This window comes from Zeugodacus cucurbitae, chromosome 6 (genome assembly GCF_028554725.1).
Source record: "Zeugodacus cucurbitae isolate PBARC_wt_2022May chromosome 6, idZeuCucr1.2, whole genome shotgun sequence".
Taxonomy (NCBI): Eukaryota; Metazoa; Arthropoda; class Insecta; order Diptera; family Tephritidae; genus Zeugodacus; species Zeugodacus cucurbitae.
In genome coordinates this window covers 35,430,800-35,574,978 of record NC_071671.1, presented here as the reverse complement: position 1 = coordinate 35,574,978, position 144,179 = coordinate 35,430,800, and the positions used below count along the sequence as shown (strand labels likewise).

Below are 144,179 nucleotides of genomic sequence, written 5' to 3'. Positions count from 1 at the left end.
ATAACTATTGCGAATCTCTGCATGAATTTGTGGTGATCTGCTCAGAAAAAAAATATTTTGCGAATTTATGTAATGAAAAATTGATTGTAAATGTTCAAAAACAATTTGAATAAATTATTTTTTCACCTATCATTTATACGCTTGGCTGGCTCCAATTTATTACATCTTCTAACAATTCTAAATATCGAAAAACTGAGCTTCACAGATTTCCTAATAGTGAAGATTTTTTTGTATACTAGTTTTGAAAACTTCAATCTTGGTGATATTTTAATTTAAAAAACTTAATTTTAAAGCTAAATCTGCACATCTGGCAACTCTACCCAGAAACTATAATAATAACAGCTGAAGTTGAAGTTGTGTGAAGTATAACTGCATCTAAGTTTCCCAAGCGAAATTTTTCGAAGCTGAGTCAAGTCAAGCATCGGTAACTGGAGCTTTACTCCATCAACAGCGGCCGAACCAAATGTGGCTAAAGCCTTTCCTTCGAAATCACTCATCGCGCTTTAAGCATGGCCCTCCGCCAGTCAGTCTCTGGCTCATTTTCAATCGCCTTGCCCACGTACGCAGTTGGCTTTTACAAACGCCTAACCTCTACAAATAAACAAGCAAATACACTAAAAAAATACTAAAAGAATATAAAACACTTACTTCCTTCCATTTGGCAGCTGGTCGTATTGGCCCTCTATACGAATTTAATATATCTATCCGCCAGTTCCTGCCACAATTCACGCATTTTTTGAGGCGTCTTTGGCGAATTTTTGCCTGTGCCCATTTCCGGATGCGCCTGGCAAAATGCTACATACTCCTCTAGTTGTTCATGCGTAGCCCTTTCGTGCTTTGATTTGCTGTCAAATTAGAGTAAGTTAATTACATTATTTTCCATTTAGAATCCATTTTTCACGAATTAATAATTTGAACAGAAATATCAATTCATCACACGTGTGGGGAAAAGCATACGTACTGAAGCTTTTTATTTTATCAAAATTGTCACAGAATACAAAAATTACTTACTTGATAAAAATCTTTTTGTTAGTTTGTCAAGTGCACAGAATAGGGCTGTAAGACTCATTTCCACCAAACCAAAAAAGACTCATAGTATTTCTAGACTTATATATATGCGGTCAATTTATGACTCAAAAGAGTGTATAGTAACATTTTGATTTTACTTACTTGTTCATTGGTCATTGACCGGCACGAGTGGAATTGTGACTTCCCTACAAGACGGAGCTAACTCATACACCACTACACATGCAAATTATTTCAGCTTTTACCAATACATACACATTGCTAACATTTTGTAGTTAAGTGGCAATCTTGGTAGTTAGAGTAGCAAAATTAATTAACCCTAATTTTTGTATGTGTAAGAGAGAGATACAATGAACCGTTCAAAAATCGCCGCCATGGCCGCTGTTCATTTCAAAATAAAATTTTAAGTGAATGGCTGTAAGTGCGTTTTAAATATTTCTTTTATTTCGTTAAGTGTTTTTGAATATTTATCCATCTTATAAATGCATTTATTTGTGTTGTTTTTGTTATTAGTTTTTATAATTAAAATAATTTCATTCTACGTGTGTGCACAGCAAAGGAAGAGCAAGGAGGTGACGGTGGAATTGGTGGAGGTATGTTTCATATATTTTTAATACATAATAAAAATTAGTAATTTTAAATAATTTCAGGTTTTTGGATTTAGCATTGGTGCAATATAGTATAACAACAACGCAGAAAACAATGGAAAATAACATGGTACATATAAATGCGTATATGTGCATGTTAAGTTAGTGCGTATTAAGATGTACATGCATATATACATATGTATGTATGTACAAGAATGCATCTGTTGCATTGTGTCCAAAATATTTATTTAGAATAAATTTTATTTTGATGCTAAAAAGTTGTTTATTTTTTGTTTAGTTATTACAAGCATTAAGCTCTATATATATATATATATATATATATATATCTACATTGTATACATTCTATATTGTTTTTTAGTATTACTTATATTTTCATTATCCATTTCAGATATTGACAGACAGGTCCTTCTCCACCTGGTCCTTCCATCGGAGTGGAGGTCTCCCTCTTCCTCGGTTTCCACCAGCGGGTACTGCATTGAAAACTTTCAGAGCTGGGGCACTTTCATCCATTCGAACAACATGACCCAGCCAGCGTAGCCGCTCTTTTTTTATGCGCTGAACTATGTCAATGTCGTCGTATAAGTCGTACAGCTCATCGTTCCATCGTCTGCGGAATGCGCCGTTGCCAATATTTAAGGGCCCTTCTCATTGGATGTTGACACCGTCCACGCTTCTGCACCATAAAGTAGGACGGGAATGATAAGGGACTTGTAGAGTTTAGTTTTTGCTCATCGAGAGAGGACTTTACTTTTCAATTGCCTACTCAGACCATAAACACAAATACTTTGCACAAATGGAGGATTACAATAGCTACAACTTTTTTTAGGTTTGTACTACGAATACAAATATATTCATATTTTCTAATCGTTAATAACAATTTATATTTCTAATATTTTTCAGGCATGATAAACAAGACAACAACAAATCCCATCGGACATTTAGTTTAGCAGTTGCACAACCTCTTTCCGACGAGCTGAACCTTTTTATGATGTACATAAAATTGACATCAAACAATATTGGTTCATTAGTTTCGTTGGATCCTTACAGGATAGTTATAAGGAAATCGTTCGCGTTTAGTATTAATTTATTAATTTGCTAATTCATAATTTAGATGTAAAATATTATTAAATTATACAAATGAATGTTTGAATACTAATAACATTCGTAATAGTAATGGAATTTTATTTGAATTGTGTAACAACAACTACAAAAAAGAAAAGTGTAATAATTAATACTAAATTTATATATGAAATATGTAAAAGTAAAAATTTAATAATTAATACTAACTTTATTTTTAAAATATATAAATTTTGTCAATGTATAAATATAAATGTATAATAAATCAATGTATAAATAGCTGCAAAAACGTTTGTAAAAAGTTCACTTTGTACTGAAATGCTAATATTTAAAAATTAATCTATAATGATTATTAAAAATTTAAAATATTATACAATACTTATTTATTAATGTAAATACATGATACAATTATAATAAATAAATAAAAATAAAAATAAAATTTTCATTTTTAAACGGAAAAGTAGGTGACCTATAGAATGAAGACCAATGGAGACCAATGGACCAAATTTAAGTAACGAAACATTGACCCAACAATTGACCAATACCTGTGATTAAAGGGTTACCCTGAAAATGATAAATCGAACAGTCTCCACTGATAGATGGCTGATAAAAACAAAAACTACTACAGGGGGCTCTGCTAACCACAGAGTGGCATATGCCTTTCCAAAACAAAGAAAAATTAGAGCAGAAAGGCATATGCAGCATTGGCACCAAAATCAATGAGAGTGAGCGAGCAAGATAATCACACCGACATGCCGTAAAAGAGGAGAAATGGTAACTTTTTTCTTGCTGCTAGAACAAAAGAGACCAAAATAATAATACAAGCTTTCTTTACCGGTGACCAATATTCCATAAGATAAGTAACTCTACCCGTCTTGCAGGGTTCGTAACTGAGCATGAAAGTAAAGATACCCAGTGAGAACTATGCCACATTACATTTTTCATTATTTCATTGAACATGCTTTTTCGTGCGTCTTTATTCATTTTCAATATATTACTATTAAAAGAAATATATTAGAACCTAAAAGTATTAACTTAACTGTCATTAAACTTAAAACATTAAATGTAATACACGACATCAAAGAACAAAACAAATCGTTAGTCATTTCTCGCAGGGTACATTTGCCTAGAGGCGGCATAGCCTTTGTCAGTTTTACTTTGATCATATTCGCATCACTTTATTTATTTATCTATACTCTTTATGTTTTTTGGTGGTATGGCTCATTTAGGTTTAACTTGACTGAATTATTGGCTCATGAGATAATTGAACACTTCAACGATACGTATCAAGAGATACTTACTCTTTATTCATACTCTCGCTTAGTGTGCTTTGCGTAAATGTGTTTTAGTGAATATTAGTGTTTGATGATTTTTGACTGTTTTGTTGTGTTGGTGTTACTCAACCAATGACTCAAAAAAGGGAATAATTGCAGTTCTTTGGTACATATTAAACTGCTGCACAAGTGCACTTAAAATCACCAAAGCAGTGTGCGACCTATTGCATGAGATTTGTTTGATGACATTTGAAACAATATAAGCAGTGAACCTAAATAGCAACGAACACCAAAAGACATAAGCAAGCAACACTTGTTCGTATTCAGGACAATGCAATGCTTATCGGCATCGGCCAGTATCGGCCACAAAATTCAGCATCGGCATCGGCCATATTTGGCCGATTCTTTATACTTCTTTCGGATTACACTAAAATAAATTTGTCTTACTTTTTTGATTTCTTTAAAGCATAAAATTTGAATTCTTCTGTTTACCATATAAAACACAGTGATTCACATTTGACTAAACTAATAAATCACCACAATAATAATTTAAGTCTAGTATAAAGAAATTCAATAATTTTGCATTAAATTGAAGGTTTTATTTAGCACTGCTAGAAAGATTCGATTTATGTCAAATATTCACAGTTTTGTTTAACATCTTGTTGAGATTTTGAAGATAATGTCATAAAGCCACTATTATAGAAGCATTCGTAACTAGGAGAGTCTTAAAATTTCGCTATAGACAGGATCACGTAATAATCAATTGGTGCTGGACTATAATGTGTATGCAAAAGAACCTGCCAAACAAGATTCCAAAGTTTCTATCGAATCATTATCACTATGTGACGCCTTTCACAATGCGAGATATAAATGACAAAAGTCATCTCTTTTAAAATTACGGATTATTTTTACGAGACCCTCTATTTTCTTTCTATGTAAACAATTATTTTTTTCAATTCAAACTTTTTTCTGTCTTATAGATACATATTTAAAGAATAATTACTGAAATTTTCAAAAAAAAAATTAAAACTCCTCCATTGAGACGTCATTTCCGGTGACCCCTCGGAGGAAAGGTGCATCCGCGTCATCAGCATAACTCTTGAAAAAAAAAAGAAAACAAAAATAAGTGTTCTAGGTAAGACCATAAACTCGTGCTTGAACAAAGGAAAGACTAAAAAACTAAAAATTGAGATTTTGGCAGATATTTTTCCAAAAAAGTAACAATTTCGGTATATTGCTGATTCGCTTTGAAACAATAATAATTTATTTAGTTTTGAATATTAATTAAATGAATAAACAACTTCATATTTACATTTGTCTTTGTTTTTCTTTTGTTGCTATACTAATTTACTAAATAACGTTATTGATGAAGGAATCGGCATCGGCCGACTTGTATATACGTATATATGTATGTAATTTATAGATATTTGGTTTATATTTGATATTAAAGGACATATATATTTATACTTTCGCAACAAAGTTGCTAGAGAGTATTATAGTTTTGTTCACATAACGGTTGTTTGTAACACCCAAAACTAAACAAGTTAAGCTCCAGTTACCGATGCTTGACTTGACCTAGAGAGACTTGAGAACTGTCACATAAAACATCCGTTTAATGGGCCTTGCATGTATTTGATTACCGAACGCATGACTTGACTTGAAAGTCTGTTGAATTTAGAACTCTAAGTTACGTTGACATTTGAACTGCTCTCCCTCTCTCACTGCTTCTATTTTCATTCTCATTATGACGCTATTCCAGTGTTGCCTGAATATTTTCGGTTAAAATTAAATATGTTAAAATTCTAATCTTTAATATTTATAAATCTTCAAATAAAGAAAAAATAAGATAATTCAGAGGAAAATACCTTTTTCACAACAATTATTTTTTAATGTGTTTAATAAAAAAATCTTTTATTTTATTTATAACGCAAATACTTTAAGTGCAATAAACAAATCAAATCAAATAGGTACGATATGAGGGTAAATTTTGCAACAGAAACATAACTATTGCGAATCTCTGCATGAATTTGTGGTGATCTGCTCAGAAAAAAAATATTTTGCGAATTTATGTAATGAAAAATTGATTGTAAATGTTCAAAAACAATTTGAATAAATTATTTTTTCACCTATCATTTATACGCTTGGCTGGCTCCAATTTATTACATCTTCTAACAATTCTAAATATCGAAAAACTGAGCTTCACAGATTTCCTAATAGTGAAGATTTTTTTGTATACTAGTTTTGAAAACTTCAATCTTGGTGATATTTTAATTTAAAAAACTTAATTTTAAAGCTAAATCTGCACATCTGGCAACTCTACCCATAAACTATAGTAATAACAGCTGAAGTTGAAGTTGTGTGAAGTATAACTGCATCTAAGTTTCCCAAGCGAAATTTTTCGAAGCTGAGTCAAGTCAAGCATCGGTAACTGGAGCTTTAGATATAGGGTTATATATACCAAATTGATCAGGGTGAAGAGTGGAATTCAAATCCGAATGTCTGTCTGTCCGTCCGTCCGTCCGTCCGCCTGTGCAAGCTGTAACTTGAGTAAAAATTAAGATATCTTGATGAAACTTGGCACCATAGGAAGGACTTTGCTTTCGAAAATGAGCAAAATTGGACCACTGCCACGCCCACAAAATAGCGAAAACCGAAAACACATAAAGTGCCATAACTAAAGCTATGGAAATAAAATTTGGTATGAAGGATCGCACTATGAAGGGGCATATTTAAATGTAATTTTTTTGGGGAAGTGGGTGTGGCCAGGCCCCCAAATCGGTTATTTGTACATATCTCGGAAACCAATGGAGCTATATAAACCAAACTTTCTGCAGTCGTTTTTTTTGCCACTTCTTAATACAGTCAAAAAATGAAAGAAATCGGATAATAACCACGCCCACCTCCCATACAAAGCTTAGGTTGAAAAATACTAAAAGTGGGTTAACTCACTAACGAAAAACGTCAGAAACACTAAATTTCACATAAGAAATGGCAGATGGAAGCTGCACTCAGATTTTTTTTTACAAAATGGACAATGGGCGTGGCGTCGCCCACTTATGGGTCAAAAACCATATCTCAGGAACTACTCGACCGATTTCAATGAAACTTGGTTTGTAATAGTTTCCTTACATCCCAATGATATGTTGTGAAAATAATCGGATCATAACCACGCCTACTTCCCATATACCAGAACTCTGAAGTCGATCTGAATCGTGTACCTACTCCGCAGTGCATTTTGGACCCGTCGGTATAGATTGAGATTGTATTCTCCTCTATTACTAGACCTCTTCTCCATTCAGATATAGTCTGATTTGTATAAATTGTTAATAAAATTGTTCAGGATACCGCTGTATACATAACTTTTCTAGTTCCAACCACCTAGTTTCTTTATTCTTATAGCAGAAAGTGCTGCTACTGCTATAATCCATTTAACTTCTTGATGTTATACTGCTTATTTATTGCTGGCCACCAGACTAGAGCTCTGTAAGTTAGTATTAGTTTGATCACGGCCGTGTAAATCCGCATGGCTTTATTTGTTTTAAGGCCCCAGTTTCTTCTTATTATTCTCTTGCAGGTATAGTGAACCTATTAGTCTTCGATATTTATTTTCCAATTTAATTTGCTATCCATCTGCACCCCTAGGTACTCAGCTGTCGAGGACAGAGAAATTGTTGTACCGTTGAGTGAGGGAAGAATAAATTGGGGTATCTTGGTTTTATTCGTGAATAGTATCTGGTATGGTTGCCATAACTTGGTCTTATAGCTTTCATTGAAAGCTTTCCTTAATAAAGTTCTTAGTTTCTTTAGGTCTCTGTTCCACCAAGGTGGTGATTTCCTCTTTTTCAGAACTGTTAGTGGTGTGGATTGATTGAACGAATTCATTAATATTTTTTCAATCTTCTCCACCTCAGTATCAAGATCCTTAATTTAAATTTATCCCATGCTATACTTTTAAGGTTTCGATATTGGAGGGGAGTACTGGATTTTGAAGAGAATCCAAGAGTGATCCGAGATGGATGGCTCCTCGGACACGCTCCAGTCATAGACGACAAGGTTATCTATCTCTGTTGATAGTGTCAGATCCAAGACTTCCTCCCAGCTCGCAACCCTTTCTGAATTTGGGAATGTGAATGTTGGCCTATCGCCTTTATTGCATATACTTAAATTACTGCTAAGAATATATTGTAAAAGCGACTCACCTCTGGTGTTTGTGTTGGAGCTACCCCAAAAGGTGTGCCTTGCGTTAGCATCACACCCTATTAGTATGTCTCCTCCTCTGTTGCTGTCCGCTAATCTTACTGGATTCGGGCGGTATGTCCCTATCGTGGGCCATGTACGCTGAAACCAAAAAGAAATTGCTTCTCTTTTGTTCCACCTTTACCACTGTGGTATCTGCTGTGCTGTAATTAGTGCACAATAATGCATATATGTACATATATCTTTATTGATGAGAATGCAAGCCCTTGGTTTACCTTCATTTCGCTTGTAGAAAATTTTAAAATAGCTGCTATTTAGCCCTTTAATTAGATCAGCTTTAACCTAGGGCTCCTGTATGAGTCCGATATCTTTTATGCCGACACCCCTTAGCAACTGGCTGGCGTCGTCGACTTCTTCCGTGTTGCCTTCGTCAGCCGCTTTGTCACCCTGGTACACTTTCAACCTGGCCCTGCGGATACCGAAGCTGATTTTGTTGTCAGCTTTCGATAGAGCCATCGCAAATGATCACTAGAATTGGTCTGCTTGATTTGTTGGGGTTTTCCCCACTGACGACAATCCGAATATTATTATTCGAATAATGCCCCATTCGGTTAATTCGGTTAGTCGATTAGTCGAATACCAAGAGCTCTAATATGTATGTATATGCATATAGACCAATGCGTGCACATACCTACATACATGTCGTAGCATGTTTTGGCGCGCAGTTTCATGAGAAATTTGAATGTTGCATTTTTCCTAGAACTCTTTCGTTAGAACACTGATCGAAATTTTTGGAATTTGGTCAAGTTTTCGAGACATTAAGCACTGTACATGTCCACTTATTTATAATTTAGGGCCTTTTTCTGGCTTTGGTTCTTGTATTTCCATATTTTCCGATCAATTTCAGCCATTATACACTATTTAGAGGGTTAAAGTGAACATTGCTGTTAGATCTCAAACGTTTTTACCCCATTGGGTATAATGGGGCAATAGTTGGACATCTTCAAACTAAACCCTTTGCATGGAATATTAAAAAGACAATGTTGGATACTTTAGATATGAAAAAACAAAAATTAATCACCAACTAATTGACAAATTCATTGTAAATGCCTTTGCGAAGAATAGGTAACGGTGAAGTACGGTTAACTGTATAACACGAGCTTAACAAGTAAAATAATCGAAGTGTGTAAAGTTTTTCTTGACACTAACAAAATTGAATGATTTTTGTTTGTAGTTGTTCTTGGTTGGTTTTTGCATTGCTTTCGCAGCTTTTTTTGCATCACATCTCTTTAAATACTGTAAGTAACCATCCCTGATTCAAAAAATATGTTGAACTGAAGTAAAAAGTAAAAAAATTTGCTGCGGAAAGTGAAAAAGGGTATTTATTTTCAATGTGTAAACTGTTTCTTGACATACTGTACGTACATTCGTAAATACTTATGTATATAGATATATATATATAAAGGGTGATTTTTTAAGAGCTTGATAACTTTTTTTAAAAAAAAAACGCATAAAATTTGCAAAATCTCATCGGTTCTTTATTTGAAACGTTAGATTGGTTCATGACATTTACTTTTTGAAGATAATTTCATTTAAATGTTGACCGCGGCTGCGTCTTAGGTGGTCCATTCGGAAAGTCCAATTTTGGGCAACTTTTTCGAGCATTTCGGCCGGAATAGCCCGAATTTCTTCGGAAATGTTGTCTTCCAAAGCTGGAATAGTTGCTGGCTTATTTCTGTAGACTTTAGACTTGACGTAGCCCCACAAAAAATAGTCTAAAGGCGTTAAATCGCATGATCTTGGTGGCCAACTTACGGGTCCATTTCTTGAGATGAATTGTTCTCCGAAGTTTTCCCTCAAAATGGCCATAGAATCGCGAGCTGTGTGGCATGTAGCGCCATCTTGTTGAAACCACATGTCAACCAAGTTCAGTTCTTCCATTTTTGGCAACAAAAAGTTTGTTAGCATCGAACGATAGCGATCGCCATTCACCGTAACGTTGCGTCCAACAGCATCTTTGAAAAAATACGGTCCAATGATTCCACCAGCGTACAAACCACACCAAACAGTGCATTTTTCGGGATGCATGGGCAGTTCTTGAACGGCTTCTGGTTGCTCTTCACCCCAAATGCGGCAATTTTGCTTATTTACGTAGCCATTCAACCAGAAATGAGCCTCATCGCTGAACAAAATTTGTCGATAAAAAAGCGGATTTTCTGCCAACTTTTCTAGGGCCCATTCACTGAAAATTCGACGTTGTGGCAGATCGTTCGGCTTCAGTTCTTGCACGAGCTGTATTTTATACGGTTTTACACCAAGATCTTTGCGTAAAATCTTCCATGTGGTCGAATAACACAAACCCAATTGCTGCGAACGGCGACGAATCGACATTTCACGGTCTTCAGCCACACTCTCAGAAACAGACGCAATATTCTCTTCTGTACGCACTGTACGCATTCGTGTGGTTGGTTTAATGTCCAATAAAGTAAACTGAGTGCGAAACTTGGTCACAATCGCATTAATTGTTTGCTCACTTGGTCGATTATGTAGACCATAAATCGGACGTAAAGCGCGAAACACATTTCGAACCGAACACTGATTTTGGTAATAAAATTCAATGATTTGCAAGCGTTGCTCGTTAGTAAGTCTATTCATGATGAAATGTCAAAGCATACTGAGCATCTTTCTCTTTGACACCATGTCTGAAATCCCACGTGATCTGTCAAATACTAATGCATGAAAATCCTAACCTCAAAAAAATCACCCGTTATATAAGTTAGCACGATCCAAGCATTAAGTGCAACTATATCAACATCCCCGAAATTACAGCGCAAGCGACAACTTGTAAATTCTGCCGATGCAACCTCAGCACATCCGGCACATGCCAACCGAACATGCAATCAAATTGCATATACTAATTGCTAACACTAATTCTAGGAAATATATCACGCCACTTAATAATTCCGTGGCTTAGAATAAGTATAAATTAACCAAATTGTTAAATTTAAGTTTGAGTCGTTTCTGATCAATAAAGCGGACACGCTGTCCGATCAAAAAATAATTTTTTTGATATTCCCAACGCGGGAATACATAATTGGCGCCCGAGCAAAATTCAGTCGGTCCGGTAGAAAAACTGGCGCCCGGTTGAAAAAGTATTTTCGATAGCGGTCCCTGAGTAACGAAAGTAAAAAGGAGGCATCGACGTGCCAGCCTTATCGAAAGACATAGCAGGAAGTGAAGTGAAAAAGTTTAGGCCAGCGAAATAATTGTTGTGAAAAACATAAAAGCTTCAGCTATGATAAAATACAACAAGCAACAATAACAAAGCAACTTAAATAGCGTTTATTGGCTACTACCAAATTAAAACAAACACAAACCTCATTATAAATTCCTTGTGTTAAAAATTAATTACGTGCACGATCACACATGATAGTTAAAATCAAGCGAGTGAATGGCTAAACATGTTTATCCGAGCAGCACAAGCAACAACAACTATTGCTCACATAATCAACGACGGCTACTAAAATTTAAAGTTTACCGAGAAATTGAAAACAGAAGCAAAGCAACAAAAACACAAACGTATAACGAGTGTAGTGTTTGACAGTGGGGCTGTACGATTTGCCAACGTTAACAACGAAGTAAACCAGCAGCAGCAGCATCCAGAAACATCAGGATTAGAGTAAGAAAAAAATTGTTTTAAATTATAAGAATTATTTAAATTAATTTAAATTATATTGCAATTATATTAAATTGTAAAATGGCTAATCCCAACAACTTGGTCAGACCTCCCATTCTTCCTTCTAACCAATCCACTCCTCAAGCGACAAATAGCACTCAATTAAGTATAGACGACTTGACATCATTAATAGCGAATATAGCGACAAATATACTACAGCAGCAAGGACCAAAGGTAGTACAGGCCACCCTAAATCCGGATGCCAACTTGGCAACCACAACTGATCAAACTATAGAGGACAGACATAGAGGAAATTTAGACGGTTTAGATAGGATCCCTGATGTAGTGAAGTGTCTAAAAGAATCTTCTGGCCGCCCAGGAGAATTCATATCGTGGAAAAAAAGTGTAGACCGTATATTAAATATATACGAACCCCGAAATACTACGGAATCCTTAGTGTAGTTAGAAATAAGATTGTAGGCAATGCAGATATGGCATTGGAATCTTATAACACGCCACTTGATTGGTCAGCAATAACAAAATGTCTAGCAATGCATTATGCCGACAAGCGTGACCTATCCACCTTAGAGTATCAAATGACAACTCTAGTACAAGGTAATAAAACGGTTGCTGAATTCTATCAGCAAGTATACAAACACCTCTCATTAATTTTAAATAAACTAGGATGTACCGAAATGAGCAACGAATCTCTACGAATGATAACGCAATCATACAGGGATAAAGCTTTGGACACCTTCATAAGAGGATTAAATGGCGACCTCCCACGATTACTGGGAATAAGAGAACCGGTCGACTTACCTCAGGCCCTTCATTTATGCCTGAAACTAGACAATCAGAATTTTCGCATGAATCATGCTCACAATGTGAAAACGGCATACCAAACTCCTCAACTCTATCCTAAGCGACGTTCTTCACAGGAACAACTACAATCCTTTTACCCTAAATTAGCGTACTTGCCACAACCAAATCAAGTAAATTGGCAATCTAGACAACAATTTCCTAACCAAATTCAGCATACAAGTACTCCACCAAGGCCACCAAAACCTCAACCCCGGCCAGAACCCATGGAAGTTGACGAGAGTATGCAATCACGTCGAATTAACTATATGAACAGAACTCCTCAAAATCAATTTCAAGGAAAAAGACCACCATCAGTTAATAATCAGCAACAAAGAAAAACCCAAAGAACTTTCCACATTGCCACAATGTCGAAAGATGTGGAGAATGATTATTCGGAAGACGAACCATCTGAAGTTAATTTTTTAGCTTGATGAGCTCTTCGCTTCCATATTTTGAAGCAAGAGCTGATAACGGGAAAATTCTTACATTCAACCACACTGGGTTAAAAACGTATTAAAAATAAAAACCCATTTTTTGCAAAAACAGTAACAGGTGATGTTAAAATTAATGAACACACAATGCTAAAACTATTTGGTCTAGATAACGAAATCAAGTTTTTCTTAATGCCATCCTTAAAGACATTCGATGGAATTTTGGGAAACGACACATTAAGAGAGCTTCAAGCAATTGTCTACACAAATGAAAATTATTTAAAAATAAAAAATCGAATAAAAATTAAACTAAAGCAGCTTCCATCAAAGGCAGTGAATGCAATACATATAAAGGACGAGCACTTCACAGCAACTTCGTCACAGCAAAAGACTAGCATTAGGCAAGCAGTAGACGCATTCCCAAATCTGTTCGCGGAGCCGAACGAAAAATTAGCATACACAACAAAAGTTGTTGGAGAAATAAGAACCGTAACGGACTCTCCTGTTTACTCGAAATTTTACCCATACCCAGCATCTCTCAAATCAGAGGTAGAAAAGCAGGTAAAGAAACTTTTAGATGATAAGATTATAAGACCCTCTAGGTCTCCCTCCAATTCACCCTTGTGGATCGTCCCGAAAAAGGCCGACTCAGCGGGGAATAAACAGTACCGAATGGTCATCGATTACCTAAAATTAAATTCAGTCACAACAGCAGACAGATATCCAATTCCTGAAATAACAGAAGTAATTTCGCAGCTCGGCGAAAGCAAATTTTTCTCAGTGTTAGATCTGAAAAGCGGATTTCATCAAATTCCTCTAAAAGAATCTGACATCGAAAAAACGGCATTTTCCATCAACAATGGTAAATACGAGTTTACACGTTTACCATTTGGTTTGAAAAACGCTCCTTCTATTTTTCAGCGCGCTCTTGATGATATCCTGCGCGATCACATAGGAAAATACTGTTATGTTTACATCGATGATATAATTATATTTAGCAAAACGGAAAAAGAGCACCTTTTTCACATTAATACAATTTTCAATACCTTGGACGAAGCCAACATGAAAGTTCAGTTGGATAAGTGTCACTTCTTCCAAAAGGAAGTAGAATTTTTAGGGTATGTCATATCTCCAAATGGCATAAAAACGAATCCTGCAAAAGTTGAAGCAATTGCCAACTTTCCAGAACCTACAACTTTAAAATAGCTTCGCAGTTTTCTTGGTTTGTCAGGATACTACAGAAGATTCATAAAAGACTATGCGAAATTAGCAAAACCACTGACTTCTCTTCTGAGAGGGGAAGAAGGTAGAATATCGAAAAACAAATCCACAAAAGTAAACATACTTTTGAACGAAGAAGCAATAGAAGCTTTCAATAATATAAAACGTTCACTCACTTCCAGAGATGTGATACTTGCATATCCTTATTATAAGAAAAATTTCGAACTGGTAACAGACGCCTCCAACTTTGCAATCGGAGCCGTACTATCGCAAGACTCAAAGCCTTTGGCATTTATCTCAAGAACATTGAACAAGGCGGAGGAACATTACGCCGCCAAAGAAAAAGAGATGCTAGCCATAATTTGGGCTCTGAATTCATTTAGGAATTACTTATATGGCTCAGCTAAAGTACAAATATTTACTGATCACCAGCCGCTCACTTACGCTTTGAGCAATAAGAATAACAATAGCAAGATGAAAAGGTGGAAAGCAGCCTTAGAAGAATATTCATACGACTTACATTATAAACCTGGGAAACAAAACGTCGTAGCAGATGCACTATCCAGGATACCCCCGAAGGAATCACAGGTTAACAGTCTATCAATAGCAACCAATTCGAATGATAGCTCGTCCCATAAATCCCCTATAAATGCTTTCAAAAACCAAATAATTTTAAAAGCAGATAGCACATCTACGTATCAATTTAAAATCGTGTTTCCTACATATCATAGACACATAATTACGGAACCTGATCATTCCGAACAAACCCTTAAATCAATTCTAAAAAGATATTTGAACCCATCAGTTATAAACTGTATAAAAGCAGAAGAATATGTTATGGGCAAAATACAAGAGGTCTACCCATTACATTTTAGCAAATACCGAGTTAGGTTCACACAGATACAAGTGGAAGATATACCTTAATGAAAAAGAACAGGAAGAGATCATTATAAAAACGCACAATAGAGCGCACAGAAATACTAGGGAAAATAAAATGCAAATTCTGGAAAAGTCCTATTTTCCTGCAATGGCAAGTAAAATAAAGAAAATTATAAGAAACTGTGCAACATGCAAGGAGAGCAAATATGACCGACGTCCAATAAAACCTCAAATTCAAGCCACACCCATTCCACAGTTCGCAGGCCAAATAGTGCACATTGATATATTTATAGTTGGTAAGGAATTAGTTCTAACTGCGATGGACAAATTCTCCAAATTTGCAATAGCAAAACCCATTCGATCGAGAGCATCGGAACACATCAGACAGCCTTTACGCGATATCATTTTCTCCTTTGTTCCAGAAACAATAGTGATGGATAACGAGAAATCTTTTAATTCTGAAACAATAAACTTCATGATAGAAAATGAATTCGGAACTAATATTTTTAGAACCGCTCCGTATATAAGTTGTTCAAACGGGCAGGTAGAACGTTTCCATTCTACATTACAAGAAATAATGCGATGTCTTCAAAAGGAGAGCACGTACCGTTCATTCCACGAATTGTTGGATAAATCAGTTTTCGAATATAACTCCACTATTCATACGACAACAGGAAGAAAACCTGTAGAAATATTCTTTGGCAGACGTGTTTATAGCGAATTGCATGAGTAAATATGAATTTAAGCACATACAATTTCTTCTGTAATAGGAAAAATGAATACGGGGGAAATCATGACAATCATGCTGGGACTAGCATTGACGGTAGACGCACAACAAATCGACATCCAGGATTTAACGAATAATAACGGATATTTACCCATCAAAACTAACGAACTGAAAATAATTAATCATTATGACAAAACACTTCATTTTATCAACTTAACAGCCTACGAGGAAACAGTAGCCTTAATATCAAATAACATTAACATGCTAAAAACCACAACTTTTGAAGATAAACAAATTTTGGACACAGTTAATAGGAACTTCGCATTACTCCAATCAAAAATAAGCGGCTTACACCCTCATTTAAAATCAAAACGAGGACTTGTAAATATTCTAGGGAAAGGATTAAAATATAAATGAATTATCCACAACAGCTAGTATGACGAATATAGTACGCGTTAATAACTTCATATCCGAGGAAATAAACAATATAACAAAACATATTAACCAACAGCAAATCTCAATAAGTCATTACATTAATACATTTAAGGACACCATACAAAATAAAATAAAGTCATTAGAGGACAAAGTTCAATTTTTAGAGCACACATACCAAATAGAAAACGATATATCCTTTTTACGAAACCACATAGACGATATAGGACAAATTATATTTTCCAGCAAAATAGGTATAATTCCTACGGACATCCTCACCAAATTAGAACTCGAATTAATTACAGATTTCGACAGTTACCGAAATGTCAAGACAGCAGTAATATTTCAAAACAACAACATAATCATAATCCTCCTAATACCCCAATATTCACCAAATACCCTTTCACAAATCAGATTTGAACCACTTCCTAACATAGCTAACAAATCAATAGCCTTAGATACTTACGAAGTATTAATAGATTCAGAAAACAATATGTATGAAACAAATGAAATGTAAAAAACAATTTGGAGAAAAATTTAATAAAAATTCACAATAAATGTTTAGAAAATATATTGAAATTCGAAGAAGCAAATTGTAATTTAGAAACTATAGATAAAATAAATGTCACTGAAATAGTTCCTGGTATTCTAGTATTTAAGCATTTTGATGTAGAAATAGAACACAATTGCAATAAGCTAAAAATAAAACAGAAAGGCAACTTTCTTATCAAATTTGAAAATTGTTATATTAGTACGCCTAATAGGACCTATTCGAACATTAACATTAAAATATATGAAACATTTATTTTGCCAAATCGAATCACAAAAATTAAAGAGAAAAAGAATGTAACCGAACTTGTTCTTAAATTAGAAGATCTTTATGTAAAACAAATAAATCACGAAAATAGTATCGAATTACTAATGAATAAAAATAAAAAGAGGAATTTAATCAGCATAGGCACTGATGTTATAATTATAACTATAATTTTAATAACAATTGTATACATCATTATAAAAAAAAAGCAGCAAAAGCAAAATATTTCAATTGAGCCACCGGAAGCAACTTCAGCAAAAAGGGGACCATTTCTACAAATTTCAACACCACAAATGCATTAATCCCGATTGAGGACAATCGACTTAAGAGGGGAAGAGTTAGCACGATCCAAGCATAAAGTGCAACTATATCAACAACCCCGAAATTACAGCGCAAGCGACAACTTGTAAATTCTGCCGATGCAACCTCAGCACATCCGGCACATGCCAACCGAACATGCAATCAAATTGCATATACTAATTGCTAACACTAATTCTAGGAAATATATCACGCCACTTAATAATTCCGTGGCTTAGAATAAGTATAAATTAATCAAATTGTTAAATTTAAGTTTGAGTCGTTTCTGATCAATAAAGCGGACACGCTGTCCGATCAAAAAATAATTTTTTTGATATTCCCAACGCGGGAATACATAATTTATATACATACATATGTATATGCAAGTTTAGAGTTATGAAATATGTAGTTTATTTTAGTATTGTACGAAATGTATTTAGTATAAAAATATAAACATATTTATATGAAAGTATGTACATATGTATTTTATTATAAAACATTACATACATATGCAGGTCCGTTTGAAAATTTTTTATACAAATATGCCTCTGAAATGGCATAATTTTATTGAAATCTTATCAATCATACAAAAATATCAGCAAAACGAATTTATTTTATAAATGTATCAACATATAAACAAAAAGCCTATATAATAGAAATGTAAACTTCTGAGCATATTTTTCAATTAATACTCAGCTCTGTTAAGAGGCACTGTTAATTTTTCTCCTACCGAGCCGGCCGTGATGAAACACGCTTATAGCATTTTGTTTTTTTGACAATTCACACGCTCGTCCGCAATTGGACCTTCTCTATATTATAAGTTCTCTACCCATATCGAAAGCAAGAAACAAAAAAATGAAAAACGGCGTCAGTTCCAGCTATTTGATTTTTGCTGCGACTTCGGTTTCGAAGCCGAAGTCATAGCTCATTTTAAAAAGTCGACGACAGTCGAAGCAGCAAAAAGCACAAATATTAGGACTTCTGCTACTTCGAATGCAGTTTCTTAAACATTGATAAAATCCACAGTGGTCGGTCTTATGTATATGGAATCAGCGGCCAAAAATACTTCCACTGCCTATACATATAAAAGTGAAAATTTTTTCTTAACTTTTTAAAATCATAATAAGTAATAAACAATAATATTAAAATAAATAAACCGCTCCAAACCCATCTCCCGCTTCCCACTCCGCCTCCCGCTGATGGTAACGAATTTTAATTAATTATATCTTTAAATAGTAACAGTTGATAAACAAAAAAAAAAAAAACAAGATATAAATTTACAATACATAAATGAAATAACAAAAAGTAAGGAAGGGTTAAGATCGGGTGTAACCGAACATTTTATACTTTCACAATTAATTTATTTATTTTTATTAAGATAACACACAATATCCGGTATATCGGGCAAATAGTCCTATAGTATAACGAATATCATTTTATATTTCTTAATTTCTGAATTGATTTTAACTAACCACTACATTATATCTACAATTGTACGCTCACTTTATTTTGTCAAGATACATATATCGCATATTAACAGATATATACGCTAGAAAGAAAAAGATTCCCTCTGAATTTATTAAAAATATCTAAGAGTTTTACCAATATTCTCGGTCTTCACTGAGGTCTTCATGTGTAAAATTTTGTTCCAATATCTGCATTGGTTCTTGATTAATATATTGCAAAGTGAACGAATCAAATTGAATTCAATTGTGATTGTTAACCGATGTCGCCTATTTTCCATCCGTAATATCAGGGTGTCAATAAAATATTATCTACCAAATTTCATTGATATTGGGCAAGTAGATTTGAGATACTATATTTAGTTTTTGACCAAAAAGTAGACGTTATAACACTTTATAACTTTCCGGTTATTCATTTTGTGGGCGTTGCAGTTGTCCAATTTTGCCTATTTTACATATCAACCCTCCCATAGTCAAGTTTATCAAGATATCTTAATTTTTACTCAAGTTTTCCGTTGCACAGGCAACATGTTGCGATCGTATGCTTTGTAGAATCACACGAATAACATAAAGTGGGGCAAAGGGTGTTAGCTGAAATTAAAAACATAGACATAGGAAACATTAAATAATATAAACAAAAAGGATTCATTTGAGGGCGAGACAGGGATCATAACTTTTTGAACAACTTTAGTCGATGTATCAAGAAAATTTTACCAATCAACAGGTGACTTGTAAAACAACAATTTTAAAACAATAAAACAATATATTACTACATAAATAACTTTGTTATATAATGTATACTTATATTCTCGATAATCATTTTGATTTACGGCGATTAAACACGATTTCATATTGCAATTTAATTATTTGTGAGAGTTAATTTTTAAGCAATTTTCACTGCGCAGTCCGCTTGATTTATTGTCTCCCTTATCTCGCTATTCGAAGCGCGTCCGAATGGGATAGAAAAAAATGACCGTTAGTGTAATTGGTTTCTTAAGATACATGCAGTGGCAAATTTCAGACTTTTAATTTTTTTGTTTTTGGCCTATGAAATTGACCATTGTGAAATCCTTCGATTTGATTCGTTTACAAAATATCTGGTATGGTAACACTTATCTTGTGTCAGCATTTTTATTGTACAAATAAACAGAATTGTGCAAAAATGTTTATTTGCAGCATATTTTAATATAATTTATAGAAAATAAATATGCATGTAGAATCAAATTAGTGAAGTCTAAATATATGTATGTGAAAATTTCAATATACGTGTTAAAAATTGTTAATTTTTAAACTTTAAATGCGAATATCTGGAAAACAATAAGTCTGCGATGGCTATAATTATATATATTCGTTATCTGGAGAATATTTCGATGGATATACATATATGGAGAAATCGTGGGACGGTAAACTAAAGCCGACCCAACACTTGTAATAACAGCAATGTTTTATGAATAATTGTTACAAATAAATGATGTATGTATACTATAAATATATATACGAAAAATATATAATTTGTTTTATTTTAATAATGCTTTTGTTTTATGTAAATATGATTATGGTTATAATTACTATATAAATATTTTCTCACTTTCACACAATGTTCCCAGTTATATGTATACTCTCGCAACTGTTGCAGAGTAGTAAATAGTTTCGTTCACATAACTGTTGTTTGTAAAACCTAAAACTAAAATAGTTAGATATAGAGTTATATATACCACAGTGATCAGTGTGACGAGAATAGTTCAAACCCGGATGTCTGTCCGGCCTTCCGTGCAAGCGATAACTTGAATAAAAATTAAGATATCTTGATAAAACTTGGTACACATACACGCATACTAAATGGCAATACCCGAAAATCTTTATAATGCTACATAAGTACATATAGTTATAACTAAGCTATAAATGAAGCTATAGAAATGAAATTTGGTACGGAGGATCACAACTGTTCGACCATTTTCAACGAAATTCAGTCTGTGACATTTCCTTTGGCATCCCAACGCTATAGTTTGAAAGTGGTCGAAATTGATTCACAACCATGTCTACTTTCCTTATACCACACGTCCATCTGATTCGTTCACTTTACCATATATAAATTAAGCACCATTGAAGATATCGATGCAAAGCTTTGCACAAATACTATATTTATAGTGTGGCATATCCCGTCTAAGAATGATCAAAGTTAGATATTGAAAAAAATAAAAAATATATATTGAAAAAAACTGTACCTCGTATAGAATATGTCACATAAGTTTGCCCGATATAATTTATGTACATATATACCATTTAACTAAGAGAGAAATGTTGATTATATTAATTTCTTGGTTTTTTTAGTAACTATATCCCGTATTTAGTAATAATGATTTTCAATAAGCCTATTGAGGCTCACTTCGAAAATCGAAGAATACTCTTTTTATACTCTCGCAATAAAAGTTGCTAAGAGAGTATTATAGTTTTGTCCACATAACGGTTGTTTGTAAGTCCTAAAACTAAACGAGTTAGATATAGGGTTATATATACCAAAGTGATCAGGGTGACGAGTAAAGTTCAAATCCGGATGTCTGTCTGTCCGTCCGTCCGTCTGTCCGTCTGTCCGTCCGTGCAAGCTGTAACTTGAGTAAAAATTAAGATATCTTAATGAAACTTGGAACACGTGCTCCTTGGCACCATAAGAAGGTTAAGTTCGAAGATGGGCGGAATCGGACCACTGCCACGCCCACAAACACATAAAGAGCTATAACTAAGCCATAAATAAAGTTATGAAAATAAAATTTGGAACGTAGGATCACATTTGGGAGGAGCACATTTGAATGCCTTTTTTTTTTGGAAAAGTGGGCGTGACCTCGCCCCCAAATAGGTTCTTTGTATATATCTTGCAAATCAATATATCTTTCTGCAGTCGTTTCTTTTAGCCCTTTCCTTATACAGTCCAAAAATGAAAGAAATCGGATAATAACCAAGCCCACCTCCCATACAAAGGTTAGGTTGAAAATGACTAAAAGTGCGTTAACTCACTAACGAGAAACGTCAAAAACACCAAATTTTACATAAGAAATGGCAGAAGGAAACTGCACTGAGATTTTTTTACAAAATGGAAAATGGGCGTGGCGTCGCCCACTTATGGGTCAAAAACTATATCTCAGTAACTACTCGGCAGATTTCAATGAAATTCGGTATATAATATTTTCTTGACACCCTGATGACACTGGTGGAATATGGTCGAAATCGGATCACAACTACGTCTACTTCCCATATAACTCAATTTTGAATTTCATCTTATTCCTTCACTTTATAATATATACATAAGGCACCAATGAAGATAGCGGAATAAAACTTTACACAAATACTGTATATGATATGTGGCATCACTTGTGAAAAAGTTGTCGAAATCAGACTATAACTTTTCAATGCCCCGGATATCGTATATAAAGAACTCAGTGCCCCATGGTAATTTTTCACCGAAAATTTCGGTAAATCTCTCAGGTATCTTAATTTAATTCAGAGGAAATATTTGTCTTCTAATAGTGTGTCTCTGTACCAGAAAAGGTTAAAATAGGGTCATAACTTCCCTTATATATGAATATATGAGAATACCTAATTATTTTCAAAAATACGATGAGCTTAATAGCTTATAAATCGGTTAATATGTGAAATATGTTTATGCCGAATATAAGGGTCAAAGTGTTTTCATAATAAAAATATAGCAACAAATTGCGAGAGTATAAAATGTTCGGTTGCACCCGAAATTAGCCTTTCCTTACTTGTTTACTCACGACTCAATCTACCGGAAAAAATAGTTTTGACCAATACCCGGGTGAGTGTTCTACAGTGTAATTGCTTTCTAAATTAATTTATAAATTATTCGATACCAACGAAACATTCATATGATATTATCGGCACTATCGACGGTTTCAACGCCAACTATCGAAGAAATCAAATGGCACGGCAATCGTGGGTTTTGCTGCTCTACTGCATGGGTTGGTGCTTTGTGTGGTGTATCATATGATGTGTTCTAGTTGTGGTTGGTATAGTTGTTGTATTGTCTTTTATGTGCCATGTGTGGTAAGTGTTGTAATTAGGCATAGGGTGTGTATGTTAAGAGGATTGATTGTGTAGAATATCGCGATAGATCTCTATTCGCAGGTCATGATAGCATTTTCTAATTAAAGTCTTTTTATACTCTCGCAGCAAACTTGCTAAAGGGAGTATAATAGTTTTGTTCACATAACGGTTGTTTGTATCGAGTGGACTCGAAATCCGAATGTCTGTCTGTCCGTCTGTCCGTGCAAGCGATAACTTGAGTAAAAATTTAGATATCTTAATGAAACTTGGTACACATATTCCTTGGAACTCCGATGAATGGTGTTGAATTGAAAATGGGCGAATGGGCCACAAAGTGGCGAAAACCTATAAAGTGTCATAACTAAGCCATAATTAAAGTTATGAAAGTAAAATTTGGTGCAGAGGATCACATTAGAGGGGGGCATATTTGGATTTTTGGGAAGTGGGCATGGCCCCGCCCACAAATAGGTTTTTTTTATATATCTCGCAAACCAATAACGCTATACAAACAAAACATTCTGCATTCGCCTCCCTTACGTACCCCACCTTACACCATGAAAATCGGATAATAACCACGCCCAACTCCGATACAAAGGTTAGGTTGAAAATTACTAAATGTGGGTTAACTCACTAACGGAAAACATCAAAAACACTAAATTTTACAGAAGAAATGGCAGAAAGTAGTTGCACTCAGATTTTTTTACAAAATGGAAAATAGGCGTGGCGTCGCCCAATTATGGGTCAAAAACCATATCTCAGGATCTACTCGACCAATTTCAATGAAATTCGGTGTATAATATTTTCTTGACACCCTGATAACTCAAATCAAAAATGGGCAAAATCGGCTCACAACCACGACTACTTATAATATATACATAAGGAACACATATTGAACATGAAGCACTCAGTGGCTAAGGAAATTTTTCACCGAAAATATCGGTAAATCCCTCAGATATTTTAATGTAATTGAGGACTTTTTTCTTCTAAAAGTATGTCGATGTTCCAAAAATTATTAAAATAGGGTTATAACTTCCCCTAGCTCCCATATACCTAATTATAGGTTTTCCAAAAATACGGTGGGCTTTACTCCGCATATATCGGTTAATATGTGAAATATCCTTGTATGATGATTTTCGGTATGCTATTGGACTTTATGCCGAATATATGGGACAAATTGTGTGATATCTTAATAAAAACTATATCAATAAATTGCGAGAGTATAAAATGTTCGGTTGCAGCCGAAGTTAACCTTTCCTTACTTGATCTTCTATAAATAGGAAAGTTTGTTGGTCCTTTGAAATTCTTACTTTATTAGCTATCTCGCACACATTAATTCGACGGTCTTTTCCAAAGAAAATGCTGATTTTTTTATCTTTGGCCTCCATGCTAACAGTTTTGGGGAGGTATCTGGACGTGGTTCTTCATAAACCGACTTGCGACCACATTAAACTTGTCATCGAAGGAGAAACATTAATGGAATCACTGGCCGACATTGCGCCTTATCATTTAGAAAATATATAAAAATTGCAAAAGTTGCTCATAGGGATATTCTTTTTATAAAATAGTACTACGGACTAAATTACCGCGAAATTGAGCGTAAGTGAGAAATAATTTTTAAAATATTACACATCTTTCGAACCCTGACTTTCCACTATTATATTCTTTTTTTCCTGCAGACGTTTCCTCAGCAACTGCTGAACTTTCCAATATTTTCCTGAGTCCCTTTAATTCCGTATCTGACACTAGAAAAATAAAAAATAAGTAAATAAATTGTATGCTATTTGTGTAATTAAATTATATTTAGTAACTCCAGAAATAAGAATTTCCAGCAAAATTATCGAAAGTTTGGAGTAAGCGAACATATTAAAAGGCCTCAACCGAAACTAATTAAAAATGCCCAGTTCTGCAAACCAGTTCCAATTCTCAGATGACAAAAATCAACTGGCGAGAGAATCATAGTTATATCGCAAAAGGGTCGAAGGTCTTTTTGAGCGTAATACCAAATGTTTTCTTCGATCTTCGAGATATCCCAAGTAGCCCTAAAAAATTGCTGTTTTCATTATTATTCTTATATAAAAAAATAAATATTTCGTTCTAAGTTTTTATTGTTGAAAGATACATATTTAATGAGGAATTACTGAAAATTAAATTTAATTTAACAAATACCAAAAACTTTGCCATTTTGACGTCATTTTCTGCAAACTCTCTGAAAAGGGTGTATCCTCGTTAACAGCATAACTCCTAACAGAATCGTCTTAAGTAAAAATAATAAAATGCATGTTCAGTTAAGACTTTAAATAGAACTTAAACGAAGGAACAAAAAAAAATTAGAATTGAATTATTGATCGGATTCTTTTAATATTATTATTAAAATTTTACGCCTTTTTTAATTAGTTGTAGTTGATAAAAAGCGTTAGACTATTCCTTATAGTTTGCCTTTAACTTTAATAAAATCGATCAAAGCTAAAGCTAAATAAATTTAAATTAAATATTTGATTACTGAAATTTCTACTTTTTTTCAAATGCTACCCATATCGCTCATTTACTTGAATAGTGTCACAACTCAAAAAAGTCGGTTTTTCAGGAGAGCGATTTAAAGTTTTTAATTGTCTCTTATTTAGCAAATATAGAAAACTGCCATCAGTTTATTGACAAATCTAGTGGCCTGTAATATATTAAATACAATGTTGAAATGGACCAAATAGAGTGTACTAATGCTTTTTCTTAGTCATAAATGTGACCTATTTTGAATTTTGTCGTTATTTGTGAAAAAAATAAATCAATTTCGCCGTCGTGATGTCGTCAAATGTGTCGTTTTTGCTGAAAAAAAGCAATATGAAAAATTTAATTAACATTCATCAATATCGTTCTTTCTGAAAAGAAAACCAACTTCACGCTATGACAATATGAGTTGTAACACAAAATATGTATGTCGTTGTTTCGTAAAAAAAGTATAACTAATTCTGGCACAACTGAGAAGTGTCGTTATTGTGGTTAAAAATATTGCAACATAACAAGTTTAATAACGGCACATTCTTATTTCACCGCTTATTTTTCTGCGCATCGGAATGAAATTTTTATACAATATGGACGATGAAATTGCGCACATTTCTGCATACTCAACTCAAAAATCGTGTTTTTTGAGTTGTGACACTATTCAAGTAAATGAGCGGATTGTAGAACACCGACTACCTAAAGAAGATCAAAATGGTCATAAAGCTCTTCCATATCGAATTATTGGGCTTATTCGACGCCGAAATTGTTGTTTTACCAATATTACAGATTTTGCCACCTCTGACTTTTTTCTTTACAAACTTGCAATTGTCCCTCCCCAGGCAGAAATTTGAGTCGAATGTAAATTCCAAATTCGTCGTAACTTTGCAGACCTTTAGAAAACGTTTCTTTCAGGTCAGAAAAAGTTGAAGGGTCACTGGATGAAGTTTATTGCGATAAGACCGGGCTGACAAATCGACATCACATACATATATAAAAATAGGTATTATTAAGTTGATATACTTACGAAATAATTTGTAAATTTTTAAATCATGATTTTCCGTTCTGTCCTTTTGTTTTGGATATTTATCTAGTATTGCAACTGTACTTGCAACACATGTCCTCATGGAATCCAATCCATTCTGTCCAATTCGCTCGTATAAATTCAACTTGTGATCCCAATAAAAAGGTAATTCACACTTTTCAAGACTACTTTTTAGATCTATAAAAAGCTTAAAAAAGAAAAATGAATAGTTGATTTTTTTTTATTTTTAAAATTTCATAAACTAAAACTCTTAGATAATAAAAGTGATTACAAAATGGTGGATCCTGATGACTTCTGGTAAAAGCGACTGAATAGTTAAAATTAAAAAAATATTATTTTTATAAAACATAACATTTATCTGGTTACATTGACATACAATAGACAAGGTTATATTATAATATATTTTTTTGTTAAATCTAGTTAATATCTGGATAAAGAGAAATTCGATGGCAACTTAATACTTGCAACTACTGCTCTTTTATTGGATATATATCTAATAAACTGGGATCTTTCGTTATTATTTATTTTATTTATAAACATCGTTAGCAGCCAAACATTAAATATATTCTCTATTAATAGTATTATCATATGAGGAACAAAACTCTAATATATTTTGAACCAAACCATCATTTAATAAGTGGAAATGTTCACTACAGATAAAAAGACGACCAGCGGCAGAATAAATTATTACTGTCTCTATTACGGTTTACAACCAAACAGCATATAAATACATATGTTGCCGTTGAAATTCAGTATTAAAATCACCTCTGAATCCAATCTATCTGTTTGTCGACGGTCTTTTCAGGGATTCAAAGTATTGTAAAATCTGGTCTGTGGTTAATATTGCTATTGAATTTATATAATCTTTTAAATAAAAAGTAAGGAAAGGCTAAGTTCGGGTGCAACCGAACATTTTATACTCTCGCAATTTATTGAAGAAATTTAACCAATATAATCTATACTTCTATACTAATACATATTATAAAGAGGAAAGGTTTGTTTTTTTGTTTGTTTGTCTCGAATAGGCTCCGAAACTACTGAACCGATTTGAAAAATTCTTTCACCGTTGGAAAGCTATACTATCCCTGAGTGACATAGGCTATATTTAGTTTAAAAAAACAAATAAGGTTCCTTACCAAAACTCCGATAATGTAAAAAAAATACCAAAAAACTTTCTTTAATCGCGAATGAAAACGATTGAAGATATAACAAAGTGATGTACTACAATTTTGTAGAACTTATCATTATCTACCAAAATCGCGACATCATATCTCTAACTATTATAGTTTTATATATATAAGCGATTTTAAATAAAAAAAATTAATTAAAATACCACTACTTGAAAAGGCTCTTTATGATAATAAATGATTTATTATTTAAGATCGCTTCAAAACCTTTATATAACTTTTTGAATTATTAGATTCTGACATTCCATTCAAAAGATATCACGAGTTAAAACCGCTTGGCGGCTAGCTATGCGTTGTATGTAGAGTTGTAGGCGTCACTCGGGCACGGTGTACGGGAGGGGGTTAAGATCACTCGCGCGGTCGATTCCCTACTGAATGGTCCTGTGCGGAATTAAAAAAATTGTCGCTTGATAATAATATAATATAAAAATGAATTGCTGTTCGTTTGTGCCGCAAAAAAACGAGAATGGCCAAACCGATCAGGCTAATTTTAGTCTTGAAATATTCGTGGAAGGCCAGAAAAAGATTAGAAAGTGAGTAAATATGGAAAAAATTGCGAGGAAGATAATAATAAGAGAATTGTATTCGAGTTGAGAAGAAAAATTTAAAAAGAGAAAACAAAAAAATTATATTTTGAAGGTTGTCATTGTTGCTTTGTTAAAATATTTTTGTTATTGTTCAATTGTATATGATTGTGTCGATAGCCCAAAACAATTTGTAACAAATAAGGAAAGGCTAAGTTAGCGTCAAACCGAACATTTTATGCTATCGCAATTTATTGATGTAATTTTATTAAGATAAGTCCAATAGAAAATCACTATATATAGTATATGAGGGCTGATGTATTTCCAGAACTAATTGCACTCATTTTCACCACCAAGGTTAACGGGAATAGGGACAACTTGGCATCTGTCAGGCACATTCGGCCTTGAAATTACTCCTAAATTGCAAATGAACGAAACACCAGTCAGCAAAATCATTTTCCAAATATTCAAGAAGTCGCTGGAAGTACTGCACAGGACTTTAAAAGATCTTGATTGTCGATGAACGTTTTTGATGGAGCCAGGATTCTGTTAGCAGGTGATTTACGCCAGACTGTTTCAATTATTCCTGGATTAACTGTTACTGACGGGCTAATCGCATGTCTAAAATCATTTAATTTGTGGTGACACATAAAGAATCGCCAATTAACAACTAACATATGAGTGTTTTTGCAACAATATCAAATTGCGATTGTAGCAGTTGACACCTCGTAGGATTAATAGCATTTCCAACAGATTTCTGTCACTTCATTGACTCGAAAGAGAAGTTTTCCTGACATGAAACCTCAATATGATAACCATAAATAACTGATTGAATTACCTACATATATTGGTAAAAAAAAAGATATCGATGATCTTAATGCGACAATTTAGAATTTCGGTCCAAGAGAGTTGACACAGCTACGAACCAGGATGACGTAGTCAATTATTCCAAACTATTTAAAATTGCCTGTAGCTATCACCACTCACTTTGCAATTAAAAGTAGTGTGAGTTGTCATCATGCTGCGTAACATAAACCAACCTCGAGTAATCAATATCGCCGCCGAAGCCAAGATTGAACCAAATTTTTTTAATGTATACCTTAGCCACAAAAACGTGTGGCCGGGTCTGCTAGTATTGTATAAATCAAATAATTGAATTGTCAGTAAAACAATTAATGCAAAAGGCCATTAGAAATTGTAATGATAGATTTCATTCGACAATTAAATGTACACCCAATCAAGTACAATACAATGAAATAAGTGAAGAAATAGTAAACAATAATTTAAATGAAACTAAAAATTAAGTTACAAATAAATTGAATAAAAACAAGGAAAATTGTGAAGAAAAGAGGAGGGAGGGATTTATAAAAAATTATAAAGCAGTTAGACATAAAGAACAACCCAAGTATAGGAAAGAAAAGTTGGAGAATATACATACTTCTAATACTAAAAAACATTTAAGTTTTCAAATATTTCAAATGAAAATAATGATATTGAAATGAATATCAACAGTCAATTTTAATCAGGACACATGAAATATTCAAGGAAGTGAATAATGAAGTGACATTAAAGACAAACTAGACAATAAACGAACAAGTACATGTAAACCAACATTTTAGTTTAGTTTAATAAAAAATGTGACTTAATAATTGTTTAATAAAAATGTACGATTGTAAGTATTCTAACTAACCAACATTGTAATTTACAGTTAAATAAAATTTAATTGTAATAATCAAAGGAAATATTTTAAACAAGTATGAAGAATGAATATAGATATAAAAAATTAAATTAAATACAAAATTCAGGAGAATTTTATTCTAAAAGGAGCAGTAGTTACATATAATAATATATCTGAAACTAGCTGGCCCAGCCGAGAAGTTTCTTCCGCCTTAGAGGCTATAAAAGAGTAGATTTTTGATTTTATTGAGTTCATTTTCATGCATTGATTATGATAATAAAAAAAATTAAGTATTTTAATGATTCTTTATTAGCTATGTATTTTGGTGCATGAGTTGCACTCTTCATTGAAGCGCCTTGTAATTTACAATCAGACTTTATCATTTTATAATAAGGCAAGAACAAATAACGCAGATGGTCGTCTGTCCCGTGAACATGCCACATACACAAAATTGACCATTTGAAAAACATGAATTTTCTAAATTCAGGCCACATACTTTCAAGGAGTAGTGGCTCCTCATATGTTAACGGTCATAGAGAATGTAAGACAGATCGCGAATTGAAGTCGTTTAAACTCCAACGGCAAATCGGTTGCTATCACCGGAATCCTCGGAATGAGAACTTCTTCACCTTCGAACTATCCTTTGAGTATCATGGCATAGATCACATTGTTCATAAATTTTCTTTACCACTAAACGCGTTCAGTTAGCCAGTTTTTTTTATTTAAGTTTCGAAGCATGACTACTACGGAGCCAATAGTCGTAAATTGTGCGATGTCAAGCCAGACACGTCCAAGAATTTAAAAAATCAATTGGATCACAGTTAGTGACTTTTATTACACAATTAATAGATTTGAATGAATCAAGTGTACCAATTATCTCATTCTGAATTATGTATTTTAGGTTAATTTTTATTCTTAGCCTTGCTTCATTATTTTTGTGTAGTATAAAATATATTACTACTCTCCAACCAAAATTAATAAGTAGCAAGAAAGCCTAATCGATCATCTTCTAATAATGGTTTGAATTGTAATTTTTTAATACATGAGTCACGTCCAGTACTATGAGTTCATATCTATTTATAATAATAATTATAGAGAATGGAATACTTAACCTTTTTCTCCATGAATCAAACATATAATTTTATTGTCGGAAATCAGAATGAAACTTTTATAATAAATTATCAGACAATTACAAACTAATTGGTCTTTCAGAAGTTGGTCTAAAAATTATGCTTTCGCTACAACTAAAGGACAAGGAATGTTCGGTCAATAGATACAAAATGTTGACTGATTACATTTAGGATGACTTGGACCGATTATCTACTACAACAGTTTTATTTGGTGCCTTTAATTGCAATTTCTTTTGAACTGTAGTTTAGTTTTCTTCAATCGTAGATGTTTGAAATCCATTACGGTGAAGTAAAGAGATCAGCATCTCAATATATGCAACTGAATAAGATAATTAAAAAGCGGTTCCAAGGTTTTTACACAAACATTTAATTTCAGCGAACTATTTTCTATTCACGTATTTTTAATTAAAAATTATAAAAATATCTTGGTAAATCTGCTACTATATAAAACTTTTTGAACGGTTTTCTGAATATACCATTTCGAGAAAAACATTAGCACCCAAAAAGAGTGAGAAATCTGTTTACTTATCACACCTTGTATAATTGAATCATGATATACAATCACAGACAACATTAAGTTTGTTGTCATTTGCGCTTATTTTCATTTTCATCATGATATAATTTTTTTTTGATTTTTTTCTTTATTTATCAAATTGATGTTGTGATTGAAAATTTTTTTTGTTTTTCATTTTTGTTTTCATTTTTATGAAAAGAAAGCCTACTCAGATGTTTTGAACAATACATTTGTGTTTTATATGGAATGTCAATTGCGTTTTTATTCCACAGTTTATTCACGTTCTCGTCACGAAAAATGTATAAAATGTATTATATGTCCTACCCCCGGTGCTAAGCTACCTCCAAACCAAATTTAAGCCAAATCGGTTCAGCCGTTCTTTAGTTATAAAGACTTGAACTAACACGACTTTCTTTTATATAAAATATATAGATATAATAATTCGGAAATAAAATTTAAAATTCGTTCGGTACACGGAGTTAAATATAAAAGTTAAAAGCTGTAGTGATGAGTGATTTTATCGCTGTGACTGAAAACTCACTTATAGCGACAGTGACTGCTAGGTTGTAATATTCGGTACACGGAGTTAAATATAAAAGCTGCGCGTTTGAATGCGATGTAGTGATGAGCGATATTTCACTACCGGTGATTTTATCGCCGTGACTGAAAACTCACTTATAGCGACAGTGACTGCTAGGTTGAAATATCAGTGATTTTCTACAAGTCACTATACGAGGGCTGCTATATATATTTCTGGCCTAATAATGAAAATAGGAATATTTATCAACGAAAATGGTTTTTTTGTTTTTCAAAGCGACATTTGTGATCAGCCGTCGCTACGTCGTGTCGCGGTCTTTGTGTTCAGAGCAATTGCAGTAATAATGATTGCAAGTACGTGTGTTTCACGTACATTCAGTGCGCGCTCAGAGAGCGCTCGGCGGCCAATAGGCTGCCAATCACTGTTTTAAAACAATGAACGAAAAATGCACGATATAACATTAAAAACAATTCATTTTATTTCAGATTAAGTATTTTTATGCCAAATAAACAAGCAAAGCTATTTGACTTTATAGCAGGCAGGTTTGTTATACATATGTTAAAACTGTTTTACATATTCATATTACTAAGGCAAGTAGTGATACTTCGCCCATCACTGACAGGAAAATTTTCAATTTCTATGCGTATTTGAATCCTGTTCGAATTTCGAAGCGCTGGTTGAGTAAACATGCGTAAATTATGTAGCTCATCGCATAAGAACTTGTGTCTTAAACTCTTCTGTGAAACGTACTCATACGCATAGGCGATTTTGTAGCTTCAGTTTAGTTCTTGCTCCATAGGATAAGCACTTTATGCACTTTTACAATATTCGTTATATTACAGTTATGGAGGCTATACTAAGGTCTGAAACAGTTTTATTCATATTTAACGCTATACCGTATTGTAATTAATTCCCTTCACGTCACAAAGCCAACTAGAATAACGAAAATCATACCAGTTTATACTTTTGTTCACTTATATTTTTTTTGTGTTTTAAGTTACTGTCGCACCAGTCGGATGGAGAGGATTATTTGGCCCAATCAATTGATTATAGCGCCAGGACCGATTATGTGTATTTTTTAACACTTTTATAAAATAATAATCTTGATGAATTAATTGTAAATTATATGTTGTTTAATTCGATGAATAATCGTGCGATTGTCTTCTGGTCTGTGTTTGTGGATGTTGATTGTGTATTTGACAGTTTTACTGTTGATTGTGGGTTTTATGGATATTATGACTTCTTTCATTTATGTATACATATATGGTTGAACATTGGATGATGAAAATTGAATTTTTAAATTTGCGCTTTTATTTGTTTAAGCAAATTTATTATCGTATTATAAAAAGTTTTCTGATTATTTTTATAAAATTCTTGTATTGATGTGGCTTCTTGGATTTGTGGAAATAGGTTTCTTGTCGTATTAAATTTAGTACATTTGAAAATGATATATTCTGCTGTTTCTTCGACCTGACATGTTTCGCAATTGCTTGATTGTGTGATTTTAAATTTGGGGAAGGCGTGCCCAGTTAAAGTTCTATTCATTTGCTTGATTAGATTTGCATCGATTTTATTATTTAAAAATTTGAACCAGGGATGTTTGAAGATATGAGGAAACATTTGATAATATTTTTTTTTCCTTTTTCGTTGCAGATTATACTGTAGTGTCTTTGCCATTTCGGCGTGAGGTTTCTTTCTATTTCTTTACAGGCGTCATCTATAGTCCATCCTAAATGTATAAATCCACCATTGCATTTTTTGCTGCGTTGTCCACTAAATAATTTTTGGTGAATTCCTCTGTGACTTGGAATGAAATGAAACTCTACTATTTCAAGATTGCTGTTCTGAATTTTATTGCGGATTTCAATTGTTAGGTAGTTCTTTGAATCTTCGTTGGTTAATGCCATTGCGCCTGACTTGCTGTTTGTTAGGATGGCTAGTCGATGTATTTGTTGCGTTATGGCAAAGTCTATTGCTTTAACAAAGGCTATTAATTCAGCAGTCATTGAAGCCATTCGTTTGTTAGTGTGGAGTGAGCGAATGGTATTAGATTTATTATGATAAAACGCAGCTTTTGTCGTTACCTCTTTTACTGCCTTCCCTAAATAAAAGCGTCAGCGGCAAATGACTGTCAAAAAATTCTCATGCCCATACAATTTGTATGGCGCATACCGAAATAACGCGACGGCGACGCTGAGCGGTTGAAATTTTCTATTTTGACAGAGCGTTCCGAAGTAAAGTTGGCTGCGAAAAACGAAGTTTCTCTGTACAATTAAATTTCACAACAACAATTCAAGTAAACATTTTGATATTTGACGTAAAGTTGCCGCTTTTATTTAGGGATGGCGCATCGACGTTAACGCTGAGCGTTAAAAAACGTTCCGCCAACGCTTTTATTTAGGGAAGGCAGTTACTGAACCGTCTATAAAAATTGTTCTATCCTTTAAATCGTTTAACTTTTTTTTGAATGGTTGGTGTATTTCTTCCTCATTAGCTTCTTTTTTGGATTTTGTTATGTTTTTGAAAAAAAGCAAAGTGTATTCAACAAAGTGAACTAAGTATATGACATTTCATTTTTTTTTACCCGAATTTGACATGTTTGTTGCCATTGATTTACAGCCCTATTCTCATGCCCTCACAAAAATCACCACACTCACTATTGTGAGGTTTTTGGATTTTGTGATGATTACCTTATGCTGGAGAAAATTCAAAAGCTCAAATGCTCACAATTTTATCAAATATCTGTGACGTGTGAAAGCAGCCATCACAATACAAAAATATTTGTGTTTGTTTTGGTTTTTAGAAATATTTGTAAACAAATGTGTAAATATTTGCGTGCTATAACGACCATAGAGGAATTGTTCTTTAAAAAAAAATGGCCTCTATAAAAGTTCAGTTATCGAATAATTGTGTTTAACCGAATCTGGAGCAATATGTACGTACCTTGCATTTTCATTTGTTGAGCGATTTGCTGCCAACCACATCTACGATCCGATAAGGACGCATTATTTTTGTAAAGCAAAGGACACTGACGCACAGCCTCTATAGACGATGATTTACACCCAGGTTATTTTTATACTCTCGCAACAAAGTTGCAACGAGAGTATTATAGTTTTGTCTACATAACGGTTGGTTGCAAGTCCAAAACAAAACGAGTTATATACTGGGTTATATATATGAAAATGATCAGGGTGACGAAAAAAGTTCAAATCCGGACGTCTGTCCGTCCGTCCGTGCAAGCTGTAACTTGAGTAAAAATTGAGATATCTTGATGAAACTTGGAAGAAGTATTTCTTGGCACCATAAGAAGGTTAAGTACGAAAATGTGCGTAATCGGACCACTGCCACGCCCACAAAATGGCGATAACCGAAAATTTGGTACAAAGGATTGTTCTAGGAAGGGGCATATTTGGATGTAATTTTTTTGGGGAATTGGGCGTGGCCCCGCCCCCTACTATGTTTTTCTGCTGCTCTCAAAATGGTATACAAAATTTTAAATGAGCGTGGTTCCGCCCACTTATGGATCAAAAACCATATCTTCCTTACTTGTTTTATAATTCTTTTGTTTTTTAACTTTCGACTGTAAATACTCAATTTCATTTGTTTCATTTGTTTACAAATTTTACATCAATTTGTATTTATTTTGAATTTATTTCTTTTGAAACAACTGTTTGACAGCAAAATGCTTTTCACCTCAATTGGTGACTTTTTAAAGCTTTTTTCTTATGAGGTTCGAGCCAGAATAGACTCACAAAATATACGTCACAAAAAACCTCACAAATTTTTCCTCACAACTCAGTTATGAGGTTTTTTCGGAATAGGGCTGTTAACCCTTACATTTATTCAAAAATTCAAATTTTGAAATTCAAAAGTAAACAAATTTCAAACCAAAAAAAAAATATTTTTTAAATGAATAAAATAAATACTTTACTTTCTGCTTATGCAAAACAACTCATGGAAACAATTTACTAATGTTTTGTGCGGGGTATGTCTTTTATATATTTTAAAACGGGTATGTCAAATACTTAGTTCACTTTGTTGAATACACTTTGGAAAAAAGCAATGTCTAATTTAATTTTTGAGTTTGTTGTGCTCGTCGGTAGTTTTTCAAGTTCTCTGAATATGTGTTCAAATTCTGTAAATATCATCGTATAGCTGGTAGAGTATGTTATGTTTGCCGTTGCCAATTGGAATCTGTATTCTCCAGGTAGTTCTGCTGCCATGTGGTGTATAATATAGGTAGTGTTTGTATCGTTAATACTGTGTAGTTCTGTAGTATAGATATTGAAAAGAAGAGGGCTTAGTCCGTTGCCTTGTAATAAACCTCTGTTGGTTGTAGTTGAGGTATTTCCTAAATGTAAGATTCTTTTGTTGAGGAAGCTTTTTATCCAGTTGATTATCACCGGTGAAATACCTTTGTTGAAAAGTATGTTTGCCAATTTTGTAACATTTAAGTTATCGTATGCTTTTTCAATATCGATACATATACCAGCAACGTGCATTCCTTTAACTTTGTTTAGTAGTACTGTGTTTATTACATCATTTATACAAAATGTTGTAGATTTCTTTTTTTTTAAGCATATGATCTAGGTGGTATAAGATCGTGTCGGTTAATAAAGTTGTCCAGATGTAGTTTTAAGAATCCTTCCATAATTTTGAGTGTGGTTGATAGTAATGCTATTGGTCTGTAACTTGTGATGTCTTCTGGATTTTTGTATGGTTTTAGTATTGGAATTATTTTTATATTTCTCCACTCTTCCGGTACCACTCCACTTATCCAGATATTTTTCAATATTTGAAGGAGTGCTTTTTTTCTCTTCGTCTGTTAGATTAGATAGCATTCTATATGATATGCCATCCAGCCCTTTTGCTGAGTCTGGATTGCGTTGACTTAAAAATTTGTTTAAATTTTCAAAGGTTAATGCTGGTAGTTCTTTATCATTATTGTTTTGGTAGGTATTTGATGAAAAGTTTTGGTTTTGGTTAGGGCCTGCTTTTAATTCTAAAAATTTCTGTTTTTCCTCTAGTTTCCAGCTGTTGTTTATTCTCTTGCTACAGCCATATTTTTTAATATTGTTGATTGATTTCCATATTTGTTTGCTGTTATTGCTATTTGAAATTTCATCTAACATTTTATTAAAATTTTCTTTCTTTTGTTTGTTTATTTCTGTGGTTAGATTATTTTGTGCCTCGGTTAATTTGTTAAGATTTTCTGTAGACTTTAGATCTGGTATTGTTGCGGTGTCTATAAAGTCAGTTCTGTGTTCCACCATTTTTTAGAAATATAGTTGTTGTTATCGTGAATTAAAATTGTTTTTTTGAATTAGTGATTTGAAATAATTATTTACATATTGTAATGTATGTCCAATTTTTAATTTTGTGATGGCTGCGTTTAGTTTGTTGTGTAGAATTGTGTGTATGTTTTGTTGCTTTTTGTCAAAGGTTTGGTTAAGTTTGATTATGATAGGGTAATGGTTACTTTTAGAGATCATTGTGTTTAGAACTTTCCATTTTACATTAATTTGGAATTTGTTGCAGAATGTGATGTCTATGTGCGAGGTGTGATCATTCTGTCGGTATGTACCTCATTTAAGCAATCGAATCCACAATCTGATCCTGTATTTTCTAGTATGGTACCTTTGTTGTCATTGCTATCACTTCCCCAAAGTGTGGCCTTACAGTTAAAGTTTCCTCCTATTATTGATTTAAATCTTAAGTTTTTCGCCAATGAGAATATTTTGAATAATCCTTCATACTGGACATATTTGGTGGGCAGTATATGGTAAATATATTTATATTAGTTTTTAGGTTCAAAGTTGTTATACCAAAAATTTCCGCATTTGTAGCGATTTTTATTAATGAGAGTTTAATGCTCTTCCGGATATACATGCCTAATCCTCCGTAGCCATCTTTTCAAAATTTACCTACAAAATTGTATTTGGCCAGTGATGTTGAGCTTTTGTCACTTAGCCACGTTTCGTTGAGTAGGGCTATGTCTAGATTTTTGTTTATTAAAGTTAATTATAAAAGTTCTTTGTTGTTGTGTTTTTTTAACTTTGGATGTTGTATTGTAATATTATCATTCGGTACTTCGTTGGTTATTTTCCACAGGTCTGTGTAGACATTCATTTGTCTAATTTCATTTCGGATTTCTATGAGCATATCATGATAGTCTTTAGTATTTCTGTTGCTTGGGTTATTTGTCAAAAAGTTGGATATAGAATGGTTGATTTTTGTCGCTAAGTCTTGTTTTTGTATATGTTGTTGTGCCTCTGTGGGAAAGGCTAATTGTGCATATTTATTTGTATGTAAATTTTCCTGTGTAAGTTTTTTCCAATTCGTCACAGTTTTATTGGCATTAATTTCTTCCCGATTTCTATTTGTATTCAATTTTGTAACATTCGCGTAGCAGTATTGTTGGTGTATGTATTTTGCAGCTTCGGTTGCATTATTGTACAATTTTCTTTTTTGACCAGTAGGGAGTTGTGGAAATTCTGTGTCTATTGTTGTATTGTCTTTTAGAATTGAGAATCTGTTCCCGAAGACATTTGAATATTTTAGTCTTGCTTCCATTTGAATGATGTTTTCCAATGTCATAATCTTTTTGATAGTATATGCCTTGTTTCTGGCTAGACAATTTTTGTATGTTGCGCTGTGATTACCTTCACAGTTGGCACAAGAGATCGTATTACATTTGTCGTTGAGTTCGTGAGATTGACCACATTGTGGGCATATTTTCTTAAGTTGTTTGCAGTGCTTTGTGAAATGGTTATATCTAAAGCAATTGTAGCATTGTCCAAAAGCGATAAATGGTTTAATTTGTATCTTTGTATAGGAATAAGTTGCGATTTCCAAACCCTCGAATCTCTTTATTCTACGAGTTGGAATGAATTGTTCATTAACTTTTCTCATTATACGAATTATTTGTTTGATTTTAATCGGCGAATTAATGTCATTTTTTAATTCTCCTTCTGTTAATTCAGTTGGGATATCGAAGATGATACTTATTTTGGAAATGAAGTGGGCGAAGATTTTCCCTTCATATTCCCAGTGTACTGTTGAAAAAAAATTATTGGCTGCGTTGCCGATTTTAAATAATAGCCTGCATCGTCCAAATCTAATTTTTTTAATGTCTTATATATCAGCAGATTTGTTATTTAGAATATATTTATTTAAACTGATAGCATTAATTGGTTGTCTTTCACCATTATTTGTCGTTCTGTCTACATATACCATGATACCTTTATGATTAGAATCGTATGTATATTTGAGATTATTTGGATTGGTGTTACTTTCCATGGCTATCTGTGTTTCCTGTGTATTATGTTGTGTTGTATCTCGTCTTTTTCAGTCGTTGTCTTTGAGTCTGTTCCGACTACTGCTCCTACTTCTGATGGTGTTATAGGCTAAGGGACATTCCTGCCCTCCGCCCTTTCGGTTCATTTTGGAAAACCTAATATTATCTTATATATATATATATATATATATACATTTTGGAAAACCTATATATATATATATATATATATATATATAAGATAATATTAGGTTTTCCAAAATGAACCGAAAGGGCGGAGGGCAGGATTAAATTCACAAATTAAATAATTCGGTTAAAATTTTTCGTGCCTCCTCCGTGAGAGTTGCCACCTAAAAGCGTTCAATTAATTTTGTTAATCGATAACATGCCAGATTTATCCGGACATCGATATTCGTAGTTGCCAGAATGTTCGAGGGGCGAGAAAACAGACTGCCTACCTCGGAATGTTGCGATCGACCGCAACACGAGCGGGATGGGAAAGATACCAAGAGCTGAAGAGGGAAGCGAGACGCATTTGCAGACAAAACAAATAAGGAAGGGCTAAGTTCGGGTGTAACCGAACATTTTATACTCTCGCAATTTAATGATGTAATTTTATAAAGATAACACAAGTCGACCCATATATTTGGTATAAAAATCAATAGAATAACGAAAATCATCATAAATAGTATATGGGGACTGAGGTAATTCCTAAACCGATTTCACTCGTTTTCACCCCCAAGATACAATGTATCGAAGACTATACGCTCACTTAATTTAATATTACTTATAATTAGGTATATGGGATCTGGGGGAAGTTATGACCCGATTTTTACCATTTCAGGTACAGAGAGAAACTGTTATAAGAAAAAAATTCAGAGGGAATGAATTACATTAAAATATCTCAGGGATTTGCCTATATTTTCGGTGAAAAATTAACCTTAGGCACTGAGTTCTTCATGTTCGATATCAGGGGCCTTGAAAAGTCATGGTCCAATTTTGACAATTTTTCCACAAGTGATGTCACAGCTAAAATACAGTATTTGTGTAAAGTTTTATTCCGCTAGCTTCATTGGTTCCTTATGAACACATTATAAAGTGAACGAATCAGATGGAATTCACAATTGAGTTATATGGGAAGTAGACGTAGTTGTGAACCGATTTCGCCCATATTCCACCCGTGTCATCAGGGTGTCAAGAAAGTGTTATATACCGAATTTCATTGAAATCGGTCGAATAGTTCTTGAGATATGGTTTTTGACCCATAAGTGGGCGACGCCACGCCCGTATTCCATTTTGTAAAAAAATCTCAGTGCAGCTTCCTTCTGCCATTTCTAATGTAAAATTTGGTGTTTCTGACGTTTTTCGTTAGAGGTGGGCGTGGTTATTATCCGATTTCTTTCATTTTTGGACAGTATAAGGAAATGGCTAAAAGAAACGACTACAGAAAGTTTGGCTTATATAGCTTTATTGGTTTGCGAGTTATATACAAAAAACAGATTTGGGGGCGGGGACACGCCCACTTTTTCAAAAAAATTACATCCAAATGTGCCCCTTCCTAATGGGATCCTATGTTCCAAATTTCATTTTCATAACTTTATTTATGGCTTAGTTATGACACTGTATAGGTTTTCGGTTTCCACCATTTTGTGGGCGTGGCAGTGGACCGATTTTGCTCATTTTCGAAAGCAACCTCCTCGGGGTGCCAAGGAACATGTGTTCCAAGTTTCATTAAGATATCTTAATTTTTACTCAAGTTATAGCTTGCACGGACAGACGGACGGACAGACATCCGGATTTCAAATCTACTCGTCATCCTGATCATTTATGTATATATAACTCCATATTTCTTGGTGACACAAACAACCGTTATGTGAACAAAACTATTATACTCTGTGCAACCTCCTCGGGGTGCCAAGGAACATGTGTTCGAAGTTTCATTAAGATATCTTAATTTTTACTCAAGTTATAGCTTGCACGGACAGACGGACGGACAGACATCCGGATTTCAAATCTACTCGTCATCCTGATCATTTATGTATATATAACTCCATATTTCTTGGTGACACAAACAACCGTTATGTGAACAAAACTATTATACTCTGTGCAACAGGTTGCGAGAGTATAAACAGAAAGAGGCCGAAATGCGTGAGTATGAAGAGCTTGACAAGCTGGCCGACTGGGGTAATGCTCGAAAATTTTACGAAAAGATCCGGCGACTAACTGAAGGTTTCAAAACCGGAGCACACTCCTGTAGGACCCCCAGAGGTGATCTAGTTGTTGATGACCAGAGTATACTGTGTTTGTGGAGGGAACACTTCTCCAGCCTGCTGAATGACAGTGAAAGTACAACACCAGGAAGAGCTGATAAGGTGCATGTATCAGCTTCTTTGCGGAATATGGTCGGAAGAAAGCATGCCCGACGATTGGAATCTCAGCGTACTCTGCCCAATCCACAAAAAGGGAGACCCCACAATCTGCCCCAACTATCGTGGGATAAGCCTTCTTAACATCGTTTATAAGGTTCTATCGAGCGTACTGTGTGAAAGACTAAAGCCCACCGTCAACAAACTGATTGGACCTTTTCAGTGTGGCTTTAGACCAGGAAAATCAACAACTGACCAAATATTCACCATGCGCCAAATCTTGGAGAAGACCCGTGAAAAGAGGATCAACACACACCATCTGTTTGTCGACTTTAAAGCTGCTTTCGACAGCACGAATAGGAGCTGCCTTTATGCCGCGATGTCTGAATTTGGTATCCCCGCAAAACTAATACGGCTGTGTAAGCTGACGTTGAGCAACAACAAAAGCTCCGCCAGGATCGGGAAGGACCTCTCCGATCCGTTCGATACCAAACGAGGTTTCAGACAAAGTGATTCGCAATCGTGTGACTTCTTTAACCTGATGCTGGAAAAAATAGTTCGAGCCGCAGAGCTAAACAGAAAAGGTAAAATTTTTTATAAAAGTGTACAGCTACTGGCGTACGCCGATGATATCGATATCATCGGAAACAACACCTGCGCCGTTAGTTCTGTTTTTTCCCGCCTGGATAAGGAGCGAAGCGAATGGGTCTGGTGGTGAACGAGGACAAGACGAAATATCTCCTGTCATCAAACAAACAGTCAGCACATTCGCGTCTTGGCTCCCACGTCACTGTTGACAGTCATAACTTTGAAGTTGTAGATAATTTCGTATACCTAGTAACCAGCATTAACACCGATAATAATGTCAGCCTTGAAATCCAACGCAGAATCACTCTTGACAACAGGTGCTACTATGGACTGAGTAGGCAATTGAAAAGTAAAGTCCTCTCTCGACGAACAAAAACTTGGGGTTGCTCAAGTCAAAGCTGTATTGCCTGCATTCAGCGCTTCCAAAATAAGGTACTAAAAAGTATAGTTAATGCTCCTTGGTATGTTAGATCTGCTGACCTTCACTGTGATCTTAGTGTGGATTCGGTAGTAAATGAAATAACCAAACTTGCAAAGTCTCACGAAATGAAGCTTATACCCGAGACACACATGTAGGAATAATACTATTGTTCGTACAAATACCAGATGTGTGTCACCAAATACTAGCACTTTACCATGTGAGCAATGTAGTATTTTGCTGGTAACAATATCGGCATTTTTTTTGTGGTATTTCACTAAACACAGCTAAAAATAGGTAAGAAACCTAGGTGAGTGCTTATATACAAAAGCTTTTTAAAATATTTTGTCAAAATGACTTTTCAAAAATAAATAAATAAAAAGGAAAATAAAAAAATTTTACACAAGTTTTTTTGCAAGACGCCAGGGTCAAGTATCGCAGTATTTTGATTTCCGTAGGTGACGGGCTTTTAAGATACACTTCAACTACTTCTGTTTTTTGTGCAGAAAATACATACATTTTTTTTTTTTTGTAATTTTAAAAATTGATTTCTCCATTACTCATATGTAAATATTTATTGTTTGTGAAACAAAGTTGGTATTTCAGTTTACTACAAATCGATGTGCGTACGTAGTAAACACAATACCATAATACTTTTTTCATGGTATTGTTACTACATGTGTGTCTCGGGTATTAGACAACATGTAAATGAAGAGGCATCCAGACTCATCGGAACTGCTGAACGAGAAAACCGACTGAAACGTAAGAGGCCTTCAGACTTAGCAAGGCAACTGTAGCAACAAATGAATTTCTTTCACATTTAGCTTTTAATTTTTTTTTTTAATTTTTAGAATTGAATTGTGGTTAGTATTTAATCATTGTATACTATGTACAATTGTAAAAATAAAAATAAAAAATTTAATATGGAAAAGTAAATTGTGATACAATTATTTTGTTTGTATAACTATTTAACATTATTTATTTAATTATTACTAGATGGGTCGCATGTCACACTCCATCGATGAAGAAGCTCAGCAAGTTCCTAGCTCAGAATGTAAGGGAAATTACTTGGGAAATTAACGGAAATGTCTTATAAATGTTTTAAAGTGGAAATCTAGAAGGAATAATAGAGGAAAGCGACAAATAAATTGGAAATGAAATTTTTGAAAGTTTTTTTAATTTTACTTGTAAATATCTAAAAAATAGAATTGCGTTTGAACTTTTCTGAACAATTTGAACAAAAAATATTTTTGATGTGTTTTGCTTGAAAATTTTTGGTCTACCTATTATTTTGAGCAGATGTGTATCTTGTTGAAGCTTGATAGCATTACTAAATGTCGAATTCGAACTTTCCTTTATTTTTGTTTATTAAAGTTAATTATAAAAGTTCTTTGTTGTTGTGTTTTTTTAACTTTGGATGTTGTATTGTAATATTATCATTCGGTACTTCGTTGGTTATTTTCCACAGGTCTGTGTAGACATTCATTTGTCTAATTTCATTTCGGATTTCTATGAGCATATCATGATAGTCTTTAGTATTTCTGTTGCTTGGGTTATTTGTCAAAAAGTTGGATATAGAATGGTTGATTTTTGTCGCTAAGTCTTGTTTTTGTATATGTTGTTGTGCCTCTGTGGGAAAGGCTAATTGTGCATATTTATTTGTATGTAAATTTTCCTGTGTAAGTTTTTTCCAATTCGTCACAGTTTTATTGGCACTAATTTCTTCCCGATTTCTATTTGTATTCAATTTTGTAACATTCGCGTAGCAGTATTGTTGGTGTATGTATTTTGCAGCTTCGGTTGCATTATTGTACAATTTTCTTTTTTGACCAGTAGGGAGTTGTGAAAATTCTGTGTCTATTGTTGTATTGTCTTTTAGAATTGAGAATCTGTTCCCGAAGACATTTGAATATTTTAGTCTTGCTTCCATTTGAATGATGTTTTCCAATGTCATAATCTTTTTGATAGTATATGCCTTGTTTCTGGCTAGACAATTTTTGTATGTTGCGCTGTGATTACCTTCACAGTTGGCACAAGAGATCGTATTACATTTGTCGTTGAGTTCGTGAGATTGACCACATTGTGGGCATATTTTCTTAAGTTGTTTGCAGTGCTTTGTGAAATGGTTATATCTAAAGCAATTGTAGCATTGTCCAAAAGCGATAAATGGTTTAATTTGTATCTTTGTATAGGAATAAGTTGCGATTTCCAAACCCTCGAATCTCTTTATTCTACGAGTTGGAATGAATTGTTCATTAACTTTTCTCATTATACGAATTATTTGTTTGATTTTAATCGGCGAATTAATGTCATTTTTTAATTCTCCTTCTGTTAATTCAGTTGGGATATCGAAGATGATACTTATTTTGGAAATGAAGTGGGCGAAGATTTTCCCTTCATATTCCCAGTGTACTGTTGAAAAAAAATTATTGGCTGCGTTGCCGATTTTAAATAATAGCCTGCATCGTCCAAATCTAATTTTTTTAATGTCTTATATATCAGCAGATTTGTTATTTAGAATATATTTATTTAAACTGATAGCATTAATTGGTTGTCTTTCACCATTATTTGTCGTTCTGTCTACATATACCATGATACCTTTATGATTAGAATCGTATGTATATTTGAGATTATTTGGATTGGTGTTACTTTCCATGGCTATCTGTGTTTCCTGTGTATTATGTTGTGTTGTATCTCGTCTTTTTCAGTCGTTGTCTTTGAGTCTGTTCCGACTACTGCTCCTACTTCTGATGGTGTTGTAGGCTAAGGGACATTCCTGCCCTCCGCCCTTTCGGTTCATTTTGGAAAACCTAATATTATCTTATATATATATATATATATATATATCGGTTCATTTTGGAAAACCTATATATATATATATACCATATATATATCGGTTCATTTTGGAAAACCTATATATATATATATATATATAAGATAATATTAGGTTTTCCAAAATGAACCGAAAGGGCGGAGGGCAGGATTAAATTCACAAATTAAATAATTCGGTTAAAATTTTTCGTGCCTCCTCCGTGAGAGTTGCCACCTAAAAGCGTTCAATTAATTTTGTTAATCGATAACATGCCAGATTTATCCGGACATCGATATTCGTAGTTGCCAGAATGTTCGAGGGGCGAGAAAACAGACTGCCTACCTCGGAATGTTGCGATCGACCGCAACACGAGCGGGATGGGAAAGATACCGAGAGCTGAAGAGGGAAGCGAGACGCATTTGCAGACAAAACAAATAAGGAAGGGCTAAGTTCGGGTGTAACCGAACATTTTATACTCTCGCAATTTAATGATGTAATTTTATAAAGATAACACAAGTCGACCCATATATTTGGTATAAAAATCAATAGAATAACGAAAATCATCATAAATAGTATATGGGGACTGAGGTAATTCCTAAACCGATTTCACTCGTTTAATTAATTTAATATTACTTATAATTAGGTATATGGGATCTGGGGGAAGTTATGACCCGATTTTTACCATTTCAGGTACAGAGAGAAACTGTTATAAGAAAAAAATTCAGAGGGAATGAATTACATTAAAATATCTCAGGAATTTGCCTATATTTTCGGTGAAAAATTAACCTTAGGCACTGAGTTCTTCATGTTCGATATCAGGGGCCTTGAAAAGTCATGGTCCAATTTTGACAATTTTTCCACAAGTGATGTCACAGCTACAGTATTTGTGTAAAGTTTTATTCCGCTAGCTTCATTGGTTCCTTATGAACACATTATAAAGTGAACGAATCAGATGGAATTCACAATTGAGTTATATGGGAAGTAGACGTAGTTGTGAACCGATTTCGCCCATATTCCACCCGTGTCATTAGGGTGTCAAGAAAGTGTTATATACCGAATTTCATTGAAATCGGTCGAATAGTTCTTGAGATATGGTTTTTGACCCATAAGTGGGCGACGCCACGCCCGTATTCCATTTTGTAAAAAAATCTCAGTGCAGCTTCCTTCTCCCATTTCTAATGTAAAATTTGGTGTTTCTGACGTTTTTCGTTAGAGAGTTAACCCACTTTTAGTAATTTTCAACCTAACCTTTGTATGGGAGGTGGGCGTGGTTATTATCCGATTTCTTTCATTTTTGGACAGTATAAGGAAATGGCTAAAAGAAACGACTACAGAAAGTTTGGCTTATATAGCTTTATTGGTTTGCGAGTTATATACAAAAAACAGATTTGGGGGCGGGGACACGCCCACTTTTTCAAAAAAATTACATCCAAATGTGCCCCTTCCTAATGGGATCCTATGTTCCAAATTTCATTTTCATAACTTTATTTATGGCTTAGTTATGACACTGTATAGGTTTTCGGTTTCCACCATTTTGTGGGCGTGGCAGTGGACCGATTTTGCTCATTTTCGAAAGCAACCTCCTCGGGGTGCCAAGGAACATGTGTTCCAAGTTTCATTAAGATATCTTAATTTTTACTCAAGTTATAGCTTGCACGGACAGACGGACGGACAGACATCCGGATTTCAAATCTACTCGTCATCCTGATCATTTATGTATATATAACTCCATATTTCTTGGTGACACAAACAACCGTTATGTGAACAAAACTATTATACTCTGTGCAACAGGTTGCGAGAGTATAAACAGAAAGAGGCCGAAATGCGTGAGTATGAAGAGCTTGACAAGCTGGCCGACTGGGGTAATGCTCGAAAATTTTACGAAAAGATCCGGCGACTAACTGAAGGTTTCAAAACCGGAGCACACTCCTGTAGGACCCCCAGAGGTGATCTAGTTGTTGATGACCAGAGTATACTGTGTTTGTGGAGGGAACACTTCTCCAGCCTGCTGAATGACAGTAAAAGTACAACACCAGGAAGAGCTGATAAGGTGCATGCATCAGCTTCTTTGCGGAATATGGTCGGAAGAAAGCATGCCCGACGATTGGAATCTCAGCGTACTCTGCCCAATCCACAAAAAGGGAGACCCCACAATCTGCCCCAACTATCGTGGGATAAGCCTTCTTAACATCGTTTATAAGGTTCTATCGAGCGTACTGTGTGAAAGACTAAAGCCCACCGTCAACAAACTGATTGGACCTTTTCAGTGTGGCTTTAGACCAGGAAAATCAACAACTGACCAAATATTCACCATGCGCCAAATCTTGGAGAAGACCCGTGAAAAGAGGATCAACACACACCATCTGTTTGTCGACTTTAAAGCTGCTTTCGACAGCACGAATAGGAGCTGCCTTTATGCCGCGATGTCTGAATTTGGTATCCCCGCAAAACTAATACGGCTGTGTAAGCTGACGTTGAGCAACAACAAAAGCTCCGCCAGGATCGGGAAGGACCTCTCCGATCCGTTCGATACCAAACGAGGTTTCAGACAAAGTGATTCGCAATCGTGTGACTTCTTTAACCTGATGCTGGAAAAAATAGTTCGAGCCGCAGAGCTAAACAGAAAAGGTAAAATTTTTTATAAAAGTGTACAGCTACTGGCGTACGCCGATGATATCGATATCATCGGAAACAACACCTGCGCCGTTAGTTCTGTTTTTTCCCGCCTGGATAAGGAGCGAAGCGAATGGGTCTGGTGGTGAACGAGGACAAGACGAAATATCTCCTGTCATCAAATAAACAGTCAGCACATTCGCGTCTTGGCTCCCACGTCACTGTTGACAGTCATAACTTTGAAGTTGTAGATAATTTCGTATACCTAGTAACCAGCATTAACACCGATAATAATGTCAGCCTTGAAATCCAACGCAGAATCACTCTTGCCAACAGGTGCTACTATGGACTGAGTAGGCAATTGAAAAGTAAAGTCCTCTCTCGACGAACAAAAACTTGGGGTTGCTCAAGTCAAAGCTGTATTGCCTGCATTCAGGGTACTAAAAAGTATAGTTAATGCTCCTTGGTATGTTAGATCTGCTGACCTTCACTGTGATCTTAGTGTGGATTCGGTAGTAAATGAAATAACCAAACTTGCAAAGTCTCACGAAATGAAGCTTATACCCGAGACACACATGTAGGAACAATACTATTGTTCGTACAAATACCAGATGTGTGTCACCAAATACTAGCACTTTACCATGTGAGCAATGTAGTATTTTGCTGGTAACAATATCGGCATTTTTTTTTGTGGTATTTCACTAAACACAGCTAAAAATAGGTAAGAAACCTAGGTGAGTGCTTATATACAAAAGCTTTTTAAAATATTTTGTCAAAATGACTTTTCAAAAATAAATAAATAAAAAGGGAAATAAAAAAATTTTACACAAGTTTTTTTGCAAGACGCCAGGGTCAAGTATCGCAGTATTTTGATTTCCGTAGGTGACGGGCTTTTAAGATACACTTCAACTACTTCTGTTTTTTGTGCAGAAAATACATACATTTTTTTTTTTTTTTTGTAATTTTAAAAATTGATTTCTCCATTACTCATATGTAAATATTTATTGTTTGTGAAACAAAGTTGGTATTTCAGTTTACTACAAATCGATGTGTGTACGTAGTAAACACAATACCATAATACTTTTTTCATGGTATTGTTACTACATGTGTGTCTCGGGTATTAGACAACATGTAAATGAAGAGGCATCCAGAATCATCGGAACTGCTGAACGAGAAAACCGACTGAAACGTAAGAGGCCTTCAGACTTAGCAAGGCAACTGTAGCAACAAATGAATTTCTTTCACATTTAGCTTTTAATTATTTTTTTTTTTTAATTTTTAGAATTGAATTGTGGTTAGTATTTAATCATTGTATACTATGTACAATTGTAAAAATAAAAATAAAAAATTTAATATGGAAAAGTAAATTGTGATACAATTATTTTGTTTGTATAACTATTTAACATTATTTATTTAATTATTACTAGATGGGTCGCATGTCACACTCCATCGATGAAGAAGCTCAGCAAGTTCCTAGCTCAGAATGTAAGGGAAATTACTTGGGAAATTAACGGAAATGTCTTATAAATGTTTTAAAGTGGAAATCTAGAAGGAATAATAGAGGAAAGCGACAAATAAATTGGAAATGAAATTTTTGAAAGTTTTTTTAATTTTACTTGTAAATATCTAAAAAATAGAATTGCGTTTGAACTTTTCTGAACAATTTGAACAAAAAATATTTTTGATGTGTTTTGCTTGAAAATTTTTGGTCTACCTATTATTTTGAGCAGATGTGTATCTTGTTGAAGCTTGATAGCATTACTAAATGTCGAATTCGAACTTTCCTTTATTTTTGGTTATTAAAGTTAATTATAAAAGTTCTTTGTTGTTGTGTTTTTTTAACTTTGGATGTTGTATTGTAATATTATCATTCGGTACTTCGTTGGTTATTTTCCACAGGTCTGTGTAGACATTCATTTGTCTAATTTCATTTCGGATTTCTATGAGCATATCATGATAGTCTTTAGTATTTCTGTTGCTTGTGTTATTTGTCAAAAAGTTGGATATAGAATGGTTGATTTTTGTCGCTAAGTCTTGTTTTTGTATATGTTGTTGTGCCTCTGTGGGAAAGGCTAATTGTGCATATTTATTTGTATGTAAATTTTCCTGTGTAAGTTTTTTCCAATTCGTCACAGTTTTATTGGCATTAATTTCTTCCCGATTTCTATTTGTATTCAATTTTGTAACATTCGCGTAGCAGTATTGTTGGTGTATGTATTTTGCAGCTTCGGTTGCATTATTGTACAATTTTCTTTTTTGACCAGTAGGGAGTTGTGGAAATTCTGTGTCTATTGTTGTATTGTCTTTTAGAATTGAGAATCTGTTCCCGAAGACATTTGAATATTTTAGTCTTGCTTCCATTTGAATGATGTTTTCCAATGTCATAATCTTTTTGATAGTATATGCCTTGTTTCTGGCTAGACAATTTTTGTATGTTGCGCTGTGATTACCTTCACAGTTGGCACAAGAGATCGTATTACATTTGTCGTTGAGTTCGTGAGATTGACCACATTGTGGGCATATTTTCTTAAGTTGTTTGCAGTGCTTTGTGAAATGGTTATATCTAAAGCAATTGTAGCATTGTCCAAAAGCGATAAATGGTTTAATTTGTATCTTTGTATAGGAATAAGTTGCGATTTCCAAACCCTCGAATCTCTTTATTCTACGAGTTGGAATGAATTGTTCATTAACTTTTCTCATTATACGAATTATTTGTTTGATTTTAATCGGCGAATTAATGTCATTTTTTAATTCTCCTTCTGTTAATTCAGTTGGGATATCGAAGATGATACTTATTTTGGAAATGAAGTGGGCGAAGATTTTCCCTTCATATTCCCAGTGTACTGTTGAAAAAAAATTATTGGCTGCATTGCCGATTTTAAATAATAGCCTGCATCGTCCAAATCTAATTTTTTTAATGTCTTATATATCAGCAGATTTGTTATTTAGAATATATTTATTTAAACTGATAGCATTAATTGGTTGTCTTTCACCATTATTTGTCGTTCTGTCTACATATACCATGATACCTTTATGATTAGAATCGTATGTATATTTGAGATTATTTGGATTGGTGTTACTTTCCATGGCTATCTGTGTTTCCTGTGTATTATGTTGTGTTGTATCTCGTCTTTTTCAGTCGTTGTCTTTGAGTCTGTTCCGACTACTGCTCCTACTTCTGATGGTGTTGTAGGCTAAGGGACATTCCTGTCCTCCGCCCTTTCGGTTCATTTTGGAAAACCTAATATTATCTTATATATATATATATATATCGGTTCATTTTGGAAAACCTATATATATATATATAAGATAATATTAGGTTTTCCAAAATGAACCGAAATGAACATTTTGGAAAACCTATATATATATATATAAGATAATATTAGGTTTTCCAAAATGAACCGAAAGGGCGGAGGGCAGGATTAAATTCACAAATTAAATAATTCGGTTAAAATTTTTCGTGCCTCCTCCGTGAGAGTTGCCACCTAAAAGCGTTCAATTAATTTTGTTAATCGATAACATGCCAGATTTATCCGGACATCGATATTCGTAGTTGCCAGAATGTTCGAGGGGCGAGAAAACAGACTGCCTACCTCGGAATGTTGCGATCGACCGCAACACGAGCGGGATGGGAAAGATACCGAGAGCTGAAGAGGGAAGCGAGACGCATTTGCAGACAAAACAAATAAGGAAGGGCTAAGTTCGGGTGTAACCGAACATTTTATACTCTCGCAATTTAATGATGTAATTTTATAAAGATAACACAAGTCGACCCATATATTTGGTATAAAAATCAATAGAATAACGAAAATCATCATAAATAGTATATGGGGACTGAGGTAATTCCTAAACCGATTTCACTCGTTTTCACCCCCAAGATACAATGTATCGAAGACTATACGCTCACTTAATTTAATATTACTTATAATTAGGTATATGGGATCTGGGGGAAGTTATGACCCGATTTTTACCATTTCAGGTACAGAGAGAAACTGTTATAAGAAAAAAATTCAGAGGGAATGAATTACATTAAAATATCTCAGGGATTTGCCTATATTTTCGGTGAAAAATTAACCTTAGGCACTGAGTTCTTCATGTTCGATATCAGGGGCCTTGAAAAGTCATGGTCCAATTTTGACAATTTTTCCACAAGTGATGTCACAGCTAAAATACAGTATTTGTGTAAAGTTTTATTCCGCTAGCTTCATTGGTTCCTTATGAACACATTATAAAGTGAACGAATCAGATGGAATTCACAATTGAGTTATATGGGAAGTAGACGTAGTTGTGAACCGATTTCGCCCATATTCCACCCGTGTCATCAGGGTGTCAAGAAAGTGTTATATACCGAATTTCATTGAAATCGGTCGAATAGTTCTTGAGATATGGTTTTTGACCCATAAGTGGGCGACGCCACGCCCGTATTCCATTTTGTAAAAAAATCTCAGTGCAGCTTCCTTCTGCCATTTCTAATGTAAAATTTGGTGTTTCTGACGTTTTTCGTTAGAGGTGGGCGTGGTTATTATCCGATTTCTTTCATTTTTGGACAGTATAAGGAAATGGCTAAAAGAAACGACTACAGAAAGTTTGGCTTATATAGCTTTATTGGTTTGCGAGTTATATACAAAAAACAGATTTGGGGGCGGGGACACGCCCACTTTTTCAAAAAAATTACATCCAAATGTGCCCCTTCCTAATGGGATCCTATGTTCCAAATTTCATTTTCATAACTTTATTTATGGCTTAGTTATGACACTGTATAGGTTTTCGGTTTCCACCATTTTGTGGGCGTGGCAGTGGACCGATTTTGCTCATTTTCGAAAGCAACCTCCTCGGGGTGCCAAGGAACATGTGTTCCAAGTTTCATTAAGATATCTTAATTTTTACTCAAGTTATAGCTTGCACGGACAGACGGACGGACAGACATCCGGATTTCAAATCTACTCGTCATCCTGATCATTTATGTATATATAACTCCATATTTCTTGGTGACACAAACAACCGTTATGTGAACAAAACTATTATACTCTGTGCAACCTCCTCGGGGTGCCAAGGAACATGTGTTCGAAGTTTCATTAAGATATCTTAATTTTTACTCAAGTTATAGCTTGCACGGACAGACGGACGGACAGACATCCGGATTTCAAATCTACTCGTCATCCTGATCATTTATGTATATATAACTCCATATTTCTTGGTGACACAAACAACCGTTATGTGAACAAAACTATTATACTCTGTGCAACAGGTTGCGAGAGTATAAACAGAAAGAGGCCGAAATGCGTGAGTATGAAGAGCTTGACAAGCTGGCCGACTGGGGTAATGCTCGAAAATTTTACGAAAAGATCCGGCGACTAACTGAAGGTTTCAAAACCGGAGCACACTCCTGTAGGACCCCCAGAGGTGATCTAGTTGTTGATGACCAGAGTATACTGTGTTTGTGGAGGGAACACTTCTCCAGCCTGCTGAATGACAGTGAAAGTACAACACCAGGAAGAGCTGATAAGGTGCATGTATCAGCTTCTTTGCGGAATATGGTCGGAAGAAAGCATGCCCGACGATTGGAATCTCAGCGTACTCTGCCCAATCCACAAAAAGGGAGACCCCACAATCTGCCCCAACTATCGTGGGATAAGCCTTCTTAACATCGTTTATAAGGTTCTATCGAGCGTACTGTGTGAAAGACTAAAGCCCACCGTCAACAAACTGATTGGACCTTTTCAGTGTGGCTTTAGACCAGGAAAATCAACAACTGACCAAATATTCACCATGCGCCAAATCTTGGAGAAGACCCGTGAAAAGAGGATCAACACACACCATCTGTTTGTCGACTTTAAAGCTGCTTTCGACAGCACGAATAGGAGCTGCCTTTATGCCGCGATGTCTGAATTTGGTATCCCCGCAAAACTAATACGGCTGTGTAAGCTGACGTTGAGCAACAACAAAAGCTCCGCCAGGATCGGGAAGGACCTCTCCGATCCGTTCGATACCAAACGAGGTTTCAGACAAAGTGATTCGCAATCGTGTGACTTCTTTAACCTGATGCTGGAAAAAATAGTTCGAGCCGCAGAGCTAAACAGAAAAGGTAAAATTTTTTATAAAAGTGTACAGCTACTGGCGTACGCCGATGATATCGATATCATCGGAAACAACACCTGCGCCGTTAGTTCTGTTTTTTCCCGCCTGGATAAGGAGCGAAGCGAATGGGTCTGGTGGTGAACGAGGACAAGACGAAATATCTCCTGTCATCAAACAAACAGTCAGCACATTCGCGTCTTGGCTCCCACGTCACTGTTGACAGTCATAACTTTGAAGTTGTAGATAATTTCGTATACCTAGTAACCAGCATTAACACCGATAATAATGTCAGCCTTGAAATCCAACGCAGAATCACTCTTGACAACAGGTGCTACTATGGACTGAGTAGGCAATTGAAAAGTAAAGTCCTCTCTCGACGAACAAAAACTTGGGGTTGCTCAAGTCAAAGCTGTATTGCCTGCATTCAGCGCTTCCAAAATAAGGTACTAAAAAGTATAGTTAATGCTCCTTGGTATGTTAGATCTGCTGACCTTCACTGTGATCTTAGTGTGGATTCGGTAGTAAATGAAATAACCAAACTTGCAAAGTCTCACGAAATGAAGCTTATACCCGAGACACACATGTAGGAATAATACTATTGTTCGTACAAATACCAGATGTGTGTCACCAAATACTAGCACTTTACCATGTGAGCAATGTAGTATTTTGCTGGTAACAATATCGGCATTTTTTTTGTGGTATTTCACTAAACACAGCTAAAAATAGGTAAGAAACCTAGGTGAGTGCTTATATACAAAAGCTTTTTAAAATATTTTGTCAAAATGACTTTTCAAAAATAAATAAATAAAAAGGAAAATAAAAAAATTTTACACAAGTTTTTTTGCAAGACGCCAGGGTCAAGTATCGCAGTATTTTGATTTCCGTAGGTGACGGGCTTTTAAGATACACTTCAACTACTTCTGTTTTTTGTGCAGAAAATACATACATTTTTTTTTTTTTTTTTGTAATTTTAAAAATTGATTTCTCCATTACTCATATGTAAATATTTATTGTTTGTGAAACAAAGTTGGTATTTCAGTTTACTACAAATCGATGTGTGTACGTAGTAAACACAATACCATAATACTTTTTTCATGGTATTGTTACTACATGTGTGTCTCGGGTATTAGACAACATGTAAATGAAGAGGCATCCAGACTTAGCAAGGCAACTGTAGCAACAAATGAATTTCTTTCACATTTAGCTTTTAATTATTTCTTTTTTAATTTTTAGAATTGAATTGTGGTTAGTATTTAATCATTGTATACTATGTACAATTGTAAAAATAAAAATAAAAAATTTAATATGGAAAAGTAAATTGTGATACAATTATTTTGTTTGTATAACTATTTAACATTATTTATTTAATTATTACTAGATGGGTCGCATGTCACACTCCATCGATGAAGAAGCTCAGCAAGTTCCTAGCTCAGAATGTAAGGGAAATTACTTGGGAAATTAACGGAAATGTCTTATAAATGTTTTAAAGTGGAAATCTAGAAGGAATAATAGAGGAAAGCGACAAATAAATTGGAAATGAAATTTTTGAAAGTTTTTTTAATTTTACTTGTAAATATCTAAAAAATAGAATTGCGTTTGAACTTTTCTGAACAATTTGAACAAAAAATATTTTTGATGTGTTTTGCTTGAAAATTTTTGGTCTACCTATTATTTTGAGCAGATGTGTATCTTGTTGAAGCTTGATAGCATTACTAAATGTCGAATTCGAACTTTCCCAAAAATTTTCAACATGAAAAATACTTAAAGTTTTGTAAAATAATTAGGGAGTTCACAAGTCGTACTTTTGGTTTATTTAAATAGTGTGCTATTGAATTACCATAGTAACGTGTAAGCATACTATTTTCCGTTCTATTGTATGTACTATTTCGGCAATAATCATATGGTGTGACAGAGAAAGAAATAGCACTCATTCAAAAATGAAAGAAGACAAGATTGCGACATATTGACGCAATCAGGACCTCCAAATGGGAATAGGCAACATAGGCAATAGATATAATATCACTTTAGTAAACAATATTAAAGGTCAAATAATATATTTTTTATAATTAAAATTGTATGCTTTATTCAGGAAATTAAAACCCAAAAAAAAAAACTGTAAGCGAATGGCGTAATCTTGTATTCTATCATTTTTGGTACTCATTGGTAAAAATAATAAAGAATATACCATATAGCATGTGAACAAAAATAAATTGATATAATAGGAGTAGATGCTCTCTGAGCGCAAAGAGAGAAATAGCAGAGTAAACATACATATCTCTCAAAGTTGTATTGGTAGTATTTGAATAGATAATAACGCAAATATGACAAATAGCTCTATTTGTGAACTCCCTAATTATATTTAACAGAGATTTCATAAATCTTCGAAACATTCAACAACAACAATACAACATTCGTGAGACCTACTATTTTTTTATTAAATTTATAATCTTACCACCTAAGGACATATTTGAAATAAATTTCATACATAATAGAACTACTACTAAAAACTTCAACTGTCCAACTTTCTATAATATTGAAACTTACTTGGCTTACAACAAAACTTATCGGCTTGTTCCAGAACGTTGACGGCTCTTTTGATGCTCTCCACAGAAACAAAGTTTTTATGTAATAACTTTTTAAATTATACAGATTTGTGTGTATATCCCGATATTTTTTCATAATCCTTAAAGCGTTCTTCAAGTTATTCTTGTCTTTAATAATCTCATTTTCTAGGCTGTCGTAAGAAGCACGAAATGATGTATCACTGGGTAGAAATTTTAACGGCTTAGGAATAGCGTCCCAATCTTTCGAAATAGTCGGTAAAATAGCTTTTGTACTAATTAGCACTATTGCAGGTACAAAATCCACTGAATATGTGTATGGCACTTTGACATAAATTGTATGCGCTGGACCTTGTTTGCTATATGATAAAGGGGACGTGATACCGTCATGTGTAATTTTTTTATTTATACTGTCTAACGCCTTTGTAAAACAGCTTTCTAACCAACTTTGCAACAATTTTAATGAAAGTAGACCTTCGTCAGTCACTGTTTTTTTTAGGCGGTTATAGGTATTTAGATGTTGCGTTTGTTTCGCAATAACTTTAAGTACCTCCGATAAATCAATTTTTACATTTCCTGGTATTTCTTCATCCTTTACAACTTGTATACGTTTTCCTTCCGGTAACTTTAGGCGGAAGACCAGATCGTACTCATCGGGATATTTTACTTTCAAATTGTCGGCATAACTTCCTTTAAATTAAAAAACAATAAGAAAAATGTTCTTCGTTAAAAAGCTTTTTATTATCTAAAACATCTTCGCAAACAAAACATTGAAATACTTAATTACCCATTAGACATACACTAAGTAAAATTATATTGAAATTAAAAAATATGCATATTTTAATATTATTCCATAAAAAAGAAATCAACTAGCCTCTTCACACAGGAGCAATTGATCAATTAACCGACCTGTCCTCGATGAAAACTCTGATTAAGATCGATTTACCAAATACAATAATAATCTCATTTTTCTACATTAATTTTTAATTCACTTGAAAATAAAATGTAACTCTGCGACAAAGACCGTGTTTGTAATTATATATACGTTCTTTGTCTGCGAGTTGTTGTTCACGCTACACGACGGTAAATGTCACCGCTAAATATGGCAAACAGCTGATTAAACTTACCAACTTCTTATGAAAAGCAAATACAAAAATGTATAACAGCCGGTTATAGAGTAGCCGGCAGTATAAAGGGCAAATACTGGTTAATCAATCAAAATTTTGAATTTATCAATTAATTTGGCTGTGTAAAAAGGCTATTAGTTTTATTTGTTACAAACAACCGTTATTATACTCTCTTAGAAACTTTGTGTTGTACAAATGAACAGCTAATGGTTTTGCGATATTGCCATAAGTTTGCAACATGAAATGAGTACCACTTCAATTTTTTTTCCGCTTTTACAACAAAGTATGTTTCGAAAATGGGTACAAAGCAAGAATGATAGAAGACAAGATTACGACATTAGTGACGTAATCAGGACCCATAATGAAAAAAAATTGCCAAATCGAAAACGGAAATGTAAAACATAGTGAACCAAATTGAACAATGTGCAGATAAAGTATCACAATGAACGTAATTCTCAAAATCGTAATCTATAAAATGATCCAATATAGTAATGCATATTTATTATTAAAATTGTTTTTGTTACAAAAGTTCAACATTTTTGCCAACTTTTTTGTAAGTTGGAAAAGTGACAAAAAAATCTGTATATACGATTTTTTTGTATTTAATTCCGTCATTGTGCACTTCTTTTTCAAGTTAATATATGTTTCACTTAGAATTTTAAATAATAATAAAGCAGTATTGCTCACTTCTACCTTTTGGCTTTTTTTTTGTAATACCGTGCAATTGGGTCTTTATTACGTCACGTCATAGGAAATTAAAACCCAAAAAAGCTAACTGTAATCGAATGTCGTAATATTGTATTCTTTCATTCTTGAGTGAAAGAGACTAACAGAAGAAAATGTGCAGTTTTTCTCCGCGCTCTGCACAAAACTGGATGGTCCGCCATTCGTAAAAAATATGTTATAAATAAATATCTTTCTTCGAGTTTAGAGTTAGCATAATTGAATGCTGAAATGCCAATATTGACTTGAGTGTCTATTGTCAAGATAATAAATATCGGTCGTGGAGTATATGAGTTAAACAAACTTATGTATGTGTATGCAATTAGAAATATGTACGTGTTTGATAAGATTATATTTTAGCTTTTATAACATTATATTTACCTTTCAAATAATTGCCATTATAGAGTGCAGCAAATACATGGTCTTTCTTGAGTGCAGTAAATATAGCATCTCGCAAGGCCTCGAAATGTGCCACATATTCTTTTTTGTAACGCTTTATGTTTATTTCAGTGTTTATTTTGGCAAAGATGTCATCCATACTTGAAATTTATCATACAGTGTTTACAACACACACTATAACAGTAAAATATCTCAAAAGACTCAATAACCCTTCCGAACTTTTTTAATTAAGAAAGATCTTAGAACACCGGCAATTATTCTTGAAGGTGAAATCTCAGTATATACAGTAGAAAACCTTTGGTTTGTATACAATAATTTTCATCTTTAAACACAGCACCGAGACGTACTTGGGTTGTATGATACGCTTTTTTTTTTATGGTAATTAGGGTGTTGTGCTAGCATTTAATCTTCACAAAAATTTTAAAGTCCGATGAACAGTACTTAAATAATTTTAAATAAAATAAATTTTTTCATTATTATTGGAATTATTTTAAATTATTTTGCATATTTATTAAATTTTATGGGGGTATTAAATGTTATTTATTGATAAGTTAGTTATATTTTATGTACAAAACAAATACATCCCTGGGTTGGTGACACTGCATTTGGCGCTTTTAAATTTTAAAAGATTTCATAGTAATATGAAACAATTTGAATAAATTTCACAAAATAACCTTGAAAGAGTATGTTTGTCTGGTTCAAGATAGTTCTTGGCAAACTTTTCGAGCTTTGGCAATGTCTTCCATAGATAGTCAGAAATCTATTAGACATTGTATGGAAATTGATATAATTGAAAACGATTTCCTTCAGAGAAATTCATTTTCATATTTATATGGTTATATGTATAATGAATATTTTAAAATGCACAATTGTTTTCTGTCTTTAACATTATTCGAGAAAGGGTAGATCCCTGAAGTCGCCTATACTTTTACAAAATAAAAAGTGTTGGATTCGTCAAACTTAGTAAAAGCTCTTGAGCTTATTATAAATTTCATAAAAAATATTGTATTAGTATTAAATGACGATTTTGATTCTTGTTACCTTGGACCCGATGGTTTAAAATACCTATTCAATAGTATCACGACATATTTTGTTCTAAAAATGTTTAATAAGGAGGCAACCACGTAGCATTTCAAGCTCATAAAGCTTTTGTGTACTTCCAAGCAAATAAATGTGGCCAAAAATAACTAACCACAGAGAAGTACTTGTATGAGAGTTGAATTTTATTCTCGCCACTTATAAAATATCTGATCTACATTAAATAATATATATAATATTTGCTATTTTATGACTAAAGTTTTACTAAAATTAAATACTCAATATATACAGCACTGCGTTTTTCCAAGATGGCGGCTATCTTACCACCGAGAATTTCCCACGAATAAGGTTTCTACTGTTTGTACTGTGGGTGAAATGAAGTAGTGAAAGCCTCCATTTTAACCTTCTAACCAAGAATGATAGAAGACAAGATTACGACAGGCGTTTACAGTTAGCTTTTTTGTGTTTTGAGTTCCTGTTGAGTGACAACTTTCACGACAATAAAACCAAAACAAAGAGCTGAAGTCAAGGCTGGTGCTTAATTATTATTTAAAATTCTAGGTGAAAAATGTATTAACTTGAAAAAGAAGTCCGCAATGGACTAACAACAATGGGAATTAAACAACAGTAGTACAAAAAAGTCGTCTATAAAGAATTTTTTTTCACTTTTCCAACGAACAAAAAAGTTGGCAAAATGGCGAACTTTTTGTAACAAAACATATAATTTTTATTATAAATATGCATTATTATATTGGATCATTTTATAAATGAAGATTTTAAGAATTACGTTCATTGTGATATTTTATCTGCACATTATTCAATTTGGTTCACTATGTTTCACATTTCCGTTTTCCATTTGACAATTCTTCTGTTGCCTATTGCGTGGGTCGTGAACGCTTCAGCCTGTCGTAATCTTGTCTTCTATCATTCTTGCCTTCTAACCATAACATACTTATATATATGCAAGAATGATAGAATACGAGATTACGACATTCGTTTACAGCTAGCTTTTTTTGGGTTTCAATTTCCTGTGAAGTGTCGTAATAAAGACTCCATTGCACGGTAGTACAAATCAATAAAACAAAGTCAAAAAGTGGTTAACTGGTCTTTTTTCATAACTGAGATCACCTGATCGATTTATTAAGTTTTTCGACACAGAGTTTTAAATAAACGTACTGTAAAACAAAAATATTGTGGATTTGGATATTAATGGGAAATTTCATTGATAGCATTAGTTAATTGCGAATATTTTGGTAAATTCAGGTAGAATAGCGAATTTCATGAAATACATATATTACTATCGGGCACGATTCCGATTACTTGGGCGGTCGGGGTTTGACAACTCCGATCAGTATAAATAGGGTATCGGGTGAAAGAGGAGGCTCTCCAGAGCAGGCATATATATAAATATTCTTGATTTATAGTTTTTGAAATATTCATGTTTATAAGTCCAATTTTTTCTATAAGTAACACATGGTATTTCACACACTTTAACGCTATTTTTTCACATTTTTCACTTCACATATTGAAAATAACACTATTAACATTCAATTTAATTCAAAATATAGATTTATTTAAGGTTTTTTAAGCAGAAATTACTTATTTTAAAAATCACTTGGCACACTAAAAGCTGAAAAGGTTTCTGTGTTTACAATTATGTGGAAACCGATCGTTGCCACATGTTAGAAACCATAGATGATAGATTTTTTAATGGCTGTGTTTTATTTATTTGCATATCATAGTTTTTTGTCGTAGACCTTTCTTCTGCATCAAGTATGTATATAAAAAATCTTTCCAGGGATGTCCGAAGTTTTTTTCGCGTAGAACTCGTTTCTGCACTGGGGGCCTTCGGCCGCGCTTTAAAAAAAATAGTTTTTTTCGAGTAGAACTCGTTTCTGGACAAGCCAACACAAGTGTTAGCAAAAAAAGAGACTGTCCTCGACATGATTTTTAAGAATTTATTTTGTTAAATAAAAGAAGAGGAATTTTGGCAAAAAAAGAGGAATTTTCGTCAAAAGAGGAATAATGGATGAATTTATATATGGTATCTAAATGTGGCAGCGCTCGTTTTCCGCATAATTGTAAACACATAGAACTTAGAGTGAAAAGTGATTTTTAAAATAAGTAATTTTTGTTTAAAAAACTTTAAATAAATGTAAAATTTGAATTTTATTGAAGTAGTAATGTAATCTCAAATATTTGAAGTGAAAAAGAGCGTAAAATGTGTTGAAGTGTGTGAAATTGCTTTTTGAAAATTTTGATTTTTTGATCTTTAAAGCGGAATATCTCGAAAACTAGGCGTCTGCAGTACCTATAACGCTATATATTTTTTAATCGGGAGGGCGTCTTCTTTCCATCGGTGCCCTCAGATCGCGACGCCATAGTAATCAGAATTGTGCTTACTATCGGACCTGATAAACGTTGTCCCGCATTTTGTTGGGGCATACCGGAATTAATACATAATTAAATTGAAGATTTGGTATAGCGACATCCCATTATAAACCATTTCCCGAAGCAATCGATAATTTTGCGAAGAAGAGGAGAAATCTCATTTGGCTATATGTAAACGGTTATATTAGTGAACGAGCTTAAAACGATATTATTTTCCTATGTAAACATACTATTAAATATTCAGTTTTCGGCAAAACAAGTTGTTGGATGTATTCGATTGAGTGGCAAAAGAGAGGTTTGCCCCATGCCCACATTTTAATATGGCTAGAAGATAAAATCCGGCAACAAGAAATTGAACATTTAATTTCAGCAGAAATTCCGGATCAATCATGTGATTAAGAATTGTTTGAGATTGTTACCAATCATAATATACACGGATCGTGCGGTGCATTAAACATGTCATCACCATACATGGAAAATGGTAAATGCAAAAAGAGTTTCCCAAAGCAGTATACAAATGATACAATCACGGATATTGATAGTTATCCAATGTATCGTCGTAGAAATGCTGAGAATGGTGGACAAACATTTACAAAGCGACTAACAAATTTTGTTATAACTTCAAACAATCATTAAATATTATTTTCCATTATAATTATTACTTCTCAACATATTTTTCACATAATTTTTCAAATTTTGTTTTTATACTCTCGCAACAAAGTTGCTAAGAGAGTATTATAGTTTTGTTCACATAACGGTTGTTTGTAACACCCTAAACTAAACGAGTTAGATATAGGCTTATATATACCAAAGTGATCAAGGTGAAGAGTCGAGTTCAATTCCGGATGTCTATCTGTCCGTCCGTCTGTGCAAGCTGTAACTTGAGTAAAAATTAAGATATCTTGATGAAACTTGGCACCATAGGAAGGTTGCTTTCAAAGATGGGCAAAATTGGACCACTGCCACGTCCAAAAAATGGCGACAATCGAAAACACATAAAGTGCCATAACTAAGCCATAAATAAAGCTATGGAAATAAAATGTGGTAGAAAGGAGCGCACTATGAAGGGGCATATTTGGACGAAATTTTTTTGGAGAAGTGGGCGTGGCCCCGCCCTCAAATAAGCTTTTTGTATATATCTCGCAAGTCAATAACGCTATATAAACCAAACTTTCTGCAGAAAGAAATCGGATAATAACCACGCCCACCTCCCATACAAAGGTTAGGTTCAAAATTACTAAAAGTGGGTTAACTCACGAACGAAAAACGTCGGAAACACTAAATTGCACATTAGAAATGGCAGATGGAAGCTGCACTCAGATTTTTTTACAAAATGGAAAATGGGAGTGGCGTCGCCCACTTATGGTTCAAAAACCATATCTCAGGAACTACTTGACCGATTTCAATGAAACTTGGTTTGTAATAGTTTTCTCACATCCCAATGATATGTTGTGAAAATAGGCCAAATCGCTCCACAACCACGCCTACTTCCTATATACCAGAACTTTGAAGACGATCTGAATCGTTTACTTTACAATATATATAGTAAGCACTAGTGAAGATATCGGTGCAGAACTTTGCACAAATACTACGTTTATAATGTGGCAGTCTCTTTCTAAAAATCGCCGAAATCGGCCCCATATATCGAACATGAGGACCTCAGTGCTTCTAAACTTATATTAGGGTTTCCAACTTTCAATGGACTTTATACAATGACGAATATGTGGGTCAGATTGTGTATTATATAATATTAAAAACGTTAAAAAACAAAGCTATTTGGCATATCCTTAGCTTTCCAATTCACGAAAGGAACCCTTCTGTACAGCATTTAGCAATACATCTTGAAAATGGTCAACGTGTATACTTTACTGAAGAAAATGTTCTCCAAAGAGTACTTGATGCTCCACAAACAACATTAACTGAATTTTTTAGACTGTGTTAAAAGCAAGATATTACTATATACTGATGTTCCACGATATTTTACATGGAATAAATCAAATATAAAATGGAAGCCACGGAAACAAGGAAAATCACATCCTTCAATGATAGGCATATTCATAGTAAGCGCATTGGGACGACTTCGCGTTCGGTTGTCATGTAAACATCGGACGATGGTATGGTTTTGTTGCCATCTGCTGGAATTTTATTAAAAAAAGATAATTTTCAAAAGAAAATCTCTAAAATAAATTACTAATGCTTCTTCTTCTCATCCCGATTACTATATGCTTAATTTTTATTCTCATTACTGCGTTCAATAAACCGCAATATGCAATTTATTTCGTCCGTACATCCGTCCATGTTGAACGTCAGAAGGAAAATGAGCTTTTTTCGTCAAGCATGAGTGGCCGTCAAATTAAAATATCAAAAATTTTTGGTTTTCATCAAGCAGAGCAGACAACAAATCTGTGTAGCGTACGTGTAGCCGACAAAACCCGACGACACCAATACAATTTAGAATTTGATGAGTTTATTTGATTGTCTCCAAGGGCCTTTACACGGTACATCCAAAACAAATATAAAGCTTTTATTTATGATTGTTATTAGTGAATGTTACTTGACCAACATCTTTTCAATCCTTACGAACAGTTAATGGTCGAGTATTCAAAAATACCAAGATGCATGTCGGGAACTGCAATTGCTAGAAGACGATAACCATTGGAACCTAACACTTGGTGATGCTGCGTTAACATCTACGCCGAATAACATTTGTCAACTATTTGATATTATTTTGACAATGTGTTTTCCATCGCATTGTGGGAGAAATACAAAACTGTATGACGGAAGACATATTGCATCGAATTCGGCAAAGAGACCAATGTCAAAACAAAAATTACACACAAGAGATGTATAATGAAGCCTTACTATTGATCGAGAATTTATGTACTTCAATTTCAAATTTACAATTAAATCATTATGGTATGCCATCACCTGATCGGGCAGCCACCGACTTAGTTAACAGTGACTTACAACGGGAAAAAGAACATGACCAATATAATTTATCAGGGGGTTACTCTGTAAGGCGTTACGCAAGTGAAAAACTCGCAAACGAAAAAAATAAACTCTGTAAATGCGACAATAGAATCGTAAATTTCGTTCAACGCATTTGTTTTTCCCCTTCGCAATGAAAGTACTCTGTATTGCGTTTACGAGTTTCAAACTCATGCGTTTTACAAATTTTTCATTCGATATCAAACTGGCAAACGCAATGAACCAAAAATGTAAGTTAATAAGGTATATTTGTAGTTTTATTTACTAAAATAATGACTCTCTATTAAAGTCATTATTTTTTTTTTTCCAAATATATGAAACATACGGTGGAAAACAAAAAATATACATTGACGATTGGAGCTAAAAAGTAAATGTTGTGAAGTTATATATTGCCCGGTGTCACCAATAGAAGTGTTGAATTTTAATTATCCTTTTATATGGTGTTTCAGTGACATTGAAGTCTAATAGCCTAGACAGACGAACAAAATTAATTGGCATTAAGAAATGATAATGCGCATTGAAATTTTATAGTGACAGACGACAAATTTTGTGCATTTATACAGCTGATTGAGAAATTTGTTTATTTATTACAAACGTGAAATAAAAATGGATAAAAAAGAGTTATTAATGGCAATTTTGGTATTTTTGGAAAACAAAAAGAAATTTAATGAAAGAATTAAATTGTTATTAAATACATTACAAGATAATGAAGTGCAATTAAAAGCAATAGTGGATTTTAACGAAATCATACATGCTGGACTTGTATTCGCTCAGGAGCACCATCGACATATTTGGAAATTCGTAAGTAAATAGTTATTTCAATTTGGGATTGAAATCAAAAATTGCATATTTTAAGGATCGAGGTGGTATATTTTGGGAGCACGATGTCCCAACCATGGATGACTCAAGGTTCAAAGAAAATTTTCGGCTAGATAGAAGGGCATTCAAAAAAGTGTGCGAAAAGGTAAAGAGTATTGGAAAAATGGATAGCAACATGAGGCGCTGTATCTCACTTGAAAAAAGAGTAGCTATAGCACTCTTTTCTTTGGGTTCGGCAGCGGAATATAGGACTGTTGCTAGTTTGTTTGGCGTTGGGCGCAGCACAGTTGGAGAAATTGTGATCGATTTTTGTCATGAAGTATGTGGTACTCTTTCGGATTGCATTAATGCATACCCCCCACATCCGCAAGAATTAAGAAGAATTGTAGAAGGTTTCAAACTGATGGGGTTCCCACAATGCTTTGGTGCTGTTGATGGCTGCCACATCGAAGTGCAACCCAAAAAAGTGGAAGCCATAGACTATTACAATTATAAAGGCTGGTATTCAGTCATTTTGTTGGCAAGCTGTGATCAGAGGTAAATTTATGACTGTATTGATTCTCATACACATGTGTTTACATTTCTTATAACTTGCAGATCAAAGTTCACGTACATAAACATAGGATCCACTGGGAGAAATAATGACTCGTACATATTTGAGAGGAGTTCACTTAAGAAATTTCATGAACACGCTCGTATTTTTAAGGAAAATAGCGAAATAATTGAAGGCATCAATGTACCTGTGCTTCTTATTGGCGACTCAGCTTTTCGTTTATCACATCATATGATGAAACCATATCCATATGGGGTTAATCAATCGCCTGTTGAAAAGCACTTTAATTATCGACTGTCCAAATGTCGCCGAGTGATCGAAAATGCCTTTGGTCAACTTAAAGCGCGCTTCCGTAAAGTTGGAAGAGGCTTGCAAGTTGCTCCTAAAAATGTTAATATTATAATTAGAGCATGTTGCATTTTGCATAATTTTCTAAAGATTGAGAACGATGAAGTTTTTCCCGCATGGATACAAGAAGCAGCAGAAGATGAAAGAAGACATCAACCCAATCACACAACAAGATTAGGAGAAAATGACCAAACTGCGACAGCGGTTAGGAATGCCATAGCAATGAGATTTCAAAACGGTACAAATTATGTTACATACCACGGTAGCTATTTTATTTTTCATTTCAAATTTCCTTTTTTTAAATTTATTTTTATTATTAATAAATTCAATTTATTACATTACATTTTAATTCATTTCATTTTATTTTAAATATTTAATATTTCCTTTTTAAATTAACATTTAATTCAGTTACATTTATATTAATAATAATAAAAATAAATAACTACTAATAGTATACAAAATAAATATAATATTTACATTTTTTCCAACAAATTTTTAAAAATACTTATAAATTCTTTTGTAGAACTATTTTGTTCTTCAATACAATTAATGATTCTTTCTTTTAAATCTCTTCCATCTTCCACCACTACCTTAAGCAATTCATGTTGTTGTTTTGCCACTTTCACCAATTCACCCATATAATTTCTCTTTTTAGAAGTGCTCATGGATGTGGACGAGGTATCCAGTGGCGACAACAATGGCGAGCTGGTCGATGGTATTACTGGCGACAACGGCTCCGGGGACATTGTTACTGGTGATGCTGCAGGTACAGATGGCGGTAACGGCAGCAATGTTGATGACGATATGTCCTAAAGAAAAAATTGTTTTAAGTTAATACGATAAAGAAATAAAAAGATGAAATTTAAGCTTACCACAGTTAATGATTCATAAATTTCTGCATTATTGGCTGCAGTCAGCCCTATGATTTGATGCACCGCATCAAAATATTTCCACGTCGATGGGCTGCCCCCCGATGGGCCAGTTTTCTTCTTTTCTTCTCTACAATTTCACAAAGGTTAATAATGTTAAAAATGTTTTATAATAGCATAGTATACCTGTATCTTTGTGATAAGTTTCTAATTTTAATATGGACTTCCTTCGGAGTAAATTTATGTGCCATTTGCACAGATATATCGGCATATATATGCAAATTGCGCTTGGCACGTCTTAAATCATCGGCCCGCTCACGCCACAAGTCAATTAACACACATTCATCAGTGCTAGTCCAAACCACTCGCTGCTTAATTTCTGCCATCTTCTAAAATATTAAAATTTGATTTTGTCAATAAACTTGCACATAATTGAAAAAGAAATTTAAAACTTCTTACCTCTAACGCTTTCCTTTCTATCATTTGTTGACGTTTTCTTCTTCTTCTTTTTATCAATTAACATTCACAATAGCAAAAATCGGGCATTTTTGGGCAGCATTGCCAGCACAAATGTGGTAAATTCAGCTAAATGCACGAAATTTTTGTGCATTACTAATTTGCTTTAAAATGAATTAATGCGCGAGTTAAAGCAAATCATCGCCGCTAATGCAAATTAGCGATGTCGTCTGTCTAGGCTATAATGGTCCTTTTTATGTACTTACTGTAAATAAAGCTTTTTTTATTACATTAGTGGTTTAAAAGAATTACACATATGTATGTATTTACAAATAAAGACATACATACATACATATGAGTAAGAAGAGATTAAGCCATATATCATTAATATGGATTTTAATACTATTATTTACTATATTAAATAAATAAAATTCAATATTTATGAACTATAATCTAATCATACGTTCTGCATTTGACCCCTAGAACGTTTAGCAAATTTTGGCTTCATTCGCATATTCCAGTAATTAATTTAAAACACAATACAATTTGAGTTATGTATGTATGTAGAATATGATTCTTTATATTGTTCATTTTTTATACCCTCGCAACATGTTGTACATAGAGTATAATGATTTTGTTCACGTAACGGTTATTTTTAATACCTAAAACTAAACGGAGTTATATGAATACATACAGAGGTAGTCAAAATTATTTACACATCACACGTTTTTCTACAAGTTTCACACAAAAATCTTTCGCTTGTTGTTGTTGTTGTTGTCGCAGGGTAACAAAATGCTATGTTGTTGTAAACCTTGATTTATTCCTGAGCGAATGAAGTCAATTTGGGTAGAATTGCTAGAACTGTATGTATGTGATTGGCGTTGCAACCGTTTAGCCGGTTATAGCCGAATAGCGACGATAGTGCGCCACCTCTCTCTCTCATTCGCAGTTCGGCGCCAGTTGGAGATCCCAAGTGTAACCAGGTCGCTCTCCACCTGGTCCCTCCAACGGAGTGGAGGCCTTCCCCTTCCTCGGCTTCCTCCGGCGGGTACTGCATCGAACACTTTCAGGGGTGGAGTGTTTTCGTCCATTCGGACAACATGACCTAGCCAGCGTAGCCGCTGTCTTTTTATTCGCTGAACTATGTCAATGTCGTCGTATAACTCGTACAGTTCATCGTTCCATCGTCTGCGGTATTCGCCGTTGCCAATGTTCTGAGGACCATAAATCTTGCGCAAAATTTTCCTCTCGAAAACTCCTAGTGTCGTCTCATCTGATGTTGACATCGTCCAAGCTTCTGCACCGTAAAGCAGGACGGGAATGATAAGCGACTTGTAGAGCTTGATTTTGGTTCGTCGAGAGAGGACTTTACTGTTCAATTGCCTACTCAGTCCAAAGTAGCACCTGTTGGCAAGAGTTATTCTGCGCTGGATTTCGAGGCTGACATTGTTCGTGTTGTTGATGCTGGTTCCCAGGTATACGAAATTATCTACCACCTCGAAGTTATGACTGTCAACAGTGACGTGGGAGCCTAGACGCGAATGCGCCGACTGTTTGCTTGATGACAGGAGATATTTCGTCTTGTCCTCATTCACCTCCAGACCCATTCGCTTCGCCTCCTTATCCATGCGGGAAAAAGCAGAACAAACGGCGCGGTTGTGGCTTCCGATGATATCAATATCATCGGCGTACGCCAGGAGCTGTACACTCTTGTAGAAGATTGTACCTTCTCGGTTTAGCTCTTCAGCTCTTATAATTTTTTCCAGCATCAGGTTAAAGAAGTCGCACGATAGTGAGTCACCTTGTCTGAAACCTCGTTTGGTATCGAACTGCTCGGAGAGGTCCTTCCCAATCATGACGGAGCTTTTGGTGTTGCTCAACGTCAACTTACACAGCCGTATTAGTTTTGCGGGGATACCAAATTCAGACATCGCGGCACAAAGGCAGCTCCTATTCGTGCTGTCGAAAGCAGCTTTAAAATCGACAAAAAGGTGGTGTGTGTCGATCCTCTTTTCACGGGTCTTCTCCAAGATTTGGCGCATGGTGAATATCTGGTCAGTTATCGATTTTCCAGGTCTAAAGCCACACTGATAAGGTCCATTCAGTTTGTTGACGGTGGGCTTTAGTCTTTCACACAGTACGCTCGATAGAACCTTGTATGCGATATTTAGGAGGCTGATCCCACGGTAATTGGCGCAGATTGTGGGATCTCCCTTTTTATGGATTGGGCAGAGCACACTGAGATTCCAATCGTCAGGCTTGCTTTCTTCCGACCATATTCTGCAAAGAGGCTGATGCATGCCCCTTATCAGTTCTTCGCCGCCGTATTTGAATAGTTCTGCCGGTAATCTATCGGACCCCGCTGCTTTGTTGTTCTTCAAGCGGGTAATTGCTATTCGAATTTCTTCATGGTCGGGTAATGGAACATCTGTTCCATCGTCATCGATTGGGGGATCGGGTTCGCCATCTCCTGGTGTTGTACTCTCACTGCCATTCAGCAGGTCGGAGAAGTGTTCCCTCCACAATCCCAGTATGCCCTGGACATCGGTTACCAGATTACCACCTTGGTCTCTACATGAGGATGCTCCAGTCTTGAAACCTTCGTTAAGTCGCTTCATTTTTTCATAAAATTTTCGAGCATTCCCTCTGTCTGCCAGCTTCTCAAGCTCTTCGTACTCACGCATTTCGGCCTCTTTCTTTTTTTGTCTGCAGATGCGTCTCGCTTCCCTCTTCAGCTCTCGGTATCTATCCCATCCCGCACGTGTTGTGGTCGTTTGCAACGTTGCGAGGTAGGCAGTCTGTTTTCTCCCCGCTGCGAGACGGCACTCCTCATCGTACCAGCTTGTTTTTTGTCGTTGCCGAAAACCAATTGTTTCGGCTGCAGCGGTACGCAGTGAGTTTGAGATGCCGTTCCACAGTTCCCTTATACCGAGATGCTGATGAGTGCTCTCAGAGAGCAGGAGTGCAAGTCGAGTAGAGTATTTCGTGGCTGTCTGTTGCGATTGCAGCTTTTCGACATCGAACCTTCCTTGTGTTTGTAGACGGGCGTTCTTTGCTGCACAAAGGCGAGTGCGTATCTTCGCTGCGACCAGATAATGGTTCGAGTCTATATTTGGTCCTCGGAGCGTACGCACGTCTAAAACACAGGAGACATGTCTTCCGTCTATCACAACGTGATCGATTTGGTTCCGCGTGTTTCGATCAGGAGACAGCCAAGTAGTTTGATGTATTTTCTTATGCTGGAATCTGGTACTACAGACGACCATATTTCGGGCCCCAGCGAAGTCGATCAGCCTCAGGCCGTTTGGCGATGTTTCGTCATGGAGGCTGAATTTTCCGACTGTTGTGCCAAAGACATCTTCTTTACCCACCCTGGCGTTAAAATCGCCAAGCACGACTTTTACATTGTGGCGGGGGCAGCGCTCATAGGTGCGTTCTAGGCGCTCATAGAAAGCATCTTTGGTCACATCGTCCTTCTCTTCCGTTGGGGCGTGGGCGCAAATCAGCGATATGTTGAAGAACCTCGCTTTGATGCGGATTGTGGCTAGACGTTCATCCACCGGGGTGAATGCCAGGACTCTGCGACGAAGTCTCTCTCCCACCACAAATCCAACACCAAATTTGCGCTCCTTTATATGGCCGCTGTAGTAGATGTCACAAGGACCCACCTTCTTCCGTCCTTGTCCCGTCCATCGCACTTCTTGGATGGCGGTGATGTCAGCCGTAAGTCGTATGAGGACCAGCTTGGCAGAGGCACCTTCCCAATTAAGGGTCCGGACATTCCAGGTGCATGGCCTTATATCATTATCCTTAAAACGTTTGCAGGAGTCATCATCAAAAGGGGGGTGTCTCATCCGAGGCTTTCGTAGATTTTTCATTGGGGGGTGTTTTTATGTGGTGGGTCCCAAACCCTACGCACAACCGCATAAGCGGGCTTCGCGTTTTCACTTTAGCTCGCCTTCAAACGGATGACTGTTGGCTACGCAGAGGATACTTGGTCTAAAACCGGAAGTCGTGAGCTGCTTGAACCATGTGGAGAAGAATCGTTTCTGGCCACTCCCAAGTGAGTGACAATTAAAAACTTTCCTCACTTGCGTGAACTTCTACACATGATCCCATCCTCCCTTGCTAGAACTATGGCGGAGAAATACGCAAATGAACTGAAGAGTCGCAGTAGTCAAAAGTATTTACACACATTTTTTTTTGCGTCAAAATTATTTACACACGGTGATTTAGCCTTTATCCTTGGATTTGGTTTAAGCCAGAGTAGTAATTGGATTATATTGTATTCATAACAACCTAACTCATCCTTAAAATATAAAAATTGGTAAATAAAATGTCGAAAACAAAGGAATTATCGATTATAACTAGATTGGAGACTGTAACTATGTTTAAGGCTCGGGTTTCGGCTTCGGAGTTAGTAAAACTTTATAGAATTTAAAGGAATACTGTTTATCATGTTATTAAAAAGAAGGACACAAAATATTACAAGGGCAATTTAAAGATAACTGGGAGGAAACCTGTGATAACTCAAAGAGAATGCAGAAGATTGGTAGGAACTGTCATACAAAATCCCACAATTAGTCCTGTTAATATTGCAGCAGCATCGAATCAGCATATGGCATGAACAGTCAATGATGCTACACTGCTCAGGACCTTAAGAAAAGTTAACATAAATGCCTACGTTGTGCATAAAGTTGACCACTTCCGAAACCAAAAAAGCGATATGCCTCTCATTTGCCATTGATTGCAACCTAAAGCTTGTCGTGGGCAGATAAGGCAAAATTTTAGTTCCAGGGCTTCTTTAGTAAACGCTTTATGCATTTACCACGTGATAAGAAGAATAATGTAGTTTAGACGCTAAATAGAATCGGGAGTGACATTATGATTTTTTGAAATTTTTTTGGAAATTTTCCTTACTTCTGTTTTGAAGATTTAGTACTAATTTAGGGACCCTAAATCTTCCGGATATATCAGAATTCACATGACCATGCCATTCTAGCGGTCCGTCGGCCTTTTCCAACTATTGACTACATTTTACAACAGGACAATGTTCATTTTATGAAGGATCTTTACCTACAAGATTTTTAAATGAAGCAAATCAAGTTGACCTCCGCACAGCCCTGACCAAAACTTTAGTCAAAATGTTTGGACTTTCGTTAAATATCAGAGGACAATTGATATAATAACCGAAAACGCGGAAATTACCGACAATTGGTCTCAATTAACTGTTAACTAAACGCAGAATTGTGTTGAATCAATTCGGACCATAAAGCAGGCTGTTATTGATGCCAAAGGCGGTTTAACCAATTATGAATAACTAAACGCAGAATTGTGTTGAATCAATTCGGACCATAAAGCAGGCTGTTATTGATGCCAAAGGCGGTTTAACCAATTATGAATTTATCGCCTTAGAATAGTAACTTAGACTAAACATTAAAATTAAAAAAAATTATCATTAAATAAGAACAGGTTAATAGAGTTCAAGTTGTGTGTAAATACTTTTGACTACTGCGAGTCTTCAGTTCATTTGCGTATTTCTCAGCCATATTTCTAGCTATTCTAGCCAAACTGGCTTCATTCGCTCGGAAATAGATCAAGGCTTACAACAACAGCATTTTGTTACCCTGCGACAATAACAACAACAAGCGAAAGCTTTTTGTGTGAAACTTGTAAAAAAAACGTCCGATGTGTAAATAATTTTGACTACCTCTGTATGTATCAAAATGACCGAGATGACGATAAAAGTTGAAATCCGGATGTCTGTCTGTCGTCTCTTCGATTTTCTAAATGTTCCAATATTAATCTTTTGGTACTTTATAGAAATTCCGTTTCCGTCGGCAGGTCACGGATAGCCGAACGGTCTGTAGTAGCAGGTTAGTTGCGAGATAAGTCAAAACGAATAAGCAATCCCAGACGATGAGCGACAGGGGTGGAGGATGAGGCATAAATGCTAGCAGATCCGATGAGACTCTTGTGACAGCGGCGACTGACACCGCCACTTAGAAATATGTGTCTCCTCACCATGCTTGGGCATAAATGAGGCAAAATCCAGGCGCACACCTCGGCGCACTGGGAGTCCCTGGAAGTAGCGACAGCAATTTCTCTGCTGGCGGGATGGAAAGGGTGAAGTGAGCTGGCTCTGCCGAGGTGTTAACCGCGGTGTATATCAGTAACCAGCCCCTTCGGGCTCTGGTCAATGAGTGTGCATTGGACGTAGGGGAAGTAGCCTATGTTGCCTCGGGCGAGCGCCGGTCCGTCCGTGTTTTCCGGGACTGGTAAAGCGAAGGACAGGCCTCAGGGTACTGGGGTAGGGACCGTGCACCGGGGGTATACCCGTTCCTGTCTATTTCGGCCCGCCCCCCTGCACACGATGCGCTAGTAAAACTAAAATAAATGGAGAACTATAATATGAATATGAGAAACAACACGTACGCCAACAACACTAGTAACATCTGTGATATCATACTGCGTGATGATGATAGGAACCTTCGAGGGACGAACCCTCCCCAGGGGACGCCGTCTGCGGAAGTAGACCCCTTCAAACGCGCACCGAAACTGAGTAGATCCCCGATTAAGTACCTCAGTGCTGACAAACCAACTCTAACGAGATCTTCACCACCAGCGTTATGTGATACGACGCCTCTGACGGAGGCAGTACAACCTCGTGGAGACTGCATGCCTGAACTTTGTGATATGAACAAGAAGCTGAATGAAATAATGCGTCCACCTCATCGTTTGATCAATAACAGCATGAGAGATCTTCTCAGTCTAATAACAAAGCTGTACACAAGTGCTCAGGAGGAGCACAGTGCAAAAAAAGGAAATAAAACGAAGTATCCTCACGATGCCAGTGACCGCTGAAACAACGCCAAAGAGGTCCCGAGATGAAAAACAGTCGAAGCGAAGAACACCTCCTAAAAAAACAAAACCACACATAAGGAAGTGCTTAATATTATAGAAGCTAAGCTAAATAAAGGTGCAAAAGAAAACAGCCCAGTTAAAAGAAACAATACCGAGATGGAAAAGAAAGATGAATGGATTAACATTAAACGGAAGACGCACGCAAAATAAAAATAGGCTAGGTAGTGAGTACAATAAGAGCAAAGCAAGACCTAAAGCGGTGTTATTGGTGTCTTGAGTATGGACACATAGCAAAAAAATGCACCAACACCGAGGATAGGATAGGAGTCAATGTTGTGTCAAGTGTGGAGAAACAGGGCACTTTGCGAAAGCGTGCACTAAAAAACCGTCGTGTAACGCATGTAAAAAGAAGGGTAGAGAAAACACCGATCACCAAATAGGTAGCAAGGAATGCCCCCTATACAAAGAGGCGTGTAAAAATAGCAAAAAATTAAAGTTCTACAGCTCAACCTAAACCACTGCCAAGCAGACTGTGTACGAACAGCATGTAGATGTAGCTATAATATGTGAGCAATATAAAAATGCAAGTGTTACAACATGGATCTCTGACAGCACAACTAAGGCTTCAATATGAGCCTGTGGAGGGAAAACCTTCCAAGACAAGCCGCTATTAGGTAAGACATACTTTACTCGGGCGAAAATCGATGGCATTAACTTTTACAGCTGTTATATCCCCACAAGTATACCTCAAAATGAATTCGAAAAAATCTTAGATGACTTGGTGAGAGAAGTCCTGACAACTACGATGAATTTAGTGACTGGAGATTTCAATGCGTGGGCGATGGAGTGGGGTAACACCTGCAAAAACAGGCGCGAATACGCCATACTCAACACGTTTTCGTTGATAGACGTGGTACTTCTAAACACCGGAAAACAAAACCCATTTGAAAAGAATGGTCGCGGTTCTGTGATCGATATCACTTTCGTCAGCAGATCTTTATCACGGACAACAAACTGGCGTGTGTGTGACCTCTATACGCACAGTGACCATCAGGCTATCATGCTGGAAATTACACATTCAACGCGTACTCTGAGGATCCAACACCTTAAGACGGAAAAAAAAGGATGGAAAGTTGAAACGCTGGATGAGGAGCTCCTCAGACTCTCGCTGGGGGATAACCTAAGCTGTGTAGGAAATATAGATCGACAGGCTGAGATGCTGGTGAAGCACATTAGTAAAGCATGTGATGCTTCTATGTGTAGAAGGAAAAGTGGAACCTACATAAAACCCGTATACTGGTGGAACCAAGAAATTGAAACCTTAAGAAGAGTGTGCCTACCAGCGAAGTCGAGAATCGACGGACCACGAAGGACTGCGTGAATGCTTCAAAAGAAAACGCAACGAATTGAAAAAAAGCAATTAAAAATAGTAAAACCGGTTGTTTTAAGGAACTCTGTGGGAAAATAGACGAAAACCCATAGGGTGATGCGTATAAATTGGTAATGTCCAAAATCAAAGGGGGGAAAAGGGCAAACACCAACATGCCCCACACTACTGAAAACCGTAGTGGAAACTCTCTTTCCTGCGCAACCCATAGAGAAACGACAACGACTATCTGACCGACTAGTTAATGCATACATACCAATTGTCACCAATGCGGATGTGATTGAAGTAGCTAAAAGGTTTGGTAACGCCAAAGCCCCAGGTTTGGATGGTATTCCAAACAAGGATTTAAAAATTGCCATCAACTACAATGCGAAGCCATTCGCTGAACTGTTTACGAAGTGCATACGGAAAGGTGTCTTCCCAAAAATCTGGAAAAAACAGAGACTAGTTCTACTTAGACTTAATTACAAGAATCATATCGAAAAAAGTTGTGAGAAAGCGGCACGTGTGACGGCCGCATTAGCGAGAATAATGGCCAACTTTGGCGGACCAAGTCAAAATAGGCGAGCACTACTGGCCAAGGTGAGTCAATCAATAATGATGTACACAGCACCAATCTGGGCACCAGCCCTACAGCACAAAACATATGCGAAGAAAGCGAAGTCGGTAATCCGTCTTACTGACGGGTCATGCCTGCTTTAGAGTATCTCTATAAATATGGACACGACGACGGGACTAGCTGTTCGTTCTGCGGCAGATGTGGAGAGAACGTATTGCACATCATCTTTCACTGTCCCAGATACGAAAAGGAGAGAGCTGACATAGAAAAACTGACAACGGATAGTGTGACTCCTGATAACAGTGACTCCTGATACATGATCCAATCAAAACCTGTTTGGGATAGGATGAAAATGTGGTCTGCATTAGCTCTGCAAGAGCTGAGAAGGAAAGAAGAAAACAGGCGCCGGAACGAAGAGTAGACTAGGAAAATATGTTTGACGAGCCAAATGGCTAAGCTTGGGCTCATGATGCAATGCCTAACGGCAGTTCCGTGGGTCTATACAAGCAATGCGACGAAGTTAAGGGTTTAGTACGTAGGCGTAGTGCTCCGCAAGTCCGAATGGGCGTGGGCCCGAATGAGGTGTACCCTAGCGAGCATTACGAATCGTGCATACTGTCCGTAAAAATGACGGTATCTTTGGAAGATTACACACCAAGAGTTATTGCCAGAAGAAGTGATGTCTTTTAAATCAATCGACACTGTTGTTGACGAAAACGAAAGTGTAAATTTTCCAATGGAATTTTTAATTTAATTAAGTTAAAGATTGTTCTTTTGCGTAATTTACATTCATAAATTCACCTCGACTATGCAACGGTACACTTGGCCGTCAAAAAGATAACAGGAAATATAATTGAAGCAATTATTTTGACTGGAAAGTTTAAAGGAGAATTGGTTCTGTTACCAAGTATACCAATGATACCGTCAAAATATAGCATACCTTTCAGAAGGTTACAGTTTCCAATCCGTTTAGCATTTGTTATGTCTATAAATAAGTCACAAAGTCAAACACTAACCGTTGGCGGTTCAGATTTAGAGAATCCATGTTTTTCTCATGGGCAACTACATATATGTTACATGTTCACGAGTTGGAAAATCGAATCTATTTGTATTAGCTAGAAATAGTTTAACTAAGAATATTGTGCACAGATTAGTGTTAAATTAAATTAAAATTTTAAATTATTATAATTGATAATATCAAATATTATCATTAAAAATAAGTAACTATTTACGTAAATTACATAAATTGGAGGATGGGAACATGTGTAGAAGTTCACGCAAGTGAGGAAAGTTTTTGATTGTCATTCACTTGGGAGTGGCTAGAAACGATTCTTCTCCACATGGTTCAAGCAGCTCACGACCTCCGGTTTTAGACCAAGTATCCTCTGGGTAGCCAACAGACATCCGTTTGAAGGCGAGCTAAAGTGAGAAGGCGAAACCCGCTTATGCGGTTGTGCGTAGGGTTTGGGACCCACCACATAAAAACGAAGTACCAATGAAAAATCTACGAAAGCCTCGGATGAGACACCCCCCTTTTGATGACGACCCCTGCAAACGTTTTAAGGATAATGATATAAGGGCATGCACCTGGAATGTCCGGACCCTTAATTGGGAAGGTGCCTCTGCCCAGCTGGTTGATGTCCTCATACGACTCAAGGCTGACATCACCGCCATCCAAGAAATGCGATGGACGTGACAAGGACGGAAGAAGGTGGGTCCTTGTGACATCTACTACAGCGGCCATATAAAGGAGCGCAAATTTGGTGTTGGATTTGTGGTGGGAGAGAGACTTCGTCGCAGAGTCCTGGCATTCACCCCGGTGGATGAACGTCTAGCCACAATCCGCATCAAAGCGAGGTTCTTCAACATATCGCTGATTTGCGCCCACGCCCCAACGGAAGAGAAGGACGATGTGACCAAAGATGCTTTCTATGAGCGCCTAGAACGCACCTATGAGCGCTGCCCCCGCCACGATGTAAAAGTCGTGCTTGGCGATTTTAACGCCAGGGTGGGTAAAGAAGATGTCTTTGGCACAACAGTCGGAAAATTCAGCCTCCATGACGAAACATCGCCAAACGGCCTGAGGCTGATCGACTTCGCTGGGGCCCGAAATATGGTCGTCTGTAGTACCAGATTCCAGCATAAGAAAATACATCAAGCTACTTGGCTGTCTCCTGATCGAAACACGCGGAACCAAATCGATCACGTTGTGATAGACGGAAGACATGTCTCCTGTGTTTAAGGCGTGCGTACGCTCCGAGAACCAAATATAGACTCGGACCATTATCTGGTCGCAGCGAAGATACGCACCCGCCCTTGTGCAGCAAAGAACGCCCGTCTACAAACACAAGGAAGGTTCGACGTCGAAAAGCTGCAATCGCAACAGACAGCCACGAAATACTCTACTCGACTTGCACTCCTGCTCTCTGAGAGCACTCATCAGCATCTCGGTATAAGGGAACTGTGGAACGGCATCTCAAACTCACTGCGAACCGCTGCAGCCGAAACAATTGGTTTTCGGCAACGACAAAAAATAAGCTGGTACGATGAGGAGTGCCGTCTCGCAGCGGAGAGAAAACAGACTGCCTACCTCGCAACGTTGCAAACGACCACAACACGTGCGGGATGGGATAGATACCGAGAGCTGAAGAGGGAAGCGAGACGCATCTGCAGACAAAAAAAGAAAGAGGCCGAAATGCGCGAGTACGAAGAGCTTGAGAAGCTGGCAGACAGAGGGAATGCTCGAAAATTTTATGAAAAAATGAAGCGACTTAACGGAGGTTTCAAGACCGGAGCATCCTCATGTAGAGACCAAGGTGGTAATCTGGTAACCGATGTCCAGGGCATACTGGGATTATGGAGGGAACACTTCTCCGACCTGCTGAATGGCAGTGAGAGTACAACACCAGGAGATGACGAACCCGAACCCGATCCCCAATCGATCGCGCTAATTTCCGTGGGATCAGCCTCCTAAATATCGCATACAAGGTTCTATCGAGCGTACTGTGTGAAAGACTAAAGCCCACCGTCAACAAACTGATTGGACCTTATCAGTGTGGCTTTAGACCTGGAAAATCGACAACTGACCAGATATTCACCATGCGCCAAATTTTGAAGAAGACCCGTGAAAATAGGATCGACACACACCACCTTTTTGTCGATTTTAAAGCTGCTTTCGACAGCACGAATAGGAGCTGCCTTTGTGCCGCGATGTCTGAATTTGGTATCCCCGCAAAACTAATACGGCTGTGTAAATTGACGTTGAGCAACACCAAAAGCTCCGTCATGATTGGGAAGGACCTCTCCGAGCAGTTCGATACCAAACGAGGTTTCAGACAAGGTGACTCACTATCGTGCGACTTCTTTAACCTGATGCTGGAAAAAATTATAAGAGCTGCAGAGCTAAACCGAGAAGGTACAATCTTCTACAAGAGTGTACAGCTCCTGGCGTACGCCGATGATATTGATATCATCGGAAGCCACAACCGCGCCGTTTGTTCTGCTTTTTCCCGCATGGATAAGGAGGCGAAGCGAATGGGTCTGGAGGTGAATGAGGACAAGACGAAATATCTCCTGTCATCAAGCGAAAAAAGCATTCGCGTCTTGGCTCCTACGTCACTGTTGACAGTCATAACTTCGAGGTCGTAGATAATTTCGCCTACCTGGGAACCAGCATCAACAACACGAACAATGTCACTTTGGATTGAGTAGGCAATTGAACAGTAAAGTGCTCTCTCGACGAACCAAAATCAAGCTCTACAAGTCGCTTATCATTCCCGTTCTGCTATACGGTGCAGAAGCTTGGACGATGTCAACATCAGATGAGACGACACTAGTAGTTTTCGAGAGGAAAATTTTGCGCAAGATTTATGGTCCTCAGAACATTGGCAACGGCGAGGAAGGGGAAGGCCTCCACTCCGTTGGAGGGACCAGGTGGAGAGCGACCTGGTTACACTTGGGATCTCCAACTGGCGCCGAACTGCGAAGGAGAGAGAGAGGTGGCGCACTATCGTCGATTCGGCTATAACCGGCTAAACGGTTGCAACGCCAATCACATACATACATAAATATTAAAAACTTTATAATATAGTTATTGCTTACAAATTTGAATAAAATACTACTTAGAATTAAAATAAACTCTTATTGTTTAGTCCAAACAAATAGACAAACCACCCCAACTTCACTTATCACCGATCACCTTACACACAACAAATAGAGAAAGAAACAAAAATAGAAGTGAACAACACAAACCTGAACACAAAAACCCGCGCTTAAATAAAGTGAATTAAGAACACAAAAACACAAAAACACAAAACTTAAAGTGAGAACTATCCAAACACAACAAGTTCTGGAAATAGTTCCCAGGTGAGGGTATCAAAAAGACTCCATTATGGAGAATCTTAATCTGAAACTGAAAATCGTCTTGCAAGTTATTCCCTTCGCATCGCAATCGCGTGCCAGAGAGTGGAGTAACAAGCGCTCGCAGCTGCTTGCCGAACAAAATTTCAAAACCTCCTAAGTGCTTGAGGGTCGAATTTGGAGCGTGTGCTGCGGCTTGAAAAACAAATTACTAGAAATATACAAGCTCGCACTAGGGAGTCGAACTCTGAGCGCTCTCAACGAATTCGTAGTCAGAGAGAAAGACATCTGACATTAAAGACTTGAGGTCGTAATCAAGTTTTAGCTCATTACAAATAAAATATAATTTCATTTTCAAATTTTCCTCATTTTACTTTTTTAAAATGAAACCACGCAAGAAACGGAAAGTACATACTTACTATGTATGGGATAGTGTGTATAAGTGTGTAAAAACTTATAACTTTTGAAATGTTTGTTTAAAGTTTAAACCCGTGCGAAGCCGGAGCGGTCTGCTAGTAGATAATAATATGATAGTACAAAATTTTCGGTTGCACCCAAACTTTGCCCTTCCTTACGTGTTTGATTTTTCTATTATTGAATTTGTTTACATTCTCATTTTTTTCTGCCAGTAATGTTAACTTTTTTGAAAATATGTGAACGAAAAAAAAGTACAACTTTTTCTACAATTAGAAAATTTTACAGAGTACTAATTTCCCTTCGCAACGCATTTCTATTAGCAACGCTTTACACAGCAACTGCCAAGGTCATAATTTTTAGAGGTTTAATTTTTGATTCCTATTTTCATTTTGCTGTCGCTCTGGTTGATTAAGACGTTCGTGAATAAGTCTATTTTGCTCCTCTAGCTTATTAAGCTTGTTGCGAATCAACGAAAGATTGGCGGTAATATAAACAACGACTTTCGGATTTATTTGATTTTCAGGCATATGTTGCTTCATTTGGTTTGGAATAACATTGAGGCAACAATCATAAAAGGAAAATGCAAAGGAGGGGATGAATTGATCCAGCGGATACCGATGATTCCAAAGGATTTACCATTTGATTTTAAACGGTCGATCTTGGCGACGACCATCATAAATCGCAAGGACAGTTATTATTTTTGATTTATTTTATTTATTAAATATGTGTCGTTATTCTCCAAAAACATTGCTAAGTCATTGTCAATTTTAATTTATTTTCAGAAAATATGCGCAATCTGAATGAGTTTTTTTAGAAAAATGGCAAATACAACACATTTGACAGTGGATAATCTCCTTTGGCTATGTAAACGGCTAGATTATTGAACGAGCTTAGAGCGAGATTATTTTCATATGTAAACGTACTTTTAGCCTTTTTGTTTTTCCTGTGACGTGATGTCACTATCTTCAGAAACACGTAAGCAAAACAAGCAAACGAGAGTAAAACTCTCGAAGTACACGGTAGTACAAAACAACAAAACCAAGACAAACAGTCAAAGTGATTAATAGCGCTTTACAATTAGTTGAAGATTCTAAGTGAAAACAAGTAAGGAAAGGCTAAGTTCGGGTGTAACCGGACATTTTATACTCTCGCACTCTCTTTCTCGCATTTGACCCATATATTCGGCATAAAGTCCTCTAGAATAACGAAAATCGTCATATAAAATATATGTGGGCTGATGTAATTCTTGAACCGAAAGTATAATATTAGTTAGAAGAAGAATTTTTCCTAGCAAGTTGCTACGTTAGCTGTATAGCTTTTTCCTTTAAGGGCAAATAGGATCTATCAAGCCAATATTCGAAAATAGTAGGTCCAGAAAAAGAAATACGTTATTTTTCAAAGAGATGACTTCAGAAATTTGGAGACTCCATAGAAGCTTTGAGAGCTTGTTTGGATGTTCTTTTTCATCCTTATAGTCCAGACGAGGCATCAAGTGATAATTACATGTTCAAATGATGTTGCTTGTGAAAAACTGTCTCAGTTTTTTGCCAATAGCAACGCGTGTTTCTGTAATAGTGGCATTATTTTCAATAATCAATATTAATCCGAATAATCACACTGTTCGGATCAGCCGATCAAACTTGCATGCGCTCACATTTTCGTTGTTGATTTTAAATTCACTCGGGTGTGTGCGATTTTTTGTTTCACTTCGAGTTTGTTCGGCTCGTGTTCAATATAATGATTTCGGGCGCTTGCTCATTCGGTTCAACAATCATTGTTTTGAACAAGAACAGCACTCAACTCGCAAAAATCAACTCGTATGATTTTACTCATGCGCGCAGCAAGCGGCACTTTTTCTGCACAGATGAAATGTGAGAAGAAGAAGGTGAAACACAAAAACAAGCTACAACAACAAACTGCATAGAAATTGTTATGGTACAGGCAGTCGCTCTTGTCGCTAATCGATCAACTCAAATTGAACCGAATAATGCTTTCGTCAACACATGCTCATTTTATTGAACGCTGACTTTTGTTCAGTGAGTTGAATTGAGTGAGAAATTTTCAACCGAGGACTCAAAATACTCGGAATGATGTGTACGGCAAAATGAGTTGATTTATACTCATCACTGTTTTTTTCAGTGAGTTGAGTTGAATGAAAAAGTTCGCGTATGAGTAAATCAAGAAAATAGTGATTTTTGCAGTTCTCTGGTCTGGACCTTAAGTTGCGTTGACTTTTGAACTGTTCTCTATCTCTCACTGTTTCTCTTCTCATTCTCATTATGACACTATTCCGGTGTTGCCTGACTGTTTTCGGTTAATATTAAATATATTAAAATTCTAATATTTAATATTATATAATATAATAATATATATACATATGTATATATGTAATAATATATATTTATAAATCTTGAAAACTATAAAAAAGATTAGATAATTCAGAAAAATATACTATAATATACTACGCATGCACTTTTCTTTTGTGCTACTCTGCTTAAAGCTATTTTCATATATTTATTAAAGAAGTTTCTTTCAAACAGAAAATATTGACGTGTTCTCAGATTTCTTGATAGTGAAGATTTTTTTGTATACTAATTTTAAAATCTTCAATTTTGGTGATATTTTAATTTAAAAAACTTAATTTTAAAGATAAATCTGCACCCCTGGCAACTCTAACCGGAAACCATAATAATAACAGCTGAGGTTTAAGTTGTGTGAAGTATAACTGCATCTAAGTTTTCCAAGCCAAATTTTTTTAAGCTGAGTTGAGTCAAGCATGCATAACTGGAGCTTTACACTCTAGTTACAACGTCTAAATGCGTAACTCGGACGTTGCACTTTCAATAAATTGTTTTCACAATCACACTTTTTTACTACCATACTCTCACTTTTCGAACTTGAAACCCGTCTTCCCTGCAAGAACAATGCCAATCATTTGACAGCTCATATGATAATCAAAGCTGATAAAAATTTTGTCAGTACGTAGAACAAAGTTTCTATCATTTTCTTAAGGGCATCGTGAAAAAACTGATGTAAACAAACGTATACGTGTGAGAGTGGATCTCTCTATAACACATTGATATTTGGAATGAATGAACTATAAATCTGTACTGTTCACTCTCATGTCTTTCACAGGGTCAGTACTGACTATAAACTATCTACTATCATAGTGAAAATTGTAAAATTTTGATAGATCGCAAAGAACAAAGTAATTTTTGGTATTACACGGCGTCTCTTGTGAAAATGTCTGTTGTCTCTTTCTGTCATATACAAAATTTGTTTGTAAAAAAGTTATAACTATTTCTTGTTCACGCGCGTAAATACTGGCTATCATTTTATAGAATATATATATATATATATAGAATATCGAAGATAGGACCGTCGTGATTGTTCGTTTGCGTTATTTTCGCTTCGGGTTCCAAACTCGATCGAACACGTGTTTGAAGAGTGTTACGACACACTCGTACCGAATTTAAGCTAGTGTGATTGAACACACTCGAACATACCCGAAGCTGCTCTCTGATATGTATCAAACAGCAGCAAACTCGGATTTTATGTATATTATATTTTCGGGTATGTCGTGCACGTGTTGATTGTGATCGACACACTCGAGTGGCACTCGAAGACCAAAAAATAATAGATAAACATACGTACACACATATGTATGTATGTTGGCGTCGGGATGACGCGTTCTGTCTTAGCTTTTTTGGTTGTATAATTTAAATATTAGACGTACATAGTACATATTATAAAAGAATAATTCAATTTAAGAATAGAATTCACTCAAAACTTATTTTATTTATTAATTCATAAATCATAAATAAAAAACATTTCATTGCACCTAAATATTTTAATTTTTTTTAAATCACAAATTTCAGGTGTAGACCAGATAAGGTGTTTGTGCCATTGGAAATGTTCTCACAACCCGAATTTTCTATCGTTGTCATTATGAATTATAAAAAGTAAACAAAACAAACAAAACCAATAATCGTTGACAATCACTACGCAATAATAGCATGACTGCCAATTACATACATACCTATTCTGAAATTTTGTGCACACTCGTGTGTGACTCGATCACATTCAATACGATCGGGTTAGAGGGCCAGCTCGTTCACAAACGAGTGTCAACTCGGCACTCTGTTAAAACAAGCATATATGCTTGTGTTTCGAGTGTCGCGAAAGGCTCGTTCGTTTTGAACATGTCTCCAAGCGATCAATACGTGTATTCATACCGAAAAGTTTGATCAAACGAAATCAGAGTGGACATTCGAGTGTGCACGAAAATGATATACCCGTTGCAGCTCTCTGATATGTATGCATATTTAAAGAAAAAGTAATCCAATTCAATATAAATTAATAAAAATAAAAAAGTGACTAAGTCAAGAAAAGTAGTGCAATAAAAAAAATTACCTCAGTCAAATAATTATATGTGCATTAATTTTTGCAAAAAAAAAATAAAGATTACAAAATTGCAAAATATTTCTGAGTATGCAGGTTTGTTATTATTAATGTATACGATATAAAAAACAAAAAATTAACAAATCTCAAAATATTTTTTAAACTATAAAACAGAATTGAAGTTTAGGCTAATAGTAAATATTTATATGTGCATTTCACTATTTTTACCAGTAAAGCCTATACATTTAAATTTAACTGAAATAAATTTTTATTTTAATAGTCAGTAGAATTGTCCTAATATTTTAAAACTAAATTAAACCGCTTAATCAGAGAATAAACTACTGACTGTAGAACAGTTAAGTAAATATTGGCAAATTCTTGCTTTATGGCTAATTTAAGGTGACGTACTGTCTCAAACTGCTTTCCGTTTTGGAAAACAGGAGCAGAGAGGTTCCCCCAGAGATCCTCAATAGGATTTAGGTTCGAACTCAATGCTGCACATTGTAATACCGGAATTTTCCAGTCGTTAAAGATGTTCTTCGTGTGGATTGAAGCGTTATCCTTTCGATATGTCCAGTTATATGCCATAAATATTGCCAGCAAATTTTATTAACTCGCTGTAAAAAAGATATTATTGTTAAGATATTGATATTAGCATTCATTTGAGTGAATATAAAACATGTAGATAGCTTTCCACAGCAGCGAAATGCAGCCCATGAAATCAAGGTACCGCTTCCAAAACATCGCTTGTAGTCAGACCTTCGTTCCTGGTGCGAATCTCTCCAATATTTCTTGCAATGACCTGGGTCGACCAAATTTAATTTTTTTCGTCACTAAAGACTGTATTCTGTCACTCATCGGCACATACTTGGTATTTATTTGCAAACCTGAAATGTGCTTTATTGTGTCTTTCTTTAGCGTTGGTTTAGGTGCCATAGAGGATTTTCTGTCTTAACTAGGTCCATGTTTAATCGCTGCTTATCAAGTCCGCAACTACTAGCCGTCGAATCATCCTTTCAATGTTGTTTTTCGTCCGCTGCGTCGCACTATACCATAATTAGTGGGTTTTTTAAGAAATTTTGAGATACAGTTCCGATGTCGCTTTGGTTTAGAGCCATTTTGGAACCGCTTTCATGCATTCCAATGATTATACTTGTTCCTCGGGTGATGAACTAGTACCACGAATCATTTTAGGCTTAAAGTTAAATAAATGTAATACAATTTTTAGTAATGCATTAATTTAATGCACCTACAATAATTATGAAAACATATTTTAGCCAAAAAAGTTTTTGCTGCGACACTATCAGTAATAAAGATCCGCTAAACTGATTTTGCACATATAAATATTTACTATGCAATACCCAATTCACAAGCACATTCTTAATGTAACTGTACAACGAACGAGAAAAGTATGAAAAATTTTTCGTTGCATAGTAACTGTAACATATATATATATATATATTTGGCGTAGGAACCGCTTTAAGCGATTATAGCCGGATCCACCAGAGCGCGCCACTCATTCCTCCTTTTTGCTTTTTGGCGCCAACTGGAAACACCAAGTGAAGCCAGGTCACTTTGCACTTGGTCTTTCCACCGGAGTGGAGGTCGTCCTCTTCCGCGGCTTCCTCCAGCGGGTACTGCATCGAATACTTTCAGAGCTGGAGTGTTTTCTTCCATCCGTACAACATGACCTAGCCAGCGTAGCCGCTGTCTTTTTATTCGCTGAACTATGTCAATGTCGTCGTATAAATCGTACAGCTCATCGTTCCATCGTCTGCGGTATTCGCCGTTGCCAATGTTTAGAGGACCATAAATCTTGCGCAAAACCTTTCTCTCGAAAACCCCAAGAGTCGTCTCATCGGATGTTGTCATCGTCCACGCTTCAGCGCCATACATCAGGACGGGAATAATGAGCGACTTATAGAGTTTGATTTTGGTTCGTCGAGAGAGGACTTTACTTTTCAATTGCCTACTCAGTCCAAAGTAGCACCTGTTGGCAAGAGTGATTCTGCGTTGGATTTCAAGGCTGACATTGTTGGTGTTGTTAATGCTGGTTCCCAGATGAACGAAATTATCTACAACTTCAAAGTTATGACTGTCAACAGTGACGTGGGAGCCAAGACGCGAGTGCGCTGACTGTTTGTTTGATGACAGGAGATATTTCGTCTTGTCCTCATTCACCACCAGACCCATACGCTTCGCTTCTTTATCTAGTCTGGAAAACGCAGAACAAACGGCGCGGTTGTTGCTTCCGATGATATCAATATCATCGGCATACGCCAGGAGCTGTACACTCTTGTAGAAGATTGTACCCTCTCTATTTAGTTCTGCAGCTCGTATTATTTTTTCCAGCAATAGATTGAAGAAGTCGTCCGATAGTGAGTCACCCTGTCTGAAGCCTCGTTTGGTATCGAACGGCTCGGAGAGGTCCTTCCCGATCCTGACGGAGCTTTTGGTGTTGCTCAACGTCAGCTTACATAGCCGTATTAGTTTTGCAGGGATACCAAATTCAGACATCGCGGCATAAAGGCAGCTCCTTTTCGTGCTATCGAAGACAGCTTTAAAATCGATAAAAAGATGGTGAGTATCGATTCTTCTCTCTCGGGTCTTTTCCAAGATTTGGCGCATGGTGAATATCTGGTCCATTGTGGATTTTCCAGGTCTAAAGCCACACTGATAAGGTCCAATCAGTTCGTTGACGGTGGGCTTTAGTCTTTCACACAATACGCTCGACAAAACCTTATATGCGATATTGAGGAGACTTATACCACGGTAGTTGGCGCAGATTGTGGGGTCTCCCTTCTTATGGATTGGGCAGAGCACACTAAGATTCCAATCGTCAGGCATGCTTTCTTCCGACCATATTCTACAAAGAAGCTGATGCATGCACCTTATCAGTTCTTCGCCGCCGTATTTGAATAGCTCGGCCGGTAATCCATCGGCCCCCGCCGCTTTGTTGTTCTTCAAGCGGGTAATTGCTATTCGAATTTCTTCATGGTCGGGTAATGGAACATCTATTCCATCGTCATCGATTGGGGAATCGGGTTTGCCATCTCCTGGTGTTGTACTTTCACTGCCATTGAGCAGGTCGGAGAAGTGTTCCCTCCATAATCCAAGTGTGCTCTGGACATCCGTTACCAGATTACCTTCTCGGTCCCTACATGATAATGCTCCGGTCTTGAAACCTTCTGTTAATCGCCTCATCTTTTCATAAAATTTTCGAGCATTACCCATGTCGGCCAGCTTTTCAAGCTTTTCATACTCACGCATTTCGGCCTCTTTCTTTTTACGTCTGCAAATGCGTCTCGCTTCTCTCTTCAGTTCTCGATATCTATCCCACCCCGAACGTGTTGTGGTCGATCGCAACGTTGCGAGGTAGGCAGTCTGTTTTCTCTCCACTGCGGAACGACAATTCTCATCGTACCAACTGTTTTTTTGGCGTTGCCGGAGACCAATTGTTTCGGCTGCAGCGGTATGCAATGAGTTTGAGATGCCGTTCCACAGCTCCCTTATATCGAGATGCTGATGAGTGCTCTCAGAGAGCAGGAGTGCAAGTCGAGTAGAAAATCGTTCGGCTGTCGGTTGTGATTGCAGCTTTTCGACGTCGAACCTTCCTTGTGTTTGTTGACGGGCGTTCTTTGCTGCACAGAGGCGGGTGCGTATCTTTGCTGCTACTAGATAATGGTCCGAGTCAATGTTTGGTCCTCGGAGCGTACGCACGTCTAAAACACTGGAGACATGTCTTCCGTCTATCACAACGTGATCGATTTGATTGCGCGTGTTTCGATCAGGGGACAGCCACGTTGCTTGATGAATTTTTTTATGCTGGAATCTGGTACTACAGACAACCATATTTCGGGCCCCAGCGAAGTCGATCAGCCTCAGGCCGTTTGGCGATGTTTCGTCATGGAGGCTGAATTTTCCGACTGTTGTGCCAAAGATACCTTCTTTACCCACCCTGGCGTTAAAATCTCCAAGCACGATTTTGACATCGTGGCGGGGGCAGCGCTCATAGGTGCGTTCTAGGCGCTCATAGAAAGCATCTTTGGTCACATCGTCCTTCTATTCCGTTGGGGCGTGGGCGCAAATCAGCGATATGTTGAAGAACCTCGCTTTGATGCGGATTGTGGCAAGACGTTCATCCACCGGGGTGAATGCCAGGACTCGGCGACGTAGTCTCTCTCCCACCACAAATCCAACACCGAATTTGTGCTCCTTTATATGGCCGCTGTAGTAGATGTCACAAGGACCCACCTTCTTCCGTCCTTGTCCCGTCCATCACACTTCTTGGACGGCGGTGATGTCAGCCTTGAGTTGTATGAGGACATCAACCAGCTGGGCAGAGGCACCTTCCCAATTAAGAGTCCGGACATTCCAGGTGCATGCCCTCAAATCATTATCCTTAAAACGTTTGCAGGGGTCGTCATCAAAAGGGGGGTTTCTCATCCGAGGCTCGGTGTTTGTTTTCATTGGGGAGATTTTTTTTTATGAATTTATTATCATATATAACAATGTGGCAAGGCTCTTTTTCCGTATAATTGTAAACACATAAATCTTAGAGTGAAAAGTAATTTTTAAAATAAGTAATTTTTGCTTAAACAACTTTAAATAAATAATAAATGTAAAATTTTAATTTTATTGAATGTTAGTAACGTAATTTCAAATATTTGGGGTGAGAAAAGAGCGTAAAATTTATAAAAGTGTGTGAAATTGCTTGGTGAAATTTTTGATTTTTTGATCTTTAAAGCCGAATATCTCGAAAACTAGGCGTCTGCGGTACCTATAACCCTATATATTTTTTAATCGGGAGAACGTCCTCTTTCCAATGGTACCATCAGATCGCGGCGCCATAGTAATCGGAATTGAGCCGACTGGGGTACTAGTTCAAATTAACTGAAATTAAATTGTTAAAATTAATATAGAAAAACTTAATAATCAGTTGTTTTCTTCTCAATGTATTTCTTTTGCTTCATCCTATGGTGGCTCCTCTCTATTGCTCTCCGAATATTCCTTTCAAATTCATGGAAATTTTGTTGTTGAAAAACAGCTAAACAAATGGAAATTCATTTTAATGGATATTTTCTTTAGTTTTTATTTGCAACTAAGTTATCTCGTAAATTTGTATCCACAATTTTAAGTTTATTAACAGCTTGTTTGTCTCCTCTCCCGCCCCAATTGAATGTTTCTAGCAAACTGTCAGTGAACATATTTTTATTGGTATTTTTATATATTTTCAATATCATCTGAGGCTCCTTTTGTGATGTATGTGATTGGCGTTGCAACCGTTTAGCCGGTTATAGCCGAATCGACGATAGTGCGCCACCTGTCTCTCTCCTTCGCAGTTCGGCGCCAGTTGGAGATCCCAAGTGTAACCAGGTCGCTCTCCACCTGGTCCCTCCAACGGAGTGGAGGCCTTCCCCTTCCTCGGCTTCCTCCGGCGGGTACTGCATCGAATACTTTCAGGGCTGGAGCGTTTTCGTCCATTCGGACAACATGACCTAGCCAGCGTAGCCGCTGTCTTTTTATTCGCTGAACTATGTCAATGTCGTCGTATAACTCGTACAGCTCATCGTTCCATCGTCTGCGGTATTCGCCGTTGCCAATGTTCTGAGGACCATAAATCTTGCGCAAAATTTTCCTCTCGAAAACTCCTAGTGTCGTCTCATCTGATGTTGACATCGTCCAAGCTTCTGCACCGTAAAGCAGGACGGGAATGATAAGCGACTTGTAGAGCTTGATTTTGGTTCGTCGAGAGAGGACTTTACTGTTCAATTGCCTACTCAGTCCAAAGTAGCACCTGTTGGCAAGAGTTATTCTGCGCTGGATTTCGAGGCTGACATTGTTCGTGTTGTTGATGCTGGTTCCCAGGTATACGAAATTATCTACGACCTCGAAGTTATGACTGTCAACAGTGACGTGGGAGCCAAGACGCGAATGCGCCGACTGTTTGTTTGATGACAGGAGATATTTCGTCTTGTCCTCATTCACCTCCAGACCCATTCGCTTCGCCTCCTTATCCATGCGGGAAAAAGCAGAACAAACGGCGCGGTTGTTGCTTCCGATGATATCAATATCATCGGCGTACGCCAGGAGCTGTACACTCTTGTAGAAGATTGTACCTTCTCGGTTTAGCTCTGCAGCTCTTATAATTTTTTCCAGCATCAGGTTAAAGAAGTCGCACGATAGTGAGTCACCTTGTCTGAAACCTCGTTTGGTATCGAACGGCTCGGAGAGGTCCTTCCCAATCATGACAGAGCTTTTGGTGTTGCTCAACGTCAATTTACACAGCCGTATTAGTTTTGCGGGGATACCAAATTCAGACATCGCGGCGTAAAGGCAACTCCTTTTCGTGCTGTCGAAAGCAGCTTTAAAATCGACAAAAAGGTGGTGTGTGTCGATCCTCTTTTCTCGGGTCTTTTCCAAGATTTGGCGCATGGTGAATATCTGGTCAGTTGTCGATTTTCCAGGTCTAAAGCCACACTGATAAGGTCCAATCAGCTTGTGCTCCTTTAGCTTGTGAATATATGTGGTCTGTAAATTAATAATAAATAAATGAAAGTCACAATTTTGATGTTATAAGGACATAAGAAGGTGGGTCCTTGTGATATCTACTACAGCGGCCTTATAGAGGAGCGCAAATTCGGTGTGGGATTCGTGGTGGGAGAAAGACTCCGTCGTCGAGCCCTGGCATTCACTCCGGTGGATGAACGTCTAGCCACAATCCCCTTCAAAGCGAGGTTCTTCAACATATCGCTGATTTGCGCCCACGCCTCGACGGAAGAGAAGGACGAAGTGATCAAAGATACCTTCTATGAGCGCCTAGAACGTACCTATGAGCGCTCCCCCCGCCACGATGTCAAAATCGTGCTTGGCGATTTCAACGCTAGGGTGGGTAAAGAAGGTATCTTTGGCACAACAGTCGGAAAATTCAGTCTGAATGACGAAACAGCACCAAACGGTCTGAGGCTGATCGACATCGTCGGGGCCCGAAATATGGTCGTCTGTAGTACTAGATTCCAGTATAAGAAAATCCATCAAGCTACTTGGCTTACCTCGGATCGAATCACTCGCAACCAGATCGATCATGTTGTAATAGATGGACGACATGTCTCCAGTGTTTTTGATGTGCGTACGCTTCGTAGTCCCAACATCGACTCGAAACCATTGGCTTTCGGAAAAGCAAAAAAAGCAGCTGGTATGATGAAGATTGTCGTCTCGCAGTGGAGAGAAAACAGACTGCCTACCTCGCAATGTTGTGATCGACCGCAACACGAGCGGGATGGGAAAGATACCGAGAGCTGAAGAGGGAAGCGAGACGCATTTGCAGACAAAAAAAGAAAGAGGCCAAAATACGTGAGTATGAAGAGCTTGACAAGCTGGCCGACTGGGGTAATGCTCGAAAATTTTACGAAAAGATCCGGCGACTAATTGAAGGTTTCAAGACCGGAGCACACTCCTGTAGGACCCCCAAAGGTGATCTAGTGGTTGATGACCAGAGTATACTGTGTTTGTGGAGGGAACACTTCTCCAGCCTGCTGAATGGCAGTGAAAGTACAACACCAGGAGCAACAAGGCGGCTGGGGCCGCTGGACTGCCGACCGAGCTATTCAAATATGGCGGCGAAGAGCTGATAAGGTGCATGCATCAGCTTCTTTGCGGAATATAGTCGGAAGAAAGCATGCCCGACGTTTGGAATCTCAGTGTACTCTGCCCAATCCACAAAAAGGGAGACCCCACAATCTGCGCCAACTACCGTGGGATAAGCCTCCTTAACATCGCTTATAAGGTTCTATCGAGCGTACTGTGTGAAAGACTAAAGCCCACCGTCAACAAACTGATTGGACCTTATCAGTGTGGCTTTAGACCAGGATAATCAACAACTGACAGATATTCACCATGCGCCAAATCTTGGAGAAGACCCGTGAAAAGAGGATCAACACACACCATCTGTTTGTCGACTTTAAAGCTGCTTTCGACAGCACGAATAGGAGCTGCCTTTATGCCGCGATGTCTGAATTTGATATCCCCGCAAAACTAATACGGCTGTGCAAGCTGACGTTGAGCAACAACAAAAGCTCCGTTAGGATCGGGAAGGACATCTCCGAGCCGTTCGATACCATACGAGGTTTCAGACAAGGTGACTCGCAATCGTGTGACTTCTTTAACCTGATGCTGGAAAAAATAGTTCGAGCCGCAGAGCTAAACAGAGAAGATACAATTTTTTATAAGAGTGTACAGCTACTGGCGTACGCCGATGATATCGATATCATTGGAAACAACACCCGCGCCGTCTGGTGGTGAACAAGGACAAGACGAAGTATCTCCTGTCATCAAACAAACAGTCAGTGCATTCGCGTCTTGGCTTCCACGTCACTGTTGACAGTCATAACTTTGAAGTTGTAGATAATTTCGAATACCTAGGTACCAGCATCAACACCGATAATAATGTCAGACTTAAAATCCAACGCAGAATCACTCTTGCCAACAGGTGCTACTATGGACTGAATAGGCAATTGAAAAGTAAAGTCCTCTCTCGACGAACAAAAACTAAACTCTACAAGTCCCTCCTACTTTATGGTGTCCCGTCCTACTTTATGGTGCAGAATCGTGGACGGTATCAACATACGATGAGACGGCACTAGGAGTTTTTAAGAGAAAGGTTTTTCGGAAGATTTATGGTCCCTTAGACATTGGAACGGCGAATACCGCAGACGATGGAATGATGAGCTGTATGTGTTATTCGACGACATAGACGTAGTCCAACGAATAAAAAGACAGCGGCTACGCTGGCTAGGTCATTTTGTTCGAATGGACGAAAGTGCAGTACCCGCTGGTGGAAGCCGAGGAAGAGGGAGGCCTCCACTCCGATGGAAGGACCAGGTGGAGAAGGACCTATCTTCACTTGGTATTACCAATTGGCGCCAAACTGCCAGAAGGAGAGATGCGTGGCGCGCTGTTGTGGACTCGGCTATAACCGCGTAAGCGGTGTCTACGCCAATCAAGAAGAATAAGAAAAAGATGCACGTACGTGCAATGAACCGTTCAAACATCGCCGCCACTCATTTGAAAAGAAAATTTGAGGTGAGTGGATGTAAGTGCGTATTAATAATTTGTTACTGATATTATTTTATATTTATAGTACATTTTCTTTTTACAGATCGATACTATGTTGGACTGAGTGCTGCAGAGTATTTTAAATGAATAAAATTGCAGAAAATGGTTCTTGGAAGGCAAATCGAGCTGCAACGCACGTCTGGTGCGTACATGCAAACTCAAACGTGCAAAACCAAAACAGAACAAGGATTATGCCACTGGAGGCAGATGGGTGAATTAATAATATCCAACTTTACATATGTACATATGTATATACTATAACATAAAATCTTTTGTTAGAATATTCTTTCATATAAAGGTTACTTTTATCTTTTTATACTCTCGCAACAAAAGTTGCTAAAGAGAGTATTATAGTTTTGTTCACATAACGGTTGTTTGTAACACCTAAAACTAAAAGAGTTAGATATATAGTCATATATACCAAAGTGATCAGGGTGACGAGTAGATTTGAAATACGGATGTCTGTCCGTCCGTCCGTCTGTCCGTCTGTCCGTCTGTGCAAGCTGTATTTTGAGTAAAAATTAAGATATCTTGACGAAACTTGGCACCAAAAGAAGGTTAAGTTGGAAAATGGGCGGAATCGGACTATTGCCACGCCCACAAAATGGCGAAAACCAAAAACACATAAAGTGTCATAACTAAGCTATAAATGAAGATATAAAATTTGGAATAAAGGATCGCACTAGGAGGGGGCATATTTGGATGTAATTTTTTTGGTGAAGTGGGCGTGGCCCCGCCTCCAAATCTGCTATTTGTATATATTTCGCAAACCAATAAAACTATATAAACCAAACTTTCTGAAGTCGGTTCTTTTACGTACCCCACCACACACCATGAAAATAGTTGAAATCGGATAATAACCACGCCCACTTCTCATACAAAGTTTAGGTTGAAAATTACTAAAAGTGGGTTAACTAACTAACGAAAAACGTCAGAAACACTAAATTTTTCAGAAGAAATAGCAGAAGGGAGCTGTACTCAGATTTTTTTACGAAATGGAAAATGGGCGTGGTATCGTCCACTTATGGGTCAAAAACCATATCTCAGGAACTACTCTACCGATTCGAATGAAATTCGGTATATAATATTTTCTTGACACCATGATAACACGGACAAAAAATGGGCAAAAGCGGTTCACAACCACGACTACTTTCCTTATAACTCAATTTTGAATTCCATCTGATTCCTTCACTTTATCAAGTATACATAAGGAACCAATGAAGATAGCGGAATAAAACTTTACACAAATAGTGCATATCATCTCTGGCTTCACTTGTGAAAAAATTGTCGAAAACGGACCATAATTTTTCAAGGCCCCAGATATCGAACATGTTGAACTCAAAATACGGTGAGCTTTGACGGATTGATATCTATAATATTTACAATTGGATTATGATAACTAAAATACGATATGAAATGTCTTACATCTATTTTATCTATATTTCTCGCGAATACCGTATCAATAGTCGTATCTCCGTAGGATCGACGTTGGATCATTTCTTCCATTGATCATTTCTAATGAAAATTTCTCTCTGAGGTCAGCCAGTTTGGTTCAGCTTCTACATACACATGTGAGTATGTTTATACATACACATGCGAATATGTTCATATTTCAATCATACATATGCGTACACATTTTTCCGAAGTCGTATAACTTCAAAAAAATTTAATTTTATTGAAATAAAAAATTTACTGCCCCGGGTGAGGCTCGAGCCCACAACCTTAAGAAATTTGAAAAATTTTATTTTATTGAAATTAAATACAAACACATGACATGTGAATATGTAATACATACCCATGTGAATATGTCACCAACGAAAAGTAATACTTTCGATTTGCAAAGAAAGTACATGAAGACTGACTACAAGAAATGATCCTGTGAAGCATAGTCTTAACTTTTCAACGGCAAATGCAGAGAATTTCAACCAAAAGTCACATAAACTAGTTGAGAATTCGCAGAAATGAAACAGAAACGAAAGAAAAAAGAAAAAAATCAAAAGAACCATACGCATAATGTTCGCAAATTTGTTTACATGCATATGTGTGTAAATATGTGCACTTGTAGTACATTTCTTGTAAAATCTTCGTAGCCACGGACAACGAATGACCGCAAATAGTAATTTTTTTTTGCCACAGACTTATAATCAACTCATATTATTATGGATTGTTTTATGTCTTGATTCTTACTAAAATCAATTGTAGTTCATTAATATTTGGCATCATATATTAGTAGAATATTTAAATATATTTAATTATTTATATTTGCTAATAGTAAGTCAATACTATCCAATACATATTTTGAGCATTTATAATTACGGAGGGATCACTTAAAACGACTCTATAAAGCTCGATGTGTCGAAAAATTGATGGCCGCCTGCGCGACGCTACATTGCGTTGTTGGTAGAAAATCGGCTTGTCGTAAATATGTATGAGCATGCAAACATATCGACATAAATTTTTGGCGCTTGTTGTTTTTGTAGAACATTGCTTTTGATTTTTGGTGGTTGACAAACTTACGTGCACGCATATACAAATGTAAGTTTGTGTGTTTGTTCAATGACATATAAACATGTACATATGTATGTTTATGCATAATGTTGCTGTTGCGCAACAATTATCGCAACTTTTCCGAACTCGTATAAGAAGTATAACTTCAAAAATTTAATAATCATTAGCTGTCATCGATTGGCAAACTGCTATAGACAAGCCAATCGAACAAACTTTCCAAATTTTCATACGAACTGGCAGCACTGAAATCGAATTTTCTGCAACAAATTTAATTTTTATTAAAGTTTTTTATTCAATAAATTCAATACAAAAATAATTACGATTTATCTTCGCCTCATTTGTGTATAACAGTTTTTATTATTTTGACAGTAATTTGTCCTTTGAGCCGTTCAGAATAGTAAAATGGTTCTAAAATGTGTAAAACAAAACTTGGTAGCACTCAGCAAGCGGCGATAGAATTTTTAATGAGGTATTCGCATTAGGGCTCTTAAAATTATTCGATTAACCTGAAAACCGATTATTCGAATATCCGGTTTGTAACCGTTCGTACGAATATTAACCGGTTAGTACTATTCGATTAGTCGCAATGTTACGACTATTCGAATAGTCGTTCTACTGCGGTTATTCGAATAGTTAGACTGTCACTATTCGAATAAATGAAAATTGTTTGAAATCCAAACAACCTTTGATTTTTGTTTGTTTTTACTTGTGAAAATGTCAGTTGTGCTCATTTTTCCTGTATTTCACTTTTTTCAATAAAAATGGAAATTGAATGAACTTACACTATTCGAATAGTCGACAACGAACGGTTAACTGAATAGTCGGAAATGAGCGGTTAATCGAATAATCGAGACTGACGACGAATAGTGCAAACCGAATATTATTATTCGAATAATGCCCTATTCGGTTAATTTAGTTAATCGATTAGTCGCATACCAAGAGCATTAATTCGCATACTCTCCTGCACGAATTCAACTAGATAACTTTGTTGTTGCTTTCAAATGTAAAATTTTTGACAGGCGAGCAGCGCCCAAATATAGCGAGCAGAGAAGTGACCAATCGATGGCAGCTATTAGTAACTTAATATGTAAAATATGTAAATTTTGTCAATGTATAAATGATAGCCACAAAATTGTTTGTTAAAATTAAAGTTTACTTCATACTGAAATGCTAATATTTAAAAATTAATCTATAATATTTATTAACTAGCAGACCCGGCCACACGTTTTTGTGGCTAAGGTATACATTAAATTAAGTTGGTCAAATCTTGGCTTCGGCGACGATATGGATTACTCGAGGTATATTTATGTTACGCAGCATTATTACAACTCACACTACTTTTAATTGCAAAGTACAGGCAATTTTAAATAGTTTGGGATAATTGACTACGTCTCTCTCTCTCTTGGACCGAAATTCTAAATTGTCGCGTTAAGATCATCGATATTTTTTTTACCACCAATATAGGTCATTCAATCAGTCATTTATGGTTATCATATTGAGGTTTCATGTCAGGAAAACTTCTCTTTCGAGTCAATGAAGTGAAAGAAATCTGTTGGAAATGCTATTAATCCATCGAGGTGTCAACTGCCAACTGCTTCTACAATCGCAATTTGGTATTGTTGCAAAAACACTCATATGTTAGTTGTTAATTGGCGATACTTTATGTGTCGCCACAAATTTAGGAGTAATTTCAAGGCCGAATGTGCCGTATGTTTGCCTACTAACAGGTGCCAAGTCGCCCCTATTCCCGTTAACCTTGGTGGTGAAAATGAGTGAAATTGGTTCTGGAATTACATCAGCCCTCATATACTATATATGATGATTTTCTATTATACTTTATGTCGAATATATAGGTAAAATTGTGTGTTATCTTAATAAAATTACATCAATAAATTGCGAGAGTATAAAATGTTCGGTTGGACCCGAACTTAGCCTTTCCTTATTTGTTACAAATTGTTTTGGGCTATCGACACAACCTTATACAATTGAACAATAACAAAAATATTTTAACAAAGCAACAATGACAACCTTCAAATTATAATTTTTTGTTTTCTCTTTTATATTTTTCTTGTCAACTCGAATAAAATTCTCTTATTATTATCTTCCTCGAAATTTTTTCATATTTACTCACTTTCTAATCTTTTTCTGGCCTTCCACGAATATTTCAAGACTAAAATTAGCCAGATCGGTTTGGCCGTTCTCGTTTTTTTGCGGCACAAACGAACAGCAATGCATTTTTATATCATATTATTATCAAGCTACAATTATTTTTAATTCCGCACAGGACCATTCAAAAATATCAAAATTTTTAACTCGTGATATCTTTTGAATGGTATGTCAGAATCTAATAATTCAAAAAGTTATATAAAGGTTTTGAAGCGATCTTAAATAATAAATCATTTATTTCGATAAGGATTAATACTAAGGTATAAATAAAGAGCCTTTTCAAGTAGTGGTATTTTAATTAATTTTTTTATATAAAATCGCTTATTGTGACAAAACTAAAATAGTTAGAGATATAATGATAAGTTCTACAAAATTGTAGTACATCACTTTGTTATATCTTCAATCGTTTTCGCAGCATTCGCGATTAAAGAAACTTTTTTGGTATTTTTTTACATTATCGGAGTTTTGGTAAGGAACCCTATTTTTTTTTTTTAAACTAAATATAGCCTATGTCACTCAGGGATAGTATAGCTTTCCAACGGTGAAAGAATTTTTCAAATCGGTTCAGTAGTTTCGGAGCCTATTCGACACAAACAAACAAAAAAACAAACATTTCCTCTTTATAATATTAGTATAGATAATGTAAAATACCATAGTAATTTATAAATGTAAATGCCTCATACAATTAAATAAATAAAAATAAAAAAATTAAAACAAAAAACATAAATCTAAACAAAATAAAAGGTAACTGGTAGATGAACGAGGTGACTATTGAACCAAATATTAGTAACGAGGTGGTGAACATACCAATGACCACTTCCTGTGATGATGGCCATGGAAATGATGAAGCAAATAAACGACTTCAAATGGCTCTGCTAACCTCAGAGTGACTTGGGGCTTTCCAAGCGAGCAAGACGCACATAGGGATTTCCGTGGCTGAAATTCAAAAATGGCATGTTGTCTGATTTCAATGAAAATTTCACAGTTTGTTACCAACTATCTATACATTATTTTCCCAAAGTATTAGGATTCTATCTGCATCTATCTGCAAAGTTGGTGAATGTGGAGAACATCAAAATTAGCAAAAAATTTACTCAAAAGTCACATCAGTCACATTGATACAATAAAACAACTATTGACATTCAACTTTATTATTATTTTTCATTTATAATATGTATCAAAGAAAAAATTTGCATCAAAATCCATTTAAAAAAATAATGCATAAAAAATTTTGTGGAACAACATAATTTGGACGTCAAAATTTCAATGTTCTTCAAATTCAAAGTGGTGCATCTTTTTAGCGCTGTCTACCGCTGTCGACATACATATACCGAATTAAAGCCTGAAGTCTCAGCTAAAAAAAAAATTCAGCTGCCCCAAATTGCCCCCCTTGAAAAAAACAATGAGATACTCTAAAATGGCAAGTTACCGCCCAAAAGTATGCAATATATAGCGTACTTTATAAACGTTTCGGTATTTCTCCACTTCATGCTCGTATAAAATTTATGGAGTGCATTTTGCACATTGCGTACCGTCTTACTTTTAGAAAGTGGGGAATTACAAAGGACGTAAAGCTAGAGATGGAAGCAAATAAAGCAGCTATTCAAGACAATCTGAAACAAATACTGGGTATCAATGTAGACGTAGTGAAACAAGGAATGAGCACAACAAATGACGGGAATATGTCTAGACGATTTTTTGAAAATCCTGCTCTAACATCTGATGCAACTGGAGTAAACGAAGAACTGGTTTATCGCTTTAAAATTATATTGACCACAATCAATTGCAGGAAGTCGATTGATACAGACAAATTCTATAGATATTGTTTGGATACCGCCAAACTGTATGTTGACCTTTATGGCTGGTATTATATGCCCATAACTGTTCACAAAGTTTTAATTCATGGCAGCAAAATTATTTCAGAGGCTATTTTACCAATAGGTGAGTTTCCGTTAACCTTTTTTAATTTTATATCTTAATTTATGCAAGTTGTAATGTTTTTTCATAAGAATGTTATCTGAGGAAGCACAAGTAGCACGCAACAAGGATTACAGGAACTATAGGATGTATCATTCCAGAAGAGTTGGACTCATATCCACTAACGAAGATGTGATGTATCACTTATTAATGTCTTCGGATCCGTACATAAACATTTTTCGTACTAAAATACAATTAAACAAGTAAGGAAGGGCTAAGTTCGGGTGTAACCGAACATTTTATACTCTCGCAATTTATTTATTTAACTTTATTTATATTATATAATACACAATTTGACCCACATATTCGTCATATATATTGTATAAAGTCCATTGAAAGTTGGAAATCCTAATATTAAATTAGAAGCACCGAGGTCCTCATGTTCGATATATGGGGCCTTGAAAACCTAAGGTCCGATTTCGGCGATTTTTAGATATCTTCACTAGTGCTTACTTTATATATTGTAAAGTAAACGATTCAGATTGTCTTCAAAGTTCTGGTATATAGGAAGTAGGCGTAATTGTGAAGCGATTTGGCCTATTTTCATATTATATCATTCGGATGTAAGAAACCTATTACAAACCAAGTTTCATTGAAATCGGTCGAGTAGTTCCTGGGATATGGTTTTTGACCCATAATCATTTTTGGATTGTATTAGGAGATGGCTAAAAAAAAGGACTGCAGAAAGCTTGGTTTATATAGCTCTATTGGTTTGCGAGATATGTACAAAAAACTTAGTAGGGGGCGGGGCCACGCCCACTTCCCCAAAAAAATTACATCCAAATATGCCCCTTCCTTATGGCACTTTATGTGTTTTCGGTTTTCGCCATTTTGTGGGCGTGGCAGTGGTCCGATTTTGCTCATTTTCGAAAGCAACCTTCCTATGGTGCCAAGAAATAAGTGTGCCAAGTTTCATCAAAATATCTTAATTTTTACTCAAGTTACAGCTTGTACAGACGGACGGACGGACGGACAGACAGACATTCGGATTTGAATTCCACTCTTCACCCTGATCACTTTGGTATATATAACCCAATATCTAACTCCTTTAGTTTTGGGTGTTACAAACAACCGTTATGTGAACAAAACTATAATACTCTCTTTAGCAACATTTGTTGCGAGAGTATAAAAAATTAGAATGTCGCGAAGATGTAAAAAAGTTGCTAAAAGAGACTTGATAGAAGAGAATTTAATTGTATGGGAGGTGGGCGGATATTATTGAAATTTAACACCAACATATATAATGTCATAAAAATGCTATGTACCAAAAATCAGTGCTGTAGGTCAAAAATTAAGGTTCACCTTATATGGGAGGTGGGCGTAAAAGTGGGCGGATATTATTGAAATTTAAAACCAATATATATAATGTCATAAAAATGCTATGTACCAAAAATCAGTGCTGTAGGTCAAAAATTAAGTTTCACCTTATATGGGAGGTGGGCGTAAAATAGGGAGCGTGATTTTGATTTTTTCATTTTTTTCTTAATTGGAATCCAAAACAATGATGTACCAAATGTCATTGTCCTGCGAAAACTCCTTATATTTTTAGCCGCAGTATGCACTAGCAGAAACCTATGTGCGACGTGTTGTAAAAGAGGAGGAGGGTTAACCTTTTTCCTGATGCTAGAACCGGACCGAAGATGATGACCAAAGATTACCTTTGCTGGAGTCTGCCCCGTTGTTTCATGTAGAGCAGACCGATAAGCCATCAGGAACAAAGCTATATGGGTATCCCAATCCTTTTGATACTTGTCTACCACTTTCGTTAGATGTTCTTCCAAAGTTCGATTGAAACGTTCTACCATACCTTCGGACTGTGGATGTAAGGCTATTGTACGAGTTTTCTGTAGACCCAATTTGAGGCACATTTCCTGGATTAGAGCTGATTCGAAATTCCTTCCTTGGTCAGAATGTAATTCTATTGGAACACCATTCCCAATTATTGATGAATACATTCGCTACTGTTTCAGCTTCTTGATTAGGAATTGGGTATACTTCTGGCCATTTGCTGAAGTAATCCATAACCACCAAAACATATTTGTTTCCTAATTTGCTGGTGGGAAACGGACCGGCTACATCCATGGCAATTCGTTCAAATGGGGCACCCGAATTGTGCTGCTTCATCTGGCCGTGACTCCTGGATTTCGGCCCTTTGGTGTAATACACTCAGCACAATTAGCAATCCACTCCGTGACTGATTGCCGACAACCAACCCAATAAAATCTTTGCTTTAGTTTTTCCAAGGCTTTTGTGATTCCCATGTGCCCTCCACTTGGGCCGTTATGCATCTCCTTGAGAACATCAGGAATTCTTACTTTCGAAACGATTATAAGAGCTCGGGAACTTTGTCCATCTTCTCTTTCCCATACTCGATGCAAGCAGCCAGATACCAACTTTAAACTGTTCCACTGTTCCACAGTTCCAAATCTGGATCTTTTTGCTGACATTTTCGTAATTCCTTAGGATCCAAGCCTTCTGTGGAAGTTATTGTCATTAATCGGACATCTATAATGTCTTCATTAGCTTCAGCTCTGGAACAATGTCTACATTCTAAATTACAAGGACGACGGGACATCGCGTCCGCATTCCCATGACTACCATGACTACCTTTGCGATGATCTATAGAGAAGTCATAACTTTGGAGTCTCTCAATCCACCGTGCCAACTGTCCTTCTGGATTCTTGAATTGCAGAAGCCATTTCAATGCTGCGTGATCTGTCCTTACTCGAAATCGCTGTCCATAAAGGTACTTATGGAAATGTTTGATGCACTTCACCAATGCCAGTAATTCTCTTCGCGTTACGCAATAATTCTTCTCTGGCTTATTTATCGTCTGGCTATAATACGCGACCACTTTCTCATTCCCGTCAATCACTTGTGATAGAACGCCTCCTATTGCATAGCCACTAGCATCTGTGTCCAAGATGAACGTTGAGCCTGGAACTGGATATGCTAACATTGGCGCAATACATAATCTCTCCTTCAGAGTTTGGAACGCCAATTCCTGTTCCTCATTCAATTTAAAGACTTTGTTCTTCTTCGTGAGTTCATGGAGGATACTAGCCACGCTGGCGAAATTTGGAACGAATCGTCGGTAATAGGTACATAGTCCAACTAAACTCCGCAATTCTTGTAAATTTTTAGGTCTGGGCCAATCCTTTACTGCCTCTATCTTTTCCTGAGCTGTACAAATTCCCTTCGTTGTCACTTTGTGTCCTTTTTTTGTTGGGACAACTTTGTTGTTAAGCGTGTCTCCTGCGCTTCAAACTGGGATTTCATCTCCGATGACATCTGGGACACTGCAGACACTGTTAAATCTTTATTTCTAATTTAACAAACTTAACACTTTATTACTCGTTGTACAAGTTTACAACTTCTTACTTCTAATTTCTTGCACTTTACTCGGCAACTCTCTAATTAGAACTATGTGTTGCCCGATTGTTAGCAAGTTATCGTCATTCGAACATTCTGGCAACTACGAATATCGATGTCTGGATAAATCTGGCAAGTTATCGATTTCGTTGTTGATTCTAGTTTATTCTAGCATACATGTTCGTCACAATATCAAGTTGCTTGCAGCCTATGTCATGGCTTTCAATTAATGTCAATTTTGAAAATTAGTTCGTGTGATCAACTTGAAAGCAAGCTCTTTCCAGTGTAACGACAGCGTAAGAAATAATTAAGAAATAATTAAATTCAATATTTATCGTGATATTTGGATCGCGATCTATATTGAATATTGATGGGTTGCGGATGAATACTTCGCTAGACGTTCAATATATATTATGTCAATATTTATACGATCCTAGTTGTGTTTTCACAAGAAAAATATTGAAAAAATTAATATGTTTATTTTTTCGTACATTTTTTTTTGGCTCTTGTTTTTGGTCTCACAGCAATGCATTATATGCATCCAATATTTGGTCGTTATCAAAAAAACCTTTGACAGACTTTGACTATATTAGAATATTGTAACGGATTTCCAAAATCTGTCGTTCACGCTGAAACTCTACTCTGAGTTCGATCATTAGATTGTTATAGTCATACTTTAATGGCTATATACATCTAGATACATCTATCATGTTATCGATTTCGATTGTCAATTCTAGTTTGTTCTGGTACCTTTTTCGTTACATTATGAAATATAATTAATAATAATTAATAATTTGGTAGAACTAACTGAAAATATTGGGTATAGTGGGTCGCAGTACTGAAAGTGCACGTGGAGTTTTGGGTCTTTCATCCGTGACCTTGGTATAGGTTATTCCCCGAATTGTGCAAGAGGTATGTATGCATTGCTAAATGATGAATCTCACGATCACACGTACACAAGAGTTTCGGGTACTTTTGCCAATTCGCCCTTAAGAATCGCATAGAAACTTTCATTGAAACTGCTAGTACCGCTCCCCAGCTTTTTACCGATGAACTCGCCGATACCTGACTTGCAGGGTATGGTCCAGTGGTTACCAGTAAAAAAAGCTTCTATTATTTTTGTGGCCACTCTTGCTCTAGCATCAGGAAAAAGGTTACCACTTCTCCTTTTTTACAACACGTCGGTGTGATTATCTTGCTCGCTCAATATCATTGATTTTAGCGCAAAATGCTGCATATGTCTTTCTGCTCTAATTTTTTTATGTTTTGGAAAGTCACAACCCAGTCTGTGGTTAGCAGAGCCATTTGAATTCGTTTGTTTACTTCATCATTTCCATAGTCACCTCTTAGTCACAGGAAGTGGTCATTTATGTGGTCACCGCTTGCTATCGGTTACCTTTTATTTCGTTTAGAAATAATCTAAACGAGTTAGATATAGGGTTATAAATACCAAAGTGATCAGGGTGAAGAGTGGAGTTCAAATCCGGATGTCTGTCTGTCCGTCCGTCCGTCCGTCCGTCTGTGCTAGCTGTAACTTGAATAAAAATTAAGATATCTTGATGAAACTTGGATCACTTGTTTCTTGGCACCATAGAAAGGTTGTTTTCGAAGATGAGCAAAATCGGACCACTGCCACGCCCACAAAATGGCGAAAACCGAAAACACATAAAGTGCCATAATTAAGCCATAAATAAAGCTATGAAAATAAGATTTGGTACAAAGGATTGTTTTAGGAAGGGGCAATATTTGGATGTAATTTTTTTGGAAATTGGGCATGGCCCCGCCCTCTAATAAGTTTTTTGTACATATCTCGTAAACTACTAAAGCTATATCAACGAAATTTTCAGGAGTCGTTTTTGTTCAGGCATTTCCTTATATAGTCCCACCCATAGCCCACCTCACATACAATGGTTATGTTTAAAACGACTAAAAATGCTTTCAGTAAGGGAAAACACCAGAAACCTTAATTGTCATTATAAAGAAGGTGCAGAAGGGCTCCACCCAAATTGGTATACAAAATTGTAAGTGGGTGTGGCTCCGCCCACCTATGGGTCAAAAACCATATCTCCGAAACTACACGACCAATATCAATGAAATTTGGTTCGTAATATTTTCCTTGCATCCCAATGATCGGTTCACAACCACGCCTACTTCCTATTTACCAGAACTTTGAAGTCGACCTGAATAGTTTACAATATTTAAAGTAATCACGAGTGAAATATCGGAACAGAACTTTGCATAAATACTGCACTTATAGTTTGGCAGTCCCTTTCTAAAAATCGCCGAAATCGGACCATAGGTCTTCAAAGCTCCATATATCGAACATGAGGATCTCGGTGCTTCAACATAATAATAAGGTTTCCAACTTTCAATGGACTTTATACCATATACATATGTGGGTCTCAACTAGGGATGGCAACGATTAATCATTTGATTAAATTATTCGATTATTTTCATTCAATTTACGATTTAATTGCATCGAAACACCTTTTTTAATTACTCGACTATTACTCGAGTAATTGCAAAATAATCGCAAACAGCATTTTGAAATTTAATACATTTTATGTTCATCTAAGTTAGCGTACAAGGGTCGAAATTGGTCGCATCAGTCATTAATGACTGGAAACGGTGTAAACATAGTTAAATTCTCATATGTCAACGTAGTTTAATATCAACAAATGAATGTCTGGTAACACTGCATTTACAGTTAAGTCAAACGCATTTTACGTTCAGTCGTTTGAAGAGAAATGGCGCCAGTTAAAAGCGGAGTGTGGACATTTTTTAATAAAATAAGCAATAACTACGTTAAATGTCAACTTTGCTGCAAAAATTTAAAATTTTCTAATAACACAGCAAATATGTTGCAGAATTTAAAATTAAAGCATGCAACAGTAGCCTGGAAATTGGTGATAAGTTGGAGCAATCGGTATTACATTTTAAATTTCTTCTAATTATATATAAATATATGTGTACAAATTAGACTCTGAAATCTAGGAGTAAAGATAATGTTTCCCTAAGTGATGATGACACTGACACCATGATTGAAATGCCGAGTTGCAGCAGCAAACCAATTAATGAAAGCCCTTCAGCTTCGAAACACTATTGATGCTTGGGAAGAAATGAAAACCATTTACCCAAAACTGTACGGACTTTCAAAAAAGTATTGTCATCTACTTGGTACCTCAGTACCAGCTGAGCGGCTTTTCTCAAAAGCGGGTGAAACTGCGACCGAAAAACGCAATCGTTTGACAACAAAACGTTTATCGAAATTGCTTTTTCTTCAAACTTGGTTGAACAGAGAATAAATTTTCTTGACTTCAATGAATATATTTTCATTTATGCTAAGACAAATGAAGTTTTAATACGATATTTTAATTTTATTTCCGTTTTTGTTTTTGTGTATATACCAACATAATTTGAATGTCTGAAATAATAATATAGTCTCCTATATTTTATTGGTTTTATTTTTACGCAAATTTGCAAAGCATAGTCTTTCAAGTAAGAGGCAATTCTTTTACTTTAAGATTGCTGTACATATTTTGAAAAATTTAATACCATTGTGCTACTTAACTTCAAATATAGGTCATTTTCTCTTTTAGGATATGTCTGGGGCTCTGTGATAGAACATTATAATACAAAATTCGGCGCTGAAACTTGGTGGTGGTCTTTATGCAATTTAGTATTATGTGAAAACATTGGAATTAATCGATTACATTAATTGCAATTACTTTTTATATCTTGCAATTAATCATTTGATTATTTAATCGACTAAAGAAAAAAATTGCCATCCCTAGTCACAACCGAACTTAGCCCTTCCTTACTTGTTATTAATAATTATTATAGATTAATTTTAAAATATTAGCATTTAAGTACAAAGTAAACTTTAATTCTTACAAACATTTTTGTGGCTATTATTAATATTTTGACAAAATTTACATATTTTACAAAAGTTTTAAGTATTGATTGTTTGTTTTATTCTACAATACAAATTAAATGTCACTACTATTACGACTGTTACTCATATTTGTACATTCATTTGTATATACATACATACAAGCTAATTCGACAATATTTTACGTTTAAATTAATAAATTTAGTGCTATTGCGAACGTTTAAAATTTATGAATTAACAATCATAATATTGAAACTGATAAATTGGAAGTTCAGCTTATATACAGTTAGAATTTTCAAAAAATCGATTTTTTTTATTTCATTTTCTTAATGTACATATATTTAAGAATACACACAGAAAATTTCATATCGTTCCGGTGAATATTTTCAAAGTTACGAGCAAATGAAAAATTTGAAAAGGCGTTTTCAGAGTGCTTTCCGTACAAGGTCGAAACTTTAAACGCGTTTTTCTCAAAATGGTGTTTTTAAAGTCGGTGGCCAACATTACTCGAAAACGGCTAGACCGATTAGTCTCAAATTTTAACACGACCTTCTTAAATATATTTTTTAGTAATTAATCGAAGATTTTTTCTCTCCGATAAATATTTTTTTTTATAAACAATTTAAGGCCGAAATTTCGGTGAAGAATCGATTTTTTTTTTTTGAAAAACCGCCATTTTGTCAAAAAATTTTATTTTGCATTATTCCTTCGATTAATTACTAGATTTACAAGCAAATGAAAAATTTGAAAAGGCGTTTCAGAGTGCTTTTCAGTACAAGGTCGAAACTTTAAACGCGTTTTTCTCAAAATGGTGTTTTTAAAGTCGGTGGCCAACATTACTCGAAAACGGCTAGACCGATTAGTCTCAAATTTTAACACGACCTTCTTAAATATATTTTTTAGTAATTAATCGAAGATTTTTTCTCTCCGATAAATATTTTTTTTTATAAACAATTTAAGGCCGAAATTTCGGTGAAGAATCGATTTTTTTTTTTTTAAACCGCCATTTTGTCAAAAAATTTTATTTTGCTTATTCCTTCGATTAGTTACTAGATTTAACATTATTTTAACGAAATCTGTTTGGTTTTTTAATTTCGGATGATCCAGTTCCGAGATATAGTGGTCACCGCAAAACGTCTTTTTTGAGAGGAGCTCCTGGAGATCAGCTGTAGCTCTTTTTCAAATTAATATTTTTACTAGTACTAAGTCTTAAAATACAGTTAAAAGATACCATAATATGTGTATAAATTTTTGGATCAATAAATTAAAAAGTTTTCTCAGAAAAAATTCTGGAAAACTCACTTTTTTTCGGCCGTCTAACTGTATATAACCCCTTAATAATTCCTGTGTAATCAAATCAGAAGCAAGAGGAACAACTTCGGCTCCTCAAAGTTGTTTTTGAGCTCTGTAAATGAATGGCGGCCATGGCGTCGATTTTTAACGTTTCATTATAGTACGTGTATCTCTCTCTTATACATTTCAAAATTAGTGTTAATGAGTTGCTATTCTAACTACCCAGTAAAAAATCTTTGGATTAATACCAAAATCGAGTAAAGAAGGAGTAATGATTTGTTCATCCATTTCGAGCATAATGTGAGCAATAAAGGCATTTTCGTTAGTTTTTAAAAAAATCGTTTGTTTCCTCGCTTTTTGATGGAGGAATAAATGAGCTTTATAAGAATATAGGATAAAGCGTAAAGGCTGATCATAACTGTTAATTATTGTGAAATTCTTTTATGTTCTATAAAAGCGTATTTTGTCAATTTAAATTAGTTTGAATTTTGCAATCGACGCGTCAACGTGAATCTAGTTTCGCGAATATTTGTATAAAATTGTTATGCGGGTAAAAAGTGATAAATTACAGTATAAATATATGTAATAATTTATAAAAAATTTGTGTATATTTATTCTCAAGACGATTAGTGCAAAAATAAATTAAAAAATAGTCTACTATATTGGTCCATCAAAGCCTCCAGATATGAAAGCTAATTTAAAATAAAAACTTCTGTTTTTCGGTAAGATCTGATTTTTTTATATTTCGTTTAAGTAACTAATATATGTTATTTATTTTTTTTCATACTTTCCAGAATCCGTTAAAGAAAACTTTACATCATGTGGGAACTTTACAATCGAAACCGAAAGACCTATTCACTAAAATCTACTCCAACTTTCAATTCAACGTAAATATTAAAATTACCATTTACCAACTATTAACATTATTTTGAATTATTATAACTAATTTTGTTAAGTGAATTAATATATCTTATATCTTAAAAATAAAAAAATTAATAAAAATTTTTAAAAATTTACAACACTGTTTTTTATGTGTCGGATTTCTGCTCTTTTTGGAGACAAAAAAGATTACTCCCTCTGCTCTCGTTTCAGAGGTCAAAAAGAGCTTAAAGAATGCTCGGTTTGTCCTCCATTAGGAGTTCAAAAGGAGTGATCCCTCGTAAGGACATGCTATGTTAAAAAGGAGTAATAAATGCATGGGCCTCGGAGCATTGTGGAGTAATCCATTACTCGCAAAGGAGCGTTCTAAGATTAATCTTTGGATGATCGGATTTTTTACTGCGTACCGAGATTGCCCCTTAACTACAAAAAGTTGGTATTGTGTAAGTGTTGGTAAAAACTGAAAAATTTTGCATGTGTATTGGTGTACGAGTTAGCTCCGTCTTGTAGGGATGGGTTTCACTTCTACCCTTTGAAAATCGAAGATAGCTAGCTCCCTACAAGAAACTGCTAATGGGTTAACCAATACACTTACATTTGTTAAGTCAGTACTGACGGTCAGTTTATGGTTCAATTAACTGTCATTGTGATTGTTGAAAGAAGACAACTACGATTTATAACGCTAATTATAGCATCGCATATGTATGAAAGAAATGACTGAATTATTTTAGTACTGTCACAATTGATGGTCAAATAAATAATAAAATCATAGTCAATGCTTATGGGTATGAATAAGAAATATCTTTCACATTTTGCCAAATCAAATTTTTTTATACCAAAAAGAGACAGCACATATTTTGATATAACTTTCACCGAAGTCATCTAATTTAAAGATTTACTATTATTCTTTGAATTTAAAGAAGTTACGCGTCTTAAAAAAGATTGTTGAGTGAAAATTGTGTAAAAATTTAATCAAAACAAAGAAAAGAATAAAAATAAGATAAGATTAGGTTAGGTTAGGTTAGGTTAGTCTGGTCAGCCTGTAGGCCACGCATAGACCAGTTATGGTCCTTTGCGATACCAGAATGGAGTAGTGATGAGCGATATTTCACTACCGGTGATTTTTTCACTGTGATTGAAAAATCGCTTATAGCAACAGTGATCAATTTTTGTAAATATCAGTGATTTAAAATCGCTATTGCAGTTAAGTAATTTGAGTTCGATCACAGTAGCTATAGAGAAGTTCAGTGCTTTTGTTCTATCACAGTACATATAGGTGTTCAGTAATTCTAATTCGATCACTATAGCAATAACAGTTCAATAATTCTAATTCGATCACAGTAGCAATAGCAGTTCAGTAATTCTAATTCGATCACTATATCAATAACAGTTCAATAATTCTAATTCGATCACTGTAGCAATAGCAGTTCAGTGATTCTAATTCGATCACTGTAACAATATCAGTTCGAAAGTAGCAACATGTAACAATATCAGTTCGAAAGTAACAATCACGGTTCAGTACCAGTATCAGCTCGAAAGGAGCAATCACTGTTTAGTAACAATATCAGTCCAAAAGTAGCAATCACTGTTCAGTAACAATATCAGTTCGAAAGTAGCAATCACTGTTCAGTACCAGTATCAGTTCGAAAGGAGCAATCACTGTTTAGTAACAATATCAGTTCGAAAGTAGCAATCACTGTTCAGTGGTCACAGTAGAAATTTTAGTTGTGATTTTGTTAATTTTGGATACGGTGATTACAAAAGCAGTTAAATGTACCCAAAATGTATTAATTAGTTAATAGTGATTACAAAAGCAGGTAAATTTTGGATATTGTTAAAATTAATAAAAATGTAAATGTAAATAATTAAAAAGAAATTGGAGTACAAATTCTCATAAATTCGTTTTTTTTTTGTTGTGATCGCAATAGCAATAAAAAATCACAGTGATTTAAAAGTAGCAATCACTGAAATCACAGTGATTAAAAAATAGCAATATCGCTCATCACTAGAATGGAGTGCCTTTACGTGTTCCCTGAGTAGTAGTCATCGTTCAGGATGCCTGCACCTGTCGTGAATTTTAATAGTTTATGAGGCTTCACTGACGATATCTCCTCTAACTTATCGTACTGTGGGGCCCCTAAGTACCTAAAACGTTGTCTCGCTAACGCAGGACAAACGCACAAGAGATGCTCCACTGTTTCCTTGGTGCCCTGCTCTTGACATTTTCTGCATTCCTCCCCATCTGACAGCCCCATTTTATAGGCATGCGCCGCTACAAGGCTGTGACCGGTAAGAATGCCAACCATAGTCCTACAGCTCTTTCTATCGAGCTCCAGTAGGAACCTTGTATATTTTTGATCTACCGCTTTGCACATGACTTTTGCAGTTTTACACCCCGGCAGATCCTTCCATCGAGATATGATTCTTCTTGCCATGCACCTGTCTATGTCATCGTATAGAATGTGCATGGGTTTAGCGATGTTGATCATGTTTCCGGGTGACAGCTGTACACCACTCTTGGCAATCCCGTCTACGATTTCGTTGCCCTTGATGCCTTTATGGCCTGGCACCCAGTAGAAGTGTAGCCTCATATTTCTGGCGACCCTCACCACCGCTGCCCTGCTGCTCAGGACACTTTTGGCCGATATTCGACACGATGTTACTGCCTTGATTGCCGCTGGGCTGTCTACGTAGATGTTAATTTTAGAGTATTGGCCTTGTGTGCTGGAGGCTAGCTCTGCTGCCTTCCCAATAGCAAAGACCTCTGCTTGAAATATACTGCAGTGGTTCGGCAGTTTGAACGGTTGTCTTATGCCTAATTCCGGACAGTATATTCCTGCACCTACTCCTTCATCCATTTTTGAGCCATCCGTATAGATATTTAAGGTGTTGCGTGTAGTTACGGTGCCCTTGCGCCAACCATCCTTTTCCATGTTTACCATGAAACCTCTTTCCCAGTTGTAGAATGGGACCAGATAGTCGATACCTGTCAGACTGCTCTTAGCAACCGAGCTGTGTCCGAAGGATCTGTATGTGAATTCACCTATTGCCATCAGTCGACCCGCCGATTTCGCCGCGCAGCTTTCGGCAAAGAGATTTATAGGTGGCAGGTTTAATATTCGTTCTAGAGCAGCCGTTGGGGTGGTTCTTAGGGCCCCCGTTATACATAGCGCTGCAAGCCGCTGAACCTTTTCCATCGGCTTCCGATACGTAGATTTTCTGGTACCCGTCCACCATACCAGAACCCCGTAGAGCAGAATTGGTCTCACTATTGCTGTGTAGCACCAGTGCATGAGAGTGGGAGAAAGCCCCCAGGTAGTGCCAAGCATCTTCCTGCATGCATACAGAGCATTACTGGCTTTCCTCACTCTCTCTTCCACATTGTACTTCCACAGAAATTTGGTGTCCAAGACTACCCCTAGGTATTTGGTACGGTCCTTGAGCGGGAGCTCGGTCCCATTTAGCGAAGGGGGCCTCCATGCAGGTATTTTGTACCTTTCAGTAAACACCAGAAGGTCTGTCTTTTCCGCATTGAGCCCCAGTCCCGCTTGTGTTGCCCAGTTATTGACAGTGCTGAGAGTGCTGGTCATTATACTGCTGACAGTGTACAGACATTTTCCCGTTATTAAGATGGCGATGTCATCCGCATACGCTGTTATCTTGGGAGCTTTGTTTTCAAACTGTTTTAGTAAGTTGCTTACCACTAATTTCCATAAGAGTGGAGATAGCACTCCGCCTTGCGGAGTACCTCTACAGACTTCCTTCGTCACACCATTCTGCTTTTATCTTTCTAGACATCAAGAGGTTTTTCACCCACCTTTGTATGACAGGCTCAACACCCATTGACTCAATACTTCGCAGTATGGATTCCGTAGACACATTATTGAATGCTCCCGAAATGTCCAGGAATGCTCCCAGAGCATATTCCTTGTATTCTAGAGCTTTTTCAATGTTATAAACCAATGAATGGAGTGCAGTCTCCACGGATCTGCCTTTTGTATACGCATGTTGCGATTTGGACAAGCTGCCAGGAGGCGCTGTGTCTCTTATATGTGCATCTAGTATTTTCTCTAGCGCCTTCAGAAGGAAAGAGGTAAGACTTATGGGCCTGAACTCTTTCGAGTAGGTTGGATTGTTTTTACCTGCCTTCGGTATGAAAACCACCCTAGCCTCTCTCCATGAGTGCGGTACATAACCAAACCTTAAACATCCTCTGAATATCACTCGCAACCACGGCACGACCAGCTGCATTGCGTTCTTTAGCATGGCTGGAAAGGTGCCATCCGTACCGGGAGATTTGTAAGAGTCGAAGGAGCGGATTGCCCATTCTATTTTATCCTCCGTGATTATACACTCGGACAGGATAACAGCAGTATTTTCTTCATGTGGAGTGTTAACCGGGTTCTTGCATCCCGGAAAGTGTGCGCTAACTAGAACCTCTAAGGAGTCCCTGCAATTCTCCGTCCACTCTCCGTTGTTTCTGCGAACCAGGCCTGGCGAGGGGGGGCTTTTAGATAGCAGTTTTCTAAGTCTTGCCACCTCATTTGTTCTTTCAAAGCTGCTACAAAAGTTTTTCCAGGACTGTCGTTTGCTCCTGCGCATTAACTTTTTGTAGTCTCTTAACAGATCCTTATATTCATTCCAACATTCCTCGCTCTCCGCTAGCTTGGCCAAGTTGAAGATTTTCCTTACACTGCGTCTACACGATTCGAGCTCCTTGTTCCACCAAGGGGGTCTCGTTTTGCGTTTGGGCCGCAGCATAGAACAAGCGGAATGATAAGCCTTAGTAAGAGTGCTACAGAAGAGATTCACACCATCCTCTAACTCTTGTGGAGAGTTGAACACGCACGGTCTAAGTCTTTTACCAAACAGTATTTGTCGGTAACGTACCCAGTTTGTAATTCTGGGGTTTCTTCTAGCCTCAAGTCTAGCTTTAACCCCCTTTCTAATAGAGAAATGTATATATCTATGGTCAGAGAATGACGGTGTACTTAGCACCCTCCAGTTCTCAACCGTTGTACCACTACTGGTGTAAAGTGTAAAGTCTAGGACGTTTTTCAAGGTTGGTCCTGTATACGTAGGTTCCTCCCCCCGGTTTGCTATCACTAGACTACTCATTAATATAAAGTTTAACAGGGACTCACCTATTGCATTGATGTCTCGGCTTCCCCAAATCGTGTGGTGCGCGTTAGCGTCAGCCCCAACTACCAGCGACTGTTTCCTTCTGCTGGATGTAGCCACCAGCCTCTGGAGTTCTGCAGTCGGTGCCTCGCCGTCATGTGGCAGGTAACAGGATGCAAGGAGTATGAGCTCATCCCTGCAATCCTTTACCGCCACCACCGTCAGATCATCTGTGGAGAGATTTAAGTTAACATGGGAATACAGCTTTTTGCTAACCAGTACCGCCGTTCTTACCTTGTTAGTGACGCTCGGGGTATATGTTGTGTAGTTAGGTGACTTTAGTCCAGCGACCACGTTACCCGATGCTATCCATGGTTCCTGGACTAAAGCCACGTCGTAGCCGCCCTTCTCTAGATTGAGAAGGAGTTCGGCAGATGCGATCTTACTTTTGTGGAGGTTCACCTGAAGTACCGTCAGCTCCTGGTTCATTAACCTTAGAGTACTGATCAGGTGACCCCTCCACCTCCTGCAAGACTAATGAAGTCGCCATTATCTCTTCAATTCCGAGATCTTTTTCGACTTCACCCGTCTCCAGTGTGTTTACATTGCCATCCGCGGGGTGGCGCTTTTTGAGGCGAAGGAATACGCTTCCAACTCCCCACGCCATCTTCCCGAATCTGGCATATAAAATGTCGTCAGCCGCCTTATTGATTTGGAGTATGTAGCTCTGGCCTCCATCTGCGTTTGCAGTTTTAGCTACGCTCAGTACTCTCCAATCACTGGTCGGCACGTCCGGGTTTTGTCGTTGTAGCAGTCGAAGTGCATGTTCCGGGTCTACCACGCGAGGTATCACCACCTTCGCTTTGGGAACCGACGGAATGCTGCTCCGATCCACAACCTCGAGTTTCGCGTCCTTCCACAGGTTTGGAAGCGTTCTCACTGCTTCCTTCACCCATGTCAGCGACGGATCGTCCTTGCATTTAAGGATTTTGACGCCACCAAGCCACCCTGCTCCATGAAACGTTGGCATTGGTGCGCTGGGATCGGCGTCCATCCTCGAGAAGAGCGCTTCTAGTAGCTTCATTTCGACTACTTTCCACCGCTCCTGCGACATCTGTCCCAGCGGGTTACTGCGGTCAATGAGAGCCACGATCAAGTGTCGCTTTGCCACTTCATTAGCTGCCGCCGCTGCTCTGGACGTTGTCGGCTTGTCGTCCGCTCGCTTAACTTTTGGCTTCTCAGCCTCGTCTTTTGTCTTTCTTTTCTTCGTTGGCGCTTTCGGTTCGCTCTCTGTCGACCGTTGCCTCTTCTCAGCAATATGCTCCTCGATACGGTTAGCAAATGCTGAGTTCGAGGCACTGCACCAACTACGTGAGGCAAAGTGCGCGCTGCCGCTTTTCACCTCCTCTCTGGCCCAAGCCAACCGTTTCATCTCCTCTTCACTCAGGTTGGACTTGCCTTCGAGTCGGTTACAAATGCCGACCGCCGCCTTGTATCTCGATTTGGCTTTCAACCCCTCCTTGCTGGGCTTCTTCCGGGGCCCTCTCTTGTTGCCAAAGTTGGAACCCTCGGTCGAATCCTGCGGAGAGCGAAGAAGCTCTTCTTCTTTGTCTGTATTTATGCTCACAGCGCTTTCTGGGTCCGAATCTTCATGGATTGCGGAAACCGCACGCTGCAGAGCTGGTCTGGCAGTAGCATTACAACCACCGCAACCTGCTCCCGTTGCAGTGGAGGTGTGGCCGCTGGCGACACAGCTTGAAAAGTCGCTGTGCCCGCCGGTGGTAGCAGCCTCGTCTCCCACCGACGTTTGGGCTGATATCCCAGCCCGCAGTTCTTCCTTTTTGTCCTCCATTTTGAGTTTTTGTATTCGGGGGTCTCTACCCCTAGCGTTTTATACCTACCGCCAGGTACCTCACTGGCAATGGCTGATGTACTCACGCCTCCACCGCCCTATGAGGATTCATATAGAGCATTCCAACATATGATGATAGATGTGGAGTACATCAGCCTTAGCTAGATGGCGCCTGCCTGCACTGCCGTGACTTAGCTTGTCATAGACCGCTTGAGACCCCAGCAGTGCAGGCAGCGCCACCCATTGCCCAGTCGACACCCGCGCGGAGGATATAGCCAAGAGGAATTTTTGTCGACCAAGATAAGATTAAAAGAAGGACTTTTCAGAACTTACTAACAAAAGAAAAACGGATTTTTGAATCTAAAATAACATGATTTAAAAAAATTATTGAATGTGCTAAAAAAGTGAAACAGTGAAGGAGCAAATAAAATATGTTTAAAATATAAAAAGTGACTGTGTTCCAAAAGAATTAGATATTAGAATCTCCAGGTTGTGATTCATTTAGGCTTAGGGCTTGTACACCAAAGAGGGAAGAATTTGAGACTTCTGCTTCATCTCAAACTCTAGAGGACTTATAAAAAACATTGGGTAAGATAGGAGTTAAAGGTTTGCCACTTGCAGCAAAAATAATTTTTGTTGTTTTTGCAGCAAAGTGGAACACCACATTTGAGTATTTAGTCAGTGGAGTCTCAGTTGGGTATAGTCTACAACGTCATTTTTGACCACATACAACCCAGAACCCATTTTGATAGTACCGTTTCGCATTACCATGTGTAGGAATAAACTTGCGGACTGCTTATTGAGTTATTAGGTTCAATCATGGAGATTCTATTAATGGAATGGAGGAATCTAGCACTAGAAGTCATCAGGGAATTCCCGACATCAAATTGAAGTTTACAACTCTAATGATTGTAATAAAGTAGCCAGGAGTTAAAACAAATGTGACTAAACAACGGTAAAATTGTCTCACATACCACTTTTTCGAGCAAAAGTTTACTTTATACGATTCCATCAGAATGCTCGAAAGATCTCCTCCTCGCATGTGTTTATTATAGGATGCGACAACAACAGGCCTAGGGATCTCCAAATATTTTTTTTCCTGTGCGCTCCAACGTCTGCAATTTCCAATTGGTTCATCTCCCATACAAGACGATAAACAACGCACACATAGATATTATTATTATTGTGATTGATTTCACATTTTTTTTTTCAATTCTAAACGAAACCTTGACACAAAGTTTGAAATTACAGTAAGATTGAGGTTAGCGGAAAAAACCATTTTAATAGGACCAATTTGAGAACACCGAGATAAAACAGAATTCTAATACAGCGCCTTTTTAGAATTTTCAACTGTAAGATGGAATCCTGTTTCCAAAAACTGTCTGTAATTTCAAATGCCTTTGATTATCATTATCATAGAGAATTAAGATACATTTTTTTAATGCTATTATGTTATTTCTGTTCTTTCATTTCAATGCTCTCTGGGTTTTCAACAATGTCCCTAACATCGCTGAAACATCTCCACTGTTTTAATCACTCGAAACATTCCAAACAAACTCCAAATTTTGTTCATTTCACTTTAAGGGGTTATATACAGTTAGACGGCCGGAAAAAAGTGAATTTTCCAGAATTTTTTCTGAGAAAACTTTTTAATTTATTGATCCAAAAATGTATACACATATTATGGTATCTTTTAACTGTATTTTAAGACTTAGTACTAGTAAAAATATTTATTTGAAAAAGAGCTACAGCTGATCTCCAGGAGCTCCTCTCAAAAAAGACGTTATGCGGTGACCACTATATCTCGGAGCTGGATCATCCGAAATTAAAAAACCAAACAGATTTCGTTAAAATAATGTTAAATCTAGTAATTAATCGAAGGAATAAGCAAAATAAATTTTTTTGACAAAATGGCGGTTTCTCAAAAAAAAACATCGATTGTTCACCGAAATTTCGGCCTTAAATTGTTTATAAAAAAAAAATATTTATCGGAGAGAAAAAATCTTCGATTAATTACTAAAAAATATATTTAAGAAGGTCGTGTTAAAATTTGAGACTAATCGGTCTAGCCGTTTTCGAGTAATGTTGGTCACCGACTTTGAAACACCATTTTGAGAAAAACGCGTTTAAAGATTGGGTCTTGTACTTAAAAGCACTCTGAAACGCCTTTTAAAATTTTTCATTTGCTTGTAACTTTGAAAATATTCACCGGGTATGAAATTTTCTGTGTGTATTCTTAAATATATGTACATTAAGAAAATGAAATAAAAAAAAAATCGATTTTTTGAAATTTCTAACTGTATTAACCCCTTAAGATACATTTTTCACTTTTGAACGCATATCTGAAAACAAAAAATTTTTATACTCCCGCAACAAAAATTGTTAAGAGAGTATTACAGTTTTGTTCACATAACGGTTGTTTGTAAGTCATAAAACTAAACGAGTTAGATATTGGGTTATATATATCAAAATGATAATGATCAGGATGACAAGACGAGTGAAATCCGGATGACTGTCTGTCCGTTCAACGGATAATTTGAGTAAGAATTAAGATATCTTAACGAAACTTGGTACATATATTCCTTGGCAACTTGGTTGGTATTGAAAATGGACGAAATCGGACCATTGCCACGCCCACAAAATGGCGAAAACCAAAAACCTATAAAGTTTCATAACTAAGCCATAAATAAAGTTATAAAAGTGTAAAGGATCGCACAAGGAATTGGCATATTTGGATGCAATTTTTTTGAGGAAGTGGGCGTGGCCCAGCCCCCAAATCGGTTATTTGTATATATCTTGCAAAACAGTAAAGCTATAGAAACCAAACTTTCTGCAGTCGTTTCCATTATGTACCCCATCACATACAATGAAAATAGTTGAAATCGGATAATAACCACGCCCACCTTCCATACAAAGGTTAGGTTGAAAATGTCTAAAAGTGCGTTAACTCACTAATGGAAAACGTCAGAAACACTAAATTTTACAGAGAAATTGGCAGATCGAAGCTGCATTCACATTTTTAAACAAAATGGAAAATGGGCGTGGCGTCGCCCACTTATAGGTCAAAAACCATATCACAGGAACTAGAATACAATGAAATTCGGTAAATATTATAATATTTTCTTGACACCCTGACAACACGGATAAAAAATGGGAGAAATCGGTTTACAACCACGACTATTTCCCATATAAATTTTTAATTCCATATGATTCCTTCGCTTTATAATGTAAACATAAGAAACCGATGAAGATAGTGGAATAAAACTTTACGCAATTACTGCTTTGCTACTGGAAAAATTGCCCTCAGCCCTCATATACCATATATCGGACTTTATGCGGAATATATGGGTCAATTTGTGTGTTATCTGAATAAAATCACATCAATAAATTGGGAAAGTATGAAATGTTCGGTTGCACTCGAACTTAGCCTTTCCTTACTTTTTTATTACTACTATGGCCCAACGTGACGCACGGGCAACTTAAAATTATTATAATAATTGGATCAATTCTAAAAAACGTTTGCAAATTTCCGTTCACAAATTATCAATGACGTTAATGCACTATGTCAAAAAAACTATAAGAATAACGGTAAAGAATGTTGTTAACTGTTTTGGTTTTCATTTTTATACATTAACCTATAAGTAACCACTTAAATCAAGTTAAAAAATTTAACACAACTTTTGCTTTAAATCATCAAACTGGTGAAATTGCTCACAGGCAACGTCGGGGTCGAAAGGGTTAAAGTTGGTTCACCTAGGATAGATTTAACATTTGCGTTAGGAAATAGTTCACCTCACTATCTTGAAGAGCATAGTGGAGGGAGCTGGGTTCGGTATGGTATCACAGTTTCCTTTAGACCAGTGGTCGGCAAATTTATTCAATCAAACAATTTATTTTGTGAGAGTGTATGCGTGTTGAGAGCTACTCAACTGACCAAGTGTTATGTTCTACTGGTCCCGAACTTTCTGTGAACCAATTCTGGGTTCCTAACAATCGTTTTTATAATGTACGTTAGTTTTACACATACAATCAATTGTTAATACTGCTTAGAAATGTGTATGAAAATTTTTGCAAAAAAAAAAAAAAAAATCGGTAGTACTACTTCGAATTAAACACACAATTATTAATTATATTACAAACATTTTAAATGCGAATGAAAATTAATCGTTGTGTTTTTATGAACTGACTTGCAAAAATAATAAACAACTAATAATCTAAATAGAAATATATGTATTAATATATATAAAAGCATTGTCTTTTGTGTTCATACATGCGTGCGTACAATCGGCCATACGTCCTGCTCGCTGTGAAGCAGGGATAAAGGGATGTCCAACTTATTCCAGTGTGAGCGCGCCTCAAAATTTGCGTTTTTTATAACATTTTGCATTATTGCCAGATCAGACAAAATACTAATTTTTGGGCATTTAAATTAAAATACCCAACATTTATTATGGTTAAAAATTATTATATACTGAATGTTTAATATAAAATAACTTATTTCAGTTTCATTTAGTGATAAAATGGTATATTAAAATAGCCGGTTTTCGAAGTTTCAGTAATAAATATGGTCAATTATTAAGTATCAACTGAAAATAAATCAATTTCTTTTATAATTTTCCATGAAAAATTAGTTTCTCGCTGCTGCAATTCAGAAAAATATTCTTATACCACTTTTAAATTACGCGTTTTCATTTATATTTATTGTTTTAAGTTCTTATTAGTGATCTTGCAAGGCGGATAAAAATGTCTCCATCGATTTATTTTTTTTGCAACATTTCAATATGGCCTTTCCAGTTTCCCAATTGCGAAACGTCAAAACCTCCTCATCTCGACAAACTGTCAAAGTTTAGGTGGTTTTGACGTTTACAATTGCGCTCTCACTTCCAGTGATATGAGAGTTGTACATCTCTTTATCTCTGCTGTGAAGTCAGCAAGCAACTGACCTGACATCGCGTCTATGTTGTAAAAATGATTGCAAGTACGTGTGTTTCACACGTACACTCAGTGTGCGCTCAGAGAGCGCTCCGCGGGCAATGGGCTGCCGATCACTGCTTTAGACTGTATGCACTTGGTTAATTTAGGAGTCACTAAAAAATTACTGGAGTAGCTTATTAAAAAAGCTGATGCCAAAATTATTAATAAAAAACTTAATTATATTGCTCAGTTTATTCCTTCGCAATTCGGTCGTATAGCTAGGAGCTTAAATCATGAAATAAATCATTGGAAGTCTCCTGAGTTTAGGCAATTTTATTATACAATGGGATATTTTTGTTAAAAGATTGTGTTAATAGTGACTTATATTACCACTTTTTACTGCTACATAGTGGCATAAGGCTTCTCTCAAATGAAAGATCCTGCAGAATTGAGGCAGATATACACAGGTCAATAACTTTTAAATGAGTTTGTTAATTATTTTGGAACCATATATGGTCCAGAATGTGTTAAACAATTTGGCCCCTTAGATTCTTTTTCAGCAAATTTAAAATTTATATGTAATTTCTTTAAAAAAAATTTATAACAAGCCAAACAAGGTTTAGCAAAAAATATTCTTACGCCTCGATGAAAGGCAAAAATTTAACGGTGATTTGAATAGGTCATCGAAAATAGGATCATTCGAAATCAATTACACTAAAGAGAAGGATTCTTTTTGATTTAGTAAAAAAATTTAAAACTATTTTAGTCAAAAACCATTCGAGTCTGCCAATAGTTTAGGAATTGTTTTAGCTAATCGGCCCTATTCCCGTTTTCGTTTTAATAGTCGTTTCTAAGTCGTCGTCGTTCTTATCGTCGTTTCGTTCCTAAATTGGTATTCTTGAAGTATATCGTAACGCCTAAGATAATTATCGAAATTTGTCTACATATTTTATATAGTATACTTTAAGGCGCTCTTTTCCCATATAAAAATTTCTTTCTTATGTAACGAGACAAATTTTTAAAGCAGTCCTTAATGGATTTTATGCTATTCTCTATTTACTCTAAACAACGTTATCACTGTAATTATTGTACTTACGTACAACAATGTTAGTCTTCCATCTTTATTTGATTTTTTAAAAGAAGTAGTGGTGACATCTGCGTCCTCCCAACTTTCTTCTAAAATATGTTATACTTCCAGCGTCTCATGCTCCTTGCTTCTGGCTAATCCGACTACTCTACATAGTGGTTCAGCCAAAGGAGACATGGGTAGGTGTTTATTAACTCCTCGTCTTGTTGGAGTACTATTTTTTTCTTCGTTTTGAATTTTTAGACCTTTCATATCTTAAATATACTCTTAGATATAAAAATGCAATTTTATTAATGCCAACAATTTCCGACGCGAGAAAGCGGTGGAATGGATTTAGTTTTTTTTTTTTTTGAGAAAAAAATATCCCACCCAAGAAATCGAAATTTAAAGGATTTATCCCTTTTCTAAAGTCCTTGGCATATGCAGGATATTTTTCCATTTCAGAAATTAAAATTTCAAACTGTTTCCGATTTGGAATTTTCATCTTCACTTCAAATATTCCTTCAAACAACCGCGTCGTTTCTATGACGCTCACAATTATAGCAACGACAAAAAACGACTGTTTCTATGTCGTTTCTATAGTCGTTGCAAATTGGGGAATCTCAATTTATTTTCGATAAATGTCGTTAACGCCAACAGGAATGCCAAATAGGCGTTCTTAAGTCGTTTTAAAACGATAACGACAACGGGAATAGGGGCGAATATTTTAAGTGATGATTTTGTTGAAATTTATATAGAAGATATATATAGATGATATGTAAGTATTTTTGCATTCCTCATGGAGAAGAGTTTCTCCTCATTATCCTATTGCATCATCTGTTTCACGATTTTTCGCACCAATCCGCACATTATTTTAAATAAATGAATAAACATAAATACAAACAAAAAAATAATAAAAACGTTTATTATACATGAGTTTCAATACAAACAATTTGTTTGATGGCTCAATGTTCCAGGACAGTCAAGTGCAAAATAGTAAGTACAGCATTACTCTATAATATTGTTTAAAAATAAACATATATATTGTTTCAGCTCCATTATTTCAATCGCTGATACCCAAAAAGCGATGTAAAACTAATGAGAATGAAGCGACTACATCAACTCCTTTGAAGCCAAAGGAGAATCTACCACCTGCTACACAAAGCAATGCTAATTTCTATATTTACTTATTCTGCTTATATTTTTTTACTTTAGATTTGAATGTAATTAATTATTTTACCTTATTTCAGAAATGATAGCTATACTAAAAGAAATTTTGGATAATCAAAAGGAATTTTCGGCAAAGGTACAAAGTTTAGAACAAAATGTAAGAAAATATTCTCAAATAAATTATCAAATGCTCAATTATTGTTACATGTCATATCCATTATAACATATGGCTCTTTCCCTATCAATAGCAAAAAGTTTTATTTCAAAAAATTGTCTCCTTGTATGAAGGCCAAGAAACGATCGCATTTAACCAAGGATTAATGAGCCGTCAGCTGGAAGGTATTGAAAACAAAGTAAGTATTTGCGTATTTATTAAATAATATAAGTTTAAATACCATAACTTTCATTTACATATATTAAGTCTTTAGATAAATCGGGAACTCTGGCACAAAGCTCACTGCCAAGAGAATGTAAGATTTCAATCAATAACATAGAGCAGTCGGTGAGTCTCATGACGGGAGAATCGAAAGACAGTGCACTCGATGAGGTTGCAAGCCTTCTCCCTATACAATCGCTTGAGGCAATACTTGAGGTGGAGTAAAGGCTAACAAACCCCGAATTCGTGCAAGCAATGGTAAAAATACATTATAATTTAAATAGCATCAAAATTGTTAATTACATTTATTTATTACTAGCTGATCGCTCCGGCTTCGCACGGATTTAAACAAACATTTTAAAAGTATAAAGTTATTATACACTACCAGACAAACAAATATTTCAAAAGTTAATAGGTTTTACGCACATGTACACAATCTCCCTTACATATGTACGTACTTTCCCGTTTATTGCGTGACGTCATTTAAAAAAGTAAAATTTCGGGCCCGCATTGCCATTAATCGAAGATATGAAATAAGCAAAATGTGTATTATTTCTTCATGATTTAGCTATGAAGAAGAAAACTAAGTTTTTCTATATATTTATTTTCAATTTCTATTTATTTACAATATAATTTCAGTTAATTTGAACTAGTCACCTTTTTATTTTTTATAATTTTCTTTGTAATTGAAATGCACTATTTTTTTTTGAAGTAGTCACTTTTTTATAATTTATATTGAATTACATTACTTCTTCTTTAAATGTGCATACATATGTACATATATGTATAAAATATTAATATTAAACTTTAACACGTTTTTGAAAAACCAAAATAAAACAATTTTGAACAATAAAATGTATCATCTATGATAAATTTATGGTCAGTACTGACCCTGTAAAAGACATGAGAGTGAACAGTACAGATGTATAGTTCATTAATTCCAAATAGTAATGTGTTAGAAACATATGCACTCTCATATGTTTTTTGACGCTGCTCTTAAGAAATTGATATAAACATTGTTCTACGTGCTGATGAAATTTTGATCAGCTTTGACTGTCATGTGAGCGGTCAATTGAATGGCACTATTCTTCCAGAGCTGTTATTTAATTTGATTCAATGAATTATGGCATCTCTGATTGTAACGTTAACTTGGCATTACTTACAAACGTCAAGATTATTAAACATATCCAGAAAATGTTTGGCGCGCGTAAAATAAGATTATATGTGGAAACGTAAGCTGACAATAACATAGCCTTCTATAATGGATTCTAATTTAGGTCGTGGATTTTATGAGGTTTATAATTCCTCGAAAGAAATACTAAAAAATAACCAGAAACACTTGTATTGTAATGTAAGTATAATGCTTTATATTTGGAATAGTGAAACTAAACATATATTTCATTTTCAGATGTTGGATCTGCTTGCCAACACGAGTAAAAGTACTCCTTCTTCTGTAATTGGAAAGATTTTACCCGAGGATGATTTAGTTCGTTTTTGGGTAGAAGATATACTCCCGTTGGTTTTCGATGCCAACTCATCAGTGCAGGGGAGTGCTGTATCAGCTTTGGAACAAGGTTTATTAACTTTAGAAATTGGAAATATTCCAAATTGCGCTTGTTGGAATAATGTAAAAAGTGTAATTGTGAAAGAATTAACTCCACGAGTGCACCAACTTCGAGAAGACCGAAATCAATATTGGCATCGAATTTGGTGTATACTTGTTCGTTTGTTGGATCGTGAAATCTTAAAGAGTGCTAGCACTATAAATTTGTTTTTATCAATTGTTGAGCTTGGATTTCGTAGTTCAGATAATTCTGTAAGAGCAGAAGCGTTTACGTGTTGGCATCTTCTTATTCAAATATTTGCTAATCATAATCAGTTAACATCGCCCAAACGGTTAAAACTCGTTTGTATTCCTCTAAAATCTTCACAGTCTAAAACACCCTATGTCGCCGCAGTAAAATTACGTATTTGGTGGTATTTGATAACATGTTTGGGTCCTCAAAGTGAAGATAACTTTGAGAATGTTGTGGAAGCATTTTTAATATTTTGCTATGGCTCGCCATCAAAAAGCAATCTAGGCATAGCCCAGCAATACATTTCCGTACGAGAATTGGCTTTGACGTGCTTAGCAGCAATACTATGTAATCCACAGGATGAATTTGTACAAAGATTATTGCGAGAATACGAATTAGAAACTTTTGGTCAAAGTACGCCATTGATAACTTCAAATATTGTAGCGAATCATTGGAAATCTATATTTTATGCTGTTTTGGAAGCTTCAAACTTACTTGTCGACAGTGAAAATCGTAGTGATATTGAACAGCGACTACTAAATATTCTGACAAAAAATTCCACTCGCATAATGATTAATAACGATGATGGTGAATCATACGAGTACTATTGTTTTGGCTTAATGCAAATGATGGCGAAAAGTAATCGTCCCTTAACAATAGCAGCTAACGTAATTGCAACTGAAGGACTTCGCTTATCACGTTCGATTTTGGATTTTGAGAATTACATAAAAATAATACAATATTTGGTAAAATTTTTAACGTCCGGAAGAGATTATATATTTCCTAATATTATTCAACAATGCGCTTCTAAAATATCTAATTTAGATGTATTTCTACCTAAACAACTTTGTTCGCGTGCTGTGGAGGCTTTAGCTGATTATTTCATCAGTACACCAAATGATGAAGGTTTTGAATATTTTGAAGTAAAATTTCTTATGTGGCGTAATATCTCATCGGAAATGGAAAATTTGATAAGACACAACTCTTTTGGACGCTCTGCAGAAGAGTTCGTTAATACATTAATATCATGGAGTTTATGGCCCTTACGCATGGTTATAGAATTTACTGGACATCGCAATAATTCTATTTTTGATGAACAGTTTTATTTTCTTTGGCATAATTTGATACAACTTACGGAAAACACTACTGCTAGATCACAACATTTGACGGAAATAGCGAAAGTTCTAGAAGAAATTTTAGATTCTGGTTATGAATCTGAAGTTTTTATTAATCTATTTAATGCATATACAGATGAAATGATTAAACACGACTGCAACAGTTATTCGACACAATTTGAACAGTTATTTGCTCTTCTACGTAAAGTGTTTCAAAAACAAATAACAAAAAGGGAAAAGGAAAAGTTGCTTACAATATTGCGATGTGTTCTTCACGGTTTAAAATTACCTGAAAATTGTTCCCTGATTGAGTCAATTAAAGGTACACTTAAAGATGTTATAAAAAAATCGTCAAAAGATGGTGTAGATTCAAAGTTTTATGAGGAGTGGAAGAACTCTGTTATAAATATAACACGAGGTTGCATGAGCAAAAATTTCGCAACTCAGGTTTTAGACTTATTTAAAGATGATGTGTATGTCATTATACCATCGGTGTGGAGCCTAAAGCCGGAAAAATTGACAGATAGACAAAAGGAGCGCATAGCCGAAAAAACGAGTATACCAGCATTATATAACGATATGAGTCAGTCACAGGATTCCTTGATACAACCTTGGACACCCAAAAAAATAGTTATAGCTAAAGAGGATCAAAGCGAAATTGTTATAGAAGATCCGTATATGCGACAAAAGCAAAATATAGAAAACAATACATTTCGAGTACCGAATTCTAGTTTGGATCCAAAGCATCGGAATATTGATTCAATATTTTTAACGCAATCCAATAGCAAAATCAAAAATAATTTTGAAAATCTTCCTAACAGCACAACGGATAAATGTATTGAACGATCCGTTACAGATATTCAAAAAGTAAATTCACCATCACTTCAACCAATTGAGTTAGGCAACATTGATAATAAACAGGTAAATGATATTTTAAAAACTATAATATCTTGTAAGAACAGTTGCGAAAGAACAGTTATTATATCAATATAAAATTTTTTTTTTCAGTAGAATTAGTGCAGTGATTAAAAATTTTGTTAAGTAATGCGTTTATTCCAGGTTAGCGAAATCACCGAGGAAGTTTTGACCATAAATAATGTGAATCCAAATTTGTCGAATATAATAAATCATGAATCAAGTAAGTACAAAAGAAATTACATACTAATATGTTTTGAGTTATTTGTTAGGTAAATACAAAATAGGCTCAATAGCAAAGTAATTTCTAAGGTTATTCTTTCTGTATAAAAATATAAAGTAATAAAATGGCCCAACAGATATTACACACCATATTTGATTAAGTAATGCATTCAAACACTTTTGCATTTTCACACTCTCAACCAAACTTCCTGATAGTTTCGCAAAATTCCTAAAAAACTACATTTTATTGAGACAATTTAAGTTCCTTGAAATGTTCATGGTGGTCACTTATCACCAACCTAAATATAGCCAGATAAACTAGTTTTTATCTTCAGAATTACATCTGAAATTGTCAAATATTTATAAAAAGTTATGTACGTTTGTAATTTAATCTTGAATTTGAAATGTTTCAATTCTATAAGAATAGAAATAAAAATATTAAGATTTATATATATATATATGTATATATAGCCGTGTGTTAGGTCACTTTTGGGTCAAAAACCATATCTCAGGAACTTCTCCACCTATTTCAACCGAATTCTGTTCATAGTATTTTCAATGCAACTTCGATGTTGCAAATTTAAAATTGGTGAAATCGGTTCGAAACACGCTTCCCAAATAACTCATTTTTGGGTTCAATCTGATTCTTTCACCCGAATTCTGTTCATAGTATTTTCAATGCAACTTCGATGTTGCAAATTTAAAATTGGTGAAATCGGTTCGAAACACGCTTCCCAAATAACTCATTTTTGGGTTCAATCTGATTCTTTCACTTTGCAAAATAACAACCAATGAAGATATCGGAATAAAAATTTGTACCAAAACTGAAACCGACATTAGTCCTCCTTCCTTACTTGAAATTTTTAATCGTTACCTCGACTAGCAATAACAGAAAAAATAATTTTTAATTTATTTTTTGTTTAGAAGAGTGTCTAGCACAATCTCAAAAAAGTGCGCTCGAGGAAATATCAAAGTCGCAAGCAAATTACACGGAGCAAGATCACCGTATAGACTCCGTAGAGAGTAATAACGCTGAATTGACAAATCATTGTTATGGAGCAGACGCAGTGAAGGAAATTTCACCTAAACAAACAGTAACTAAAAACTCTCTATTAGTAAGTTTATAAAGCCTACATATGTATATGTTTGATTTCATCATTGTTTTTTCTTATAACTTATATAGTTATCACCGCCTGATCGCAAACTAACGAATAATAACACTAGCCCCAAGTTACGCCCTAAGCCACCAGCACACCTTACGGGAAGAGGTGCGCAATTAATAAACATGATACGCAATAGAAAAATAGAAGTACAATCACCGCAAACACCGATGCCAAGATTATTTGTAGCTAAAAATGACAGTATAGATCGTACAGCTTCGGATTTGGAAATGGTTGGCGTCGAGAATTCATCAACACCACTACATAACAAAGATATTTTAACGTTCTCTAAAAGGCTGCCTTCTCCATCCGCCAGCCCTTCAACAAGTATTTTGAAGAGAAATATTCGTAGGGAAAGTCTCGAAGATATCACATTTGAGTCACCAGCATGTAAAAAGAAGAGAGTTAGTTTTCATGATCCGCCAGTATCAGTTACTAAGGAATATATAAAACATAATGACGAGAACAAAACCAAGCCTAAACGGTAAGTTCTATGTTCAATATATTTATATGGTTTCGTAGTTATAAAAATATAAGAAAAAACCCCAAATTTATATTTTCATCATAATATTCAATTTATTATTAAATCGTTTTAGCTGCCTGAATATGGATAAAATACAACCAGGTACCGAAAAATGTCTGGAAAATAAATATTCCCTTAAACGGAGAAGTAAATTAGATAGCATGATGGAGATTGAAAAATTTACAATCCAACAATCTAACAAGTCACAAGGTCATCCGACAAATACTGGTATTAGCACCGACGAGTTGGAAGATGACAACGTGTGTGGTATGGATCTTTCCACTGAAGAAAATGGGACCATTGTAAAATTTATTCCAGAATATCCTTCGGGTAGCGGTAATCAGAAACCAACGAAAGATAGTTCAGATGTAGCGGTTACCGACAATTTACTTGAAAGCGTAATCCAAAATCATACTTTTGAAGAAATATTGCAAAAATATTTAGATTGTGGCAAAGACTCAAAATTGAAGTTCTATGGCACAGTAGCCAAGATGATATCGAGGGGTATGAGTGAGGATTCGAAAATAAAAGAAACAATTCTTGAAGCACTTTCGGAAAATCATTCCAAAGACTTCTTAGACCATGCCATAAGAGAAAACCTTGCTTCCGTCGTATGTGATAGACTGAATTTACCTTCAGTTATAGAATATGTCTGCGAAAAATCCAAAATAAATACGTCTTGTCGAACGAATATTTTCTCACAATTACCAGATATTCTTAAATATTGTAAACAAGATGCTGAGCGCCTAAAAGTTGTACAAACAATATTAAGTTGCATTAGTTTAAAGGACTCGGATGTTTTAGATCTGATTAATATTTTGCTACGCGTACGATCTATGAATAAGCCAAATTTAGCCACTGTATCGGAAGCAGCAATAGATTCTTCATCTAACCTATAAAATTTAGCTTTAATGTATTGTTATGTTAAATGTTACAAGATTATAACACACGGTATAAGAACAATATAATTTCTTGTTTGGACCAAAATGTATTTGATTAAAAGTGTGATTAAGCAAACGTTGATAGCGTGCTGAATTAGTTCATAAAAAAATAAATGGGTAGACTACTTTTTATTTCGGTCTTAGAATTGCACGTATGCGTTTATATAAACGAAACGACAGTAGTTGTTCAGATTCACTTGCCTCGTGATGGCCGCAAATTTCTCAATTAGATATACAGTAAAGTTTAATATGTATGTGAATCATACAATAATGTATTATTGAGTAGTAAATATTTGAGTCTGAATTAGAAGGCAAGTTCGTTGCCTTGTTTACCTTTATATCATGGTATCCAGAATAAGATTATACTGTTGTTGCGCGCACACCCTGTTAATCTATTTCAAAGGATGGCAGTGCTTGGAGAGCCGCCTGACTATTACTGATGATGGCAATCAGTTCCTGTCCAATATGACCTCAGCACTTTTGCTAATAGCATAGACCTCAGCTTGAAAAATACTGGGGAATGGTCCCATGGGCACAGTCAGCCTGAGGTGTGATCCCGTTAACCGGACACCTATTCCATCTGCAGTCTTAGACCCGTCCGTGAATGAATAAAGTTTCATACCTTACTACAGAAAAGCTGAAATATATTTTGTAAGTTACTATGCTCGTTTCAACGCATAAATTACAGAATTAGAGAACTTCCTTATAGAACTGTCTTTAGAAACTAAGGGCAAATTGTCGATTTTAGAGCAGACGATTTTAATGCATGGACGATTGCTTGGGGTAGCATAAGTACAAACCGTCGGAGGTGTCTAATCATAGTATTCCTGAGTCAAACGAATCTTGTGATAATAAATAATACACAACACCTACCAAATAGGAAATAAGGGTTCTATATTAGTACTAATGTTTTCTAATGGTTTGTTCTCCAGAGTAACGAAACCCCACAGGAGAACATCTCCAATATAGTCCGATATATATACTGTCGCAATATATTGATATAGTTTTATTAAGAAAACACACAATTTGACCCAATATTCGGCATAAAGTCCACTATAAAAACGAAAATCATCATATATAGTATACGAGGGGTGGATTTCTTAACCGATTTCACTCATTTTCACCACCAATGTACACTATATCCAGGACTATAAGCTCACTTACATTGGTTAAGATATTTCCAATTTTAACCGATTTGTAACATATTAAACACATCGAATTTTTGAAAAACCTAAAATTAGGTATATGGGAGGTAGGGGAAGTTTTGACCTGATTTTATAAAAGAAAAATAGTTAAATTAAAATAAGCAAAGAAAAATATAAAGTGGAAAAAGCCATTGCAAAAGCATAAGTTTGCGAAGGAATACATGAGTTATGAGTTGGACCGATAGAAATGTGATTTTTCCTAACGAAAAAAAATTAATTTAGAAGGACCTGATGGACTCAGTTATTACTGGCATGATCTGAGCGAAAATAATCCCCCTAGAATCAGCCTTAATTTCGTGAGTTCATCTGTAAAGATATGGAGTGGCTGGATCTGAACAGAAGTATATTGAAAAAGTTAATTGACTCGATCCTGACCAGAAGTTTCCAAGTAATTGTTAAGGATGGAGGTGCCACTGCATATTAAGTGCGCAAAAATTGAGAATCTTCTGTGTAGACCAGATAACTATATGAGTGCATAATTTCATTACACAGAGTAAACTTGCTTCAAATGCAATAGCGGTGGCCACTCACACTTGCTATTGCATAGTACTTGTATTTGTTTTACACACTTGTTTTTGATTTTCACTGACTTACTCTGAACACTCGTCACCAGTACCGTGTACTTAAATATTTGCTATTGTATTTTTTTGTTTGCTTAAGTTTTTTGTGCGTTGCTTACTAGTAACAGCAAACTTTTTTTTTTTATGTACGTTCCTGTTAATTGCAACATTTTCGCTGGACACTTCGCAAAAACATGTGGGAAGAAACCTACATCAGGAAGCGTAAAAAGACATACTGTACATACATACAAAATAAACCAAATAAAAATAAAGGATTGACTAACATATACCTAGTCTGAATATATGCGCTCTCTTGTACAAAGTGAATCAATCCGTACATTAGTACGGTGGGTACGGCCCATCCGTATGGGGAGCGGCACTGTTACACAAATCATTAGGCGAAAAGACGAAAAGCGGAAGCAAGAAAGACAAAGAAGTGTCAGAAACGAATGCCGAAAGGTAGATAGACCCACACGCTAATCAGAAACATACAAGTAGAGCCTCTGTGTGGACACATTGTTTTAGAGAATACCTACACAAATATATAACAATAAATAAAAATAAAAAATATAACAATAATAACAATGAAGCTGGCTGCTCTTTCTATTGTAATGGAAAAACGAAAACGCATTGCACATTGTATTATATTCAAATGTAGCATAACATGTTGGTGGATTGCTTATACTATTAATACCTCATTATATGACAATACTTATTTTAATTTGCAATTAACCGGCTTTTTGTTCAATATCCAGCGTATGTACCATAACGAACGCATTGCCATCATGTGTGACAGCCAAGCGGCACTTAGAGTGATCACTTCGTATAAAACAGAGTCCAGTTTTTTTAGGAAACGCGACTTAACATTAACTGTATCAACATATAACAGCGTATACCTGGGTGCCTGGACACAAAGGGATAGCAGGGAACGAACATGCCGACGAATTAGCTCGAACGGCTGCTGCACCAAAACTGCTGGGCCCAACAAATTTTGTTTGGGACTTAGCAACCTAATTGAGGAGCGCAACGACTCGCTTACACCTAGCACCATTCGGGTATTCATCAAAGTGCTGGGACTAATGAAGTCAATGTAGATATCGGAAGAGCAAAATAGACCATAGGTCGCAATGTATTCCTCTATACTAACTCTATTATATTCGAGTGTATGAAACTTACTTAATATGTAAACATTTAAATAATTTTTATTTTTTTGAAATTGTATCATATTTTGAATCATTTCATTTAGCCTATTATAGGTTTATCCCTGGAATATGCATATTCGCAAAACAAATTTCAGCTGTAATCAATTGGTCACTTCTCTGATTGCCATCTTTGGGCGCTGCTCGCCTGTCAAAAATTTTACATTTGAAAGCAACAACAAAGCTATCTAGTTGAATTCGTTCGTACAGGAGAGTATGCGGATAGCTGATTAAAAATGCTATCACCGCTTGCCGAGTGCAAGTTTTGTTTTACATATGTAGACTATTCACAATGGTAAAAACGACTCAAAGGACAAATTTTTGACAAAAATTACAATACAAATATATATTTTTGTTGTTTTTAATTTGAAATACATTTTAATTTTTGAAATAAAATGTAAGCCATAAACGCAGTTCGAAAAAACAAAGAGATAAAAAAAATATTTTTGTGCAGATTTAAGTATTTCTCCACCCAAGAAGGGGGTGCCAGCGCAGGCTTGCACCATAAGTGCTGCCTGTCTGTTTGAATTGCAGGATAGTATGCTCTTTTGGGTTCTCTATAACCTTAGCCAATCGATGACAGCAAGGTCACCTGAATGGGAATAGGCAAATAAAAACGGAAATGCTATGAACAGTGAAACAAATTGAACATGAAATGACGTAATCTTGATGTTTCCAGATGTCGGTTAAGAATGCATGCATTTTCATAAACGAAATTATATCTTTAAGGAGAGAAACGTCCACACCTAATTTAATAAAATTGGCGGCAAGCTTTAGGTTTTTCGATGAAGGTTCATATCAACGTTCAGTTGGAAGGGATACCGATATTGCTATGGGTAGAAGCACAATATCCAAAATTGTATCCGAAGTGATTAATGTTTTAGAAAATATTTGTGTCTGAAGTGGATTCCAGATATACAAAACTTCATTTTGTGCAAAAATTTACAATACCAAGAGTGATAGGATGCATTGATGGCACTCATGCAGCTACGGTAAGACGATTTGTAATCGAAAATCTTTTTTAACATACAAGATATATTCAGCATAAATACGATGATTGTATGAGTGAATTCTTATTTTATTTCTAAACACCTTCTTGATTTCCGGAAACATGTAGTGCTCAGTATATACAGTAGAAAACCTTTGGTTTGTTTACATTAATTTTCATCTTCTAACACACCATCGAGGCGTACTTGGGTTGTGTGCTACGCTTTTTTTTGCTACAACTGTGGTAATTAGGGTGTTGTACTATCATTTAGTCTTTACAAAAATTTTAAAGTCCGATGAACAGTACTTAAATAATTATTAAATAAAATAAATTTTTTTATTATTATTGGTATTATTTTAAATTATTTCGCATATTTATTAAATTTTATGGTATTAAATGTTATTTATTGATAAGTTAGTTATATTTTATGAACAAGTGTATAACGCGATTCAACTAGTTTTTAAATATTGTATTAAAATAAATACATCCCTGGGTAGGTGACACTGCAATTGGAGCTTTAAAATTTTTAAGTATTTAATATTACTATGAAACAATTTGAAAAGCTATTGAGCCTTTTATAAATTTCATAAAAAAAACTGGAATTAGTATTAAATTACGATTTTGAATCTTGTTACTTTGGACCCGACGATTTGAGATACCTATTGAATAGCATCATGACATATTTTGTTTTAAAGATATTTAATAAGGAGGCGACCACGTATCGTTTCAAGCTCATAAAGCCTTTTAAATATAAATATTTGTAAATAATTTATGTAAAAACTAGCAAAAATGGGTTGTTTTTTAATTTCGTGTCAGTGAAATTTGAATAAATGTGGCCAAAAATAACTTACCACAGAGAAGTCTTGTATGAGAGCTGTATTTTATGCTCACCACTTACAAAAATTTCTCATCTACATTAAATAAATTTTTGGCATATAATATAGCACACATTGATGTTAAAATCTTCTATAAGTGAAATATAGCATAAATAAATAATTTCGCTTTATATAAGACAGCAATATATATAATATTTGCTATTTTATTACTAAAGTTTTACTAAAATGAAGTACTCCATATATACAGCACTGTGTTTTTCCAAGATGCCGGCTATCTTACCACCGAGAATTCCCCACGAATAAGGTTTTCTACTGTATGTACTGCGATGTAGTGGGTTTCCCTGCCTGTCTGCGGACGTTCATCCACCGATACACTAACTTTCTAACCTAAAACTTCGAGAATCTTAAATGGCCTCAACGGCCGCGAAAAAAAGTCCAGGCAAAACATATTATTATATGCTTATTAATAATTAATAACATTATTTTTATGTTTTTTAATAAATACGTAATAATTGTAATAAATGTTTCTTAAGGAAATGGTTGATATAAATTTAAAATCGCTATCATATACCTGACCGAATATGAATTCGGAAAATTGTAACGATTCTGATTTGCAGAACAGGGCGACAAAATGATTTGGTGATATTTGAACAAACAAAAACGGAACGATTTATAGAACATGTCAAACGATTTGAAAACGGAAAATATTGCCCGAAAACGATTTGCAGAATATGCCTGTATAAGTGGAATATTCTATAAAAAAATTTTAAGCAAAATTTGAATTAATTTTTTATGTCGTATTAACCAATTGGCACAACTCCTATTACTTTGGCGGTCGGGGTTTGACAACTCCGATCGGTATATCAGGTGGGGTATCGGGTGAAAGAAGTGGCTCTCCAGAGCAGGAATATACAAAAATATTATTGATTGGAGTTATAGTTTTTGAAACATTCGTCTTTAAAAGTTCAAATTTTTCAAAAGTATCGCATGGTATTTCACACACTTTAACGCAATTTTCTCACATTTTTCACTTGACATATTGAAAATTATACTATTCATATTCAATTTAATTCAAATTCTAAATTTATTTAATGTTTTTTAAGCAAAAATTACTTATTATTACTTATTACTTATATTCGAACAAACAAAAACGGAACGATTTATAGAACATGTCAAACGATTTGAAAACAGAAAATATTGCCCGAAAACGATTTGCAGAATATGTATAAGTGGAATATTCTATAAAAAAAATTTGAATTAATGTTTTATGTCGTATTAACCAATTGGCACAATTCCGATTACTTTGGCGGTCGGGGTTTGACAACTCCGATCGGTATATCAGGTGGGGTATCGGGTGAAAGAAGAGGCTCTCCAGAGCAGGAATATACAAAAATATTATTGATTGGAGTTATAGTTTTTGAAACATTCGTCTTTAAAAGTTCAAATTTTTCTATAAGTATCACATGGTATTTCACACACTTTAACGCAATTTTCTCACATTTTTCACTTGACATATTGAAAATTATACTATTCATATTCAATTTAATTCAAATTCTAAATTTATTTAAGGTTTTTTAAGCAAAAATTACTAATTTCAAAAATAACTTAGCACACTAATAGCAAAAAAGGTTTCTGTGTTTACAATTATGTGGAAACCGAGCGTTGCCACATGTTAGAAACCAGAGATAATGGATTTTCCAATGACTGCATTTTATTTATTTGCATATCATAGTTTTTTGTCGTAGAACTTTCTTCTGCATCAAGTATGTATATAAAAAATCTTTGCAGGGATGTCTGAATTTTTTTCGCGTAGAACTCCTTGCATCATTGGCGGCCTTCGGCCGCGCCTAAAAAAAATTACCCTGGTCGAGCCAAAACCGAGGGTGTCTGAAGTTTTTTTTGTGTAGAACTCATTTCCCGGTCGAGCCAACACAAGTGTTAAAACGTTGTTAGTTACTTTATATATGATTTTTAAGATGCGACAACACCGCTTTGTCATAAATGTGAAATCAGACATCAAAACTAACATCGTGAAACCAATTAAGATTTCTAGCATCCATGACCTGAAACTGCTTTACTCCTGCTTTCCATAAATTGTGCGATTGTGATATAATTCTTAAAATTCTATTTTAAATAATTAATTCTACAAGTTATAACAAAAACAGATATTTGTTTCAATTATAAATGACAAAAAGGCGAAATTATTTAATTCAAATATTTAATGATACACTGTTTCAATATAAATATTTTATTTTTTTGGGCCAGTGCTTGCAGTTTGCGCAGCAACTTCGTCTTCTTTAGCATGCAATTTGGAGAGTTCCTGCTTTTTCGCTGCAATTCTTTCTTCACGTCGTTTTCTTGCTTCACGTACTTTATGTCTTCTGGCCTCAGCTTGATCAGCAAGCATTTTACTACGTTGCTTCTCAGCCTTCTTTTTGTGAATGTATTCCATCAAAACACGTTTGTTTTTGAAAACATTACCCTTGCACTTCATGTACAAGTCATGATACAGGTGACGATCTATTTTCTTGTTGTCTCTATATTTTTTTAATAAACGTCTTAATACACGTTGACGCTGCATCCACAAAAACTTTGTTGGCATACGAGCATTTGCGGTACCCTTACGTTTACCGAACCCGCAGTGTCTGCCTTTACGACGAGCTTCTGTGTTCTTACGTACGCGATAACGTGAATGTACGACGACAGGCTTTTTGATGATCAAACCATCCTTAATCAATTTACGGATATTTTGACCTAAATAACAATATAGAGATTTAATTACTTGTGATAATTTTGTAATAGTTTACTTACGGGAATTGGTATTGGCAATTTCGTTAATTTCATTAGGATCCAACCAAACCTTCTTTTTGCCACATCGCATAACAGAGGCTGCTAGCCTTTTCTGCAACTTAAGGGAACTGAAAAAACGAGATCATGATTAGTTCTGAAAGATATACAATATATGGGAAAATTAATGCAGATATTAAAAATAATATAAAAATATAAATATCTATTCCACATACCTCATGTCGACTTACTCTCGACGAATTTCGTAAAGGAAAGAAAGATATAGAAGCGGAAATAAGAACCCTGCTTAGTGACGAATGTTTAAGCGATACATACAAATTTCGATAAGTCGAATCGGACTCACTAACCGTAATTTTTTTGGCAAGACATGGTTTCTTACAAATTCAGGTGTACAATTTTCAAGTGTTTTATCTATTGTTCAAGGCAATTCGATTGGTCACTTCTATGCTCGCTATCTTTGGGCGCTGCTCGCTGTTCAACTGGACTGATATTGTCGTATGCAATTCTTTATTGTTCTGTGCAATGTCCATTTTGATATTATATTAAACTTGCAACTGAAACTGTTTCTTCATTTTCTCTTCAAAACCTCAGGTTACATGAGCGTATGTATAGATTTTTATAAAATTTCTTTAAACCTTGACATTACTCTGTAGTACGGCACTTGCTTGTGCCTAGCGACTTGCTTTCATAGTTAATGGTAACAAATACATATATATCTATGTTTTATGTAGAATATTGTAGTGTAAAAACTTTTAATGTGAGAGTTATATAACGAAGAAATACTGCGGGCTACTATTAAATTTAGAAATATTAAGATAATGTTACAGTGCCGCAGAACATCTTTTAAAAACAAATATAAGCAATACTGTGCAATTTAAAAGAAAGTTTCATTGGATACTTACATATTAACACCCCCATAGTAAATATTTAATAGTTAGCAAGTTCAAACATTTCGCTGCCGTTACACGGCCAAGCAATTGCTTTCAAGTTGATCACAGGATCTAATTGAAATAAATTGAAAGCCATGACGTAGGCTGCAAGCAACTTGATATTGAATTATTGTTACAGAGATGCCGTCGTCAAAAAAACCGCTTCTGCAGAAAGAGCAAAGGTGCCATTGACGAGTTACTTTTACAAAGAACGAAAGTAAAGAAACGGTAGTATAGCAGCAATGTGTAAGGAAATATCTGAGTGCTATTTTGGGCCACTACATAATATTGCATCTTAACTGTCATCTAGAAGTAGCGAAACAGAGTTTCGGTTTATTTTTAGTTTATTTCAAAATTAAATATTTGAATGTTGTCAGCACTGCCTCTGCGCAGAGGAATTCAAATTTCACATGTCATGCAAAATTGCATTGACGAACAGATTTTGAACTGTCAAATCAGTACAAATATTTTTTCTGCATGCAGAATTCTGCACATGTAATTTTGGCATTAGATGGACCAGGACTACATTTTTAAAAGGGGCTGAAGATCGATGACATATATGTGTTCACGATTTTGATCATGAAAGCATAGAAATTTGTCGGATATTTAGTTGAAGTCTTTGCTGTCGCCAAATTAGAAATGTTTCTAATTTTTCCGAGGACAATGGCCGCTGTAGAGCTGTTAAATTATTCAATGTTCTAACAAGTATGTAGTTATTTTTCCAGCAGAGGCGTAAAATAGCTTTGATATATCATTTAAAATAACAATCTATTATTTTAAACAAATAAATCGACTTATTTTCACATTTTTTGTATAGATAATTTCACTTTAAAGTAATTGTGTAAATTTGATTAAAGTGAAAGATTTTAGTACGGCAACAATGAAATTGTTGTTGAATATGTCGCTTCCGTCTTTAAAATGTTCATGACGCTGGTTTCAAAGCGACATTTGTAATCAGCCATCGCTACGTCGCGTCGTGTTGTCGTCTTTATGTTCAGCACTTTAATCAGACTAATTATGAACGGTACTAAATATAGTCGATACATAAACTCGTTACGATTTCGCAAATAATCGATAGTATTTAGTACTTTGATAATATGTTGATAAAATATAAGTGTAAAGCATACTAGGAATATTATGTTGCGTATGATAAGTTTTCGTCGAATATTAGAGGCCCCACTCAAACCAAAGGTATTTTTTAAGAAATATTTCCTGCAGCTACTAATTTTAATATGTTTTTTAGGAGTTATGCAATTACAGATTGCTATCGCCTATTCACCGTTTCTCCTCAAATATACCAAATCCGGATCATAGTAACTTTCATTTGGATGGATCTCGTAGTTTACCTCGTTTAATGGACTTTCCTGAAACTTTATGGCCTTCAACAATCAATACTTTGAGAAATTGGATACTAATACAATTTATAATTCGCCCTTACTTTGATCGAGAATTTACGATTAAAGACTTCGTGTGTGGTGCAAAGCATGCTCTTCAGGTGATCTAGATGGTACTTCTGAGATTTACAATATATATTTGAGATTCGTCCAGACAACTTCCTTTATAACTTCCTGTTTTCCATTTCTTTCTGCCTCATATATTTTTACCGAATGCATTCATAAATTTAAGGGCCAATTATTAAACAGATAGTACTATCAAAAATGTAAACTTAGGGATGTAGTCGGAGATTTCATTGATAATGAGATCAATATACAGTAGATTAATTATTATTTAGTAATAATGAACACCAAGCCTTGACCGACAAATACTTTACATATATACAGGGGTACAATAATAATTAGTTATATGAAAAAAAAATACCATTTTTGGATGTGAAGAACAAAAATATTTAATTTTCCCGGTTAAAGTAATTCTTCAGGACGCGAACTTTCTCGTATATTGTTAATAGTCAAATATGTCCCGTGAAGTCAATATATTGGTCCTCCATACCCTATATAATTAATGCAAAAAAAGTTGAATTTTTGTTCGTAGCTTATATCACTATTATGCATGGCAAATTATGTATAATTACCAGTTTACTAGCTTCTATAATCGTGTTGTTACATTTTTAGAAAGAATTTAATCAGTACATAGTTTGCTAAAAGTCAAAAAATGTATACTATAATAATTTTTTTAAAGTATTTAATTTATACAAATTTACCAATATAGATAACACTGCTCATACTTTTGATAGTTACCATAGCTTATTATCTTCCTTTATTCAACTCAATAACTATATTTTGTATAACGAGACCGCGGAATATAACGCGATACACGGTACTAAAATTTTTTTTAGGTTAATACAAGTTATGCCCCCATTACGATTTACAACAATCTGCATAGCACTTGAAGTTCTGAAATTCGGTATTATCGATCACAACTCAATCCGTCAACAAAAGTTTTATTGAACTTAATTTTTTTTTGTGGTATTACCGTTAACGGCACGATTTTAGTTTCTGGGGCGCCAAGATTTGAGTTCACTTTTAGGTAAATTAGCCCAAAATAAACACTTTTTATTAAATAAAAAAATTGATATTTCGCTCCGTTTACTAGATATCGAGCGTTCAAGTTTGTGTTAACAGCAGCCGATGCGCGCACTTACATATGCATTGATGCAGGTTTTATGTGATTGATTGACAAGTTTTTTCGCATACAACTACTGGCACTGCACTGCACTGGCGGCCTTCGGCCTCGCTTCAAAAAAAT

At 35.8% G+C, this 144,179-nt stretch overlaps 6 protein-coding genes, 2 long non-coding RNA genes and 1 pseudogene across 19 annotated transcripts in view; 4 read left to right on the top strand and 5 right to left on the bottom strand.

Annotated features, from left to right (window-relative positions):
* LOC128922542 (uncharacterized) overlaps positions 1 to 11,001 on the bottom strand; it is a 12,487-nt pseudogene extending 1,486 nt beyond the window's left edge.
* Positions 11,002 to 25,129: 14,128 nt separating this feature from the next.
* Positions 25,130 to 125,703, bottom strand: LOC105219909 (cyclic GMP-AMP synthase-like receptor). Of its 9 annotated transcripts, none has more exons than XM_054234247.1 (4): positions 116,925 to 117,524; positions 56,865 to 57,571; positions 26,563 to 26,767; positions 25,130 to 26,502 (listed from the first exon to the last, which is right to left on the bottom strand). In XM_054234247.1, exons 1-4 carry the CDS (start codon positions 117,388 to 117,390, stop codon positions 26,447 to 26,449), a joined length of 1,434 nt encoding a protein of 477 aa, XP_054090222.1. In that variant the 5' UTR covers positions 117,391 to 117,524; the 3' UTR covers positions 25,130 to 26,446. The 9 variants fall into 9 exon arrangements, 6 of the variants coding, with proteins under 6 accessions (XP_054090222.1, XP_054090223.1, XP_054090226.1 ...); XM_054234248.1 differs by having other exon boundaries at positions 25,130 to 25,862; positions 116,925 to 117,523; XM_054234251.1 differs by lacking the exons at positions 25,130 to 26,502; positions 26,563 to 26,767 and adding an exon at positions 51,626 to 55,816 and having other exon boundaries at positions 116,925 to 117,525.
* Positions 66,119 to 68,830, bottom strand: LOC128922720 (uncharacterized). The gene is made up of 4 exons (XM_054234254.1): positions 68,596 to 68,830; positions 68,323 to 68,525; positions 68,140 to 68,266; positions 66,119 to 68,076 (listed from the first exon to the last, which is right to left on the bottom strand). Exons 1-4 carry the CDS (start codon positions 68,617 to 68,619, stop codon positions 67,741 to 67,743), a joined length of 690 nt encoding a protein of 229 aa, XP_054090229.1. The 5' UTR covers positions 68,620 to 68,830; the 3' UTR covers positions 66,119 to 67,740.
* LOC128922721 (uncharacterized) lies at positions 101,519 to 106,280 on the top strand. Its single transcript, XR_008471911.1, has 3 exons — positions 101,519 to 102,100; positions 102,157 to 102,308; positions 102,377 to 106,280. It is a non-coding gene; the product is annotated as an uncharacterized LOC128922721 (long non-coding RNA).
* Positions 125,704 to 125,950: 247 nt separating the features above from the next.
* On the top strand, positions 125,951 to 126,504 carry LOC105220225 (uncharacterized). The gene is made up of 3 exons (XM_029045695.2): positions 125,951 to 126,060; positions 126,152 to 126,256; positions 126,325 to 126,504. Exons 1-3 carry the CDS (start codon positions 125,986 to 125,988, stop codon positions 126,502 to 126,504), a joined length of 360 nt encoding a protein of 119 aa, XP_028901528.1. The 5' UTR covers positions 125,951 to 125,985.
* Positions 126,505 to 127,436: 932 nt separating this feature from the next.
* On the top strand, positions 127,437 to 135,937 carry LOC105220224 (telomere-associated protein RIF1). Of its 4 annotated transcripts, none has more exons than XR_008471907.1 (7): positions 127,438 to 127,630; positions 127,688 to 130,111; positions 130,250 to 130,328; positions 131,252 to 131,442; positions 131,511 to 131,971; positions 132,084 to 135,175; positions 135,472 to 135,937. XR_008471907.1 is itself a non-coding variant. In XM_011196656.3 (6 exons), the coding sequence occupies exons 1-6, from the start codon at positions 127,541 to 127,543 to the stop codon at positions 132,907 to 132,909; spliced, it is 4,068 nt and encodes a 1,355-aa protein (XP_011194958.2). In that variant the 5' UTR covers positions 127,437 to 127,540; the 3' UTR covers positions 132,910 to 135,937. The 4 variants fall into 4 exon arrangements, 2 of the variants coding, with proteins under 2 accessions (XP_011194958.2, XP_011194957.2); XR_008471906.1 differs by having other exon boundaries at positions 132,084 to 135,382; XM_011196656.3 differs by having other exon boundaries at positions 127,437 to 127,630; positions 131,255 to 131,442; positions 132,084 to 135,937.
* Positions 135,938 to 139,907: 3,970 nt separating this feature from the next.
* LOC105220223 (60S ribosomal protein L19) lies at positions 139,908 to 140,913 on the bottom strand. The gene is made up of 3 exons (XM_011196654.3): positions 140,763 to 140,913; positions 140,551 to 140,657; positions 139,908 to 140,493 (listed from the first exon to the last, which is right to left on the bottom strand). Exons 1-3 carry the CDS (start codon positions 140,765 to 140,767, stop codon positions 139,988 to 139,990), a joined length of 618 nt encoding a protein of 205 aa, XP_011194956.1. The 5' UTR covers positions 140,768 to 140,913; the 3' UTR covers positions 139,908 to 139,987.
* Positions 140,914 to 142,508: 1,595 nt separating this feature from the next.
* The window catches only part of LOC105220222 (m-AAA protease-interacting protein 1, mitochondrial), a 7,524-nt gene continuing 5,853 nt past the window's right edge, over positions 142,509 to 144,179 (top strand). The window contains exons 1-2 of the mRNA XM_011196653.3: positions 142,509 to 142,667; positions 142,720 to 142,971. Coding sequence (XP_011194955.1) covers positions 142,614 to 142,667; positions 142,720 to 142,971 — 306 coding nt within the window. The 5' untranslated portion in view covers positions 142,509 to 142,613. The remainder of the gene's footprint in view (positions 142,668 to 142,719; positions 142,972 to 144,179) is intronic.
* On the bottom strand, positions 142,768 to 143,617 carry LOC114805131 (uncharacterized). The gene is made up of 2 exons (XR_003753229.2): positions 143,506 to 143,617; positions 142,768 to 143,424 (listed from the first exon to the last, which is right to left on the bottom strand). It is a non-coding gene; the product is annotated as an uncharacterized LOC114805131 (long non-coding RNA).

Coding starts and splice junctions, on each gene's coding strand:
- LOC128922720 (XM_054234254.1), bottom strand. CDS start 68,619: ATGATAGAAAGGAAAGCGTTAGAG. Junction 68,526..68,595: donor TAGAAAGGAAAGCGTTAGAG/GTAAGAAGTTTT, acceptor TTAATATTTTAG/AAGATGGCAGAAATTAAGCA. Junction 68,267..68,322: donor AACTTATCACAAAGATACAG/GTATACTATGCT, acceptor GTGAAATTGTAG/AGAAGAAAAGAAGAAAACTG.
- LOC105219909 (XM_054234246.1), bottom strand. CDS start 90,431: ATGGTTGTCTGTAGTACCAGATTCCAGCATAAAAAAATTCATCAAGCA.
- LOC105220225 (XM_029045695.2), top strand. CDS start 125,986: ATGATAGCTATACTAAAAGAAATTTTGGATAATCAAAAGGAATTTTCG. Junction 126,061..126,151: donor TACAAAGTTTAGAACAAAAT/GTAAGAAAATAT, acceptor CCCTATCAATAG/CAAAAAGTTTTATTTCAAAA. Junction 126,257..126,324: donor TGGAAGGTATTGAAAACAAA/GTAAGTATTTGC, acceptor ACATATATTAAG/TCTTTAGATAAATCGGGAAC.
- LOC105220224 (XM_011196655.3), top strand. CDS start 127,541: ATGGATTCTAATTTAGGTCGTGGATTTTATGAGGTTTATAATTCCTCG. Junction 127,631..127,687: donor AGAAACACTTGTATTGTAAT/GTAAGTATAATG, acceptor TTTCATTTTCAG/ATGTTGGATCTGCTTGCCAA. Junction 131,972..132,083: donor AACAAAACCAAGCCTAAACG/GTAAGTTCTATG, acceptor AAATCGTTTTAG/CTGCCTGAATATGGATAAAA.
- LOC105220223 (XM_011196654.3), bottom strand. Junction 140,494..140,550: donor AATTGCCAATACCAATTCCC/GTAAGTAAACTA, acceptor ATTGTTATTTAG/GTCAAAATATCCGTAAATTG.